Source organism: Pseudorasbora parva, chromosome 9, assembly GCF_024679245.1.
Source record: "Pseudorasbora parva isolate DD20220531a chromosome 9, ASM2467924v1, whole genome shotgun sequence".
Lineage (NCBI taxonomy): Eukaryota > Metazoa > Chordata > Actinopteri > Cypriniformes > Gobionidae > Pseudorasbora > Pseudorasbora parva.
In genome coordinates, this window is record NC_090180.1 from 15,168,976 (window position 1) to 15,292,074 (window position 123,099).

Below are 123,099 nucleotides of genomic sequence, written 5' to 3' on the forward strand. Positions count from 1 at the left end.
TAAGATAAAAGACATATTAAATGCCTAAACTGATTCCTACTGTTGGATGACATTAATTAAATCTTGCACGGTCTAATGACATCAGATGAAAAGGAAAGTTGGTTCGGGCCGGTACAAGCTATTTCATTTTGAATTTGAACTTTTTAATTTGAATTTGTTTTCTTTGGAACAAATTGCACCAATGAATGATGCACGATACGATTAGGAATGTTTATTAGTTGACATGAGTTAACAACTCACACACATTGAGAGACACACCTTTCCATACAAACACATTCTTATCAACTCCATTGTCCAGGATGTAGCACTCTTCAGGGGACATCATCTCCTGCTTGAATGGGCTGGTCGGGGCCACGATAGACGTTTTCATGGAGCCAGAGGCATCTGAGATCTACAATAACAATAGTAAACCAAAGGACAACAACCATACATGAATTGAAAAGAGATATGTAAATAAAGGTGTTGAACGGTTAGAAAATATAGATAATGAGAAACACATTTTGTCCTTGTGTGAATGATGTTGGCAGCATTTTAGGCTTTACAGCTGTCAGCTGTGTAAATGTAAAACACATAAATAATTAAAGGTCCCGTTCTTCGCGATTCCATCTTTCAAACTTTAGTAAGTGTGTAATGTTGCTGTTAGAGCATAAATAATACCTGTAAAATTATAAAGCTCAAAGTTCAATGCCAAGCGAGATATTTTATTTAACAGAAGTTCCCTTTCAAAGCCTACAGTGAACGGCCGGTTTGGACTACAGCAGGAAGTGCAGGGATGTAATGACGTCACTAGAACCGTTTGTTGACTAACCCTCCGCCCACAAGAACACGCAAAAAGGGGGCGTGGTCTTGTTGATCTCCCACGTGGAGAAGAGCGCGCATTCAGCGCTTGCATCTCCCCGTTATGGTAAGAGGCGGGACCTTTCTGGGCAAAGTGCGCTAAGCTGCTGTCCAATCACAACACGGGAAGCGCTGGCCCAATCAGAACTCGTTACGTGTTTCTGAAGGAGGGACTTCATAGAACAAGGAAATCCTCAGGCCGTTTTTAGGACAGAGGAAACAGCGCTGTACAGATAAGTCAATTGTGTGAAAAATACTGTGTTTTTTACACGCGAAACATGAACTCATGTTATATTGCACACTGTAAACATAATCAGAGCTTCGAAAACACGCAAAGAATGGGACCTTTAAGAACTGAATAAGAACCAATCACCTGCTTGTACTACGCTCTAAAAGTATGTACTCTTTTTGTGATGAAAAAGTACATACTTTTGAGTGTGTGGCAGAAGATTAGGCAAGCTTTGTCTCTTGGTTAAAAGCATCCTGTCACCGTTTAAACTGCTCGGTCGATCATCTAGTCACATTTAACATATTCAATGTTTTGTTTCATTTGATTTCCTACTGTACTGGAGTGAAATGTAGCAGCACATTGATCTGCCTGCTGTGGGTCTTTCATGTGGATAATTCTCTTCGTGTGTTTAAATAACGATGCATTTAAAAGTTAAAGGGATAGTTCACCCAAAAATCAAAATCAGCCCATGATTTACTCACGCTCAAGCCATCCTGGGTGTATATGACATTCTTCTTTCAGACTAATACTATCAGAGTTATGTAACAAAATGTCCTGGCTGTTCCAAGCTTTATAATGGCAGTGAATGGCTGTTCCTGTTTTGAAGTCTACGAAAGTGGGTCTATCTATCATAAAAGTAATCCACACACGGCTCCGGGGGGTTAATAAAGGCCTTCTGAAGCCAATTGATGCGCTTGTGTATGAAAAATATCCATATATAAAACGTAATCTCTTACTTATGCCAAATTATTTTTTTTATTATTGCATTATATTAATAATTAAAGGAACTGTAAGCAAGAAATGCATTTCAATTAATCATAAAATTGCCCTGATGACTAGACATTAAGAAATCATGTTAATTTCAAATACTTATATCACTAACAGTAGTCCGGCCAGGATGTTGTCATTTAAAAGTTGTTTTTGTAGCCCTCAACTGATGTTGATGTTGACATGTTGTGTTTTGGCCTGAAGCACCACCCTCCACCTATCTACCAATCACAAAGTCAATAGTGTTTCGGATTTCGGGTTGCCAGATCTGCTCTAGTTACCACAGCTGCAGCTACAAAACACTCCTGCAGCCTATCTGGAAACCTCGGGTCAAGGGGGAGGGGGAGAGGGGATACACCGCTCTAGTGATTTGAAAGTGATTGCAGTACCAGTTTTGGCCACAAGCTTACATACACTTCCTTTAATTGTATTAATAACTGTCGTATGCTCATTTACGAGACTATGACATTCCAGCATATGACATAGGACGCTATGTCTAATATGATGGTTCTCGCGAGAACTAAGTTTTGTTTCGCTCTATCCTATGTGGTTCCGCGTTCGTCACTGGAACATACACTACGTCTGCTCCCTACGTCACACACTGGAACGTCAGTGTCTAGTAAACACCGTACGACATTTAGCGGAAGTTAGAGATTTCGCTTCAGAAGGCCTTTATTACCCCATCCCCCATCCCCCGGAGCCGTGTGCATTACGTTTATGTAGGATAGACTTTTATGGACTTCAAAACAGAAACAGCCATTAATTCCCATTAAAATCCTTGGAAGACACAGGACATTTTTAATGCAACTCCAATTGTGTTTGTCTGAAAGAAGAATGTCATATAAATGGCTTGAGGGTGAGTAAATTATGGATCATTTTTGGGTGGAATAACCCTTTAATGACCAAACATATCTTTATAAAAGTCTACAGTGTTGTTCCAGAAGTGGATAACATTGATTCCATATTTTTCCTTATACTGATCATTAATAAACTCCTTTATCGAAACCTCTCTACTTAACCATCATTCTCAGATATATCCGCCATGCCCGTTTGTAGTTTTTAACACTTTTTAATTGTGTTTGTAGTTCTAATCCAGTTCTCATCCAACACACAATGGGTTGAGGGCACTAACGGAAACAGTAAACCACCCGGGTATCATTGAAATAGTCAATTCAACATTCTTCCATTTGAGACACTAATTCTAATTTTGGTAGTATATAGGATGGATAGTATGCAGCATTCCTTGTCAAAGGAAGTCGTCATCGGACACGATGGACAGCAATTGAGTATGCAGCATTTATTACCATGTACAACGCTGCCTTCTTCTTGTTGCCGGTTTCCACTGCCTCATCGTCTGGAGTTGCTGGGTTGATGGCGGCCTTTATGGGCCCAAGAGCCTACGGGAGGAAATACAGGATTAAGGCCCATATGGACACAGTGGGGCTTTATTTCTAACACTCATCTGATGCCAAGTGGTCCTACCATTCAACCCTGTGCTGAATGACCTGACAGCAGACTGAATATTTGGCATGTAAAACTCTTCCTCTTTCATTAAACACATGATGGATGCATTCTCATTAGCAAAAATACACAAGCCAGAGCCAGAAGACAAACAAACAAGCTATTGTGCCAAGTTTTACATCAGGCCCCGATGGTGACCATACCGAAATATGTGGTCATTAAAGGGGGGGTGAAATGCTGTTTCATGCATACTGAGCTTTTTACACTGTTAAAGACTTGGATTCCCATCCTAAACATAGACAAAGTTTCAAAAACTAATGTTGGACGTTTGATGGAGTATTTCTGTGTTAAAAATACTCCTTCCGGTTTCTCACAAGTTTCGGAGAGTTTTTTTCGAGTATGGGACGACTTGACGTTAATAGATCGGAAGGTCCTTGTATGGGCCGTACGGGCTCTTCTCCCGGTAGGGTGCGCGCGCGTGACTAGAGCGAGAGAGGAAATGCACGGCCATAAACACTCAGGTGCAGATCCAGTCGATCCAGGCGCCGCGCCCCACTTTATTCCTATGGGCGACTTCAACGCTTCAGCACAGCATTCCGGGAAGGCAGCGCTGCATTTGACCCGATTTGAACGCAGAAATGACGGGAAGCTTCACAACATCGCTTCAGTCGCGACGCAAAAGTGGATCTCCACCGTTCACTGCTGTCACAGGACTTCACCAAATCAAAGAAGTGTGTTTTTGACGGAGCGGTCCCAGCGATAAAGGTTCGGTCCTGCTTTGGAAGCAGCCGGTGAGTAAAACTGCTTTAAATTTCTATGCTGTTGGCTCGTTGCGTGAGTAAACATCAGTAAACGTCACGATCGCGTACTTCGTTATTCAAATGCTCTAACGGCTCTATTGTTGTTCTGTATAACGTTACACTAGTCTGACGTGCAAAACCGTTTTGCTTGCTACTGCTAAGGTTTAATCACATACAATAGTCCATAAACCGAATCATGTCATCATAAACTGCGAGTAAAGACACACAAATGTTGACAGGACACTAAATACAGTACATACCACAGAGACGGACGTCCTGCTGTTGCCGTTTCTCCTGTTCAATTTATTTCAGCCTCCGAATGATTCTGGATCATTATCTGAGATAGCCATGAGTTTCTCCACGCTTGAGGACGTCACCGCTTTGCGTGCTTGTCATTCTTTAGCTCCGCCCACACGATACGCCTCCAGGCGCTCGTTTTTTTCCGGAAAGACTCGGTACAGCCCATATTTCTTTTATAAATATAATAAAACTAAAGACTTTTCGGAGATATGAAGGATCCAATACTACTCTATAGGTACTCAAGATTGACATGAGATTGACTGAAACTGAGTGTTTCACCCCCCCTGTAAGCAACCATGGAAATATAACACTGCATTACTTTTTTTTTTTTTAAGCTACTAATTTTTGGCAATTTTTGTTAGTGTCAGCTTTGAACATTTTGAATTTAACCAGCAAACACAAACAAATAAAATGAGAGGGATTCTGAAGTGGATTAGAAAAGTTGAGCTTGAATCTTTAACTCACTTCAGTCAGAGCATCTGGTTCAGCCCCATCCTCCACCATGATCAGCTTGGCCCTGCCGTTCCTCTCATTGTCCCGGATATCGATGGCCAACTGGGAGGCCTTCAGACGCTCAAAACGATTGCAGTCACTGCCACACCACTGATAAATTTCCTATCGAAAAATGAGAGAAGTGTCTTAAAATCGAACTAACTAAAATAAACACTACGATTCAAATGTTTATAGTCAGTAAGTTTTTATTTTAAAAGATAGGAATTAATTAATTAATACTATTATTCAGCAAGAATGTATTAAGTTGATCAAGGGCGACTGTGAATAATAATGCTACAAAATATTAGTATTATTTCAAATAAATATTGGTCTTTTTAAATTTCTATTCATCAAGAATTCTGGAAAAAAATGTATACCGTTTCCACAAAAATATTACACTTTTCAACATTGATAATAATAATAATAATAATAATAATAATAATAATAATAATACATGTTTTTTGAACAGTAAATAATAAAAAACTGTACAAACCCCAAACTTCTGAACATTAGCGTACATAAAAACAATAATTAAATATTTTGGTATAGTAAAAATAGAAAAGAAGCTAAATTATGTTTTTCAACAATCAATTAAACAATAACAATATTATTTGTGTCTCCTAGAATACATTCACATGTATCCAAGGTATAAAAACACTGTCTGAAACAGGTCGATACAGAATGATACAGTCTCCCTCCTTTCCATGAGCCTACTCTGTGTTTTGATTGGTCAGACGGCTCAGTCTTGTTGTGATTAGTCTACCGCTTACAGCACATAGACTGGCATTATGTAAATTTTAGTGCAGGGCAATCGATTAATCGCATCCAAACTAAAAGTTTTGTGTTAACATAATATATGTGTGGGACTGTGTATAAATTATTATGTAATATATAAATACACACACATGCATGTATATATTTTGGAAATATTTGCATGTACATACTATATACATATTTATATAATTGATCTTATTTATAAACATTTTATATATAAATATAACAGTTTTCTTAAATACGTATATACAAGCAGTGTGTGTATTTATATGTTCATAATAATTATACATAGCACACATATTATGTAAACAAGACAAACTTTTATTTTAAGTGTGAATAATCGCGATTAATCGATTGCCCAGAACTAGTAAATCTGTGTTTTTATGTAGGTATGTAACAGGAAGTAAGACTGGAATTACTGACGACTCATTTCTAGGGGTGACCCCTAATAGTCGAAGATTCGATGCATCGATATGCAGGACCGGATTCGACCACTGATCTCATGGTCGAATGTTCGCGGGTGTTGTGAAACAAGGATCATACCATTTTGGCAATATGGGGGTGCTCAATATTAGTGTTATAAAGACGTGTCGCGGCACTGAGTGATCGCCCCTTTAAGGGCACTGAGCTTCGCACCAGACGTGGCACGCCTTTAAAATTCGAACACATATACCGACGGTGGCATTCGGCGCCTGTCCACGGCGATTAAATGTATGTTTCCCTCAAATCGTGAATGTACATACTGATTTCACCCTGTGCTACAAGACACACTCATCGTGCAGCTCTTCTGTCAGAAGTCGATTCAAAATTGAGCTTGCGCGTATATAATGTTCACGTCTGCCTGGTGTGAGATCCCTGCGACACGGCGCTGAGCTTCAGTCCGGTGTGCGACCCCCTTTAGGCACAATCGGCTTAAGAACGTGCATATAAACGCACTCAGTGTTCTTTTCCTCTCTAGGCAGGTATTTTTTTAGGTTTACTTATCAAAATGTTCTTTTATATATGTGTGTGATGTTCTGTGTTTCGATCTCGGCTTTTTAATGTTATGAGAGATACGGTTAATTTACGAATGTGTAGTGTAGCCTAGTTTTGATCACTTTATTAAAAGTGGTGGCTGTGTGCCGTGTGTAAAATAAAATAAAAATAGTCTTAGCCTCCTACTGACTAGTGTCCTGCCCTTCCCAACCCGTTTATACCGTTTATTTTTTACAGTCTATGGTTTACACACACATATATGATTCGAATATCGGTCGACCATAAAGAGATTCGAAAATTCTGATTCGAATGTGTAAATCCTTAGTCGGGGACACCCCCACCCATTTCACCAGTTCAGAATCGATTCTTGCTTTTAGGAGACAATAACTTTATTTGTTGTGCACTTTGATCTTTGCAGACTTTACAGACCTATTACTATTACATTACATTGCAGACCTATTTAACAGTTTTCTAATCTGTCACAATAATATGTCTTTGAGTGTATTGCAATCATTTTTTTATTAACTATTTTATTTTTTATTAATGTCATTAATTCCATTTAAACTTTTTCTTTCGGCAGCTCTAATTGTTATAGGAAAGTACAGAAATAATAAAATGAGTCGTCAGGTTCAGATATCCATACCTTCCCCAGGTCTACAATAAAGCAGTCTCCTTTGTTAAAGCTGCTCCAGGACATCTCCACCTCGGTGGCTCTGATGGCCCTCCTGCCCTTGATGTGCAGCAGACGCTTAACATCCACATCATTGGTCGACACGTGATGGAAGCCGGACGCAACCCCCCCTTGCTGAGGAGTCAAGAAAGACAGTTCACTCATTCCATTACGTAAAATCATACTGGGATAGTTGCCAAAATAGACAGCTAAAACACAAGCATAGAGCTAAATGCAAACCACTCAGCAGAGTGCTTCTCAAAGAGCCACGCAAACTTACTGAGCTAAACAAAATGGTGAATATAATGGAAAGAATGTGGCATGACTAAACAGTAATGGATGTTTTAGAGCCATAATTGACTCAACCCTGGTGGCTTCTACAAAGCAAAGCCAGCAGGGAGTCTACTTTTGCATTCTCACTGCAAGTTAATGATGAACTCTGCTTCCGAGCAGGGCCATTTTCATTAATACAAAGCTGAGTTTACCTTATACTTGATGCCAGACTTAAAGTAGCCCAGGAAGGCAAGCGACTCGTTGTTTTGGACCTCGCGGAACTGAACGGGACCACCTCCGAGAAAGTCATCCAGCTGTGTGGAGAAGATAGCCGCAGCTCCACTTTCATCTTGAGAACACTCGTTCCCTGAAAGAGACGGAAATCGTCACAGGAGAATTAATGGAATGGTTTGTTTGTTGGTGCTTATTAATATAGCCAAAAATACATAAAAATGTTATCCAGTGATGTCAATACAAATTCTATATTACAATTCATTTTGATATTTTCTTGGGGCATATAATCCAAAATATTATAGGGTGACATAACTGTGCTGAGTCATAAGGAAAAAGCCTCAATAAAAGAATGAAATTCTTAAAAAGCAATCCTTATTTTGATTAATATGTTATTCTAATAAGCATAAAACAGTAAATCATAGAGTTATCATGTGTTATTTTTGTATTATTTATATAATATTATATTTTGATTTAGGTTTTTTTATGTTCTTTTTAATGGTAGTTTTAGTCATTTTGTTTTGTGCTATTGTCATTTTTGTTAGTTCTAGTTTTTTTTAGTTGTCACACTCATAGTTTAATAGTTTTAGTTAACAATAACATACCTGGTGTGTCTTAAAATATCAAATAATTTGGCCCCTTTTCGACAAATCAATGTTAGTCCAGATGTTAAAAATATGGTACACCTGCCCAAAAAAATATTATATTTCTGACTGAAAAATAAACTTTTACAAAAAAATAATAATACAAAAGACAGTGAAAACTCGTTTCTAGGCCTTATTAGATTCGTGTCAGTGAAAAACTGTCCTACAAATTACAGGAACACAACTGAGCTCACTTGCCAGGCAGCAACCAAATGAAAACCCCAAAGTGGCCACATGGTGCACATTATGAGTTTTTCCACTCTGTGTCCTCAAATAAACCTTTTCTTCTCACACTACAGATCCAGTCAAAGGTCTGAGAACAACTATGGTTTGGAGCATGCCTTCAAGCACAACGAATGTGCTTTTTAAAAACACTCCTTTTGAGTTTAAACCACTGGGTGGGACGAAAACAGTTTCTCACTGAGTCTCTGGAATTGAGCAGGGAACCACGTGAACCTAAGTGGGCTGAGAGCCAACATTTGATGCACTGTCACACAAACAATTGAAGGCATGTTGTAATTCATGGAGGTGACTAAATAACCTCATAGTGACTACCCTTCTAAGATATGCCGACTGTTCTTGGACTAACAAATTTCTCCTCAGGGGTAGGAGGGATTGTCTTAAGTAAAACATAGAAAATACGTGCACTTTCAGAATGCATTCACACTCAATGAACTACTGGGAAAAGATCATGAGTCAGCATAATGCCTACGGGTTTTCAGTTTCTAAGAACAAACAAAAGAAGTTATTAGCTTTATTATACTTAAAGGTGGGGTAAGCCGTTTTACTAAATGGACTTGGGCCAAGTCCAATAACAAACTTGTAGCCAATCAGCAGGTAAGGGGCGTGTCTACTAATGCTGGTGAGAAGAGAGCGCTCAGTGCACGTCATTATTCAAAACACACGACACACGACGGACATTAGCCGAGAACTAATATATGCTGGCTATTGCTTGAATATGCTTGTGAGTCATGTTTGCATGTTTGTCCATTTGCGATCGTATTGTCACTCACTTCAGCGATGATAAAGACCCATTAATTTCCACACCGTACGGAGCATCTAAATCTCCTCACTGTCTGTTTCATGCGTCAGCTCACAAAATGTGTCTGACCAGTAAGATACTTTACTCCTAATATATGTTTGTTTCCTCTTTTCATGATCTATATAACCCTTACCCAGTCATAATTGTAATATGTCATTACTGTTGCGCTCGTGTCCTGTTGAGTTGTCAATAGAACGGTTTGTGTTTTTGTGATCGCGATAACTCTCTAATCTGGTCATAATTGTAATATGTTCATTAGTTAGATTGTCGTGCTTGTGTACTCTCCAGTTGTGTTGAGAACGGTTTGTGTTTTTGTGATGGAAGGGGTGACTTCTTCATTGAATATTCGACCTGGATTAGTAACACACAGATTCTGCCATAGACATTGCCTGGATCATGTATTTGAGGGCAGAGCTATCAAAAAAGGGCCGAGACCCTTTTGGGGGTATAGGGTGTGTGTTTGTTTTGGTGATTTGAAATATCTACAATGGTTACCAGAAAGCACTTACCCACATTTAAAGGCAAGGTAGGTGATTTGTTCCAGAAATTGTTTTTGTTATGCTGTTTGAAAGTCTCTTCACATCCTGATAGCAATCACTAAGTTAAGTGTTCTAAACGTATTTATATGTGTGTATATATATATATATATATATATATATATATATATATATATTATATATATATATATCTGTGGAAGGTGTAGGACCATAAAATGTTCGTCCAATCATTGCATTCAGTGCCATGTCCTACTTGCCTGTCAACCTATGTACATTCAATACTTCCGCACACCTGCTTGCACAGATATCACACATCATAATGCCAATTTACTCAATAGTATTTCGACACCACGGGTTGCCAGTTGTTGGAAATTACAGCGCATTGCTGCCATGGAAGCCAGCAAACAAACTGGGTCAGAGATCACAGATTCTATCCAACCTAAAAAGCCTCAGAATCAATCTAAAATCTCAATGAATGGAATGACATTAAAATGGGGATAAAGTTGCGCTCGTTCCTGTTGCGTGTTCTCAAACTGGCAACCTGCGTGCGCGTCGAGTCTGAGGAGGAGGGCGGGGCAAACTATATTGTGTACTGCAGTACCTATTTCAACCGCTAGCTGTCATTCTTACATACAGCACTTTTAAACTAGCCGGACACATAGCGACATAGGAACAATGTGAAACCATACAGGCAAAAAGCACTTTCTTTCACGTTAAGAAATTATTTCATCTTAACACGACTATAATTATGTGTATTCAGGCAGTGAGCAATGGGCTTTGAATATAATAATAAATAATTACGTTAGTGCGCGGTAAAATAATTGTCGGTGTTATTTAATTAATGCGTTAATGCAGTACGCGTTAACTTACCCAGCCCTAATTATATTATATTATATAATTAATATAATATAATATAATATAATATAATATAATATAATATAATATAATATAATATAATATAATATAATATAATATTATATTATATTATATTATAAATAATTAGTTAATAAATAATACAATTTAATTTGATCTTAAATATATTTCATATATACAGTGAAAGAGTAAGAAAAACTGCGTCATAGCTTTATCTGCAAGGCTTCTCTGAATAACGTAGATTTAGGCAAATGTACAGCTGGCTAATAGGTTGGCTAATGGGCTAATAGGCCAGCTAATGGGTTTGTATAAAAGGTGTTTATTTTTGTTTACTGATTTTGAGAATGACACATTTGGCATTGCTTGAGGATCTGGCAGGACATACTACTTCCTTCATCATCTATAATGGACTCATGCTTAGTTATGTGCATCTCAGCAGTTCAAACTGCCCTGTCAATCATTGTCACAGTTCAAATCCTCCACATTCAGTTTAATTTCCTACCCTATTGGAGAGAAATGTAGCCGGACTTCGATCTGCCATTTGTGGGCAAACTTAAACTCCTGTTTGCAGTTTAAATATAATGATTCTTTAAAAAGTTAATGGCCAAATGTGTAATTACAAAAGTTCACATTGCTGCTGCAGGTGAAATATAATATGGAAAACACAGAATAAATATCTTTTTGTCAGGCTAAATACTGATAAATGATCACTCAAACCCCTTTATCTAAATCTCTCTACTTAACCGTCGGACTCGCACATCCATCATGTTTGTAGTTTTTTAACACTTTTTTATCCGCGTTTGTAGATCTTATCGAAATCACGCCAAACTCGCAATGGGTCGTGGGCAATATCAGCCGTTAGTGTGCGTCGATCTGAACTTCGAATTCTGACCGGAAAAAGTAAACCGTCAGGGTATCTTTGGAATACTCTTTTCAACATATCTTCAACATATCTCTTTCGACATACTAATTCTTATATCGAATACTATTTAGTATGGATAGTATGCGAATTGGGACGCCGGGAGTCACTTGTTTCATTCCTGTATGAATCAGTGTTGTTGAATCGGCTGAATGAATGATTCACTGACTCATTAATAAAGACAAATGTCAAATTAACAGGCAAAAAGTTCCATTTAGCAATGCATGAAGATTACACAGAAGTCACTTTCAAAATAAGCAATCTTCTATTGGTCAATGTGACAAATTCAGGTGACCTATTTGAATCCGTGGTTCGCCGTGTGTAAAAAGATATATTAAAATCAAAGTACATCATTTGGTAAAATGCATCAGCAGCATTTGGCTCTGAGAATATGCTGTTACAGGCAATAGTGATGCTTCTAACTCAAACACTAGGTGTATCACTTACCTATCCACATGTGTATATAGTAGGAGGGTGCTGTGGTGGTGTACAGCAGGAGGTAGGCGTCACCCGTATAGAAGTTGCCATAGAGATTCTTAGGCACCGGCTTCAGGTCCATGTTCTCAATGCGCCATATCTGCAGACCAGGAGCCTTTCCTGCAGTATTAAACTCCTTATGGGCCACCATAGTGACTGGAGGGGAAACAGAAGATAAAAGGTTTGGATGTCTATTAAGAACGTTTACGTCATACTGGGAAAATGAGAAATATCTAGTGGTGCAAACAAAGGAGAACAAAAATAGGCTTTAGAGAAATAAGAAGTATCTGTTCCTCTGAGAAAGCTCTGGTTAGTGCCTGAGGGCTATATGATGTCCACATCTTCTGACGTCGCTGATTCAGGAATCACGGAAACCTATAAAACATGCAATCTGGCGAAATATGGCGACTATCTGCTGCAGCATTTACTCACATGCAAACATTCAGATGCAAATGCGATGCACCATACATCACACCTGTGTCTGTGACAGGACAGATAAGACTGAGCCTTTGAAAAGAGGACGTTAGTCATCCTAGTGTTTACTACCTTAAACAGCTGATAAGAAAGAGAAACACATGATCAAGGTGATAAACTTGACTTAGGCACTACCTGAACGGAACTAACTAAAGAGTCAATATTAGCGTGCCTCAGAAACTAATCTAAAGCAGTTCTGCCTTTTGGTTACATTTTATTTTAAGGTGTCATTGTTACAGTTAAATTATATATTTAGGTACTGAGTTATATTAAATAGCTACATGTACTTATACGGGTAGGATTAGGTTTTGGTTGGGGGTTGCATGCAATACTATACTGTTATTACTATGTTGAGTACATGTAACATATGTAACAAGGACACTTTTAAAATAAAGTGTTATCTGCTTTTTATATAATGGTTTATATAAAATGGTAATCAATAAAGGACATTATGAATTCTTCAGTCAAGTAATACATTGTTACATAAGTGGTTTTCGTGCTAGTATATGAAATATAATGCATCCATGCTAATGCAGCCCATCTACAGCTAATGCTTATGGGTTTTCTTTTGCTGATCTCCATTTGAAATATACATGCTGGACATGGTGTTTAAGCACAAAAACCACAACATGCAAATGTATGCGTTTATATATTTCCTGCAGCGGATGTAAATGGCTTTCTGAGGAACTTCTCATTACATTATTAGTCCTATCTGTTTTACTTATCAAATAGAACATTTTTTAGATTTTTGAAAGAAGGCTCTTATGCTCAACAAGGCTGCATTATATTTTGAATGGATCAAAAATACAGAAAAAGCATAACAATTGGGAAATATTATTACAGTTTAACATTGACGTTTTCTATTTTAAAATACTTTAAAACCTAATTTATTCCTGTGACGCAAAGCTGAATTTTCAGCATCATAACTTCAGTTTTCAGTGTCACATGATCATTCTAATATGATGATTTTTTATTTTATTTTCAATATATTTTTGTGGATACAGATTATTATTATTATTTTTTCTGGTTTCTTTGATTAATAATAATAAAAAAAATTTAAACAGTATTTTTTATACATTTCAATATTTATAATATTGAATAATTTATAATATTTTGTAATATTATAAATTTATTTATTTTTACTCTAACTAGCCTATATGTATGTATTAGCCTATAGGCTATATGTAGGCTATATAAATATATTATTTATAAGCTAAATCAAGACGGAAAAGCCGACATTGTTCCTATAATCAGAATAAACTACCAAATGCAACTACACGAATCTGCATATAACGGAACTTGCATTTAAGATAGGCCTATTACATAATTACAAATCCTGCAACGATTTTATTCTTTTTTTATTCTTTCTCTGCTGTACTGTTATAGCCTACTTTATTCAAAGCATGTTACTTTTCTGCGGAGAAAAGAATCACAGTGCACTTTAAACACTACAGAAAACTAGACTTTGTCTCATAAAGGGGTGATCGTGACGTTCATTAAACCGCTTTCACATCTGGATAACATATTTTGCAAACTCCGAGTTCTTGTGTATATGCACAGTAGATAAGCCATAGCCTGTACCACACACAGTTCACAGTTCAACACCACTGCATTGCTTGATGGGGGGGAAACCACTCATTCGTTTAGTCTTCATTATGTAGAGAGAGATACAACAGAATAATGAAAATAACTTACGAGATTTGTGGCAGACGCAGGAGGCTGTCAGTGCACGAGAAAAGGCGATGTGTTGGTAGACAAAGTGTAGAATTTCTTTTTCCGAATCCGCGCTTTAACTGGAAGGAGTGTCTGTGTGGCAGGGGCGTGTTTCAAAACACGGGCGAGCTTCCAACAAACCTGATGTCTGTCACTAGACAGCATGTTTGGCCATTAGAACAACAAAAAACATAAAAATAAAATGCGTTTATAAGTTTTGTCAGCTTAGAGAGGTTCACTTGGCATATCTGCCTTAATGTGATTGATTCTTAAAACGTTTGTTTTGTTAGATTTACAGACAAAACGTGTAACTGTCTCTTGGTATAGTATTTTTCAACACATTTATCATTTACAACTCTCGGTGTTTTTTTGTTGTTGTTGTTTTTTTGCCACAAGCTCAAAAGGATTGGTTAGTTCACCCAAAAATTACAATTCTGTCATTAATTATTCACCCTTATCTAAACCAAGACCTTCGTTCCTCTTCGGAACACACATTATATTTTTGATGAAATCTGAGAGCTTTATGAACCCTCCATAAACATTTAATCACCACTATAGGCCCACAAATGTAGTAAAGAGATTGTTAAAATAGTGCACGTGACTCCAGAGGTTCAACCTTAATGTCATAAAGCAACGATAATACATTTTGCGCGCAAAAGCAAAACAAAAATAACAACTTTATTGTAGGCTACATTTTCTTCTCACCTGTGTCGGTCAGTCTCAGTGTTTGATAAGTAATTAGGCTACTGTAATTTAATTGCTTTTCCCTTGAAAAGGTAAAGTAAGGGATTACTCAATTTTTTGTGTAATATATATACCGTAGTTACTTCACAAGTAATTGAACTAAATACTATGCATAGACTGTAGAACAATTATACAGTATATAATAAAATAATAGAATTAACATCAAAATTCAAAAGTCTAACTTTAAAATACATGTTTTTAACTATCCTCAGATTTGTAATATTTTGGTCAGGTAATAAGAATGATTGAAGTAGTTTTATATTATGTATTTGAATGAATTAATAGAGCCATTTCATATCTATCCTTGAATCTGTCATGGTGTGTTGCACAGGAACAGGCAGTAGACTCAGGAGATCCAAATATAAACATAAACTGCACACTCTCAGGAATAGGGAAAACACACTCAACTATAACATATGTTTATCGGACAAAGAGTGACCGAACAGGGAGGAACTTAAATAGCAAACAGAAAGGAGATAATTAACTAAACACAGCTGAACAGAAGAACTAATAATGACGGTAACCGTGGAAACAAACTGGTGGGAAACCGAACTAAAGAAACGGGACATAGGCTACAAAACAGAACTGAAACAGAATCGAGGATGATTTAGGATTTGTAAAGTAATTGGTTAAGTAATTAAATACTTTTTGGAGAGAGTAATGTGTACAGTGTTCTAATTACACTATTGAAGATGTAATTAGTAACTAGTAATGAATTACTTTTTTAGAGTAACTTACCCCTGGTCAATCTCCTATGCATTTTAGTCTACATTGGCCAGCTCACCACGGCGCATGCGTGATGCTGACGTGAACAGCATCGGACAATGGTAAGCGCGTAGCTCTGACGCAGAAGCGCTGCACTGTATTTACTACGTCAACGGCACAGGAGACTGACACAGACATACAAAGTTGTTGAATAAAGACGTTATTTTTGTTCGCAAAAAGTATTCTCGATGCCTCAATTTTCATTTTTGGGTGAACTAACCCTTTAAATTGTATAAGAAGCATTTTAGGCCAGACAAAGTGTCTATTTTTTGTTTCAACAAAGACTTTACCCTGTATGTTAGATAATAACATACACCTCCCTCAGGCGTTCACTGATATTTTCATAAAACTCAAAGCCCTACAAACAGAAGGGTGTCACAAGTAGGCTATGTTTGCCTAATGCAGGAAACAATCACCACAATGACAAACAGGAAAGCAATGACCACACAATACAAGAGCAACTGTAAGGACAAATACTGTCAGCTTACTCAAACACTGTTGGCAAACTCAAACACTGTTGGCAAACTCAAACACATTTACAGCTTTTGGTACAGGACACACTGCCGCATGACTCCAGAAAATGTCTCCCTTTCAAAATGGCAGACTAAATCCTTTAATGTAAAACAAGAATCAGATGCTGCTTTTGTGGTTTGCCCATCAGAAACCTGAAACTTTCCCATAAACATGTGCTTGCAATTAACCCAGAGACGGGAAAGGCCATTTAAACTGGCATTGTATATTAAGGCCTGCATATAAACTCGAGTCAGAGAAGAGATGAAAATTACATTACAAAGGGTTGTAATTGTATTTTACACATTTTAGAGACATTTCATTGATTTCAACTCCAAGAAATCTGTTCTTCGAATTTTTCCAGGCTCATATTTCAAACGTTCTGAAGGAAAACATGCATCTATAACACTCATTTTCACCGTTTTTATTGGTGCTTGAACAAATTAGTTTCTTTGCAAGCAAAAATGACAGCCATAAGCAAAAATACCACTTGAGACTTTATGTGAAAGCTTCACTGTTAACCACACAAAACAAGAACTTTATTTTTCTGTACTTGCTTAGAACTTGGTAACACATTCCACAGATTTTTATCAGATTACAACAATGATTCTGAACTGTCTGCAAGCAGAGCTGATGGGGAGCTTTTTTTAAAATCCGAACTGTCAAGTTAAATAATCAACAGACAGATGGTGAGCGAAAGAGCTCTCCGAACATCAATGGATTTCCGGGATTAAACTCCAGCGGAGTGTGATCACAGTAACTCGCTCAGCCTATGAAAATAAGTGTGGTGGACATTTGCCCCAAAATAAAGTAGACCTACAGCTGGGTGTCAAAAGTGTGCATTTAAGATAACGGGACTATTGTAAATGTCAACAGTCAAACAAAGAAAGGCAATCACCAGAGATTGTTACGGTCTCATGGAAACTGTTGCCATGACTGCCATTGGGGACCTCTCAATTATGAAGGTCGCGCTAACAAAAGTTAAAGCCTGCAGAGAAGAGGTTTCAAAGACAAAAGACACTATGATGGGCCTGTTATTGCAACTTAAACGCTGGCAATGGCTGTCCTGACTGCAGGCCTAGGGATTATTTTAAAGGCTTCACTAAAATGGTCCATGCTCACATTGGAGATGCTTGTTGAGTTCATAAAAAAAGTCTGTTTTAATTGTTATACATAATGTCAGGTCTGTTTGAAAAAAGGGAAAAATTAGGAGGAAGTGTACAAAATGATAACGCATGTGGAGCACAGCTTTGTTTAAAAAGTTAACTTTCTACATCCTTTTTCTGATGTACCTGTAGATGTATAATTATGTATGGCATTGGCTCACATCCTCAAACACACTCTTAAGAAGAAGTTGGCATACTTTTAAAAAGAGCACTTTGTAATTAAAACAATAAACTTTAAAAGCAGTGTTAAGGAAGTTACTTTTAAAAGTAATCTGATACAATATTGCATTACTCGCTAAAAAAGTAACCAATTCAGTTTTTTTTAAAGTAATACTTTAGGCTACTTTTGCATTACCTTTTCTCACCTGGGGGGCATTCTACAGCCCAGGTATGTTTAAGAGTAAGCAAGCAGATAACCTCAACTTTCGGTTCCAAAAATGGAGGTAACTTTCAGGGTTTGTAAGTAGCCATGGCAACTCATTCTCTAAACATAACCTACTCCGGAACAGGTTATATTCCAGGGTTAGTTCAATATATGTATACATATCTATGGTTAATTCACTTAAGATGTATTCAGATGTGTGTAATACAATTAATATAGTTAAATTAATGTAACTAAATGTATTATATAGTTACAGTTATAATAAACAATATCATATATTAATTCTAAAGCACTATAAGTGGTGTTTAAATGTTAATTTAATTAAAATATATTTATTATTGATTGTCATCTCACACGTGGATCTGCATTCAATTAGTGAATAAAGATTACTTATTAAACGAAGAGACTGAAAAAATTATTGGACAACTACCAAATAGGTGGCGATACGCACGTCACTATGATGCACGTCACTAGGTAAATCACTATTAAACAAAAGAAGAGGAATTAGAATGGCGGGCGTCTGTTTCCATGGTGAATCACTGATTCGTCTCTTTGTTGAGAATGTCTGATCTGTATGTGTTTGGGAAATATTTACTTTTTATTTATTCTATAAACTACTGACAACATTTTCCCCAAATTCCACATAAAAATATTGTAATTTAGAGCATTTATTTGCAGAAAGCAACAACTGGTCAAAATAACAAAACAGATGTAGTGTTGTCAGACCTCGAATAATGGAAAGAAAGTAAGTTCATATTCATTTTTAAACAACACAATACTAATGTTTTAACTTAGGAAGAGTTCAGAAATCAATATTTGGTGGAATAACCCTGATTCTGAATCACAGCTTTCATGCGTCTTGCCATGCCCTCCACCAGTCTTTCACATTGATGTTGGGTGACTTTATGCCAGCCCTGGTGCAGAAATTCACGCAGCTCAAATTTGTTTGATGGCGTGTGACCATCCATCTTCCTCTTGATCCCATTCCAGAGGTTTTCAATGGGGTTCAGGTCTGGAGATAGGGTTGACCATGACAGGGTCTTGATCTGGTGGTCCTCTATCCACACCTTGATTGACCTGGCTGTGTGGCATGGAGCATTGTCCTGCTGGAAAAAACAGTCCTCAGAGTTGGGGAACATTGTCAGAGCAGAAGAAAGCACGTTTTCTTCCAGGAAAACCTTGTATGTGGTTTGATTCATGTGTCCTTCACAAAGACAAATCTGCCTGATTCCAGCCTTGCTGAAGCACCCCCAGATCATCACTGATCAAACACCAAATTTCACAGTGGGTGCGAGACACTGTGGCTTGTAGGCCTCCGTCTATCCATTAGACGACCAGATGTTGGACAAAGCTGAAAATTGGACTCATCAGAGAAGATGACCATACTCCAGTCCTCTACAGTCCAATCCTTATGGTGTCTTGCAAACCTCAGCCTGGCTATTCTTTGCTTCTCATTGATGAAGGGCTTTTTTCTAGCTTTGCACGACTGCCCTGCCCCTAGGAGCCTGTTTCGAACCGTCCTCGCCATGCACTTCACCCCAGCTGCCTTTTGCCATTCTTTTTGTAGGTCACTTGATGTCATCCTAAGGTCTGTAGCTTTGTTGTCCCTAAAGTCTGCTGCTTGACCTTGTTCTAATGAACCGTCGTCTTTGAAATTTTATGGATGGAAGTAACCCGACGCTCACTGTATCCCTCTGCCAGTAAAGCCAGAATTAAACCCTTCTTTTCCTAACTCAAAACTTTCCTTTTCAACTTTTTTGGCATGGTCAATAGTTATTTTTTTGATTCTAATTACTTTTGAGGTACTACTAGCACTGTTTTGGCCATCCAGCTCGTCCTACTGCACATTTTAATTGTAATTATCTTATTTAAGAAAAACTATAAAAAAATCTACCGCAAACCAGTTAAATTCTTTTAAATAATAATATAATATATAAAAAAATAAAGCTAAAGCAGTTACACAGAGATTGTTTTTATTGGTGACAGACAGCATTAAACCATAAAAATGTTTTTTTTTATTGCTTATGAATTTCCAGTATTTTCTATATCAGTTTTCTTTTCTTTTCTTTTTTTACTTTTTAATGGCAAGGATCCCCAAACAATCTCCTTGTGAGATCAATTCTTTATTAGGCTTAATATAATATAATTATAACAGCCTATAATATAGGCTAATATAAAAACTAAATAAAGTATAAACTGATATTTTACTGGCTATTTTTCAATTTTGTAAACAAAACAAAACTGAAGTAATTACAGATCTATGGTGCCTGCCTCTAAATTAAGTATATTCAAGGGAAGTTGTGAACTATTTTATAGTTATCTAAACATCTTTTAAACCCAAACCACACCACACACGTCTATTTAAACTGACATGTTACTGAGGTGTTTTGAGTTTGCACGCTATAGTGCTGGGTTAGTCCATATTTGACCCAACATTGGGTTGTTTTTTACTCCGAATTTTTTAGAGTGTAAGAAAAAGTGTAACAAATCAAAAACAAGTGTTCTTAGTTTTTTACATTACATTATCTGGTGGTACATCTTTTTAAAATATACGGTTACACTTTATTTTAAGGAGTCTGTGTTACAGTGTAATTTTGCATAATAATAATGATCTACATGTACTTAATACAGGGTTAGGGTTAGTTCCATGTAATTATGCACAATTTATAGTACTTAATATAGTAACTACATGTAACAGACACTGTAAAATTAGATTTTACCAAATACATTACATATGTTACTTTCAATACTTCAACCAGGGCTCACGTATTTTGAAACCTGAGTCGCGTGCCAGAAAACCAAAACGCCAAAGAGCAGATGAGTGTGTGGTTTCTGCCCTGAAGACCTCAGCACTCAAAGATGCATGCAGCTAGATCAAGGATTTGTGCAGACACTTTTAAGAGTAACCAGTTCTGTCCTGTCTGTCTGTCAGACCCACCTTCTACGGGCATTTACGTTTATATAAATGCTACAGCATTCTTTATATCAAAAATGATTAAATATAATGTTAAAGAAATTAACAAATGTATGAGGGGATTCCTGATGAGAGAGCATAGCGTGAGAGCCCTGCTATAAATCACCAGTCTTTGACCACATCCGCTTGAATGCTTACCAAAGTCTCTGAAAATGTTACCTCCTGCAAAATTAGAAAACAGAAGCGGAGATGCAATGCTCATGTTCTACTTTTTTTAACATGCGTTTTGCATATTTGCAGTATCTGCTGGGGACATCTGGTTTTAGTTTTGCATTTCTTTTTTATTCGCAAGCATTATTGTTCATCTAGTTCTTGACTTCTTTCTAAAATGATGGTAAATTACACACTTGGACCGTCGGACTGCTTACTGGTTCAAAAAAACAGACACAAAAGACCTGTCAGACCTTATCTGAGCAACAAATAGATCTCCAGCACCACGGCATTACACACTTACTGCTTATTGTATCGTTAAACAATGGGTCTGTGTAAATGAGTACACACATGTAAATATACACACATTACACTTTAAATACAGATAACGTATTATTAAAGGGCTGCGTTTGCTACACAGCTGAGCTCATTTAAAGTCTGCCTCACTTCCTCTTGTAGAGTACTGTGGTCTGAGATGAAAAAGATTGGAAGTTTGTTTTGTAAGCATGACAGTGAACCGACATTTCTGAATATCTAAACATTTATTAAGAATCAATCATTCACATAAGAAATATTATAAATTAGCATTATAAAATCTAAAACTTTGTAAGCTAAATACAAAAACAGCACAGAAAGAACATTTCAAGTACAGAGGTGGGGCAGACGTGATCATGAGACCGGAAGAGCTCAAACTGATCTAGCAGAACAAAAGATGATCCACATCTGAACTGAGGTTAATGCAATGTTTAAGCTTCATACAAAAAGAAAAAGATCATCTGTTAGCTCAGGGCTAAATGAATAAATCCTCATGTTTTGGACGGTTATGCAGTTGTTCTGTAAAGACTTCAGTAGAATGATTTGTTGTTTTTTTTCTCCTGTAAGGACAGATGCAAAAGAGTGGCCACCTCACTACGTTCCTGTAGGAAAAGTAAAAGATTTATGGGGAAAAAACGTGAAATTAATATCTATTAGTGGTGCTTGCTCATGCAAAATCTGCCACAATGATGCTTGTGCATGGACACCTGCCGATTGCAACAGTTGAAGTAAAATGTGCAGAATTAATACCCGATGCATCATTAAGACGTATGAGACCAAATCTTACACCTAGTCAAAGCCACGACTTATTCTGACAATATTAGTTTTCATGTCTGTGAATTGTCACTCTGGTTGTGAACCCGAATGCTTAAAGTAATTTACACAGGATTAGATGGGTGTGCCTACTGCACACTGCACACACACAGGTAACTAACCCAATAAGTAACTGTAAAAAAATATTGCATTTCAACATACATCTGTGATTATTAGCAGAAACTGTATACAATGCATAATCTTGCTCAGAAGGAGAGTATAAATACTTGGAAAACATATTTCAATTATTCTCTTTAAATGGGACCTATAATGTGCGTCTCAGTTGTCCCCATGAATACAGCACAGATCATTTAATTGTGTTGTAAATACCAATTTTTTGTGCAAGGAAATGTTGTTTTGAAATGTACATTTTCAAATGCAAATGAGCCGCTGCTCGCCACCCCACTTTTCCAGAAAAGCTCGTTTAGAACTTGTGCCTTGGATACTGTGCCAAAAAAAAAAAACATCTATTTTGATCTTGATGATCGTCACAGTCATGCTCATGTGAAATTGCACTTCTTCATCATTATGAAAGTTTATTATCTGCATGCGTTTTAAAGCCATATCAGTTTTAAAGGGTTAGTTCACCCAAAAATGAAATTGATGTCATTAATGACTCACCCTAATGTCATTCCACAACCGTAAGACCTCCGTTCATCTTCGGAACAAAGTTTAAGATATTTTATATTTAGCCCGAGAGCGTATGCAGTCTATGCACACTGTACTGTCCATGTCCAGAAAGGGAATAAAAAAATCAAAGTAGTCCATATGTGACATCAGTTAGTTAATTAGAATGTCTTGAAGCATCGAAAATACATTTTGGTCAAAAAATAGCAAAAACTACGACTTTATTCAGCATTGTCTTCTCTTCCGTGTGTTTTCAAACTTCAAATAAAGATTTCAATGTCACGTTATTTCAGCAGTTTGGCACTTTGACACGTGATCCAAACTGCTGAAATCACGTGACATTGGCGATCCGAATCATTGATCGATTCACTGATTCATGGCCGTTTGATGCTGAATAAAGTCGTAGTTTTTGTTATTTTTGGACCAAAATGTATTTTGATGCTTCAAGAGATTCTAATTAACCAACTGATGTCACATATGGACTACTTTGATGATGTTTTTGTTACATTTCTGGACAGTATAGTGTAGGGCTGTCAACAATAATCGATTCGGCGATGCATCGCGATGCGGGGCATGAACGATTCAGCATCGATGCGGCAAAGTGCCATAATCGATTATGTCACTGTTTATTTTCTGGCGGACGATAAAGTTGTGAAGTTTCAAATACTTCCGGTTCCGGGAGAATAACAACAACAACAAGGAAGATGGCCGCGATAGACGAGTTATTAAAAACGCACTAACGACCCGAGGTGTGTAGGATTGTTCGTATATATTTTTTGCACAATAATAAATTAATCTATAATGACGAAATACGGCGCAATTCACCTTTATTCCACAAGGTGGCAATGTCTGATACCCAATGATGAAGTGACGTTTCACTCATAGATACCTCTGACAGAAAACGAAACAATAATTATAATCTGCAAAACTTGAAATGGCTTAGTGATTTACTTCAGAGAGCAAGTACTAAACACAATCATATGTTAGTGTCACTGTCTCTTGATGATGGATGTGGTCAAAAAGCTGTCAGTGATCAAAATATTGATTTTGAAGACGTTGAAAATGAGTTTGGAGAATATGCTGGAGATCGCGAATATGAGGTAGATTTTGAATATACTGGTAAACGAACTCTGACGAGGTCATATGATGATGGTATTAAACATCTGCTCAAACTGAATCCTTCCAAGCTCCAAAAGGTAACGAAATAGGTTTTATTTTATTCTTCTGTAGCTGTTACTCTAAAATCAGGAGTTTTTATTATCACGACAGGTAGAGGTCTATCCATGTTAAATATAGATCTGGGTCGCTAACGACCTGAATATGTAAGAATGTTTGGTGAAACAGTCATGCATTTAAGGGTTAATTGCATTTTATTTTATTTTATTTTATTACGTTTTATTTTATTTAATAACTTTAATGTCAAAGATACAGGAAACACATAGCAGCCAGCTGTACAATTGGCCAATACAATCTGTTGTTTAATATCTGCTTGTATTGCCTCATGACTGATGAAAAATTTGCTTTGTGTGCAGTAGAATTTTGATGCATCACAATGCATCGTAGAATCGAATTGAATCGAATCGTTACCTGGTGAATCGTAATCGAATCGAATCGTGACGGCAGTGCCAATGCACACCTCTAGTATAGTGTGCATTGACTGTATATGCTCTGGGACTATAATATAAAATATCTTAAACTGTGTTCCGAAGATGACCGGGAGTCTTATGGGTGTGGAACAACATTAGGGTGAGTCATTAGTGACATCAATTTCATTTTTAGGTGAATAACCCTTTAACTTCTGATATATGGTTTTCTGCGCACACGCATCCGAAACACGAGCACAGAAAGCTGGCTGTCAGACAGAGTGTCCCATGAGTATTAAAATAAGTAATCTTTCAAACGTCTTATTGTGCTTAAGTTTGTTTGTGAAGTTTCCGCATAAAATACAGCACATATCATTGGAATGAAATCTTTAAATGCAAATTAACTGCTGCTCGCCACCCCACTTTTCCAGAAAAGCTTGTTTAGAACTTCTGCCTTTGATACTATCAAAAACTAACAAAGCATCTATGATGATCTCTATGTTTTGATGATCATCTCCATTGCCATCATGCTCATGTGAAATTGCACTTCATCATCATGAAAGTTTATTATCTGCATGCATTTTAAAGCCATGTGAGTCTGAGCGTCCCATGAGTATTAAAATAAGAAATATATTTTATGTCTCACTGTGCTTATGTTCACAAACACAGTCTGTTAGTGCTTCAGTGACTACACTCAGAGAAGGATTTTTTTAATAGCATCAAATAACTAACTAAAACTAAACTAAACGAACACTTGAAATGAAATCGTGATAAAAACTGCCTACACTGACAGAAACCAACTTTGGGAAAAAATGATTTAAAGTGTAACTTAATTGTTTAGTTCGTCTCGAGTCCATTAGAAATCATGGAGGGGCGGGCATTATGACCTAAACTGGAACCAGCCACCGAGGGGCGATCGAGGCACGGAGGCTTCAGTTTCTGAGGAGCGCTGCAGGCTTAATATAAGTTAAAGGGTTACTTCAGCAATTAGCATATGGCTTTCTATCAGCAGAAACCCTGGAGTATATTCAAATGATCGTGTATCGAATGATTCAAATATCGTCAATTTGCGTCATCAGAGCAATTTTTGGCCAGAGGCTAAAGACTACAGCCAGCAGAGGGAGCCATTTCCACGTTTTTAACCCGCACATGGCGGATGGGAGATCTTACTAATAGCACTCAGCTCGCAGCTGCAGGCAGGCATTGATGTAAACTGAGCGGCCAGTGGAGCAAAGTAAGTGTTTCAAACTTATCAAATTAATTCCTATTAAAAATTAAGCTTCCAAAGGCATGAACTGAAGGCGCGCCAGACTGAACACGCGCTGTGAATGTATATGCCGTGAGCCCAGACGCGTTTACCTCAACTCTCATCATGAGAGCTCATTCAGCTCATGAATCAAAATGAATGTTATCTGACTCCTGCAGCGTTTGTGCTGTGACACACCCTCAGCGGCTAAATCACATTATATTGAACAGACACGTTCAGTTTTTAATTGTAATGTCTGTTCTCTAACTGAACTGATTTTGTGAAAAAGAACACGGTGGGGAAAGTGATCAGTGATTCAGTAATCTAGTAGGTGGCTTTGGGAGTGGCCTCACATGGCAGCGAAGCATTCTGGGAATTGTTGTCTTTCATCCCCATGAGACAAAAAAATAACTTTTCTGTCTTATCTCAGTCTAGAAAGCACCAAATTCAGAAAATAATTTCACATTTCTACTACATTAATGACCCATTTTAAATACAGATTCATCTTCCCAGCGCTCAGGTACCCCTTTAATATAAATTAAAAAATCCACTTGAGTATATGCGGTTACATGACTTGCCTGTATTGTGGATGCTGGTGTCACAGAGGGATTGTTGCTCTTGAAGGGCCAGAGTCTGGTTAACAAACCTCAGCATACCTGACAGAGACTCTAGGTCCGGTTCCTCTGCTTCCTCTTGGTCCAGCATGTATGTGAGTGGATTAAAGGACATGTCTGTAGTGGAGGTGGCCTCATGTGTGCTTAGACCCTGCCAGGCCTGGTGTGGGGAGAGGGGCGGCAGCAGTGTAGCCTGCACACTGGCTTTCAAACTGTCTGAAAGCTCAAGAGAGGTGTCAGAGAAGGTGTTGTGCCAGGAGGAGAGGCTGGAACGTGCTGAAGAGTTTTTGTGAGAGGGGGGCGGGGAGCCGTGATGAATAGAGTCTTTGAGAGGAGGAGAAAGAGGGGGAGGAGTGCTGGGTTTGTGGCGAAGTGTGATATTGTGTAGTTCTGTGGCCCTTTCGAAGCTTGAGAGCTTGGCCTGAAGACGGGTGAGCTCAGACTCCTAAAAAAAAATAAATAAATAAAAATAAAAATAAAAAACAGGAAAGGAAAAAAAAAAAAAAAAAGATTTACTGAAAGTCATACAAAGCCGTTTCAAACTTAGTGGGAAACCTACCTGTTTTTTGTAAAAAAAAAAATCTTAATGTTTTTTGATTTTTTTACATTAATATAAAATGTATATGAAAAGGGGGCTGGGGAAGAAAAAAATAAATAAACAGTAGACATACATTGTAGATAAACATTCAGTTTTATACCCCTTTTTATATTCCACTTTATTGTCATTTAAATGTTTATTTTTTTACCAACAATTCTGTTATTAAAAAGTTTACATAAAAACTGCCTTAAGTGTAATTTGCAGTGCCTTGCGAAAGTATTCGGCCCCCTTGAACTTTGCGGCCTTTTGCCACATTTCAGGCTTCAAACATGATATGAAACTGTAATTTTTTGTGAAGAATCAACAACAAGTGGGACAATCATGAAGTGGAACATAATTTATTGGATATTTCAAACTTTTTTAACAAATCAAAAACTGAAAAATTGGGCGTGCAAAATTATTCGGCCCCCTTAATACTTTTGAAACAAAGTTAATACTTTGTAGCGCCACCTTTTGCTGCGATTACAGCTGTAAGTCGCTTGGGGTATGTCTCTATCTGTTTTGCACATCGAGAGACTGAAATTTTTGCCCATTCCTCCTTGCAGAACAGCTCGAGCTCAGTGAGGTTGGATGGAGAGCGTTTGTGAACAGCAGTTTTCAGTTCTTTCCACAGATTCTCGATTGGATTCAGGTCTGGACTTTGACTTGGCCATTCTAACACCTGGATATGTTTATTTTTCAACCATTCCATTGTAGATTTTGCTTTATGTTTTGGATCAAAATCTCCATCCCAGTCTCAGGTCTTGCAGACTTCATCAGGTTTTCTTCCAGAATGGTCCTGTATTTGGCCCCATCTATCTTCCCATCAATTTTAACCATCTTCCCTGTCCCTGCTGAAGAAAAGCAGGCCCAAACCATGATGCTGCCACCACCATGTTTGACAGTGGGGATGGTGTGTTCAGGGTGATGAGCTGTGTTGCTTTTACGCCAAACATAACGTTTTGCATTGTTGCCAAAAAGTTCAATTTTGGTTTCATCTAACCAGAGCACCTTCTTCCACATGTTTGGTGTGTCTCCCAGGTGGTTTGTGGCAAACTTTAAACAAAACTTTTTATGGATATCTTTAAGAAATGTCTTTCTTCTTTCCACTCTTCCATAAAGGCCAGATTTGTGCAGTATACGACTGATTGTTGTCCTATGGACAGAGTCTCCCACCTCAGCTCTAGATCTCTGCAGTTCATCCAGAGTGATCATGGGCCTCTTGGCTGCATCTCTGATCAGTCTTCTCCTTGTATGAGCCGAAAGTTTAGAGGGACGGCCAGGTCTTGGAAGGAGTATCAGACCACTGCAAATCTACCATTTCAATATTATCGCTTGCACAGTGCTCCTTGGGATGTTTAAAGCTTGGGAAATCTTTTTGTATCCAAATCCGGCTTTAAAGTTCTCCACAACAGTATCTCGGACCTGCCTGGTGTGTTCCTTGTTCTTCATGATGCTCTCTGCGCTTTAAACAGACCTCTGAGACTATCACAGTGCAGGTGCATTTATACGGAGACTTGATTACACACAGGTGGATTCTATTTATCATCATTAGTCATTTAGGTCAACATTGGGTCATTCAGAGATCCTCACTGAACTTCTGGAGAGAGTTTGCTGCACTGAAAATAAAGGGGCCGAATAATTTTGCACGCCCAATTTTTCAGTTTTTGATTTGTTAAAAAAGTTTGAAATATCCAATACATTTCATTCCACTTCATGATTGTCCCACTTGTTGTTGATTTTTTTCACAAAGAATTACAGCTTTATATCTTTATGTTTGAAGCCTGAAATGTGGCAAAAGGTCGCAAAGTTCAAGGGGGCCGAATACTTTCACAAAGCACTGTAAATGTTTGTACAACTCAGTTTCAGCTTTTGGAGTGTTGATTAGGTCTGAGCGATATCTTGTTTGTTCAATGATGCGATATTCGATATGCGATACGATCTTGCTATTAGTTTGTAAAATCTATTTAAATTATATTTTAAAAAGAATTTAAAAACTGAGAATGATATTATTTATGTGTTTCACAGTCTTTTTGGGAAAAGAAAGCACCGCTACAAATTCTGAAATTGACCAGCAGTGTTTTAGCAAAAATGAATGTAATTTAAATACCATAAACTCTTAGCTTGACTTTGGTAATATATAGTTATATCAACCTAAAACTGAACATCAACAACATCCAGGTTAACAAAGACTCCTGAACTAGGGGTCGACGATTATTTTTGTAATTTTAATTTATCTTTGTCATTAAAAATAAGAACTAAAAACAGTAGCCGTCACATAAATTACATATACACTGATACATGATAAAGCTACAAAGGTTATTCATCCAAAAGTACGAAGTGATTTTCTCTTGTTCTTCTGTTGTTTGATAGAGAGCGGCAATTTTACTGTCACTTTAAGACCTAATGCACAGATCCTATTGGCACGCATTCGGCTTCTTTCCTCGACTGATATCCTTCACTTAAAGCATAACCGACTGTTTTTACATGAATACTCGTCAAGACAGTCATTTTGACATAACAGTGTGTGTTGACAGTTTTGAGTGCGTAACGAAACAGAACTGAAGGGATCACACACTTTCAAAGAGTCGGCTGGTGCGCACGTTTCGGTGTGTGTGTCAGACAGCGCAAGACTGCAAGGAGTTGTTTTTCATAAGTTATTGCCTTTAATAACTATTTTTAACATCAAGCAAGTCACATAAGTAACAGTCGTGTGCCCAGTCTATTCTCTGTTATACACGTTGGCCTAAAACGTACACCTTTCACAATGTTGAAGTAGCCTATTAAAATCATTCAGATATTGCATGCCGTTGCGATTTGCATATTGTGATATGTACATTTGCGATATTTCGATATATTGCACAGATTTGTTGTAAATTGTATTTACAGGTACAATGTTTGATTTGAGAATGGCCATCGATCCAGTTTATTTCCCTACCATCAGTCTGTGAGGCTGGGATAGGTTCCAGCATCCCTGTGACCCTACATTGGACAAACGGTTTGGAGACCGGATGGATATTTTATATGGATGTAATATGATTTGCTGTCTGTGGAGGTTTTGTAAACACCATACAGCGAGTCATGTACCTTGATAAGCAGGTTCTCATTAGCACTCTGCAGGAGCAGTTCTTTGCTGTGAAGCTCGGCGTGTAGGCGAGCGGAGGTAGATCTGGCCTCGTCGAGCTGGTCTCGGGCCTGTTGCAGCCGCTGGCTGAGCTGCTCCTGAGAGTTTCGCAAGCTGCTGGAGATCTGATCTGACACCTTCAGCAGCTGCCCACGCGTCTGCTGGAGATCTGAAAGCTGTGAGGTAAAGAGAGAGGGTCAGGCCCAGCAAACCAGCTCAACTGTCCTATGAGAATGAAAACAAACTTTCTGTTTCTCTGAACCTCTTTGTGATGCTCTTCTCTCTGCTGCTCAAGCTCCTGCTGCAGGGCAGTAATGGTGGCCTGAAGTCTGACCTCAGCCTGCGTAGAGCGCTTCTCCATCACAGACATTTCGTCTCGTAGCTGATGAACTTCATTCTCCTACAAAAAACAACAACAAGCGGGTTAAGAGCCACCGAGCCCCTGAGAGAACTTAAGAATCTGAGAGATGTCTCATGAAAAGGGAACTTTAACTTTACTGATCTGCTCATCTTAACAATGTACTTTTTCAGACTTGTGTGTCCCCAAGTCACAAACACAGCTACACTATATTGCTAAAAGTATTGGGACACCCCTCCAAGTCACTGATTTCAGGTGTTCCAATTACTTCCATGGCCACACTGCTTCTACAAACATTTGTGAATGAATGGGTCGTTTTCAGGAGCTCAGTAAATTCAAGCATGGTACCGTGATAGTCCATTCGTGAAATTTCCTCACTACTAAAATATTCCACGGTCAACTGTTAGAAGGTATTATAACAAAGTGGAAGCAATTGGGAAAAGCAGCAACCCAGCCAGAGTGGTAAGGAACGTAAAATCACAGGGTGGGGTCAGCGCATGCTGAGGCACAAAGTGCGCAGAAGTTGCCAACTTTTTGCAGAGTCAAGAGCTATACACCTCCATGCTTCGTGTGGCCTTCAGATTAGCTCAAAAACAGAGCTTAGAGAGTTTAATGGAATGGGTTTCCATTGCAGAGCAGCTGCATCCAAGCCTGGACTGGACCGTTTTTAACAGCACTTTGGATCAGACTATCAGTTATAACGGATTATATAAAGTTTTGTATGAGTAACTGCATACCAACAAAAACCTACAAAACTCTTCCCAACACCAGGCCTTGGATTACACCACAGATTAAACAAAAACTTGTTGAAAAACAAAATATTTCAATGCAAGGTTTGGCTTTCACTTAAAAAACTAGACAGGCAGATAAAAAAAATGACATTATTAAAGAAAAACTTAACTACAAAGAGAAAATAGAACATGCGTTTTCAACAATTAATACAAAACTTAACGCTCTCCCTTTAAATCCACCAAAAACTCATCCCTTTACAGAGGTGAATGTTCGACAAAAGCTGAGTAGGTATAAAATTGGCAAGGCCATGGGGCCGGACGGCATCCCTGCCAGGGTACTCAGGCTTGGTGCAATGGAACTCTCCCGGTTTTCTAGTCTATAATGCATGAGTCAAAGTACAGCATGGTGGCCAACCCTCTGGAAAAATTCCACCATCATTCCTCTACAAAAGAAGCCCCACCCATTAGAGCTCAATCATTATAGACCTGTTGCTCTCACACCCATAATCAGCAAATATTACAAAAATCTGATTCTGTGCACCATCCTGTCAACTGTCAATCCACAGCTGGACAAACATTAGTTTGCTTATAAAGCCAGTCAAGGGACGAAGGATGCTGTCGTACGTCTCCTTCATCCCCTCCTTCAACATCTGGAAGCATCTGGTAACTTTGCTGCTGTTCTTTTTGTAGACCTAAGCTCAGCTTTTAATACAATCCTACACCAACTCAATGCTTCACCTCAATACATCCACCTGATTCACAGTTTCTTGAGCAACAGGCCACAGGCTGTGAGAATAGGGTCTGTCACATCGGATACCATAAAAACTAACACTGGAGCTCCTCAAGGTTGTGTCCTCTCTCCCTTTCTCTATACACTCTACACTAATGACTGTATTAGTCCTTCACCTAGTACAACATACTATAAATATTCTGATGACACTGTAATGTTGTCTCTCCTCAATGATCACACTACCATTGAAGCTTATCATGATACAATATCACATTTCACACAATGGTGCACAGACAATTTTCTCCATCTTAATGTTGAGAAAACAAAAGAACTGGTCTTTAATGCACCCAGTCTCAGTCAAATCACCATTCATGGCAACATGATAGAACAGGTTGAGGAATTCAAATATCTGGGACTTACCTTGATAAGCATCTATGTTGGTAAGCATCTTCCATCCTCACCGGACCATCACATAACAGATACCCATAAATGCTCACAACAATGTCTGCATGGTCTACGAAAACTCAGTTCTCTATAGATTGCCCCATATCTTTTGTTACTACTGTACACGAGCATTATCCAGCCCATTTTGTTATATTGCTCCACTAGTTTTTACACCATGCTCTCAGTCACAAACAAAAATGAAATGAATAAAATAACACACACAATTTCAAAAATAATAATTTCCCCTACACCCAACATCTCAGAACTCAATGATAGAGCAACTGCCTTGCCCAAAGCATAATAACAGACCCACAGCAACCCCTCAACTCTCACTTCACCCTGCTTCCCTCCGGACGCAGGTACAGGACCCTGACATGGAGAAGAGCTTGCTTCAAAAAGAACTTTGTACCATTAGCCATTTCAAATCTTAACAGGCAACAAAGCTGAACTTTCACCTTTTTTTTGTTTGTCTGTACATGTTTTTGCCAGTCACATGTACTGTATGACAGTCTGTGAAAACAAATTTCCCGTTAAGGGACAATAAATGTCTGTCTGTCTGTCTGTCTGTCTGTCTATCTTTCTATCTTACATCAAGTGAAATGCAATTAGTCAGATGCAGAGGTGTAAAGCATGCCGCCACTGGACTCCAGAGCAGTGGAGACGTGTTCTCTGGAGTAACGAATCAGACTACTCTGTCTGGCAATCCAATGGACGAGTCTGGGTTTGGCGCACTAGCCTGACTGCCTTGTGCAAGTGTAAAGTTTGATGGAGGGAGATTATGGTGTGGGGTTGTTTTTCAATTGTATGCTCCCAACTTTGTGGGAACAGTCTGGGGATGGCCCCTTCCTGTTCCAACATGAGTGGCACCAGTGCACAAAGCAAGGTCCATAAAAGACATGGTTAAGCGAGTTTGGTGTGGAGGAACTTGACTTGCCTGCACAGGGTCCTGACCTCAACCCAACAAAAAAAATTGGGATGAATTAGAGTGGGGGAAACATCAGTGCCTGACCTCACAAATGCGCTTCTAGAAGAATGGTAAAAAAATCCCATAAACACACTCCTTAACCTTGTGGAAAGCCTTCCCAAAAAAGTTGAAGCTGTTATATGTTATAGATTCAATAAGTTGAAAGAATGCAGGTTAAGGTGTTTACATGCAGAGCGATTTAGAGGTAATGGGCAAAAATCTAGCTCTGTTGATCGGTTTATTCTAAAGCAAGCCACAGATACAAAGAAAAGGTTTAATAGATCTACATGCAGTTTTGGCTTATTAGGCATAATCAAATTAAGAATTTGCATGTAAAACAACAAATGACAAAATAAACGGTGAAAAAGCACAACTTCAGGAAGTGCCTTCACTTCGCAGCCATTAGATGATTGGGCTGTCATTTCATCAATGTGAAAATGCACTCAACTGGCACTGAATTTAGAAATTGACCTGAATCTGTCAAAATTATAGAGTTCCACTTGGAAAACCATATGGGTCACATCTGAATCTAAATGTACTTGAGTTTGATGAATGAGTTTAAAGCTGCAAATGTTTCACCTTATGACGTGCTTGCTGGGTGACTTCATCTATCTGTCTGTTCAGAGAGTCACAGCGTGACTGTGCCCCCTGTAACTCCTGCACCGTCTTCTGGAGATGCTCACGATACACATGCAGCTGCTGGCCATGCTCCAGAGCACCCTGATACACACACGCACACAATAAAAATAATACAGTGTTGAGATTTGCAAGTCTTACCGATTAACCTTTTAGTGCTCTTTAGATCATACAGTAAGCAGTTAGCATACGTTTGATTATTTCAGGAAAAACAAATGGATTAGATCTAGGTTTGATAAAATCAGAAAAATCAAAAATGTCATGGATGACATGTCACCCATGGTAAAATAAGATGAAATAACTAAATGTTACACAACTCTAAAAGATCAATGTTACACAAGCAAGTTAGTATTTGTTAATTCCTGTATAGCAAGTTTAATGTTGTAACATTGTTACTTCTGTTTATTGAACGTTTCATTATTCACATCGCAACCCCCCACCCCCTAAAACACTTTTAAATTGGGTTCTTTTTATACACTTTCTGGAATATAACCAAGTATTGACACAGACCGTGTCACATGAGATTCCACTCACTCCACTGAATGATATTTATGCTTTCATCTGGGCTTAAAAACGGAAGAAAATAAATCACTTAAATCCAAGCAGAATCTGAATTTTAAGGTTTCTGTTCATGTGTTCAAGTTTAATTGGGGGGTAATTTTTTTTTGTTTGCCTAGACTTTCTACAAAAACTTGATGAACTCCAGTGGATCCTCAAACTGTCAGCAAACATCATACAGTAGCTCGACAAGTGTCTCCATCAAGAATGAAGTGCTGCACACATTTTAGAGACTCTACTGGTCTCGACTTGTTTGCAGTGAAAGGGCAAATAAAGAACTGGGTTTTCTGCATTTTCTTTTCTCAAACATTAACCTTTACAAACATTACGTTTTTTTGTGTGTGTGTGTGTTTTTTGTACTTGAGGAGCAAAGAGAGTCTTAGTCTGGTATTTGCCATCTAGTCATAGTCAATACAGCCTGCGCATAGCACTTTATCTTAAATAACACAAGAGTTCGGCAAAACGTATTAAACAACAGGAAAAGCTGAGCACACACATTGCTAGAATAAAATGTGTAACCCTTAAGTTGATGAAAACATAATACAATGCACTTCTTAATGTGGCCATTGGATGCGTCAGTGAAACATTTACATATGCTGTACTATTTGAACTCATGAGTGGTGGACTGCTAAATTAAAATATTACACGATTTTATATTAATATTAAATTTTATCATCATCATTTAGTCACGCTTAAGCTGTTCCAAACCTGTATAAATGTCTTTGTTCTGTTGAACACAAAGGAAGATATTTGAATAATGTTTGTAACAAAGCAGATCTCGTCAGCCATTGACTACCATAATGGGGGGGGGGGAAGAATATATGATATATATGAATATATGTATATGAATATATATTATATAATATATGAATACTATGAGTCGTCGTCAATGGCTGGTGAGATTTGCTTGGTTAAAAAAAAATCTCCTAAAATCTCCTTTGTGTTCAGTAGAAGAAAGGAATTCACACAGGTTTGAAACAACTTGTGTAAACAATTGCCTGTATGTCAGTCAAACTTAGGGCGGGAAATTTAAGGTCGGGGCGTTCAGTCAGGACTTGACCTGTTGTGGAGCAACTATGCTTGAACCAGAGCTGTTCGGACCAATCAAATTGTCAGGGCGGGCTTTATATGAACTAAACTGAGAACTTGTTCGTATATGCAGGGGCGTGGGACTGGGGGGATAAAGGGTACTGAGTAACCAGGGCCCGAGGCAGGGGGGGGGCCTTAGAAGTCAGTTTTCTATACATACACATACATGGTACGGGGGCCCAGCAAGATGGTTTGTACCCAGGGCCCAAAATTTGGTGCTACGCCCCTGCGTATATGCATTCACCTTTACTACTTTACTCTCAAAAATAATGATCATGTTGGTAAGTACTCTGTGTATCTTTAAATTCTTTTTACAACACCGGTAAAGATCGTTTACACACATCTTTTTTTCCCTACTTCTTCCAGCGTGCGTGGAGTTGAGTTCAGTTGACAACTAAGTAAGTGCGTCGCTTGTCACTTACTACGTTGCTCTGATTGGTTGTAGGTGCATTTTCTTTCACAGTTCGGTTGAAACACCCCATAATCACAGCCCAAAGGAGCAATTTTAGAGCAATTTTAGACTCATATTCTGGCTAGAATCTGAGTAGGACAAAGTCAGGCAAGGTGAGCAAGAAACAGAATTTTCATTTTTGGGTGAACTATCCATTTAAACTGAATTATAAAATGTTCTTAACAGGTGAATGGTCATTTCTTTTCAGAACAATTAAACCTGATTTTATTTTTGTTTAAGTTCCTGTTGAAGTTTCATTAGTTTCTGTTTCCATCACTTGAACTTTTATATTTGAAAAAATGTTAATATGCGCCTTAGCCATTGTATAAAACTTCTTGTCCTTTGTAATTACATTTTTGATGCTGAGGAAGGGGGGCAGGGGGAGGAAGGGAAAGCAGCTAAAATGTGTGTGCAATGTGTTATTTATATGATATGGGAAAATACTATATATACAGTAGAGATTCAAATTAGGGAACAACATAATTTCCTAAATTTCAAGGTCACTGCTAAATCCTTTTTTAAATTATCCTAACAGGAGCAGAAGGGCAGTTTTTTAAGCATATTTCACGAGTTAAATATATTCTGAAGTACAGTATATACAACTTAAATAAGAAACAATTGAAAATAACCCTGGTCAAAATTAGAGAACACTTTCAGATACCTTCAAGCTTTCGGTGTTAATGTGGCACTTGCTGCTAATTTCCGTAATAATCTAGCAAACCCTATTTAACTTGAAGCAAACTTTCCAATTTTCACTGACTTTGCAAGATGGCAAGCCACTCTAAGGTGACTGAAACCCTACAACACTTGGTTGTCCAGATGAAGGCCAAAGGGTTGACCCTTTCAGCTATTGCAAAAGAAGTTAGTCATTCCAAATCTGTAATTTCTAGAATACTTAATTCAAGCACACAAAAAAGTACGCTTTTGTTCTCTAATTTTGATCACTGTGTTTTAGAGAAAATAAAGGTTTCTGTTGAAGTACCTTGATATTTTGTAAAACATGCTAGCAGAACAATGGTATACCCACAGCTAAACTTCCTTCAAACAAGCAACGAATTTCAACAATATTTCTGAAAAAAATCTAAATGTTCTCTAATTTTGATCTCCACTGTATATAAACAAAAACTGCTATATCCTTCCACTTTAATTCAAGAAGGAGTAAATGAATAAAATAAAATAAATAAAATAAAATTATTATAAAATAAGAAAATATATCTAGCATAAAGGAATCTTTAATTATTAACTTAATTTAATTGTATTATTGTTTTAGATTGTGTGCATGGTAACAATTATATTGACAATTAAGCATATTTTCCCCCAGAATTATCATTAACATAATGCATTTGGACTTTTTTTTGTAATTCTCATTTTGCCGTTGTCATACATACTAGTATTTGTTTTACTGTAATACATTAAATATTATTGTTGTAGAAAGATTTTATTTAAATAAGCATACATTAAAATGCAGAACACTACATATTAAATAATTTACATTTGAATTAAAAATCTATCACCATTTCTTTAAATGTGTGATTATTTTATCATGATTTTTGTATTGAAGTAATGAAAATTGGGGATGGAGGTGCTTATTTGTCATAAAAATCTAATTCAATACTTTAATCATCCTTAATGTTGAAGACCAAGCAAAACAAAACATTTCGATTTTGGGTGAAAAATGACCCGGACAGGATTTGTGAGATTTAGCACTTCCCTCCTCCCTACAGTTCGCATCAAGCATGTGTCGTACCCTCTCAGTGTCCTCCTTAACCTGCAGCTGTGATTTCACCATCTCCATCCTCTCCGTCAGGAACTGCATCTGTCCAGAGAGCAGTAAGACCTCATCAGATCATGTTTATCCATTAGTAAACCTATCAATGTTCACGCTCAATGACTCACCTGCTGGTCTTTCTCCCTTAATTCATTCTGGCTCTTTTCCAGAGCTTCCTGTAAATACTCCACCTTCTTTTCCATCTCTAGCTTGTGCTCCTTAATGGCCACATCCAGCTGCCCCAACTCAAGAGAGAACACAATGCTTTAATAGAGTGGAGACATGGCTGCAAGAGAGATTTTTCTCATGTTTGTGTGTGGTACCAGCTGTGCTCTCTGCTGTAGCTCCCCCTGTCTCTCTTTCAGAGCAGTGTCTAGATCCAGCACCTCATGGTTCCTCTCCTCCAGCTCCTTCTGACTCTCTCTGGAATCACATCCAATCATGGAGATTTATTCATTTATTTTTTGCATTATGATTTTTTAGGTTAAAAACATTTCCTATACCTATACAAAGACTATAACAACACATTTGCAACTATCTGATAAGCATCATGTCTGGCCGGACAGGACCTAATGTTTAATTTACTAATGGATGATGAGGAGATTGTTTGACAAATCTGTTTGTAAACGGTCATTTTATCAATTGCTTTTTAACTTGTTATATATGTGCAACATGTCCATGAAGATTTGAATTTGTTCTGAGGTACAAAAAAAATACTAAAAAGTATTTTGCAACCCTGTTCACAAGCCAACAGTCACGGATACCACAAACCACTGCTATTGTTATCCGAATTTACGACGTGACTGAGTACACGTTTAGCTCTGTTTTAAGTGCAGTGTGTAACATGGGGAACATAGCACAATACTGTCCACAAACATGACAAAAAAAATTATAATACATGAATGTACATAATCATATATGGTGAAAGTTGTGTAGATATTTTCTTTGCTTAGTATGTATAAGGTTATATTAATAAAGAATAAAGAATTTGTCTAAGCAGATGAGGTGAAGGTTGGGTAACTGTGGCACCTATCAACAACATAAATAGATATGATGACAAATTCAGTCACTACTGGCTTCCTTCTATGGCTTGACTGAATGTTTTGGGGGTGGGGTCAAGTTGTTAATGTGCGTGTTTGTTATGATCATGATTAGATGAAAAACCTTCTCAGTAATCATTCTAAAACTGATATCATTCTGAATAATGGAAGTGCTTGAGACATGCAGTCATCAGCCAAAAAAAAAAAACACATGAGAAAAAATGTGTTAAATACTTCTTCAAAATGTTGGGGTCAGTGTGATTTTTTTATGTTTTTGACAGAAAAAGTCTCATGCTCACCAAGGCTGCATTTATTTGATTAAAAAAAAAATCATTTTTTTTTTTTACAGTAATCTTGTAAAATATTCTTCTATACAAGTTTTCCCATTTCATTATATTTTCAAATTTAATTTATTCCTGTAATGACAAAGCTGAATTTTCAGCATCATGACTCTAGTCTTCAGTATCATGTGATCCTTTGGGAATCATTCTGATATGATGATTTGCTGCTCAAGAAACATTTATGATTATCATCAAAACGTTGAAAACAGTTGAACTACTTAATATTTTTGTGGAAATCATGATAAATGTTTTTCAGGGCTCTAAAAAATAAAATGAAAATAAATTTTAAAAAAGTATAGTGAATAGTGTATATAAAAATGTGTACAAATATTCATGTTTTAAGAAAATGTACAAAGATTTTTTTTTTTTAAAAGCTAGTGAAGTTCATTCTAACAATAAATTATGTTTGTCACATTATAATACATTAACACTGATTACTAAAAACAAAAACAATGAAATGCAAATTATAACAATGCTCATCTTTACAATAAAATAATAGATTTAGACAATTAATATATCAGAGCAGCGGTGGTTTGTACTTTCCTATTCAAAGTTCATATACTATATTTACACATACAGTATAAACGTATTTATGAGGTGTTGGAAATTGGGTTTAGGAAATATAAGGAAACTGGAATGACTTCATGGGTTTCTGCTGAGACAGATCCAGCGTTAATGTCCAACAGGAAGAATGAAAGAAAAGCCATCAAAACCATATATAACCAGAAGCAGGTTTTTACAAGGAAAGTTTGTGCAACCCATATATAAATTATATGCACAAAGTGGTGTGAATGTGATTAAAAAGAACTTTGTTTTGAGGCCTTTAGAGATCCATAATAAACTATTTCAGAGGCATTTGAGCAACAAACAGAAAGCGCTCAATTTCGGTTGTCCTCAGCCAAACACGAGTAAGGGTGTACGAAACCTCAGAGGTGCTCTGTATCCCAGTGATTTCCGAGCAGTCTGAGCGAAGAGGTGGAGCGGCTCACCTGAGCTCAGCAGCCAGTTTTTCGATGGCCGCTTGCCGCTGGTCTGACGTCAGCTGTGTCCGCTGTAGCACGTCTCTCAGCTCCTGCAGGTGGTCCAGGGTGTCTGCCAGCTCTCCACGCACCTCCTGCAACTGACCTTCCATCAACTGCGCCCGCTGCAGCGAGTTCCTCCTGTCCATCTCACTGCGGTGGAGCTTCTCTTCAAGGTCCATAACTGGGACACATAAGCAAGAAAATATAAGACTTCAACTGTTATTCCTGTCATCTTCCTCAGTGTTGTATAGAATGGAATGAAACAGAACAGAATACAATAGATGTATGGATGCCCCCTTGTGGGGTTCAAACCAAAACACTTTGGGAGAGCATTTCTCGACCCTCAGGTGTCCGTTAAGGATCTATTGACAATTCTTGAATTGCAAGCCAAAAATGTTACTAAAGTAACGGTCATATGGACCGCACAATAGTGTCAGTTTGTCCCCATTATTTGTTGTTGGTCATTAGAGCTGCATACCCATTTCGCTCTTCTTATCCAGCAGGCCTTTGGTCTCCTTGAGCGTCTCCTCCATCTGATTGAGCTGAGAGGCTTTCGTGTTGCTGTCTCTCCTAAGACGCAACAGCTCCAGCTCCATGTCTGACAGCTCCACTCGACACTTGCTCATCTCTGAACTCAGCTGCCTGAAAAACACACACAGCTTAACATTACTATCTTTTCCTCAGTGCTTTTACCATTGTTCAAATGTTGTCAGAACAAAACTGACCTTAAAAAGGACAGAAAACCAAGCATTCCAAAACCTAGTGGTCTAGTTTTGGCTCTTGTGTGAACACCTAATATGTGAAGGGCTTTCTTCCTCAGTGAAGTTAATTCACGGTAAGCAGTATATATAGAGGAGGAGAGAAGCAGGAGTGGCTACGGACACAAAGGCTCTGAAGCCACAGAGCAGTCATAAGATCATCTCAGGGGACACCCTCAGGACAAGACATGTCCTACTTCTGTGGTCCCTAGAAAAAGCAATATCCTACTCAGAATGTCTCTGGATGTATTCTCAGATGACATGCCTGCTTAGGATTTTTCACTGTCATTAACTATTAGGGGTGTAACGATATTTCGTTAAACGATATATCACGATATAAAAATATGACGATATGTATCGTTGATGGAAACGATATGATTTGCGATATAGATTTGTTTTATCCAAGGTTCAAATTGCTGTAGTAGGCCTATTTATAAGGTATAATTCACCCAAACACAAATGAACCAATGTAGGCTACAAATGTAAACTCTGTCATCATGTACTGACCATCATGTCTTTTTTTTTTAATTTAACTTCCAAACAAGATATCCTTTATGAAACCTGAGGGATTTATGTCCCTCTGTTTTTAAAGTCCATTCCTCTCAAACTTAAAAGATGCAAAGAATGTCATAAAGGCATGTAAAAATAACTAATCATGTGTCTAATCCAAATCTTCAAGTCTTCTGAAGAAACACAATGGCTTTATGTGATGAATATATTTAACATGGCGCACATACTGTAGTAAACACGGACGTTCAAATGATTGTGTGACGTCCCTCAACATGAGAGGGAGTAAATGCAGAATTAAAATTCTTGGATGAACTAAACGTTTACAGTTTGAGAGCGGCCATTCTGACGAGCTTTCTGACGAGCTTTCTTGCGATTAGAGCTGTGACGGAATGCATTGATCATTTGAAGTGCACGTGTTGCCGGAACGGCGCTCCTCATTTAGTTTTAGTAGAATGAGTATTCAAAGTATTTAGATGGTTCATTCTAACATACTGCATTAATAGCGGGAGAGGCCGGGCACAGCAGGCATGAGGAGAGATGCTGCCTGCATTGAAAGCGTGAATAATGCGTGAGGGTTTCAGTGTTTCAGTGACATTATTACATTAATAATCTTATTACATAGAATCATACAACAGCTATATATAATCTATGCAATGGGGGAATATTTGTGGGTCCTGATAATAAAACAAATCATATATAATAATAAAAAAGTACAAAATAAAAAATAAAAAGCGTTATTTTGGCTTAAAATATTGGGATACATATCGTATCGTGAGTTCAGTATGGAGATATATATCGCATCGTGACACGAGTGTATCGTTACACCCCTATTATCAGCATATGAAAAGTAGGTGTCACTGGTTTGGAAAAAGTTTCCAAAGGTTATCATTACCTTGAAGTTAGCTCATTACCTCATTATGATAACCTTTAGCTCAGTGTTACAAATAAGGCAAACTGAAGTCAACACATTTTCTAGTAATTTCTTGGGTGTTGTTGTACATCAGGATATTGTTGTTGTATTATTGTAAATTACTAAAATTTTCCAGGACATAAACATAGGGCTTAACAATTAATCAATCAATAGTTCTATTGTAATTATTTAACTGACGTGTGTAGCTGACATATATGCATGTAAAACTCAAATGTCAAATATGATCTTTTATGCGTTTTAAGTTTTGTTTGTGTTTTAATTTTTTGAATATAGCATTTATGCAATTCCAGTGTAAACTCACCTCTGAGTATTAATATACCTTGGCACTTCAGCTTCTGTGTTAGCCTAGAAATCTAAACGCACCCTAGCAGCAGCAAATCTGCCGCGAGTGTCGTCTAGGCACTCTCAATACACTTCTGAGCTGTAAAAACCAAACTCTGGTCGGGCCAATCATATCGTGTATAGAGTCGGTGGGCGGGGCTTAACATAATGACGGCAGAGTTGCGCTTGCGTGCTTCTAATAAACACAGAAGCTGGCGAACAGCGGTCTTTCGAATCAGCTTTGACCGTGACTTAAGCTTTTCTCTGAGAAAAGAATGGCACTGAAGTCATTCTTGAAAAGGGAATATGTGTTCGGAGTTTTGCCGACCGGATACGGCGAAAGTTTAATCTTCACGTTTACTAGTTTCAATTAGCTCCGCTTCACATTCCTCTGGCTGGTTGTAGCGTTATCCCATTGCATGCAGAGGGAGTTTGAAAGACAACCATTTATCCCACCCCTCTGATTGAGCCCTGTCAATGGTGAGTTTCCAGATCAAACATCTTGATGTGGGTCTGTCTTGTCAGGCTACTTGTGTGTCACTTATGCAGTACAAAAATGGATTTTGTTGATACCATTTTCATTTTATTGGTAACAGCTTATAGTTTCTTATTGTTAAATTTCTTGAGAAATCGATGTTAAGTGGTCACTTAAATCAGAGCTGTATAAATGCTGTTCAGTTTCTCACACAAACCGATAATTTTGTGTCTTAAGACATCAATGTGTCGTAACGAGCCGCAGGGTTTAATTTGAAGTTGTTTATGCATTATGCATGTTTTTTTTTACTCTCATAGAATCACACCCCATTGATATGCATTATATGACAGGCACAGTGCAACAGTTGGAGTAAAAAATCTTAATTTGTGTACTAATGAAGAAAAAGATCTTGGATGCCCTGGGGGTAAGCAGATATGATATCCCTTTAAATAACTGAATTGGCAGGTGGTCTCACGTTATGGAGCCAGAGAGCTCGGCAGCCTGTCTGTCCTTCTTCTGCACCTCCTGGATGGCCTCCTCCACCTCTCTCTCCCTTCTCCTCAGAGCCTGAGACAAGGCAGTGCGTTCCTTCTCCAAATCTTGTTCCAGCTGGGACACCTGTGGGCAATCAGTAGATGTTATCTGCACAGATGAGATGACTCTTTCAGGCAGTAAGGTCATGAGATTGTGTGACCCATTTTTGATCTTTTCTAATTCCAGTTGACTTCTAGTTTACCAAGCCATGGCGTTAAAATGATAAAATAACTATAGTGTGATTTAGAGTTAATTAAACAAGTACAATTTAATTATATTGTATACAAATAATAAACATTTTGTTATATTTTAAGAAAATGTTGTGCCCCCCAACTTCATGTCAGTGGTGTTACTGTTGAATGTTGCTAATTTAAGAAAAGAGGGAATTGTATTTGGACTATGCTGTCTGTGTGTAAAGGTCATTGCAGGTGGTGGTTGAACAAGGGGTACATGGTCAGTTGAAACGCTCTTATTTATTTTGATACATTTTGCTACAAACTTCTGACAATTTCATATGTCAGTGTTGTTACCCTGATAATTTACATATTTTAACTCTAAATGTTAATAAATACAGTTTTATTAATATTTCTAAAATGTCCTCAGACGCTGAAACCATCATGATGGCAGTCTCCATTTTAGAAAAGTCTAGATTTGTGCTAATTTGTCTGTGGTGTTAATGCCTTTTATGGCAACACCACATGACTCTGTAATATATTTAAAAATAATTATCTCCCTTGATGGAAATAGGGGCAAAGATAAAAAAAAAGGAAAACACTTATTTTAAAAACGGTAATTTTAATAAAGCATTTAAACTGAATTCATGAAATATTTTTTTAAAGTTGCATATTCCTACTCATTTTAGAACAAACCAGAAATGTACTTCAAATACTGACACACCACCACAGACATTAGTGGTTGTGGCACCAGCCTTGGATTTACATTTCTAATAATAAAAAAGGCCTTAAGCTTTAATTTCACTGGATAAACTGGATAAAGCATATTAAACAAATGTTAAATATATAGCATACATTTCATTATTTAAAAATTAAACTAACAAAATTTGCCACCACAATTAAGGAATGACCTGATAATGCATGATCTTAAAATATTAAAGCCCTCTTAATACAAGTCATTTGTGAGCAATTTTACTTCTGTTAAGTGACGTATTTTGAAGCGAAACAATATTCAATAAGGAAAAAAGTAAAACATAACTTAACTTTTTCCATTCAGAACTGATTCGATTGTAAAGAGTTGACATTACATACCAGAAAGAAGTCAGACCAAATGACAGTTTGCCAGTTATACATTTTTTATATTAAATACAATATATTTTTTTCTATATTATGTTTATATAAGTTTTTTAAAATAAAAAATTGAGCTATTTTTTTTCAACATTATAACATTTGATGTGATTACTACAAATATTCATTTGTCTGAACATTTATAATGCACAAAATGAAGAGTTTAATATTAGAGGAGAAGCATGCTTTAAGGTCAACGTTGACTTTAAAGTTCAATTACTCCTTTAGAGGTTGAGTACAAACTGTTTATTTAAATAGAAAAGAATAATGTTTTGTGCTGGAGCAGAACAACCCTCAGGCACAGCTTTACATATCTTCATACACATGAATGACTCCATTATTCATTGATCAGATTAATAAGGACAACATTTTACAATTACAGCGATCAGGATCATTGAATATGCAAAAATGATCAGACAGAAGTGAATATTATGTTTGATGTAGTGTTTGATCAGTTACTCCAATCAGAAGTGATGGTACAGTTTCATGTTTCTCACAGTAAACAGTGTCTGCTTGTCAGGCTATATTCTGTCTGACCTAAATGTTTGTTAAATGGAAAGTCTAACAATGTGACCCAAATCTTACACAAAGCTTAATATAAAAGGAAAAATAAACCTGAACTGGACCAAAGCCTGATATGGGATGCATTAGGGTTAGTCAGTTCTAAGAAAACTGCTACATTAGCCAGGCATAACATTATGACCACCTTCCTAATATTGTGTTGGTCCCCCTTTTGTTACCAAAACAGCCCTGAACCGTCAAGGCATGGATTCCACTAGACCCCTGAAGGCGTGTTGTGGTATCTGGCACCAAGATGTTAGCATAAAATCCTTTAAGTCATGTAAGTTGCAAGGTAGGGCCTAGATAGATCGGACTTGTTTGTTGAGCACATCCCACAGATGCTTGATTGGATTGAGATCTGGGAAAATTGGAGGCCAAGTCAACACCTCAAACTCATTGTTGTGCTCCTCAAACCATTTTTGAACCTTTTCTGCTTTGTGGCAGGGCACATTATCCTGCTCAAAGAGGCCACAGTCACCAGGGAATACCATTTCCATAAAAGGGTGTACATGATCTGCAACAATGCTTATGTAGGTGGTACATGTCAAAGTAACATTAACATAGAAGGCAGGACCCAAGGTTTTCCAGCAGAAGATTGTCCAAAGCATCACACTCTCTGCCAGCTTGCCTTCTTCCCATAGTTCATCACGGTGCCATGTGGTCCCTAGGTCATCCCGGCCATCCACGTGATGTTAAAGGGGGGGTGAAACACTCAGTTTCAGTCAGTGTCATGTCAATCTTGAGTACCTATAGAGTAGCATTGCATCCTGCATATCTCCGAAAAGTCTTTATTTTTTTAATAATTATATAAGAAAGATGCGCTGTTCCGAGTCTTTCCGAAAAAAGCCGAGCGGGTGGGGGCGTGTCGTGTGAGCGGAGCTAAATAATGACGTGTGCAGCAGCGCGCTGTGTGTTGAGTCGAGTCCGTCATCCCTAACAGCGGGAAAAAAACTTTATTCAAAATAAAAATATGGCTTTTAATCAGATACAGCCATACATCTATGATCCGGAATCAGACCCAGAGGCTGCAGTTGAACAGGAGCAGCAGCAAAATGGACTAGAGCAGGACGTCTGTATGTGGTAAGTTACAAGTTATACACTAACTATATAATATGCTTAGCGGCTTGTGTTATTTACATATTTATACTTGAATTATATCGTCGTATTTTTGTCTTTGAAGGTGTACATGTGGGAAGTGCAGTTGTGCACGTGTGTTTGTGTGTTTACGCGTGGTTTGTGTAGACAGTAAGCGGACTAAAAAAAACACAGACATTTGAAGCAGTCTCACTCACCCTTCTAACGTTGGGACTGCTCCATCATTCAGCATTAGGCGATTGGGAAAATGCGGCGTCGAGCTGGGCCTTGTTTATGAAACAGTCGGCACCGAAATGCAGCGAACAGATATAAACATTCGCGCAACTCAGTTGCTGATCCGGAAAAGCAAATTACATCCACTGTTGCCTTAACGCGGGGTTTTTAGCGAGTCTGTGCAGGACTGTCTTGGTCTGGCAACCAAAAACGCACTTTTTTGGTGACATTATGTGCTATGTGTAATTGTCACCTGTCCAGCAATCTACAAACCAGCGCTTTGATGGGCGTAGGCTGTTGCTTTCGCTCTCTCCCTCGCTCTCTCTCACGCGCTTCCGGTAGAATTGTCCGTAAGGCCCATACAAGGAAATTCCGCCCCCACTAACGTCAATGGGGACGCATGATCTCAAAAAACTTGCCGAAACTTATGACTAACCGGAAGTAGTATTTTTGACAAAGAAATACTCCCATCAAACGTCCACCTTAACTTTTGAAACTTTGTCTATGTTTAGTATGGGATTCCAAGTCTTTAACAGTGTAAAAAGATCAGTATGCATGAAACAGCATTTCACCCCCCCTTTAAAGAAAAAAGTGATTCATCAGACCAGGTCACATTCTAGCATTGCTCTGTGGTCCATTGCTGCGGCTATGCAGCCCCATATGCAACAAACTGTGATGTGTATTCTGACACCTTTCAATCAGAACCAGCTTTAACTTCTTGAGAGATCTGAGCTACAGTAGCTCGTCTGTTTGATCAGACCACACAGGCCAGCCTTCGCTCCCCACATGCATTAATGAGCCTTGGCTGCCCATGACCCTGTCACCGTTTCACAACTGTTGCTTCCTTGGACTACTTTTGATACTGACCACTGCAGACTGGGAACACCCCACAAGAGCCGCAGTTTTGGAGATGATCTGACCCAGTCATCTAGCCACCACAATTTGTCCCTTGACTCCAGAGGTGGAAAGTAACGAATTACATTTACTCGCGTTACTGTAATTGAGTAGTTTTTCTGTGTACTTCTACTTTTTTAAGTAGTTTTAAAAATCTGTAATTTTACTTTTACTTAAGTACAATTTGATTAAAAGTATTGTACTTCGCTACATTTTAAACCACATCCGTTACTGAGTAAAAATAAATCATTAATGCAAAGAGAGGAGGAAAAACACCGCGATCCGGAAATGACTAATATTGAATAGAGGGCGCGGGGCGCGGGAGAGAACAAGCGCGCAAATATCAGATGGAGACGAACAAGACAGATGTCAGTGACGCAGACCCTGAAAGCAAAACGCCGTCGTGAACTCCTGGCTAGTATGGAAATACTTTGAATATAGAAAAAAATAATGTGGTGTTGTCCTGGAGGATATCAAATTTGCACAAAATGTGGATGCAAATGAAGAAACACATAGAACATGTTCGGGCACACATCCCTCTGTGCAAATAAAGGTATGTTTATAACTTAGGCCGATTGATTTCTGTGACGCAGAGGGAATCCCGGAATCCAGTCATGAACCTTAACTTTACATTATAACGTAGATTTGGTGTAATACACGCAAACTGGTGGAATGAACGAAATACTCGAATGTAGAGCTGTAGGCCTTAGAAATAAATCAAATCGCGACATGGTCTGTGAACATTAAAGCACAACATTTGTAACGCTTGTGTCCGGGTGAAAAATGCGGATAGCTCACTTAATATATCTGGAGTGGATGCAAACACGGAGGCGATTGACGTCAAAAGGATCGCGCTTTATTTCCCGCTGAACTCTCATCACAAACTCCATTTCCGTCCACAGCATTACTCAATAAAACAAAATAACTGACTGTTAGCAACAGAAGAACAGAGAATAATCCCCACACATGGGAGCTCAAAACTCAGTGCGCACATACACAAGATGCAGAACTCGTTTTCAGGGAGCGCGCGCAGCTCTTAAAGGGGCCACACTATATTTCTACTCGTTACACATTGAATGCTATATGAATATATGATCTGCTTGTTCTCTCTCTGTGAATGAGCTGCTCCGTCTACTACATATGGACTCTATTATTCTTAAACATTTTTACGAATTAATGATAAAAATAAGTTGTTAATCTAATTCATAATAATTTATTAAATTTAGTTTATTAGACGTATAATACGTTTTGTTGAAATTTTGATAAACAAAATAAACAAATGGTTAAGTTTGTTATAATAAAGCATTTGTTCAACCAAATAAAAAAAAGACCAATCTTCTTCATTCATTTAACATCATTTTAACAAGTGATAATAACCATCATTTAATAATAGGTACAGTAAATGTTTAATTGATGTTTTCTGAGATAGTTGTCATATCGTGAAAATCTCATTCTATCACAACCCTACAGGGGAGAGTTCCCCACCCCCACTGTTAAAAAAGTAACTAAGTAACTTTTACTCTGAGTACATTTTAAATGAGCTACTTTTTACTTTTACTTGAGTAAATTTTTAGACCAGTAATTTTACTTGTACTTAAGTAAAATTTCATTGAAGTAACAGTACTTTTACTTGAGTAGAATATTTTGTTACTCTTTCCACCTCTGCTTGACTCGCTCAACTCCTTACGCTTGCCCATTTTTTCTGCTTCTAACACATCAACTTTGAGGACAACATTTTTACTTGCTGCCTAATATATACCAGCCACTAACAGGTGCTGTGATGAAGAGATAATCAGTGTTATTCACTTTACCTGTCATTGTTATGCCTGATCTGTGTATATTGGAAAGCAATTGAATTCTATGGCAAAACTTCATCAAGATAAGTTGAAGTGTATATGTAAGCATTCTCAACCAATTCATTTTGATGCCTTTTACAGTCATTAGGTAAATTCCCTGGTATTTCCCTGTTTTCCAAGGCCCTGGTGTGTGTACCTGGCTCTGCAGCTGACTCTGACTCTCCTCCAGCTGTGCGATGCGTGACGTGCTCTCCTGCAGCACGGTGTGCTGGTTCTGCATGGAGTGCTGCAGCTGCAGGTTCTCCTCACTGGTGCTCTGATAGGCCACACATTTCCTACTCAGCTCTTCCTGCAGCTGTGACAGCTGATGAACATACATCACTTAGTGGTACATTAACCCACAGGTATCACTTACTGTCATTCAAATAAGGTTCTCCAGGAGTACAGGAAGTACCCAGCTTCAGGGACTAACCTCAATGCCTTTCAGCTCCAGCTGTCTCTCATGACGTTTCTTCACCTCCTCCATCTGCTGGAGATAATGATTAAGCTCATCTTTACAGGAGGACAGTTCTGTCTGCAGACTCTTCACCTGGAAAGACCAAGACAGAAATGACCGCAGTTTCCAACCCAAGTCTGACACAATAAAGCAACAAATCTCATTATAATGAGTTTTTGTCCTATAAAATCTTCCATAACAGCTGCATTTTCTTGCCACTTAGTGGCAGCATTTAGCTTTCATTGAAGACACAATAATTTGTTCACACCAGAAACTGGGGTAAAACTTTACAAGGTCCCATTAGTAAAACTTAGCTACAGCATTATAAAAAAATGCATAATTTAAATGTATTAGTAAACGGTGAAATTGACAAACTAAGGTTAATAAATGCTTCAGAAGCATCTCCCATTGTAATGTCAACGCATGTAGTAAACTAACGTTAACGAACGTTAACGTTATCGTTGTGTATTAATTCATTTAGACTGGTGGTTCAACATTCACAGGGCTTAAAACATTTAAATTAAAAATAAATCATGGTAGAATAATTTAATATTTCAACACTGCTAGTTTCTGTTAATAATAAAGTTGCTTTTTAATCAATTACAACAGAAAACACTAAAGGAATTATCTTTAAATATTATGCTAGACAAGGGAGGCCAACTTTGAGAACCACTGCTTTAGACAAAGCAATGTAACAACAAACGCCCTGTTCTGTTCATCATAGTGCTGAGCAGACAAACAAAACAAAAACAGTTCATCAGACTCACTTTTGAAGCAGAGTCAGCAGCTTGCTCTTCAACCTTTTTGAGTGTCTCTTCACTGCATTTAGATTTTCCTTCAAAATCCTGTCCAAGGAACAGACATACTCCATAAGAAATTTACACAAACTCACGTCACTGATAGAGTGATTCAGAAGTCTGAAGAAAGCAAAATGCTTACATTTGTGTATATATTACATTTAAAGAGGCCATTTAAATGATAGTATATGATATGACGCTTTTTGAAAGTGATTGTTGTTTTAATTGGGTGCACTAGAATTGGTTAAAGGTGCTGTATGTGGGAATGACCTAGTGGTTGTAACAGGTACTGCAGTCCAAATTAAAAATATACTTTCCAGCACCCTTCTTATCAGACTCGACACTCACGCAGGTGGTCAGTTTAAGGACACGCAACAGGAATGAGTGCAATTGATAATGAAGGCGCTGATTTTTTTAATGTTTTCTGAGGCTTTTTAGTTTGGGAAGAATCTGCAATCGCTGACCCAGTTTGTTTGCTGGCTTCCATGGCAGCGATACCCTGAGTTTTCCACCAACTAGCAACCCGCGGTTTTAAAATACTATTGGGCAAATTGGCAATGTTCATTATTACACAGACCAAAACAAAAAAAAGACATTCTGACGCAGAACGCACAAAGTAAAATAACTGGATGTAGCATTGTTTTTCAGAGAAACGAGCAAGTGAACTCAGCATTTGTCCTAAATATCTGCAAACATATGATATTTTTATGCTTTAGTAAAGTTAAAAACTTACATACAGAACCTTTAACATACGTTAATGTTGAAAAAACTAGTTTTTTAGATATTGTACATAACAGCAGCACCTCTATTTTTAGTCTTTCTGAACTGCTCGTTCTGCCCCTCGTTCTGAAAAGCCCAGAGTGTCCTGATTGGCACGCTGGCCCAGTGCGTTGTGATTGGCTAAACCCCTCAAGCATGTGTCGGAAATGTAACACCGCTTACCATAATCACAATAACACTACAATTCACTGAACCATCACTTATTTCTTTGCATTTACCTTTGGGTGGGCATTATGCTAATATTTCACATTGTGACATGTTTGCGGAGGTAATATCTGGACTTTGATCAAGGCGGTTTAGGCAGCTCTAGATCAGTATTTAATTTCCCTTTGTGGGAGACTATGAAAAGATAAACATTAAACATTAAAAATAACCATATGGCCTCTTTAATATAAAATCTTTCGAATGCAAATTAATTTGACGTGTAAAACCTGATGAGAATGATCCAATGAGCATTTTGTGCAAAACTGGAAGCAAGAACATCTGACTGTCTATACAAACAGTCACATGATGATCAATATCACATATTGACTGATTTTCGACCAAGAACTAGTCAAAAATCTTTATTTACAGCTGTAAATGGAAAACATCCCAATTTTCAATGTGGTCTCAGACTTTTGAAGCCAACTGTACCTGTGGGATGAGTATGCATTAAGGGTGAGACCTGACCTCAGTGAGCTGATCTATAATGGTCTGTAGAAGAGCAGCTCTCTGCTGTGACTCCTGCTTCTCTGTGTAAAAATCAGACACATTTTGTTCTAGCTCCTCGAGTTCAGTCTGTTTCTGAGCCAAAGACAACTGCAGCTGAAAAAAACACATCTTATTACAAATACAGGATTTACACAGGCAGAAGCGCAATATAATTAATAAATGTAAAAACGTACACATACCACCTCTATTCTATCCTCCAGTTCTTTGTATTTGTGTGACTGTGCAGTCTTGATTTTCTCTATAGTCTGCTGATATTCCCTCTGTTTCTTGTTCAAGACTGACTGGTAGTGCTGCATACTGCTGGTCTTTTCCTAATTGAACACAGGTACAGAGGACAGAAAAGATTTGCTGTTTTATCTCTTTAAAAAATTGTGTTTTATGTGTGATATATATATTTTGCCCCCTTGAAGTTTGCGACCTTTTGCCGCATTTCAGGCTTCAAACATAATGAAATGAAACTGTCATTTTTTGTGAAGAAACAACAACAAGTGGGACACAATCATAAAGTGGAACGAAATTTATTAGATATTTCAAACTTTTTTAACAAATCAAAAACTGAAAAATTGTGAGTGCAAAATTATTCGGCCCCTTTACTTTCAGTGCAGCAAACTCTCTCCAGAAGTTCAGTGAGGATCTCTGAATGATCCAATGTTGACCTAAATGACTAATGATGATAAATAGAATCCACCTGTGCGTAATCAAGTCTCCGTATAAATGCACCTGCACTGTGATAGTCTCAGAGGTCTGTTTAAAGCGCAGAGAGCATCATGAAGAACAAGGAACACACCAGGCAGGTCCGAGATACTGTTGTGGAGAAGTTTAAAGCCGGATTTGGATACAAAAAGATTTCCCAAGCTTTAAACATCCCAAGGAGCACTGTGCAAGCGATAATATTGAAATTGAAGGAGTATCAGACCACTGCAAATCTACCAAGACCTGGCTGTCCCTTTCAGCTCATACAAGGAGAAGACTGAAGACTTGCCCATGATCACTCTGGATGAACTGCAGAGATCTACAGCTGAGGTGGGAGACTCTGTCCAAATGACAACAATCAGTCGTATACTGCACAAATCTGGCCTTTATGGAAGAGTGGCAAGAAGAAAGACATTTCTTAAAGATATCCATAAAAAGTGTCATTTAAAGTTTGCCACAAGCCACCTGGGAGACACACCAAACATGTGGAAGAATGTGCTCTGGTCAGATGAAACCAAAATTGAACTTTTTGGCAACAATGCAACACAGCTCATCACCCTGAACACACCATCCCCACTGTCAAACATGGTGGTGGCAGCATCATGGTTTGGGCCTGCTTTTCTTTGAAGGGACAGGAAAGATGGTTAAAATTGATGGGAAGATAGATGGAGCCAAATACAGGACCATTCTGGAAAACCTGATGGAGTCTGCAAAAGACCTGAGACTGGGACGGAGATTTGTCTTCCAACAAGACAATGATCCAAAACATAAAGCAAAATCTACAATGGAATGGTTGAAAAATAAACATATCCAGGTGTTAGAATGGCCAAGTCAAAGTCCAGACCTGAATCCAATCGAGAATCAGTGGAAAGAACTGAAAACTGCTGTTCACAAACGCTCTCCATCCAACCTCACTGAGCTCGAGCTGTTCTGCAAGGAGGAATGGGCAAAAATTTCAGTCTCTCGATGTGCAAAACTGATAGAGACATATGGCAAGCGACTTACAGCTGTAATAGCAGCAAAAGGTGGCGCAACAAAGTATTAACTTAAGGGGGCCGAATAATTTTGCACGCCCAATTTTTCAGTTTTTGATTTGTTAAAAAAGATTGAAATATCCAATAAATTTCGTTCTACTTCATGATTGTGTCCCACTTGTTGTTGATTCTTCACAAAAAATGACAGTTTCATATCATTATGTTTGTAGCCTGAAATGTGGCAAAAGGTCGCAAAGTTCAAGGGGGCCGGATATTTCCACAAGGCACTGTATATATGTATGTATGTGTGTGTATATATATATATATATATATATATATATATATATATATATATATATATATATATATATCTTTATTTATTAATGTATTTATGTTACCAGAAGGTCTTGTTCCAACTGGCTGGTCTTGATTACAGTCAGCGAATAAGCAGCACTCTTCTCCTGCAGCTGTTTCTCCAGGACAGTTATACGAGAACTCTTCTTTTTTAGCTAATAAACATAACTTTTGGTCAGTCAGTCAAAGCTACTATACGTCTAGCATATTGAAAACAATGGGCAGTTGTAGAGAAATACTTAAAAAGGTATTTGTATCTTTCTGACAGAAATCTGTTATACTCGCCAAGGCTGCATTTATTTATTTGAAAATACAGTACTGTAAAATATTACAATTTTAAAAAACTATTTTATACTTTGATATTATTTATTATACTAATACCAAGTATATGGTCACTTGATCATCCCTGAATAAAAGTATTCATTTCCTTTTTAAAAAAAAAAGACAAAAAATATTACTGTTCCCAAACTTAACAGCATATACCATTATAGTTTTTTTTAATATTTTTTTATTAAATATATTTTCAGTTTTCACATTAATTTTAGTAATGTTGTGGTATATCTCATTTAATTAGAAAACATATGTCTTTTTTTATTTATTAGTTTTAGTTTATTCAGTCTTACTTATTTTAGTACTTCAAGTTGAACTAAACAAAAATGAGAAATGTTATTTTACACGTTTCAATTGTGTTCAAATGTTTTTCATGGTACCCGGGTGGAAATTAAATTGATGAGATGCTTACCTCTTTCTCTAAGGAGGTGGCCTGAGTAGCTTTGTCCAAAAGCTGATTGTGGAGCTGCTGGTAGTGAGAGGATCTCTCTGTGATGGAGGTCTGGAGGGAGACAATCTCCTCCTGGGCTCTTGTCAGTCTCTCCTGTAGCCCCTGAGCAGCGCTGGCCTGCCGGGACTTTTCCCTCTCAGCCATCTGAAGCACTGCCAGCAGCTTCTGGTAACGCTCACCTACATGAACAGTGAAAAGGTTAAAGTAACAGTTTGTCCAGTAAAATACTACAAAAGCAGGATGAATAAGTGAAGGTAGACAGTCTCAGGAAGGCAGCAGTATCCTGTAATGCGAGTTCGACACTTACCAGGTATGTGTTTGAGAGATTCAGTGGTGCTTGTGTAAGATGGTGTGGATAGCAAACAAGGGTTCACACACAGCGCACCTTCCCGATTCTGAGTAAATGATGAGAGGATTATCACTTTTAGAGGAATTATCTCTTTTTAAATGTGTAAAATGAAATTAAAATTGTAAAGATAATAATTCATTTTATTTAGAGAGAATGTGTGTGAGTGTGAGAGTGAGTGTGAGTTCCAGCACCTCTCTCAGATGTAATAAGTCCAGTATGCTCTCTAGGCTGGCCAGCTCGCCACGGTCCTGTTCTCGCTCTCTGTGGGCCTGAGCCACCCTCTGCTCCTGACAGGCCGTGAGGAGCCGCAGGTCCTCGTTCTCTCTCTTCAGCCCCGCCACCTCCTGCAGCTGCGTCTCCTTCTCAGCCAGCTCCCTCTGCAGCTGTTTCAGCTGATCTGAGAGCTGCTGAACCTGAGACTGCAGCTCTACACGCTCAGCGGACAGAGACTCTGAGCGGCCGTGAAGCTCCTTCAGCTCACTGACCAGAGAACAGAAAAGCAAGTTACAACTAACGGGTGGTTTACCTTTTTTTGCAACAAAATTTAGTGGGAATAAAAACCAATGGGATGCAAAAAATAAAAACAAAAAACAAATTCAAAATATATACTCTGGAAAAACAATCTCAATATTTTTTGAAACTTTTTAGCAATTAAAAAGTTTTCAGGATTTTTGATATTTATACTGGAAAGCAAGACAAAATACATTTTGATTAAAAATCATTTGTGGTGTATACACACCTTTATACATCTATATACATTATAGATACCTTAAATATTGATTTACTTGTTAAAATACAGAAATATTGATCTAAAAAAGTTGTCCATGTTGTCAATTACCTCAACATAATATGTGTATATTATGTTAAGGTAATTGACAACATTGACAACTTTTTTAGAAGTTACTGTTTTAGCGCTCCTGTTTAAAAGTATGGGGTCAGTAAGTGTGTGTGTGTGTTAGAGGTTAGATCGGGCTCAAAAAAATCAAGCCCGACCCTACCCGAGCCCGTGCATGTTGTGTCCGAGCCCGGCCCGGCCCGACACATTAACTTTAATTATGAGCCCGAGCCCGATTTAAACCCGACCATTGTTCAATACATGGGCGTTTTGACGAAAACAAGCCTGTAATGAGCAAAGTGCAGCGAAGCGGACTGGTGAGGCTCAACTGAAAACTAAATGTAGTTTTATCATTTCTCCACAGCGACTGTACAGCCGAATAAAATTTTGTTGCAATATTTTCATGTTTAACACTTTGAAGCTGCTTTGAAACAATCATCATTGTAAAAGCGCTATAGGCTATAAATAAAGTTGACTTGACTCCGCTCAATAATCCGCAGGCGCGCGCTCATGAACCGCTCACCGGTAAACTGGTGTTTGCTCAAATCCAGCTCAGACATTTATCTTTGTTGTAGCCATTAAACAATGGATATTTAATCGATTCGAAGATATTTAATAAAGCAAAGTGCAGCTCTTGACACAGAGCGTTTCTGTTTATAATGCTGCGCTCCATCACTGCTCGAGCTGTGAGTTTAACACACATTTTTACACTAATCCTGACTTGTGCAACTTTGTAGCCTACACATTTGTTTCTTAGTTGTTGTATTAGTTCTTACTTTGCTAAATATACATATAATTTCTGATTATAGCATAGCTTTCTGCCCACCCAATTAGACTAGTAAAGTAGGCTAATGATTAAAAAAACAAACGCTTGATCACGGGCCCGGCCCTACCCGACCCGAGGATAATGCAGGGAAATCTCAGCCCGACCCGGCCCGCGGGTCGGTTCGGGTCAGGTTTGGGCTCGGGCTCGGGTAGAGAATCTAAACTCTAGTGTGTGTGTGCGTGTGTGAAGAAATGAATTACTACTTAATTACTACTTAGTACTAATTAATACTTTTATTCAGCAAGGGTGCAGTAAATATTTCTTCAAATCAGCCTATTAGAATGACTTCTGAAGTATCATGGGATACTGAAGACTGGAGTAATGATGTAGAAAATTCAGCTTAACCCTCACATGAATAAATTACATTTTAAAATATATTTAAATAGAAAACAATTATTTTAAATTGTAATAATATTTCACTATATTCATGTTTTTACTGTATATTGTACATTGCTGTACATTATATTAACCCTCATTGACTAATGATCTTTATAGCCCACAGCAACAGATTAGTTTAAGAAATGCTCCCTTACCAGAAGTTGTGACGTAGGCCCTCCTTTTCTCTCTCCAGCTCAGCACACTTCCTCCCCAGCTCCTCTCTCTCTCTGTCACACTCCATCAGACTGACCTTCAGCTGGCCCTCACTCTCCAACACCTTCAATAATGCATGACATGCATGAAACATGCAACAGGAAAATAAGTAATATCTCAGAACACAGAGTGATTCATATGAATCAGTTTTAGTCAGATTACCGTCCTGAGCTTTTCAGAAAAATCCTCTTTGTATTCTTTGAAGGTGACCGTAAGCTTCTCTGCATTTCGGAGCGCTTGGTTTCTCTGCTGCTCCGCACTTTGAAAGAAACATTTTCAGATAATTTTAAGCTGCAGTGCTTCAAGAATTACAAAGAGACTTCTTGTACATTTGAGGTAATTCCATCTTTAAGTCATTACTTCTACCAGGATGAATTAGTCTGTGAAGTTTTCATTAGCATAACTAATCTCATACCGTTTCCCCAGACGTGTTCGTTCAGCTAACTCGGCTTTAACAACTCTCAGCTCATCCCTGAGCTTCTCCGCCAGTCTGTTACTTTGCATCACTGTCTGTTCACTTTCTTCCAATTTCTGCTCTGCAGCCCTGAAGAAACAAGGATATGCTGCTGCAGATATCTGACAGAAAACCATCTGGTTTTTCTAGGAAGATGTAAATCGTAGAATAGATGAACCTACTCTAAAGCTTTGGTTTGGGTGTCCAGTTCTGCTTCTAGACCCAAAATCTGCTCCTTCATAAAAGACACACTGGAGGTCCTGGCGCCCACAGTGGATCCCAAAATACGGATCTATACAACAAACATCAGTTATTAATACAAACATCAGCTGCGTACAATACTAGGAGAAACCAGAGATAAATCAGTTGTTTCACAAGTTATGACATCAATGGATCAAAATGTTCAATTTTCATTTCATGCCAATATTAAGGTGTTTAGAACGTGTTGCTAAGCATGTTGCTAGGGAGTTCAGTTTAAGCTTAATCATTGTGACTGAATCATTGAATCATCAATTATTTAGACCCATTTTGTGAAATGGTTCAATTGGCGTTTTCCATTGCATGGTACAGCTTAATTTTGGGGGATTTTCCACTGTGTACAGTACCTAGTACTTTTTTTTTAGTAACACCTCCAGTTGAGGTTCCAACTTCCAAGTCAGCTGCACATAAACTAAAATGTAACGTGTAAGCCCTGCAAATCACTGATTGGTCAGAGAGAACCATCACTACCAGCTAGGCCTGTCATGATAACACATTTTGTTGGACGATAAATTGGCCAAGAAATTATTGCGATAAACAATAATATTGTCGTTCTGAGACCATTTTCATCTAAAATAATGATAATGGCATAATAATGCAGGTAAATTTTTTCAAAGATCAATAAACTTTTATTTCTTAAGACTGTTATTTAACACTGAAAACGGAAAACATTAAAAATATCAATAAATAAATCATTAATAAATGGAATCATAATTAATATCACATAAAATGGAAGAAAACTGCAACAGATGAGGTGCATATTGGTGGCACGGTTCACAAAACCCATGGTTCGGTTCTTGTTTTTGTTTTTTTCTTTTAATCGTTAACACTCCAGAAATTTACTTCAGCATATGATATATAAATTAATTATCAAAAATTTAGGATACAGCATTAAAAAAAGTTATATCATGTAATCATGTTTAAACAACTTGACCATCTCTGAGGAAAGCTAGGTGAGATTTTGATACAGAAAGAGAAAAGACATTGAGGACATGCTTTTCATTTATTTGGCAAAAAAAGGAGAATGTGTATTGCTATCTCTACAGGAACTGAGCTTTTTTAGCACACAAAACTGAACTGAAGAATTAACTTGCATTTATCAAATTGCCAACTTCAGTGTAGCTTTAAGCCTCGTTTATACTCTGCGCGTCTGCACGAGCGCGAGGGTGCGCAAGGCAAAAATAACGTCAACGCGGAGTGCATGAGTCCCCATTTCGTTTGGCGCTGTGCACATCAAATTTTGTAACTTTGCGTGCAGCTCTGCAACCGAAAAAGCACGATTTCCAGGAGAATCTGGCCGAGCATGATGTCTCATAACACCAGCACCCGGTCTGCGCATCGACTATAAACAAACACCTCCCCAAACGAGGAGCGTGCTCGCAGTCAACGAGAGAGACGAGGAAAACAAGCATGCAAATGGAAATTATCGCTGCCGGAAAAATTACGGAGCTCCTATTTTTTTTATTGTGCTATTAATTGATTTATTGACTATCGCGACAGGCCTGGATTTGCGATACAAAACACCAAACCCGCTAGCAGCAACATCCACCTCAGTATCATTTGTTCGCACATTTGTTCAAACCACTTGCTTTAAAGCTACACTGTGTAACTTTTTTTGTTTACCCTTAGCTAAAAACACTTCTTTCAAATATATTTGTGCTCATTAATGTATATTTACTTCTTTCAAGTAATAAAGTATTCTCGTAAGTTTATAATATGCCTTTGAAAATGCATACGGGTGTGTGGTTCGAATGCCGGTTGCCATGTTGCCCCTCCATCTTGAAAGTACATTAGCCAAAGAGGGACATACCCATAAATTCAAGCTTCGCCTTTCGCGTTTTAACACTCGATGGATGGCACCGTGTTGAATGTGAAGAGGGGGGTTGCCATGTTAATCTTGGACTAAATTGGCCACCGTAGGAGTTAAAACGAAATCAGAATTGAGAAGAACAGAAACTATTATTCACTGAATGGTCATATACCTTTACTCCGCTAGATGGGGGAAAATATCACACAGTGTAGCTTTAAAAAAAAGGAAATGAGTGCATCGGGGTCAGTAGACGAGGAGCAGACGTACCTCTCATTGTTAACCGACGAGCGTAATATCACGGACATAGAGCCAGCACTAACTGCAGTGGAAAAGCAAAGCGAGCCAAACTGAGCAGCGTCGAGTCGTACCATGCAGTGAAAAAGCTCACAATGATTTATTGAAAAATCCGACTCAAAAGAATGATTTGCTAATAATAAATCAGACTTCATTACTTCTCATAAGAATGTGCCAAGAACTGCTTAGATCAGGACGGGCAACTCTGCTCTGACTCTTGAGGTCCACTTTCCAGCCAAGTTTAGCTCCAAACCTAATCAAACACAACTGAACAAGCTAAATCAAGAGGCTGATGAAGCGGTGCACAGCCCCAATCGGTGTATGACATTAAAGTACCGTGATAATGATTTAAAAGCATACAGAGCTGTCTGTTCTCTAATTGCTCTCGTGGTACATTGATATCATACACTGACCGCTCTGTGCAGCACCGCGTCAAGTAGCTACAGGAAGATGAGTTTGAACAACGTTGAAGGGCTAAATTGCACAGCCCTGGCTTAGGTGAATGACTGGATGTCTAGATCAGGGGTGTACAATCTTGTTCCTGGAGGGCGACTGTCCTGCAGGTTTTTGCTCCAACCCCAATCAAACACATGAAACAGTTAATCCCAAAAGCATTGTAAGCCTAAGTATATTGTAGAACCATTGCCACCACAATGCTTTTAAGAAACGCAGCCAAGGCAGGTGTGTTGAGGCAAGCTGGAGCTAAACTCTGGAGGACAGTGGCTCTTCCAGAACCCAGTTTGGACCCCTGGTCTAGATTTAAAATTTTCAGGCTTCAGAAGACTTTAGAATCATTTGACCTAAATTTTGTTCAAATCTCAAGTATGAGCAAAAGTAATAGTGATGCTTGATTTAGTAAACACCACTAATGTATAGAAATTATTTCGATTTATGGATTAAGAAAAAAAACTATCAATACACTTTTTAAATGAACACAGGTAATTATACACTATTGTTCAAACGTTTGGGGTCAGTAAGAAATGAATACTTTTATTCAACAAGGACAAATGCAAATGATCAAAAGAGAAAGTACAGAGCATTTTTATTTCAGATAAATGGTAAATTTTCTATTCATCAACATTGATAATTAGTGACATGCCAAAGCATAAATCTGAATTCGGAAAGTGAATAATATGCAGCAAATCAGTATATTTGAACGATTCCTGTAGGATCATGTGATACTGAAGAATTAAATAATGATGCTGAAAATTCAGCTTTGACATCACAGGATTAAATTAATTTAAAAAATTTCATTGAAATAAAAATGTTTTTTTTAATTGTAATATTTCACAATATTACTGCTTTTACTATATTTTTGATCCAATAAATGCAGCCTTGGAGAGCAGAAGAAAACCATTTAAAACCTGCCTAACCTAACCCCAAAATTTTGAACAGTTGTGTACCTCTTACAGAACGCCACTGAGTACCACAAACATTATAATAACCAATCGCTATGTGAAGAGCATTACCTTTGACCTTGAGCTGGCCAACTCAAGCTGAGCAGCTTCAATGTCGTTGATGAGCTGCCTGTTCTCCATGACCAGAGAAGAGTTCTCCTGTCTGATGGTGTTGAGCTTCCTCCTGAGGATAGACGTCTCCGTCTCCATGTTTCTCTCTGACTATAGATAAATGCAAAAACATCTCAAATAAGGCAAAACATTTCACGAACAACAAGCATTTAAAATGTGCCAATACTAAATGTATCTGGTTCTTCTTTACAGTGTCTTACCCTGCAGTCACAGAAAGATATACGTGCACATGCCCTCTGCTCAGGGTGTAAATATACTGGATCAGGCTTCTGAAGGTCCTCTAATGTAAGACGACCTGGGAATCCATCTACAGCACTCCTGTTATTATCCTCACCAACGATGTCATTTCCTGATTGACTGAAATGAGTGAAATGCTAACAATACAACGACAAGTATAAGTAGTGCTGTTCCAAAAACATTTTTAATATTAAAATATGACAATAAATATTTACAAAAAAGTATCAAAACAAATGACAACATTTAAAATAATGTGGACAAAAGCAACATAGCAAATTAAAAAAAGTATCAATCTTTTAAGAAGTTGGGTCATTCCTGTCAAATAAGAAAGAGGTCCCCGGCTAAAATTTTTATTTTATTTTTCTGGAGAAAGAAATACAAGAATGAAGAAGAAATCCAAAATATTACATGTAATTAGAGTATTTTTACTGAGTAATTCACAGTTTTGTAGAGGGGGGGGTCAATTTTCACTTGAAATTTGGTGCAAAAATAACAGTGGGGTAAACATTACTTACAAAGATGGCATCATGTTTATTTTATTTACCCAAAGACAGCCAATTAGTTTACTTTTAATCTGTTTACTTTAGCAATCTCTGTTGCATAATATGCCAATGGTGAACGTTCAAATATGGGACATTTCCCTTAAGTTTGCATGCCTGTAACTTCAGAAGTATTAAAAATATTTTAATCCCATTGAAGAATCTGGTTCTTATTAAACTTTATTTTTGTTATCTCCATTTTAAAGGCCCGACATGGTACATGCGGTAATGTGGCTTAAAGGGTTACTTCAGCGATTAGCATATGGCTTTGTATCAGTAGAAACCCTGGAGTATATTCAAATGATTGTGCTTTCCCCCCTCATATCCCCCTGAGACAAGAGATTTAATTCCTCCTATGACGCAAATTGACGATATTTGCATCATAGGAGGAATGTTTGGCCAAAGGCTAAAGACTACAGCCAGCAGAGGGAGCCATTTCCGCATGTTTTGAACCCGCGCATGGGGGTGGGAGATTACACTCAGAGCTCAGCTCAGCTACAGGCACTCATTTAAACCGAGCTATGGTGAGCAATGTAAGTCTTTTAACTTCTCAAATTAATTTCTATGAAGTTAAGCCTGCAAAGGCATGAACTGAACTGAAAAAGCACCAGACTGAACTCGCGTTGTGATTGTATGCCGCGAGTGTAGTCGCGATTACCTCAGCTCTCATCACGAGAGCTCATTCAGCTTATTTATCTCACTCCTGCAGTTAGTGCTCAGTGCTGTGATACTCACGCGGTGACTCAGTCATTATATTGAACAGACACGTTCAGTTTTTAACTGTAGTGTCTACTCCAACTCAGTCACAGTAATCAAGTAGGTGGCTTTAGGAATGGCCTCAATGGGCAGCGAAGCATTCTGGGAATTGTAGTCTTTCAACCCCATGAGACAAAAATGCATTTTCTAGTCTAGAGGGCACACAATTAAAAAATAATTTCACATTTCTACTACATTGATGACCCAGTTTAAATACAGATTCATCTTCCCAGCACTAAAGTACCCCTTTAATGTGAGTGTCAATCGAAAAGTATTAAAAATATATCAATATGATTTTAGATTTTGGTTCTTCGCAAACTTCTCTTTTGAAATCTTCAAGTTCGAATGTGGTTAAATCCCATAGATATGGAGATCTCGATGCAGCTCCATGTTCAATTTGTTGAATTGTATCCATTTACAATATTTTTTCTATTTTGTAATGCAACTGTTTTGGAGATTGTTATTTTTACTTGAATTTATTTAAAAAATTATAAATAATTTAGGCACATTCTTTCAACTTAAATTCAAAATAACACACTTTCATGCATAACCCTTTTAAAGCAGCACTAGGTAACTTTTCAACCTTTATAATATATTTTTTAAGACTCTTGTGATGATAAATCGACTTACAATAGGTTGAATGACACGTCTGCCATAGCCTGATGGGGTCTGTATCGTTTTTAATCGTACTTTTAAACTTCGGGTTTCGGGTAGTAACCCGAGAACAAAAAGAACTACAAAATTCGACTGCTTTACGGCATATACGTCACTTCCACCAACACCAACACTTCCTTACATTCAGACGTGCGAGCCCAACTTTGTTCGTCGGATAATATAGTCATGTCCGAAGCAGCACAGACACATAAGAAAGAAAAGGTTTTGTTGGAGGAAAGCAATAAGAGGAAACGAAAAAGTGATGGGATTAAAGACAGGACGAGGATCAACATGTGACCAGCGTTTGCTCGTCGGCGTGAGCTGAAGGAGGCGTGCCCGACCGATGCTGTCATGCTTGTTACGGTGAGCTACCACTCAAACATTGAACTGAAGTATCATATAGATTCTGTAAAACGGTAACCAATAGACTACTATAATGACGCTGGCTTGTAAACGTGAGCATCGTGATTATTTGGCGTTTGAAAAAAATAAAACCCATGGAATTATACTCATATGACATGCTGAAGCATATGCCACTGACTGTAACGTTACCTGGGATGAAGACATTTCACACGCGACGCCAGAAGAACTCGAAATCCTCTTGCAGTGTTCAGGAGAACTGTTAGTGCTGCACCGACCCGCGGGACGCTTTTATGAAGTTATTTGGCCCGCACCGCACCACTGTATATATTTTTACAACACGCCGCGCACCCGCGACCATTAAATAGACATACGGGGTCCGCGGGTTATGAGACGAGCCACGCATCACTAGTTCAGGGCTATCAGGGTTGTCATGTCAACAAATGCACGCGCGATGGCATTCCCTGTTGTAGGATTACAGAGCTTACGACAGTTGTTGAGGACATTATTTTTTCCAAACTGTAGAGGGACCCCGAGAGCAAAAGTAGCCAAGTGGGGCTTTATTTCAGCTCAAAATATCTCACATTGGGTGTCTTTGCCGACATCTTGTGGAAAAATAATAATATAACATGATATTTCATGACTCTTGGCACTAGATGGCCTTATTATATGGTGCAAATTAACTGTTTTGTTGTGTTCTAAAGCCAGTTTACTTCAGAATGCATTCATATATACATTATAAAATCAATTTTGGAAAAGTTTTAGCATTTTTAGTTTGACTTGAGAATGGTTATTTTTTGCAATGGACTGAACTGGAACGTCCTAAGCCCTTGATCACTTAGAATCCACTATGGAGAATTTCATTTTCTAAAATGAGTATCTAAAAGTTGAGTGGAACACAGCACTGGTCCACTCCAATGAACACTTTTTTTAACTTTATGTCAGGTCAAAATGACCTGAGGGAAGAATGAGGGTTAAGCTATTATTGCTTTCATTGCCCGGATCAAACATCTTCACAAACTAGTAATGCAAAGCTGTAAACAATAAATCATCAGACCTTTCTGATGATTTTTTTTTTTTGTCATAAGCTATCTGCATATTAACATGTAACCCAGCAGTTTTTTTTGTAAATACGCTCTGTAAAATATTATTATTATATTTATTCTTAAATACTCTTTTTAATAATACATGTTTTATTGCAAAAGTAATATTTCTTATTTTGTTAAATGTTTTTATGTAGCAATAATATGATTATTATTGTCATATTAATATATAAACACAAAATGTCATAAACACATGAGTTTGCAAAAATAAAAAATAAAAATCGCAATTTAATATTTTCCCAAAAACGTGCAGCCCTAGAGCATATGAGTCTGAGTAAGCATATGAACTCTAATGAAATATCTATTACTGGAGATTGAATTGTATAAGTTACATGTATATTATGCAATATGTAACGTTATACATTTTATTATAATAATACATTTTATTTATAAAGCACTTTAAATTTTAAAGAACATCTCAAAGTGCTAATGTTTTCACTTGTTTATGTTTTCATATGCAAGTTTCTGTAAATTTAAATTGTTCAATAAAACACACACACACACACACACCAAGACAACATGGTAAAGCGAATCTCAGAATGGGGTGAAATAACACGCAAAACTGCATCTTGAATCTGAAAAGATCTAACGTTACCATGTTATCCGCACAATGCATTTCTACAACAATTCTCAAGAGACAAATGCCTCACCTCAATTGTTCCCCTACTGATTGTAGGTTTTTCTCAGTCAATCGCAGCTGATTCCTTAAGGAGACAACATCCTCTACCAAACCCCTGTTGTCTTTGAACATTGGTGATTGTTATTCGGAACCCTGTAAATAAATTATCTATATATTCTTTGTGCACTCAAATAAAAACAACACTGCATTCGCACAACACTCAAAAGGTTTAACTTCAATTCATGCAACGTTATTCAACAGGTTGTCAAGCAGACGGTTACTCTATTATCCATTTCAGCTCTCCGCTGCTTTCCTAACTGACAAAGTATTTCTATCCTAGTGAATAACTACTTACCAGCATCTTCAAAACAGCAGTTTGGTGCAAAAGAAACACATTGTTTCCAGTAGATTTAGCTTAGCATTCACTGCAGCCAGTGAGAAACACAAGGGGCTGCCATCATCACGCCAGTTGATTGGCTGAGACGAAAAACCGTCCTCGGCGTCGTGACGTGATGCTTACGTTGTATGGCCGCGAATGTTAGCGCGAATATTACAGCGGTAGCTTGGTCTGTTGCTGTTTTTATTATTTATTTACATTGGACTGTATGTTGGTTAACAGTTGTTATTGGTTTGTTTATTTGTTAGGTTTAAAGTTCGAAAGGGTAATATCTGGTTGTTATAATACAAAATAAATCTCCATTTGCTTTAATAGTTATTTAAATTGTAGCAAATAAATTAACAGGGCCATAACTCGTTCTTAATTGCACGTATGATTTTTTTTTTCTTGTTAGTGCGAGTTAATATCTTTCTTTTTTTATACAGTCTATGGTTAATTTGCATACAGTAGATAAATGTGTAAATAAATTACGGCCTCAGTCATGCTTATTAAATTATGTCTGTAATTTGAGGCAAAACTTATAAATAAAAAAAAATGGCCACACAACAATAAGGTTTGAGATTTTTATTCTTTGGCTAAAGGAGCCTGCTCAAAGCCAGTAAAATACAAAGCAAGCTTTACTAACACTGGTACACAAAATGAATAATGCTTCATACATGTAACATAACAAGAGCTTAATATTTATAATAGTTTGTTCTTTCAAAATAAGGAGGTATTAATGTTTAAGTCCGAAGCTTGCCTGATACCAACACTAGTTCCACCCTCTGAAAGGGGTAAGATAATATTATGGAGAACAGGGCATTCTCAGGTCAAAAAAAAAAAAAATTCCACCTAAATTTAACAAAACTTTAGATTTTTAGAAATGTATGAAAATACAATGATGAGAATTGAAAATCTCATTTGGATATCCTATCAAATCTTCCAGCGAAGCTGTGAAGTATCCTGAGTGCTCTCGCAAATGGACAATTTGTTAGTGTATACCGTTTGAAAGCAATAAATAGCACCACAAAAAGCCTGAGTCAATTGTAACAAAACTATTGCTGCTGTTTTCTGATTGTAATGTGAAGCTGCAAATAAAATAATAAAAAACACAGATCTGAATTTATTGCATAGTTTAACAAAAAGCACAAATAAACATCCCTCCCCCACAAAACGAAAATTAAGACATCTGATTTAAAATGAGAAAGTTAAACTAAAATGGTATTTAACCTTTATCTCAACCTTTAGAACTTAAATTCATAGGGCAGACATCAGCAGCTGTACAGTTTTTTGTTTTTGATTTTAAAGGGGGGGGAGAGACCTCCTAACGCTACAGCGCTCTTTCATATGCTTTTAAGATATACATAAATTAAATATCTTATTAAAAAATAAGATAAAAAGGAGACCCTCATGTGACAAAATTATAAACAAAATAATTATTTATATTAGCCAGCTAGGAGTTGGTAGAATTTCCCACAAAATACCAATATCGGATGTAAATATTAAAGCTAATCATATTTTTTATATTTGTTTTGTGGCATTAAAATAACTAACCGTTTTCCTTTTCTTTTTTTACATCAAAATCTTATTTTACAACGAAAATCACTAGCTAGGCTGTTTAAACTGAGATGAGTCAATACTGTATGTACAGAATGAGAGCTTATGTGCAATCAACTGAAATGTAAATAAAAGTGCCCTACTGACAATAGCGCTCTCTCCTCTTGGCAATTTGAGCTATGAAAAAATATTTAATTGAATAAGTAGGAAAACAAATTCTCAGTCTCCAGCAGCATATATAGTATCTGTTTCACAACCCCTTAAGGCACCTGCACATCAGAGACAAAAAGCAAGGACTCAGGTTATTGTCACATAGTAGTGAATTGATTATGTCCTTAACCTGAAACTACAGCCACCTTCAATTTGTGCATGCAGTCCATGTGAAAGCAGTCCGTTTGAATTTCCACAGAGACAGGTCACATACACAAAACTTTACTAAGTCCCATCTTTTCATCTCTACGGTAGTCCTGAGGTCCCTTAACTACCTCAGTCATCCATGTACATTCAGTCACAATCACTGCTCTTCACTCCTTACTTGTCACAGAATATAGTACATTACTAGGGCCAAAGCAGAACCGTATCACCTTCACCAGAAATACACCCCTGTGAAGCTCAGGAGGCAGTGACGCCCTCCCATTCCACCAAATACTGTACTTTGCCGTCGTTGGTGACGCGGCGAGCGAGTACGCGGTACTTCTCCCCGCAAGCCAGGCGACCTGCGGCTCCGAAGTAAGTGCTGATGGAGCTCTTGAGGTGGTTGAGCTGGGTGTTAGGGTCCAGGTCCTGCATGATGTCCATGCCGCTGTAAAGGCAGGAGGGAAGAGGGCTGGGATCGGGGATGTTGTTGCCGGGTTGTGGCTCTGAGTTGCAGGACGGAGGAATCTCTGGATTTGGGGGCTGCAGTGCTCGTCGTGGACGTCCCCGGCGCCTCTTTATTGTGGGCTGTGTGAAGGTGGGCCATAAGCATCCGGTGCGCGGTCTGCTTGGACTGCCCAAACTGGAGATAAAAAGGGTAAATTAATTATGCTTTTCAACTATTAATTATGAAGTTTTGTATATATGGTAGAGGTCAGCATGGGCAGGAAGAAGCATGGCCTGTTTCTGTGCACAAAATAAATTATTAATTGAATATTTGATAATACATTACATGAATTGCAATTCCACATAATTACTTAATTAAAATAATAAGACTGAAGAAAAGTATAATTTATCAAATATATATAAAAATAATTAAACAATGACAATTTAATATACATTACAGTTCAAAAATTTGATGTTGGTAAGATTTTTTTTATTGATTTTGAAAGAATTCTCTTATACTCACCATTACTGCGCTTGCTTCATCAAAAACACATATTTTGAAATATTACTTTTAAATTTGATGATAGTCCATTGTTTTTCATTTTAATATATTTTAAAATAGAATTTCTTCAGCATCATTACTCCAGTCTTCAGTCACACGACCCTTCAGAAATCATTCTAATATGATAATTTTCTGCTTAAGAAAGATTTCTCTTTATTATCAGTTGAAAACAATTGTGCTGCTTACTATTTTTGTGGAAACAGAATACATTTTGTGGAAACATAAATTTTTTCCCAGGATTCTCTGATGAATAGAAAGTTTTTTTAAAAAAAACTGCATATATTTAAAATATAACTCATTTAAGACTCATTTAATGATCAATTTAATGAATCCTTTCTTGGAAAAAAAGTATTAATTTTACTTTAATACTATTTACTTTAAAAATGTTTTTTGTTTTTTACTGACCCCAAACTTTTGAATGGTACTGTATATATATATATTTGGACCTATTCACAGCACTGCAGTGAATAATTGTCATGAAAATAATACACATTTAAAAAAATGAAATCACCTGGACTGCCTTGAGAGGCTGGTTGAGGTAGTTTCACTGGTGCTGGTGGCACCAACGGATTCAGCATCTGAGGTACTTGATGATGGCAAAGATTTTTCACTTTTGGCAACAACAAAAAAAGTAGGGAAAATATTCTTGTAATTTAATAAATGTTATTCGGCCTCATGTCAGAAATTACAAGATTAATTTTGGGTTGATCTCCGTCTCACCTTTTTGAGGCCATCATGTCTATTGAGTTATTGTCAAGAGTTGGAAACTTCCCATTATTCTACATGAAAAAAAGGTTTAAGACAATGTTATGGTCCACATGAAACTTTCTGGAGTAGTCAAAATAACAACCAGCAAAGTATGTAAAAAAATGATCTGACTTATTTACCTGTGCCAATAGTTCACTTGATCTTCTCAATTTCGCCAACATCTCTAAGGAGTGTGTGTGATGTTTCCTCTTCCCTTTCTTCACTACTCCATTAGTGACAATGCTAAAACAAGTTCAAAATAAATGTAATATTTAATTATTATAATAAATGCAAATAATACAACAATTAAACTTAACTTAAATCATAAAATATTAAATGTACTTAATATTTTAAGAAAGAAATAAGTGATGACTAACCTGGATGAAAGAGGGGGTTTGGTGGCCTTTCTGCCTTTGATTTTGATCTCATGGGAAGCTTTTTCCGGCTCTCGGTCTGAAAGGGGCTCAGAGCTCTGGGGGGCCGGTGGGAAGCGAATTCGTAATCCAAACAGGTGCTTCTTCTTCTTTATCTCTTTCCCAGACATGAACCTAGAACCAACCAGATCAAAGACTATGTTCACACTGTCAGTCCAAATCAGATTTTTGGTTATCCGATTGAAATCTGATTGACGGTCAACACGGTGTATCAAATCTGAGGGATGTGTGTGTTCCATGACGCTTTCAGTTTTCGTAATTCGTGTTGGTTTCCATGGCAATGACGTTGCAATGGTAGAAAACATGGAGGTTTGCAATGTTGTCTTAGAACAGGGGTATCAAACTCCTAGAGGGCCACTGTCCTGTAGAGTTTTGTTCCAACCAGCTCTAAAACATCTGTCAGGAAGTTTATAGTAATCCCTTAAGAGCTTGATTAGCTGGATCGGGTGCTTAAATACGGTTGGAGCTATACTCTGTAGGACAATGGCCCTACAGGAACTGCGTTTGACACCCATGTTTTAGAACATGAAAATAATATTTAGCCGCAGTGCTGGTCTACTATTAAAGCAGCAACAATAATGGAGCATGAACGCTTTATTATGTGCTGCAGTCTCTGCCGCACAGTGAAAGAAGTGAAGGTACCTAGACCACAGGACTAAATGTCTCCATTATATTATAATTTTCTGTGAGACCTGCACATTGTTTCTGCAACAAGGTCTGACGCTTGTGTTTTACATGGTTTGATAACGTGAAATATAGGCAGAAAATCTAAGCAAAATCCGACCAGAGCGGTGAGACTGAAAAAGTTTTACAGAAATGTGATTTTAATAGGATTTTTTCAACGCATATATGAATGTAGATGTATGTTAAATGGATTTTTTTATTTTATCCGATATCATGTGATTTTTGGCGGTCAAACTTGCTAAATATGATCAGATTCTAATCGGATATGCACAAAAATTGGATTTGGACTGACTGTCTGAACAAATACAAATTCATTCAAGCTCTACTACATCAAGGTAGAATGCCCATGATGGGCAATAACAAACTAACTCACATGTTGAGGTTGCTGTTAAGTGCTTCCAAAATGCATTCATATCGTTCTGCTCTTGGGGTATCTGCAAGCTGGAGGTACAAAGCCAGAAATTAAAGAGAGCAACATTAACATTAGTTAAATAGAGCAATTACAAAATCACAAAACAGACTGATACCTCTCCAAGCTGAAGCCTATCCCAGTTTTCATTGATGTAAGTCATCAGTTCGAGCTCGGAGTCGAAATATTTCTTTTTATGAATTACACTCAGGTTATAGAGGCTCAGGTGTGCAACATCTTCCCTGTGAATGAACAACACACATGATGGAACACAAAAAATCCTTGGTAAAAAAAATTGTAATGCATCCAAATTTTTAGTATTTTTATGATATGGACGATATTAAAGTTCTATACTATGTTGTTTAAATAAATAAATAAATGAATAATAAAAAATAAATATTATAATTTGCTACATTTAAATGCTACAAATGAATTCAGACATCACAACATCATAATGTACAGATTGAAAAATGTATAATGATTTTGAGAATTGATCAGGATTATAATTTAACAGTGTTACTGTTGTTATAATTAGTGTTTTTAAGAATGAACTTCAAGTGAGTGTTACATAATGACAGCTAATCTAAATGTGATAGAAGGAGCATGACCTATTAAATACCTAATAACGACCAATAAAGAAATAAAAACACTATTATTGATATAATCATTGTGCATCCCTTTCAAACATCTACTTCATTTAGTTTTTTGGATTCAGTCACACTCATGTTCACAGTAAGTGAACCATTAGCTGTTCGCAAACAGTGTGAAAACAGCCCAAAACTCACCATCGCAGAGGCAGACGTTTGAGGTACTCTGGTCCACTATTACAGACGGAACAAATAAATAGATAGAACCTGAGGATAAAGACAGAGGTTTAATTAAACTTAAGACATCAACAATTGAGTTCCACATTATTCAGATAATTTGAGAGCAGTACTTCACCTGTCTCCAAATAGCATGGGCTTCTGAAAACACTGGATGCAGGCTTCATGAAACCACTGTTTACACTTATTACACTGCAACATCTTCAGATACCAACTGTGGGAGGAGAAAGTGTCATGACAATTATGCTTCATGCAGGGGTTATTCTGTATCTACAATCCTCCGCAACTATGATGTGGAGGATCCTAAGAACAACAACTATATCACGCTAAAGTGTTCAGTAATGGTGTCCTGTGTGCTGCACTCACTCGCCAGGACCTCCACAGTAGCAGTAGCATTGCTGGATGTTGGTCTTGTGGCCCTGGTCCCACACTATATCTTCAAGGGCGTATGGCAGAGACTGCTTCATTTCCTGTAGGGCTTTGGCATTTGGCCCCTTCTTCAGTGCACCGCCTCTCTATGATTACAGAGATACAACCACAACAATTCATGACAGATAAACATGCCTCAAGCCTGCATATGGAGTCACTCAGTTCTTAGGTGGAGTCAGAATTCTGGACATTTATTCAAAACAGTGTTTACAAACCCCTTCTAGTCATACCAGAAAAACATGTAGTGTCCTGGGACTTCTAAGGCATTGGTTGTATTTTATACTACAGTTCAAAAGTTTGGTAGTAAGTAAGTTTAATTTTTAAAGAAATTAACTATTATTCAGCAAAGATGTATTAATTAAAAAAAGAAAACGTCAAAACATTATATTTATTATTAAATAAAATTGGCAGGTGTCAAAAAGTACATTTTGGATACTGAATTTTCAGATTAAAGGCACAATTTGAAAGATTTTGTATTAAAATATCCTAAAACCACTAGAACAAAATGTTATATATTTTGTTGACTTGTGTACATGTTTAAATCCTGAGAAATAAGCTATTTTATTATATATATATATATATATATATATATATATATATATATATATATATATATATATATATATATATATATATATATATATATATATATACACACTTTTTAAATAGAGATCGTGATTCCAAACAGCCAACTTAAAAAAAATTACTAAAGATTCTGACAAAATGTTAATTTATGAAGTTTATTTAAAAATTAATGAATAATCTTATTTGATCCGAATTATAAAAAATATATTTAAAAAAACTCAGCTTGGAATAAATGATTTAATGACTCTCATAAACACTTCACTGTATGTTCGTTTTTGTACGTTTGTACAAATCTCTTGAATGAATGATTCAATGACAAATACATTCTTAACAGTCACTTGTCACCACCTGGTGGCATCAAAGATTTAGTGATAAATTTGTCATTTGATGCACCAAGTTACTTTTTAAAAAGGTGATTTGCTCCATGTTGATCACTTCCACAGACATCCGTGTTTATATCTGAACTACAATCTTTTATCCAGGTACTTCTGTGATAAGAATATTTGCAACACACACACACAACACTTTGTGGTTGAAAAAACAGTTTGTTAAACTGTTTCATTCATACCAACATGACAACTGCTGTAGCAGGGGGTCAGCGACAGCACAGATCTGAATTTTCTGGTGTCATTTTAATAGACACATGCAAACTGTTGTCATTCAGAAATGAGATCGCATGGGTGTTTTTATACATTATATACGCAAGCTTTTATACAGTCCTTTAACTAAACTCACATCCACAACCCTTCTGGAAGAACGAAGCTTATGACACACTGAAAACTCTCCACATGAGGAGAAGAGGGTCATGGGCTGCTTGACACCTCTATCAATTATGCAATTGAGATATCATCTACAAACCTTTGTTGTTGTGGCGAACACGCACTGTCTACAGAGCCATTTGTCATCCGAGGCAATGACACTGGGGTCGATTATGGGAGCATGGCATAGCTGATGGTATCCTGTGGAAGAGATAGTCAGCACTGAAATCTCCAACTCAATCTCTAATGTGGTTGAGAAAAGTGACTCAGATTTACTAGGACAGTGACAGTCTACCTTGTCCACATTTGTCACAGATGACTATTTCATTGGGGGGCTCGGAGCTTTCATTCTGACATATAGAGCAGAGCATTTCCCCTCCACTGTCCCCTGAAAGAAGGAACACATAAAAAAATTAACAAGTGTGCAGCTGTATATGACTGTCTCATCCATTACATCTGGGAACAGTGACTACATTTGTGAGAAGGGGAGAAAATGCATTCAGGAGGTCGAAAAGTGTCTAAAGGGGGGTGTTGTTCCAAAATATTTCTGAACTTCTAATAGAAAATGTGCAAACCACTTAAGTTCACAAATGGAGGAAAGGTGTGCTATAGTTGCAACCATGGTGAACACCACAGAGAAATACTTCACTGAAACTGCCACTTGAAACAAATATTAACTGAAGATAAAACTATGAGCAAGTTTCTTTTATGCGTATGCATGAACGCCTTTGTTGAATTGTTACCAAGAGATACAGCGACAGATGCCATAGGTACCTTCCCTATTCTCGTCTCCTGGCTCGATGTGGAACTTACGGTTTGTGTAAGCCCGGAGACTCTGAGGTCTGTCAACTGTCAGGGACAAATTAAGAGATAACTCAGGCTGAATGAAGGAGATAGGGAAGAGAAACCAAAAGGCGGCAAACAGCAAAACCACAAGTCAGACAGCATGAAAGAAGCAGCATAATAGAAGAACTGACCCATCTTCTATTAAAATGATCAGAAGAAGAGAAGGAATATGATGGGTAAATGTTATTTCATGGCAAAAGAGAACCAGTTAATAGAAACAGTCAGTGGTGTGTTCACAAGTCTATAAATCTAACTTAGGAGGATGTTCATAAGATCCTCTCATTATGAGACCCACCTCAGAGCTGCCATCAAGACACAAAAGATGGGGAACAGAGCATCAGTACTCTTCATTCACAATGAATGTAAAGCACTGCAGTTTGCATTTACCTGTCTGAATGTCCTTCCAGAGAACCCAGGATTTAGACTGATCTTCAAAAATCACAAAGCAGCGATGCTTATGTTTATCTATCTGTGGGAAACATTAATTAAAAGAAGTTCTGATTAGGCATTATATTACAGAGCCTGCTCCCTTTTTTAGCAGCCTTGGCTTGAGGAGCATTTTTCCGGTTCACTTTTCTTATAAGGATTTAATAATAATAATAATAATAATAATAGACTGCAGACTTTGACTTACAAAAATTACAAATATAAAAATATTGACACACACACACATTTAATTAGTTGCAAATCTGATTGTAAGATTTTTTTTGCATTATCTAATGATTAACAATGCAGATTTATTTTTACAGCCGTCATAGTTACATATTTACTAAGAGGGGCAATAATTCTGACCTCAACTGTATTTGCCTACATAGAAAATGAATGAGATTTTTTACTTCCAGATGTTGCACTTTATTACAATCCTTAATGCTTGACTATGATTGGTTAAATTCTTTTAACCCTTACACACCTTGGAGATAGTTCCCAGGTAAAACAGGCCATCTGACCATCGGGCCAGGACGTCCTGCCCTTCTTCAAACTTGTTGGCGAGCCTGGCTGTGTCGGTCAGCCCATCTTTCAGGGGAAATCGTGACAAGGGCACCGGTGACTTGTGTTGACGATTTGGAGGTGTTTTTTGATGGGCGGCCAGGTTATCTGCACTTGTTGAGTCTCTGCCAAATGAGCAAACAGCTAATGAAAAATATGACTCAACCACACTTTAGCTTACATTAACACACACAAAAAAAGCATTATGCATAAGCTCAGTGAATAAGGGCTGGAAATGTTAGTATCAGACAATCCGCAAGCATATTTTAGAGGTATTATTCACGTGTAAAATCGGCGTGGGATCTTCTCTGGGACGGAGTACACTTTGTATTGGCTGGTCAGTGAAGCGCCCATACAGAATGACAGTGAAAGCAAAAAGCCTCTTTTGTTAGCAGCATAGCTGAAGAGAGCTAGCAGGATTTCTCATTCAAAACAATTTGCCATCAAACAAAAGACTCCCGTTCTAAACCCTGAAGAGTATTTCACTGGTATCAGAAAACCCATGTTTCAAGCCAGTATTTTTTACCCGTTGGTAAAGTGAGAGATGAAAGCCCCCCGCACACCCCCTTGTTGTAACGTTATTGTAATAGACTGATGTCTGGGTATCTCTTACCTCATTCGGCCACTTTCCCGGGTTACAATGTCACACAAACACAAAGAACTACACCATAAACGGGCAACAGGAGCTCCGCTTTGAATCGAAGTGGTGCTGCTTTAGCGAGATGATTCAAACGCTTGAAGTGTTTTACATTACGGCAAACGGCTGGTTTTGCTCTTTCGCTCTCGCCATTTTGGTTTCCCGCTGAGCGGCGAGTGCATTGTGGGACGCGCTCTATGGCAAGCCGAGTTCCCATATAAAACTATGGTCGTTTGATTATCCAGAAATATATTTTGATTGTCATAAAAGTATTTTGTCAGTGATAACTATAATTTGACTAGTCAGAATGATATTTAGAGATATCTGCAATTATAATTGCACCAGTAAGAAATCTGATTCGAGATATCTCTAAATACATTATAGTCTAGTCAAAGACTATTCAAAACTCCATTTAAGATAGCTGTAATGACGCCATAAATATCTTCAATAGATGTGTCACACATATGCAATGTTAATTAGATATCTCTTATCACTTATTCAGTTTCGACTAGTCACAATTATATGTTAAGATATCTGAATTATACCTGCTCCTAGTTGAATCTGCTCTTATGTGACTACATACTTAGCTCCTCCCTCTCACCAGGTCCCCTCCCTACCTAATGCTTAGTATTGCTATTGCTAACAACAGTATAGGCCTAGTCTCCTTGTCATGGAGAGAAAAGCTATGGGATGATTACTTCAGGGATTATTACATAACATCTAGATATGGTAAAAGGTCTCCTGCATGCATGTTTTTAGCGCTGTTATTTTAATTGAATAATGATTCAAAATGGACCAACTGAAGTTTAGCGTTCAATAAAGATTGAGAACCGCGAACTGCTCATCTGAATTGATTTATTATATATTTTGAAAATAGTGAAGTAGCCTACAATGGATTCATACACCAAAAACATGAAAAATAGTACAAATAAATATGTGATGGACAAGATACTTCAGAATCAAGGCAGACCTAGTCAAAAAAGGTGAAGGCTGATTAAAAAAAAAGATTGTTAATAAAAGTTTAACTGGCATTAATATATACTGATGACATTGATTAGTACATTACGTTGTGTATGAATTATGCTTTCTGTATTGATGTAGGTTAACTCGTAAGTTAATTACCAACCTGGTGAGAGTATTGTATTGTATTAGGCTATAGCCGATATTTTGAGTGCAAGTGCATTAAAAAGTTATTTTAAAATTAATACAAATGTTGCACTAGACATGAGGCATACAGATGCTTACTGATTTTAAATATGTTCATTTGGGAACACAATTCAAGCCACAGCATGTACATCTCAACATTATTATGCTTTAAGTTATAAAATAATTGTAAAATTATTATACAATTGTTACACAAAAAGGCTGACAACAGTATGAATTAAAGATGTCTTAAATTTGATTTTGAATAGCCAAACACCCATTAGAGATATTTAATTATATATTTTTTACTAGTAATAAAGTAATAATAATAATTAATTAGGCTAATTGAGCTAGAGAAATCTCTAATTAAATTATCGCTAGTAAAATTGTAATTTGAGATATCTCTAAATGGTTTTTGATGAGTAAAAATCAAATATAGATATATTTAATTACAATTTTAATGTCAAAACTAAAAGAAAATATTTTCCAATGGAAGTCAATAGAAGAATATGAATAGTCAATATAACATTGTAGATATATCCAATGTATATTATTATGATAGTCATAATCACATTGTAGATATCTTAATTCAAATTACGACTTGTCAAAATTGCTAAATTAATATCTGGAATTGGAGTTTTAACCTAAGTCAAGTATTTAATGCTACGACGGCTTGCCATATGCGCTCGCGCTCCGCACGGAGTCACTTTCCCTCACAAATTTGAAAAAGCGTTAGTGGGAGGATGTTTACCTTCTTACTCACAGTCACACCATCACTTAACTCTATTTCTGTGCATATTACACTTCCTGTTTCGACTTTACCTCGACCAACAGTCAAAACTTTTATTTTGGTCAATGACAAATAAGTCCGCGATAATTAATAAAGCATCTTTAAAAAATATAATTTAAAACACATGTTCCAAGCTCTTAAAGACACACTATGTAAGCTTTTTGGTTTCAAATATCCAACAACAACTAAAACAGTTATATATTTTGTTGACTTGTATGCTTACATTATACCAGATTTTTCCAAGAATGTTTAAATCCAGAGAAATAAGTAATTTTAACCAGGACAAGGCAGAATCTTACATTTCTTTCATGAAATAGATGTATATATTTTATATGTTATGTTTCTTTTTTAATTTATTTCCACATTTAAATTAAACATTTGAGACTAAATCACACTATATATTTTATATTTAATATGATAGTAAAGCTATAGGCCTATTTGTATTCATTTTTAATAGATTCTATGAGTGCTAACCATTATGACTATTTATAGGTTTTTTACAAATATATTTTCAAAGTAAAAATTCATGAATAAAATATTTACTTTTGACCTATGAATATTTAGAATTTTGATTTGGGTGTTAATTAATAGTGTTTTAAAACAAATATATAGTTAAAACTATTTATATTTACATTTTCCCCACAAACATATGCCTTTTAATGACACTTAAAAATATCACAATGTCAATGTCAATATCTGTTATGAACGGCATTTTATTGTAATTTGGAATAAATAATAAATAAAAAAAAATAGCATTATGTCAATACCCTTTCTTTTCAATTTCAATTTTATTTGGATTATATATTTTCATTTTAGTCCAGGAGCTTCACACTTCCTTTTAATCGCTCCAAAACTGCAGCTAGTTTTAATATGATAAGAATTACCAATATTTCTGTTTTAGTACTGACTAAAAGGCAAGATTTCATATGAATGTTTATAGGCTAAAACACATGTCTATAAAAAGGCAATGGCTAGCATGCAATAGGCTATATAGCATATGGCTACCAGCTTTTCAGAAAAGCATGGCAAACAGATGAGAATTATTGCTGAATTACAAAGATATTACAATATGGAGGGTGCAGGCTGTGTCATTAATCAACAGCCTGGAGAGATAAAAGAAGATGAAAGTGGCACGAGGCAGCTGGAACTCAAATTCCAAATTAGATTTTTATAAATACAAATATTTTAGACCTTTAAAGACATTTCATAAACAACTTTTAATATGAAGCAACATAGCATTATATCATGGCAGTGCTGTGCCAAGCTGTTGAATGTAGCATTACATTTATGCACCTCTACGGTGGCCTCACCAATGAGGCTGAGCCTCGCATGCCAGGAATACAAATGCTGCATTGTACTAGCTGTTATGGTACCATGCTTTTGATGAAAATGATGAAAATAATCTTTACGTTGGGCAGTTTTGAAAACTTTTTAGTGTTGTTTTAAAAGCAGATAAGTAGCTTGTTTCTAGGATTAAAATTATTAATTAAGTCATGTATTACTATAATTGCAAAATATGAATGTGTATTAATTTTTTGTCAATTTAATAAGTGATTCATTTATTTCTGTTTTATGTTTGAATTATTTAATTGATTTTTTAAGTAGTCTTCCATAGTGCAGGTGTGAACCAAAGGTCTCTAAATGAATCTATCTCAAGGCTTAAGCTTGTCAGGGCTGGATATTAAAGGGCAAAGTCCATAAATCCATTTTGGCACTGTACATTCTGTATGTTCCTAGCCTCTATATTTTAATAGAACTGATATTCTAGTATAGGTTTTATTAATAATTTAAACTAGTTTTTAGTTTAATTACATTTAAATTGATTAATTTAGCAGACATTTTTTTATTAAAAGCGACTTACAATTGAGGAATACAGGAAGTGATCCATCATGAAGAGGAGAAAAATCACAAAAAGTTCCTGGAATACTTAACTTAGGACATCATTCTTTAAGATGAGGTTAAGTGCTCACAGAAGAGATGAGATTTCATATTTCGTTTTAGTTCAATTATTATTATTATTATTATTATTATTATTATTTACTGTTTTATGTCAAGTTAAAGTAAATTATAATAAAAAATGTTGCCTTGATAACTAGATGATTTGTTTTTATTTTTGTTTCAGTTAACTATTATATTTCAAGTAAAAGTTTACGCGTTTAGTTAGTTATAACTTTTTTGTTCAAAATTGTGTACAAAAATTGCGTACAAATACTTACCAGTGTGTGCCGTCACAATGGTAAATAGAGAAAAGTTGCTCTAGCTCTTGTCACAACGAGTGAGAAAGGTTGACATAGAGCAGCTAAACCTCCAACCTCTGAGGATAGAACAATAGAAAAACAATAGAAGTGAGTCCGCTGTCACAAAGACAGACGTCACGTCTGATAACAGAGCTACTAATAAAACGAGAATCAACAACGGCTTTGCTTTTTGAATATGGTGAAAATGTAGGGATTTGGAATGCTGCAAAGGTAACAATGCAGTTTTTACAACTTGTGTGCGTAAGGTATTTGGAACAGATAAATTGCCGTATATATAGCTTATAGCTCTTCTTCTGCAAAATGCAAGCAGTTTTGTATTTTAATCGCTATAGAGAACCATACATAGTGTTACATGGTGTACCTTCAAATTCCCCATTAAATAAAAAGGTATGTTTTTTTTGGCTTTTAGTATTATGTTAGCCTTACTGTTGTCTAAGCTAACGTGCTCCAAAATAATGACAAAATTCACATTTGGAAGACATAAGCATTCAAAATTTACAGTCTCTCACTTCCACCAATATGGATGAGTGATTTTGATGACATCACTCTGCACTTCAGCTCCTCATCAGATTTTCTGTCCAATCAAATGCTCTCTAGAATCTGAAGCGTCCCGCCCCCTTATAAATAGATGCTGAAGTTGTGGCTGAAATGTCACTTGTTCACAAAAGTAATATTTTCTACATGGTGAATGGCACATGTATGCTTTCCATTGGGAAGAAAGAAGTCTTAGTTTTAGGTTAGTGTCAATTGAAACTGTACACACAGTCTGCTCTGATCCAGAGACACGATAGCACGGACCCATTTGAATTCTGCACAGAGTGCTATATTTTAAAGCAATATGATTAGGAATAAAAATAGCTTGAGATTAGGAGGAAAATGCGGCTTTACCGAGCTCAACAGCTCTGGTTGAACTATGACATAAATGGAACACTATTGGCTATTTTAAAAAAGGGGAGGAGCTGTATGATATGACCCGCTCTGTCTTCCTGTTTTAGTGGAAATTATAACCCATCGGCCAAAGAATTAATCTGAAATCGCCCCCTAAACCCTCAATCCCTATTTCCTATAGTCCGCTAATACGGTTTCCTTGAAGGAGTAAGCCTTTGAGTATAGGCTGTACACACTCGCAATTGTGGTGCAATGTGGGATAGAATGTGTGCACTTGATAAAGTCCACTATGGTTTCGGACATCACTACAAATGGCTGTCCCTTTAAATAATGCCCTATTTGAGGGTATAGAGGGAGATTTCGGATTCAACCACTGAGTAATGCTATATGCCATAGTATAACCCAGGGGTCTACTGCACAAAACTAGGATAAGGGATTAAGCCGGGTTATTTTGGTGATCCTGACTCAATTTTTCTGCTAATATACAGTTATTTTTCGTTATCGTTCTTGGTGTGAGTGTGCCTTCAGGGTATGTTTACACGGTGTACTAAATTTTGTATACAGATGACAACATCACCAAGATATTCTGGCGTAATCCCTTATCCTAGTTATGTGCAATAGGCCCTGCTCTACCAAGCTTGACTTAATCATAACAAAACACAATTCAGTTGAAAACACATTCAAGAACTAATGATAACACGGGGCAAAAAAAAAAAAACTCTAATTGTCTACAAAAACGTTCCCACAAAAATGACAGCAAACCAAAGACTCTTTTCTAAAATAATACAATTCAGAACTAGATTACATTGTTAAGAATATAGCTTTTGAGCTCAAAGATCGTGCAAAGATTAACTGACATGTTTATGTATTGCAAGTTGTATTTTTAGCATTTAGGTATTTTTACTTGAAAAGCCTACCTTCCAAAATGTTCAAGTACACCTGGTGTTCAATAGAGGGCGCCAGTAAACATGACGCACAGCTCGCTCAAGTAAAAAAGCATATATTAGGTCGGCAGAAATTGTGTACGCCTGCGCCCTTGACATGCTGCTGTCTCGCTGCTTTAAAACAGCTGCACTTGAAAGTGTTCGCCGCTGGATACCAGCCCCGACGAATCGAATAACATGAATTCTTAACATAACGCATGAATCTACACAGTATCCTTCGGGGAGTCTAATGATATGAAAGTATATCGACTGGCCGTGAGCACTGTACACGTCATGTGTAGCGCGAGTCGGATCACTTGAAGTTCGCTGGACATCATTGCATTTTCTTATTCGGCATATGGAGACTGCTCTAGATAGCTCACAGTCTTTGAGATGATCCATTTCTGCAATGGCGAGGGGTCTGTTTTCACGGGCCTGGCTTTCAAAGACGTACCACTTTCAGGTAACAATTCCTTCTGCGAATTTATATGCAGTATTTGTATGCTGAAATACTATCCGAGAGAATGCTTGGTGAGAATTAATTTTTGTAGCAGTGTGGATGACCTTTTTTCCCCTTATCTTTAATGTATACATTTAATTTGTAACGAGTAAAATAAAACGTAGTGGAACTGCTGCTCTTATCTGCGTTGAATCTCTCACAGCTCCCTGACAGACTCTAGCTTTTGAACACGCGACAGCCGTTTCAAAATATGTTTTTACGTCAGAGGCATATGGTTAGGGAATTCTTACTTCTTATTTATGGAAATATTTTCTCAATTTACCCTTGAGAGGACTTGGTTGCCATGGGCTTCTCTGCTGTGAGATTAATCCCCTTCACTGGACGAAGTTAAAACGGTCTGTGGGGTGCCATATCACAACTCCACAACAGGACTATAAGGAGCTTAAACAGAAGCCAGGCTTACAGCACACATGTGCAGTATGTTTAATTTGCATAAACGTTTGTGAATCTTATGGTTCATATGTAGAGGTATTCATAAACATTTAAAATAGAAAACAATATGAAATCGAATGGTAAAATGTGGAATTACATGTGAAAAGATTACTTGTGTGAAATGACCATTTAGAGTTCAAATATGAACTAAGGTTATTATAGACAATATAATAAACATAAGTTATTGTTGACTCATGAGGACCTTGTACTCTGCAAAAGCTCAGTGAGTATTTGTCTGGAATCAGGTTGCCGTATTATGAAATGCAGTCAGTCCAGTTCCAGTTTGTTTTTTTTCAAACCATTGTAAACAACTTGTTTTTTTTGTATGATTGTGTCCTTATTTTTAATCTGTACTCTTTGCAGATTTTGTGTTTTAATTTGCAGTATAACATTTATCCTTTTGAAAATGTTCTTAAAGAGTTAAACAAAACCTCAAAAGGGTTGAAACATTTTTAAAAACACAATTATTTAAAGGCACAATATGTACGATTTTTACTTGCATTTTCCCAAACATTTCCAACAATGTTTAAATCCAGAGAAATCCGCTGTTTTAACCAGTGTTAGGAACCTAAGCCTGCCACGTGAGTCCTGAAAAGCGAAGCCAAATCGTGTCGATCGCCCCCAGGTGACTGGATGCAGTAGGTCATAAACCCTGCCCTCTTCATGAAATGTTGGGACATAGAGAAACTAAACAATCCAATTACACTTCAAATTAGTGTTGTCAAAAATATAGATATTTCGATATGTATCGATACTGGAATATCTGAAACGATACGATTCTCAGTTTTTACAGTATCGATACCAGCTGCACTCTCCTCTTCGACCGAAAGCAAGTTGACACACACCGGCATATTCTCACTCAGCCCGGTTAACCTCTGAGCACAGCGAACGCGCGTTCTGCTGGACTTTTTCCTCATGACAGTGTGTTAGTGTTAGTGTGTGATCGGTCTGAATTTCGCGCGGGATTGCACATAAATTTATTCTACAAATCCCCGTAGATTTCGTGCTCACATCTGAAGCGCACACACATAGCCTACCGTAATAAAGCCGCCTCTGACATGATACAAGTGCAAACATTTGCTTCTTTTTCCAGCTTATTATTGGTCAAATACACTCAAAGAATTATCAGTGCACATCTGGAAGAGTATTAACATAAACACAGTCGCAAACAGTTCAGGAAGAAGAAGTAACAGGAACAGTGTTTAGGATCCATGCGTCCGTTAGTCTTAAAGGGACCGCAGTCATTTGTTATTCAAACTACAAAAAGACAAACGATCACACTGCTCTTGACTGATCAACTTGTGTAACTTTAATAGTTTCATCTGTACGCTATTGAATTTTTTACAAAAAACATTATCCAATGTTGTTTTAAATGTAATTACTATGCATTTTTTTTATTCAGTTTCTTATCTGAATGTTAGACCTACCTGAAAAAATAAAGCAGTCTATTTAATTTGTATCTTCTATTCTATTGCATTTATTTGCGCTATTGTTTGTAATCTGTTTATTTGTTCTTATTTTATTACCGTTTACTCATCTTTTTAAATTCAATTTACCATTCGAAATCAAGCTTTCTTGTGCTGTGTGTAAGCTATTGCAACACTATTACCCCATTGTAAAAAATACATTGAGATAGCAAAAATTTGTGAGATAATTTTAATAGTAATTGATCAATTGATCAATATTTGTTCAAATCAAAACGATGCCCAACCATACCACACAAGCCACACAAACATTTTTAGTAAAAAATAACAATGAATAATAACAAGTTCTGTTGTCATATTAAGCATCTTATCTTTTTTTTTTTTTTTTTTTTTTTTTTTAAACTGTGTTATCGATTTAGTATCGATATATCGATATTTTAGTCTGGTATCGTATCGAAGTCATAATTTTGGTATCGCGACAACACTACTTCAAATAGGATTGTTTTCCAAAGATGGTTTCTGTCATTTTAGGCAGTTTTTTATTTATTTCTCAATTCATGACCCCTTTAATAAAACTTTAACACATTCGATTATTCATGAACATAATTTCAACCGTAGTCTGTCGAATTCCTTTCCAGTGTCTGTGGAGGTGTAGCCTGACATCGTCATACTCAATTCTAGTCAGAATATGGGCTATAATTCTGGGGCGTGTTTCAACCGAACCAGGAAAGACCTCAATTGGATAGAACTACAACCAATCAGAGCAACGGAGCGACGCATAACGTTAGTTGTCAAATGTCAACAGAACTCAACTGCACTGTGTTGCCAAGTGTACGGTTTTCCCGAGGGTTGTTTTCCATGTCCACGTGTTGAAGTGAAGCGACCTCAATTATGTGATCTATAGACCCAGGAATGCGAATTTAAAGGTGTACTTCAGAGCTTCAGGAAGATTAATCTGTATTTAAACTCGGTCATTAATGTAGTAGAAATGTGAAATTATTTGTTTATTTGGTGCTTTCTAGACTTAGAAAAGACAGAAAATGTATTTTTGTCTCATGGGGATGAAAGACAACAATTCCCAGAATGCTTCGCTGCCCAACGAGGCCACTCCCAAAGCCACCACTACTAGATTACTGAATCACGTTCACTTTTCCACTGCGACCGCGTTCATTTTCATAAAATCAGTTCAGTTAAAGAACAGACACTACAATTAAAAACTGAACATGTCTGTTCAATATGTGATTTAGCCGCTGAGGGAGTCTCACAACCCAAATCGTTGCAGGAGTCAGATATATTGACAGTCATGGAGCTGAGGTAAACGCGTCTGCGGCATAGATTCACATTGCATGTTCAGTCTGGCGCGTTTTCAGTTCATGCCTTTGAAAGCTTAACTTTCATAGGAATTAGTTTGAGAAGTTGAAAGACTTACTTTGCTCGGCTGGCCTCACCATTTCCATGAATGCCTGAGGCTGCAGCTGCCAGCTGAGTGCTGTGAGTGTGATCTCCTATCCCCCACGCGTGAGTTGAAAACGTGGAAATGGCTCCCTCTGCTGGCTGTAGTCTTTAGCCTCTGGCCAACAATTCCTCTGATGGCGCAAATTGACGATATTTGCGTCATGGGAGGATTTTTTCCAGAAATAAAATGCATAAATCTCTTGTCTCAGGGGGATATAAGGGGGGGAAGCACAATCATTTGAATATACTCCAGGGTTTCTTCTGATACAAAGCCATATGCTAATTGCTGAATTAACCTTTAAGCAGGCAACCTTGACAAAAAAGCGCACATTTTACCCCCTCAAAGAGCATTTTTTTCCAGAGAACCCCCCCATTTCTGAAAAAGAAATTAACCCTGTGTCTCGATCAGCTCCCTAGTTCACTAGTCAGGGCACTGATCAGGACATAAGTCAATGGGCTGACTCCCTGATCAGTGCCCTGCCTAGTGAACTAGGGAGCTGATTGAGACGCACCCTGAGTTTTGGAGCATCCAACTGAGTTGGTTGCAATTTTGGATGACATTGGGGTGAGTAAATGATTAGGACATTTTCATTTTGAGGTGAACTAATCCTTTAAATATCTTCATGTGTCCAAGATTTCCAAGATTAACAAAAGTCGTATTAGTTTAGAATACATGAGGGTAAGTAAATGACCTAAACAACAAGTTTGCTGTACCTAAAAGCCAATTAAGCATTGTCAATTGACTTGAGCTCTATTTTCTAATTTTCTGGTTAATAGTACATGAACGTCCCTTCTGTTTCTGTAGGGGTTTACAGTTATTTAAATGTACTTTATTTAAATCTATTAACTGTTAACCTTTATTAACCTTAACCTGTTAATTCCGAAGTGTTGGTCCTACTAAATTACGCTATACTTTATCCCTTGTTTGACACAAAATAGGTGTCATTTTATATCTTAGAAGCTTGACTTTAAAGTGAATACAGCGAATATGACAAGTGAATACAGCGAATATGACCATCACTTAACAAGTGTTTTTAAATTTTGCAGAGTGCTGACATATTAGAAGTGCTTTAGTAAGCTAGTGATTACAGTTTATCAAGCTGTAAATATGGATATTCTTCTTACAAAAATGCATCGCATCGCTTCAGAAGGTCTTTATTATTAACCTGGAGCCTTATGGATTACTGTTATGATGGATGGATGTAGCCAAGATGTTTGGTCTGGAAACTCACCATTGACAGGGCTCAATCCGAGGGGCGGGATAAACGATTGTCTTTCAAACTCCCTTTGCACGTGATAGGATGGCGCTACAACCAACCAAAGCAATGAAGGTGAAGCAGAGCTTGTTGATAGATTAAACATTCGCTGTATCCGGTCGGCAAAACTCCGAACACATCTTCCCTTCTTAAGAATGACTTCAGTGCCGTTCTTTGTTCTTTTCTCAGAGAAAAGCTTAACTCCAAGTTTTCCAGAATCGCAGTCAAAGCTGATTCAAAAGGCCGCTGTTCGCCAGCTTCTGTGTTTACTAGAAGCACACAAGTGCAACTCTGGCGTCATTATGTTAAGCCCCGCTCATCGACTTTATACACAATGTGATTTGACCGTCAAGAGTTTGACGTTTACTGCTCAAAAGTGTATTGAGAGTTGCTAGACGACACTCGCGGCAGATTAGATTTGCTGCCGCTAGGGTGCGTCTAGATTTCTAGGCTAGGATGGTTAGGCTTTTTGGACAAAATGGTACCATTCACTGCCATTATAAAGCTTGGAAGAGCCAGGATATTTTTAGATTGGATAACTCAGATTGTGTTTGGCTGAGCTATAAGGATGAGTAAATTACAGAATAATTTTCATTTATGAGTAAATTAAACCTTTAAACCTCACAATATACTAACAGTTAAGAATGTTCTCAAACCATCAAACTGATGTCATCAGAAAATTCTTTCCTGATCCTGAGGGGAAGCAAATTTTGAGATTTTCACCAAAGTTTCTGTGGGTTAACTTGCACAGAGTAATTGTTCACCACAAGACTGTGCTAACAACTGAATTTGATGAATACTAATAATGTCCTTGAAATTAAAATTAATTCCAGTTGTCATATCCTTAATCAGTTTATTTCTAGATTATTTTTGGGTAGAGTTTCTCATAACTCATGACACTTCACAGCTAAACCAAAAACTAGAAAATGAAGGTGTGTGGTTGAGTGAATCACATCAGAAGGAATCAGCAGCATGATGAATTGACTTGAGCTCTGTGCTGACAGTGCCAGAGCTGGTGCTTTCATGCAGGAACGCTGACTCTAGTCGGGAAAGCATCAGGCTGTTCAGCAGAATGGCTCATGAAAACACCGTAGGAACAGGGAGCATGTGGCATCAGATTCTTTTAGTGTTGATGGTGTGATGGACCATTGATTAGTGGGAAATAAAATGTATAGCAGCAGATGTTTTCATCCATTGGGAATTGATTAGATGGTGTTTTTTTTAGAGAATGAAACCAAGTCTGAAATAATGCAAGTTTGAAATCACTTATTGAGGACTATTTTCCTCCTTAAACACCAGAGGTTTTCTGAAAGTTTGGACATTGGCAGCTGGTCAGATTAACCTTCAACATATGCCAAAGTTTACATTTGGAAACTCTTGCAAAGATTTAAGAGAGGCTGCATGACAAGTTCTTGTCATTACATGGATGTCATGTAATTTCTGGTGTGAGTATTCTGTACGTGTTTGGCTGCCACTTCATACCAAACACGGCTGGCTGTTTGCCCGTTTTGGTCTTGTCCTCAAAATGCAACTTTATTTTCACTTTAGTTATTTTTATATTTTTTAAATTAGTGTGGTGGCTACTTTATTGAATTAACAAAAAATAGTTTGGGATTGCTTTTTAATAGTCTTACTTTATAGGCCTATTTATTCATCAGTATTAGCCTTGTTCATACAATTTATGTGTATGTTAAGTAAAGTGATATTTTTGTGAAACAAATTCATTTTATAATAATGTGTATATATATATATATATATATATATATATATATATTATATTTATATATATATATATATATATTTATATATATATATATATATATATTTATATATATATATTATTATATTTATATATATATATATTTATATATATATATATATATATATATATATATATATATATATATATAATATTATTATTATTATTATTATTATTATATATATTTGTTAGTTGCTGATAACAACAAATCAGTAAAATAATAAAAATTGATCTCCATGATTTGCCTGTTCCTGGTTTTAGTATTTCTGTCCAAAGAATGAATGACCTTAGCACATGTGGTTTTGTTTACATATTTTGGTTAATTTGTAGAAAGGGCAGTGTGAAAGCGAACTACATTAAGCAAAAAAAAAAAATGTATTTGGTCCAGACCAAAGCAAATGAACTAGCTCACTATCAGAGCACTCGCACCAGGGTTTCATTTTAATTGTACCAAACATGCCAAGTGTGAACACCCTCTGTTATTTTTTTTTTTTTGGAAAAAAAAAATTCTCCATGTGATTCCAACAGTAACATTTTTTTTATGCTATTATTGTCTGTTGTGAATGGGCCAATATGAAACGGATAAAGTTAGCATGAAATGGAAGTTGCAATAGTCAATAGCTGTGATGTATATATCCAAGTAAAATCTGGATTGAGAAAAAAATGTAGGACTTGTTGTCCTTCAGGAATTAATTAGATCATAGGGAGTTGGGCTTTACTAACTAAATGGAGGCGGATCTGAATGCCAGTTTGCAGTTAGTTGTGGAGAATATTTAGTCCCACCCTCTGCTGAGACGCCATGAAGGGAAGGGAGGGGAGGTTAACGTTTTTTGTGAAAGATTACAGGTGCGCATTTATTTAAAAAAAAGATGTGCACAGCCACAGATAAATAATTTATTTAATAAAGACTGCAACATTCTGTAAAAAGAAAAAAGGAAAAGAAAAAGGAAAAAAATAAATGTCCATCTTGATTTCATGGTGACATGGTTTGTTTTCAGAGCAAGTTATTACATTTTGATGAAAGATTACTTTAACCTTTTGGGTGACAACTGCACAAGGACACTAAAGTACTATAGGGCTGTCAAATTAATTTCAATTTTGAATATCTATCAAATTAAAAATAAAAATCCACGTATGAAATCAAAAAATGTGCATTTGAATTGTGTGTGCGCGCAGCCTTGTCAGTGGTGTACAAGATGTGAGAATGATGGAAGACAAGAGTTGTTGTGCTGTGTTGTTCAGAACATTACAGAAATAGAGTGCAGTGCAGAGAGGATCTTGATTACATCAAAACAGCAACCAAGCCGCTCATGCAGAACACATTTTTTCCACGGCTTTTCCATTGTTTTCTATGTAAACTTGTGCTAGAGCTAAACGGACATCTTATGTTGCAGTCTCATCATGCAACAGAGAGCCAAAAGTTTAGAAAGCCATGTAAAAATACAAGTGCAGCTTTTAAAAAGAACATGTCTCAATACATGTCTTTATTTTCTGTTTTACTCAACTCGTTTTAAATGCAAAAAGTACTCGGTGCGATCGCCACTTTGACATTCTGTTTTAAACTATGTACACTGTGCTGTTTTGTTCATAATTGTTTGTGCAATTTACAAAATTGTATTTGATTTATATTTCAGCTATGCCAATTTTTTGTAGCCATGTAATTTCATTGATTTGAATAAAGAGTTTAATGGGGTTAATTTCATATTTTATTATGTTGAGACAAGCCAATATCTTTTTCCCTAACTGATATTATTCCTTTTAAATTCTAATTAGTAACATTCAATATTTAAGTATAAAATTCAAATGAGGTTTTCAGCCATTTTGAAAGCCCTATAGTACTCTGGGATTTCAATGATAGTAATTATCTTTATCCGCTATTTTAGATAGTCTAAGTATAGGGTGGGACCCGTTAATTTTGCAAATATGAGCATAGATAGCATAAAGAAAGTCAATTTTGAAAAATAGATAGTATGAAGAAAGTTAATTTTGAAAATACCTTACATTTGAAAAGACAGAAGGGTTTGTCTTAGTGTTTGTCCAGGGCCGGCCCTGACCAATTTGCTACCCTAGGCAAGATTTTACTTGGTGCCCCTTGTATTTAAGGTTTTTATATGTTAGTTGTGTTTTTATATTTTTTAAATAAACATACACACGCACACACACGTCTGGTTCACTATCTTTGTGGGGACTCTCCATAGGCGTAATGGTTTTTATACTGTACAAAACCCTATTTTCTATCCACCTACACTGCCCCTGCCCCTAAACCTACACACCCACACACACACACACACACACACACACACACACACACACACACACACGTCTGGTTCACTATCATTGTGGGGACTCTCCATAGGCGTAATGGTTAACACACTGCCCCTGCCCCTAAACCCATCACAGGAAACATTCTGCATTTTTACTTTCTCAAAAAAACTCATCCTGTGTGATTTATAAGCCGTTTGAAAAGTGGGGGCCGCTGGCTGGTGATCTCAGGATTTACTATCCTTATGGGGACATTTGGTCCCCACAATGTTTTCACCATGAATTAAACTTTTTAAGAATTTTTTATATTTAGTGTGCCTTTTATTTTTTAGCTATTTTAGATAAACCTGTATATAAATATCATTACTAATTTCAGAAAATACATTTTAAAAACACCATATAGCCTATCCCCTTAAAAAAAACATTAGTCAATTAACAAAAATTATATGTGTTTATAAAAAAATTGACATGATTTTTTACAGATTCTGATCCCCCAGAACAGCTGCTTACATAAAGTTTAATGTACAAATAGCTGGAATTAATTAGCAAACATTCATATTTAGATAATGCAATTAGATAAACTCTTCATTCATTTTTAATCACTTTACCTCTGTCTTTATCAACCTTATTCCTTATCTTTCCTGTATCGGAGGGCTTCGGGTTTTTTTGACACTGGCCATCTGTCATAAATAATTAGGCAACTTTCACTGTCTGGCGCGAGCGAACAAGCACATTCCTGTCTGTTAGATGCGCGAGAGGCGACGCAACAACAAATTCCCAATGTTAAACTGATTGCGCGTTCAATATCGGACACACTAAAGCACTCGCTGGGCAGGGGGAGATTGATGCGGCGGTCTGGGAAGAGTCTGGGGATTTAATTACGTTTTTTTTTTTGGGGGGGGGGGGGGTAATATTTCAAATTAATATTTGGCTAATAAAAAGTAGCAGTAATAAAACCGGAAAAATCACTCATTTTGGCGCCCCAATGGACGAGTGTCGCCCCTAGCATTGGCCTATTCCGCCTATGCCACGGCCGGCCCTGTGTTTGTCCTTAGTATTGTGTCTGGCAGACTGGCTATGTAAAAGGCTGTCAGATTGATTTCTGAAAATAGACCCAGACCTACAGTTATGTGTGAAGTAACTTCTCCTGGAGATAATTGTTCAGGGCTGAAGCTGCTTGTAAGCCAAAGTGGTTAATTAAGCCATTTCAGCAGCCAGACAGCAGTTTGCTGAACTTCTTTTTACACTGAATAGTAGGGATGGGTACCGAAAACCGGTATTAAACGGGCCCCGGGGGTGAATTTTGAAAGACCGTTGTATCGATAAGCTCGGACGTTATCGGTTCTGCTGTCGGTACTTTTGAAAATACACGTGTGGAGAAAGAGAGAGAGAAAGAGCGAGAGAGAAAGAGAGAGACCACGAGCAAAACGGTAGAGGACAGAACTAAACAGTCAAACATAGCCTGGTTACACTTTAGATCTGTGATAGTCTGATTTTATTTTAGATTTTGGCTTCCAAAGATTAAAATAATATTTATGTCTAGCGCAACTTATGTAGGCTAATTCCCTTTGCAGCTGTAGCCCACGCTGTCATTTCTCCATAAAACTCAAACGCAATGACAGAATCAGCACGATCAGAGATTGTTGTAAAATACAGTCTAGCTACTGTTGGTAAATTGTGGGATGCGTTTTAATAATAAAAAGAGCGATTAAGCACAAAAATGTGCGCAAGAGGATGTTCCCAAGTCGGCGCGCGCGCTCCGAAACAGCCCGCAATGAGACGAGCAAATTACACTTTCGGTTTCACACTCGCGTCTAAACGATCAAATGTACACAAACATCTATGTCAAAATCCCGGCTTGGAGAGTCTCTTAAATACAACAGTTTAACAGTTTTAGTTTGTGTCTAAAATGGACGTAGTTATTATTATGGATATAGTCAGGAGAAAGTGTAGTGTATCTGCCTATTATCAGTCGCCTAGAGCTGCACATCTGTCTTAAAGAGGCAGCGGTGTAAATAAACATGCTGATGAATTACTACGAATTAAACAACCAAATGCAAAGAGAAAATCACTCACAGCTCTTGAATTAATAACTTCAGCTTTATTACGCATTATTTGGGCTATTTATGATAAACTATGCAGTGTTATTTTACTAGAATTCTTCCTGAAATGAAAGCACTGTATAGGCCTATATAATGTGTATTTTTGTTAATTGTGTGTGTGTGTGTGTGTATATATATATATATATATATATATATATATATATATATATATATATATATATATATATATATATAAAATCTCTCTCTCTCTCTCTCTATCTCTCTCTCTCTCTCTCTCTCTCTCTCTCTCTCTCTCTCTCTCTCTCTCTATATATATATATATATATATATATATATATATATATATATATATTTATATATATATATATATATATATATATATATAAAATCTCAAAAAGTACCGATAAGAATACCGTTAAAGTACCGGACCGATAAGCAGTATCGGTAAGAGTAGTAATACCGTTAAAATCTTAACGATACCCATCCCTACTGAATAGTGCTTGCGAATGTTGAGAGGAAATGTTATACAAGTAATGTGGAGGTTTGGGCTGGTTGCAGATACTTGGACACCAACCTCATAGTCCTCAGTGACCTATCTGTTCCATAAAACACAGACTAGCGTGATTTGGCAGCAAGGAGCCTAGTCTCAAACAAGCTCCATTTAGACATTTGTGCAGAGAATCTGGCGTTTTCCTCAGTTTATTGCCCCACATTCACATCTCATGATCACACACATCTGGATGGAGTTTTTCTTGGAGAATTTCCTGGACTACTTTTGTTCATGACAAGCTCATAAGCTGGAGATGATTGCTTCTTTTCAAAAGGATTTGAAGCTATGTAGCAACTTTTAATATTTTTCAGCCATGTAACAGGATGTTTGTAAAGGGATGGTTGTTTAAAACAAAGGGTGGGGGAAGGGAGGCTTCCAAAGTGTCTGAACTTTATTTAATTGCATACTTTTGCCGTTGGCTCTCTTAAAAAGGAGAAAACTGTTCTTTGTGTGGTATTACTGGGGGGTATTGTAGAATGCAGGTTATGTGACATTCCTGTGTAAGTTTATGAATAAATAGATAACCTCAACTTTGAGTTTCAAAAAGAGAGTTTACTTTCAGGCTATGTAAGTAGCAAAACTAGCCATAGCAACTCTGAGTTAGTTTACTTCATAGGTATGCCCTCTTGAGGAGTGATTTTACAATTGTGACAGTGATTTTTGCTTTTACTATGAACAAATTCTGGGTTGATTAACCTTCACATTTTTAAAACCTTGAGTAAGCAAGGTTTGATTTATTGACCTGAGACTAGTGTTGTCAAAAATATCAATATCTACTGATATATCTGAAACCATTCCAATACTCCTTTTCTGCAGTATTCCAGCTGCCTGTTCTCACTCTCCTCTACAACAGTGAGTTGACAGTTTGACACACACCTGTCTCTTTTCACTCACTCGTCTCATTCACTCCAGTTGAACAGTGCTAGTATTGCATGGAATTCTTCACATTCGAGCAAGTTTCACACTCACAAGTGTGCAAACCACTGATCTATAAGTGGCTCTCATAAACCTCTGAAACACCTTGTACCAAATGTAGTTATTTTTTTGTGGCTTATTGCTCTTAAATGGTCAAACATACACATTAGGCCATCCTTAAAAATATTTTGGTTTGCAGTAACAGTAAAAAAAAAGGGTCGGTAGGTCTATTTTTTTTTTTCAAGTTTCAATGTAAAAACAAAAAAGTAAAATTTTGGTGATGGTGATTATGTCGGTATGAATTTAAACAAATTAGCATATCGTGATGTCACTGACTGTGTCTTCAATCCGTGCCTTCTGACCGCATAATTGCAAACCTCATTTTGATGCAGGCTATATAGACCACAAACAAATTGAAATCTTTGTCAAAAACATGTTTATTGCATGAATTACAGGTGCTTTCATTAAGAACAGGTTCCAAACCAGCAGCTAGCTGTCATTGTAAGCCTATAGCACAACTCCATGTATCGCCTACTCCTTGGAAATGAGCATTAATAATTTTAAATAATGTGTGCAAAAATGTAGGCTCATACAGACGTATTTCACAAGTATATCTTAAAATTTTGCATCTCATACACTATTGAAGTTAGCTTCTAACGTTAACAGGAAAGCTAGTCGATTATGCATGCTAGCTTTAAATCAAAAAACCTGCTCTGCTACTCAAGAATTCACCATTACCATTTCACCAAACTCACCATTATTGCAGGAACAAAGGATCCTTCGATGTATTATGGTGCCGAACTCGTATGACTTTGAATGGTGACCGACCGCAAGCATTTTGTTTACTGCAGTCGCAGCCATCATTACCAAGCGCGAACCGTTGACTCTGACAGTGAATGAGAGTATAAGACGAAGTGAACACACGGGTCATAGTGTGACATCCGTTAACCAATAGTGTAAACATAGATGACGTCACTGGCCTTCGTTTGTATGTAGGCCTAGGCAATAAATTGTACTAGTAGGGATGCAACAATACAGTTAGTCCACGGTTCAATACATACCTCAGGTTTTTAACCATGGTTTTCAGTTCGTTTTTTTTTTGCTATCCTATTCTTAGGGGATAGGAACAGAAAGAGGTTAAGGAGAGATATACCTTTTATACCTTTTCTTTATTTTACTTAAAAGACCTGAAAATCCTCACTTAAACTTAACTCTACTTAAAAAACATTGTACACATTCCTAGTGTATTGTTTAATATAAAATAAATATAGGCTATAAAGATTTACAGTGGCAGCTCAGAGATGTACAGTAGCATGTAAGAATGAAATTGAATGAATGTAGGCTAAAATGAAAACTACATAGTCTTTAATATACAATATGTTAACTAGGCTGTGGTGCTGTCAATACAAGACGGGCTCACATTTCATACAGACACACAATTTTACTTTCACTTTAGACATTAACGACTGTGTTTATATATGTTAACCTTGTTTGTGTTTGCGCAGTAAGACTAATTAGTCCAGTAATCACATGTGTTTGACAGGCTTTTAGTGCGCCCACTCAACGCAAAACAGTGCATAAGCATTAAACAGTGCACGCGAATGAAATGTTTAACCCGAAACGAAAGGCTTAAAAACTCTTTTAATGAACTTTCGTGATTGTGAATAACTACAGTGTTCCGTGAGTATAACTCTCTGACACCAGCATTTCAAGTGTGGCTAAACACCCCCTAACTTTAGCGCATATGATTGAAAAATGATTGGAAATTTGCTCTGGGGGTCTCTGCTTAGACTGTGTCCCCTGCAATCTGGCCCTGGATAAGCGTAAGATAATGGATGGATGGATGGATATTTCATTTCTGTATATTTCTTACCTGAAAACTACTATTAGACCCACCTGTGTTTATTTAATTTGTTTCATTATTCTATTGTATTTATTTGTGCTGTATTTTTGCAGTTTGTCTATTTGTTATTGTATTATTTGTTTTTTGTGTGTGTAAATTTATTTCAGCGTTTCAAATAAAGCCACCCTGTGCTGCGTATAGCTAATGCAGCAAAATAACACAAATTATCAAAAAATGTCGAGATGATAATAAAAAAGTATAAATGTTTTTCAAAGGATCATATCCTTCAAGCATCAAGTTAGAAATGCTGAATTTTTTACTCTAAAAGATTATTATAGGTATTAGGGGTGTAACGATATACTCGTGTCACGATGAGATGTATATCTCGATACTGAACTCACGATACGATATGTATCCTGATATTTTAAGCCGAAATAACGTTGTTGTTTTTTTGTACTTTTCTATTATTTTATATTATTATTTGTATTATTATAAGGACCCACAAATATTCCAAGAAAGCTCGTCAGAAAACTCGTCAGAATGACCGCTCTCAAACTGTAAACGTTTAGTTCATCCAAGAATTTTAATTCTGCATTTACTCCCTCTCATGTTGTTTTCGCCCGTCACGCAATCATTTGAACGTTTGTGTTTACTACAGTATGTGCGTCATGTTAAATATATTCATCACATAAAGCCATTGTGTTTCTTCAGAAGACTTGAAGACTTCAGAAGATTTGGATTAGACACATTATTAGTTATTTTTACATGCCTTTATGACATTCTTTGCATCTTTTAAGTTTGAGAGGAATGGACTTTAAAAACGGAGGTAGGCTACATAAATCCCTCAGGTTTCATAAAGAATATCTTGTTTGGAAGTTAAATTAAAAAAATGACATGATGGTCAGTACATGATGACATGATGAGTTTACATTTGTGGTAGCCTACATTTGTTCATTTGTGTTTGGGTGAATTATACCTTATAAATAGGCCTACTACAGCAAGTTGAACCTTGGATGAAAACTCTATATCGCAAATCATATCGTTTCCATCAACGATACATATCGTCATATTTTTATATCGTGATATATCGTTTAACGAAATATCGTTACACCCCTAATAGGTATATTAGGTATATGTATTGTTTAATATTTTATTTAGTAAAATACAATATAATATTATTTAATAATAATTCTTATTATTGTTTTATTGTCATATATGTAATCAGAATTTATGCACAGCAAACCTGGAGATTTTTCTTTGCTTTTCAATCACATCACAAATCAGTTTTTTCATGCAGCATCTGCTTCCTGTCTCAAACTGTCTTATCAAAATAGAAATTGCCATGTTTAAATGTCCTTGCTTGAAGTGATGTGAGGACTTTTCTGGATTTCCAATCATCATGTGAGAGTATTTATGTGAGGCTGAATGATATACGAGTCACAAGGGAGTACATTTCAGACAAATCTAATTTGGACTTTCAAAGACCTTCAAGTCCTGCTGGGAAACTAACCTGTAATCATGTCTGAAGGAAACCAGTATTCACCTTCCAGCTTCATTAGTTTTCTCGTTTAAAGAGTAACTGGGATTTCTGAGTTATGAAAGAAAAGAAAAAAAGCTTGCTGTTGTATTACAGAAGCAGTACCTCAAGCCCACATAATGTGTCTTCTACTACTTTATGAGTCAAATTCCTAAAGCTGAAGTGTGCAATAATTTCCACTAGAAGCACCAAACAGAATTGCAAAAGTAATATCATTGGTCCACAGGTATTCCCATCCCAAAGTCACACCATTAGTTGAGTAAGGGATGCCGTGCTGGTAAAATTAAGCAATTAATTTCTCGTATTTAGGCATGCTCTTTTTTTTTTTTTTAAGAGCAGTATGTCTTGGATCGTGGTAAAGTATGAACCGTAATTTTCTGTAATACTTTCACTGCAAATCCAGACGTGCTTTAATAGCAGTTGCTGGAAGAATCTCCAAATAGCAAATGCACAGACAGAGTTTAGACTTTATGCCGAGAATAGACGTCAAATTAAGCTGTGCGCCACTTGATTTGCATGGACCTTCAGTACATACACCCACAATTTGTATGTATACACCCACAGATTTTGCAAGTACTTTCACCCAGGCCCACCCTGGCATGAAAATTGCATAATGTGTAGTACACAGCCTTAGTATATGTAGCCTCGTACCTAACACACACATGAAAATAGAGCCCATAAACACCTACGCCAGTATCTGGCCATTTGCAACAATGTTTTTAATTAACAAATAAAAGAACAACATGAGTATAACTGTTGGTGTTTATTCTTCATACTTGATCTGAAGATTCATAATGTAATTTAATAATTATTTTGACCCATTATATAGCTCTACTATATGCTCTACTCTACTACTATATGCAAATAATATAGTTAATAATGTACACACCACTGACAGAAAACGTGATGCCCAAAGGGACATGGTAAAACTGTGGTGACCGTAACCACAGCCTTTTCACTTCCATGGTTCAAAGAGCTTAATGCAGTTCTTTTTTTGTAGTTCAAAGCCCTTGTGTGCAAAAGAACCAACAAAAACACCCTCTAGGGCAGGGCTATTCAAATCTTACCCTGAAGGGCCAATGCGGTGCAGAGTTTAGCTCCAACCCTGATCAAACACACCCACCTGTGATTTTCTAATGATCTTGAAGACATTGATTAGCAAGTTCAGGTGTGCTTGATTATGGTTGGAGCTAAACTCTGCACTGCATTGGCCCTTCAGGGTAAGATTTGAATAGCCCTGCTCTAGGGTGTCTGTCATAGGGACTTAATGTATTAGCTGAGTATTGGCCATTCTTGTTTTAAGTGCGATCACATTGTGGCTGTACTTATTTCATGACCCATTGGCTGGTAGTCAGAAAACAAGTGCTTTGTGCTTGGTGGTTTTTCTTCGGGCATGTGGTTTGACTTGGTTCTGAATGTCCCTTTAACACTTTCTGTTGACTATTAAGTAGGCAAGTTGCACCTACATGTCTACTAAGTCTCATTAGAGTGTTAGTAGAGTATTCGTAGACTGGTAGGGTTAGGATTAGAATAAATTGACATGTAGTTGCAAAGTTACTTAGTCAGTAGAATATCTGCTGGAGGAGCATCATATTAAGCAGACAGTCTACTAATACTCAAATGAGAGTTAAGCCCTATTCACACGGGACTAGTATTATCTGGGGACCTCTGGTGATTTGTAATAATGTCTGTGGTCTTAATCCCGTGCAAATCGGCCACGTCTCTGTAATTTGTAAAGTAAAAATTACCCCGCAAATTACCTACCATATTACAGAACATCGAGGTCCTGTGATAATTGAGGTCCCGTGCGAATCGACATCTCTGTGATTTGGTCAGGTTTAGGCGGATCGTGCATTCATAATGCGCACCGTTATGAATTCCCGCACAGATACTTTCACTTTAGAATGAGTACCAATTTGGGAGCAAATTGCTTGAATGTTGTGTTTAATATTAATATCAATACTATTCTTAATGAAAAACATAACAGAACATTACAATGATAAGCTCGCTTAAAGGGATAGTTCACTTTGAAATTAAATTTTGATGTGAATTTTTTTTTTTTTTTTTTTAGCTTACGGGCATCCGAGATGTAGGAGTATTTGTTTCCCCAGTAGTTTCAATTTTGATCATTTTAGGTCAAACCGTTCTTGTCTGTGCCTCACATAATGCAGGTCTATGGTCACCACCTCAAAGAGCATACACAAAGAAATCCAAATTAAACAATCCCCCATCGTAAGTACACACTAATGGCCTAAGACGAAACGAGCCGTTTGTGTGAGAAAACGAACAGTATTTATATCGTTTTTACCTCTTGTACACCACAGAAAACACAAGCGCGCCCTCGGATCAGTCGGACGTGGTGGTGTACTGTTCGTTTTCTCACACAAACGGCTCGTTTCGTCTTAGGCCATTAGTGTGTATTTACGATGGGGGATTGTTTAATTTGGACTTCTCTGTGTATGCTCTTTGAGGTGGTGACCATAGACCTACATTATGTGAGGCACAGACAAGAACGGTTTGACCTAAAATGATCAAAATTGAAACTACTGGGGAAACAAATACTCCTACATCTCGGTTGCCCATAAGCTAAACATATCAAAATTTAATTTCAAAGTGAACTATCCCTTTAAATGTGCACTTTTACATTTAGCTTTGAAACTGAATCTTCCACCGTATTGTCAGCTTCTCACTCGGGATAAATTAAATCTGATTCCTGCTGTCTGTGCTCAGTTCAGTTTTTAATTGAAGCGTCTGTAGTCTAACTGAACACAATTATTTTCATCACTATAAAACTATCAAAACAATATAGACACATACGACTGTTTATGATTTCATACATCTATATCTATAACAAAAAAACATTTACAAGTCTTGACATCATATCCGGGAGGTAAGTACATTCGAGTAAAATCACAGGCTTTGCTTATTGAATGGATGGATGGATGGATATTTCATTTCTGTATATTTCTTACCTGAAAACTACTGTTAGACCCACCTGTGTTTATTTAATTTGTTTAATTATTCTATTGTATTTATTTGTGCTATATTTTTGCAGTTTGTTCTTGTATTATTTCTTTTTTGTGTGTGTAAATTTATTTCAGCGTTTCAAATAAAGCCACCCTGTGCTGCGTATAGCTAATGCAGCAAAATAACACAAATTATCAAAAAATGTCGAGATGATAATAAAAAAAGTATAAATGTTTTTCAAAGGATCATATCCAATATAGACACATACGACTGTTTATGATTTCATACATCTATATCTATAACAAAAAAACATTTACAAGTCTTGACATCATATCCGGGAGGTAAGTAAATTCGAGTAAAATCACAGGCTTTGCTTATCCCGTGCGAATGTGCCACGAAAAACTCCGATGTGGGGGAGTCCTTTCTAAATCACTGATGTCCCTAGATAATACTAATCCCGTGTGAATAGTGCTGTAGTTGACATGTAGTTGTAGAGTTACTTTTAGTCAACAGGATGTTCAAAAGGGACCGTCAAAATAAAGTGTTACCAGCATCTTACAGGAAGTTTTCTGTTGGCAATGTAGCTTGCTGTATGACTTGTATTGATGTGATTATTCAGCCTCTTTTTTTAGTTTTTTAAATTTCAAATTTAATAGAGTAACAAACTACAAGCAAATATTTGACTTCTTGTTTTCAGTCAGGATTTGAGCTTATTTATTCATCTTAAAGTTCACAAGACCCAGGCTTCTGTTTACTTTCTTCTTCTTTTTTCTCAGGCTCGCCTGTCCTATACCCGAGTAAAGTATCTCTTTCTCACATGGCTTGCTGTATTTGTGGGCAGTTGGGTTGTGTATGTGCAGTACTCTACTTACACTGAGCTGTGCAGAGGACGAGAATGCAAGAGCATCATTGTGAGTACGACCCTCTCTGACAGTTGCATTCATTTCAGTTTCACTTGGCTGTGTAGTCTGATACATCTTGATCATTATTGGATATTAACCTGTGCAGATCATTTCTCTTATTTAGATTACCTTTGCCATAATCCAACACTCACTTAATCTTTTAAAACATTAATAATTTAAAATTGTTACATATATTCTTTAGCAAATCTCAAAATAAGTTTTTCATACTGTACAATGCCTAAATTCACTTGTTGCATTTATAAATGGTTCATTTTAGTTTCTTATTGATTATTGGCCAAAACCGAAAATAGTAATTGTTTTAATATAAGCGCATCCCTAATAAGAGCAGAGTGACATTAAAGGAGATGTTCTAAATGCATTTTTTACAGTCTTCCATGGGAAACAAAAAATACATTTAACAGAATCTAAATAAATCATACAGTAGCTTTGTGTGAGAAATGGACGGATATTTAATGATGAATAATTTATTCACTGAAAATCTTTCCATATTTAGCTCTTGAATCTCATGCACATATTTAAAGGGTTAGTTCAGCCAAAAATTTTATTAATTACTATTAATTACTCACCCTCATGTCGTTCTCACCCGTAAGACCTTCGTTCATCTTCGGAACACAAATGAAGATATTTTTGTTGAAATCTGATGGCTGTGAACGGCTTCAGAAAGGCCTCCATTGGCATTTAGTACATTCCCACTGACCCACTCACAAGACCCATAAAACGCACTAAAGACGACATTACAAAGTCCATCTCACTACAGTGGCTGTACAATAATTTTACAATGCAACGAAAATAGTTATTGTGCTCACAAAAATCTAAATAACGACTTAACCAAATTATTAACGTGAACTCGACGCATGCGTGAGAATATGACGCAGCTCCACCGTTCGAATCATAGCGAATACATGACCCAGAAGAGGAGGTGCGCCGCTATCACGTAAGTTCCAGATGAGTTTACGTCAGAGACCTACACGGAAGACAATAGGCTTGTTTGAGATGCGCCTTGCCTCGCCTGAAAAAAAAGGCGAGACAAGGCGGCTGCAGTGAGGGGAGGAGTAAAAAAAGTGCAGGCAAGCCGGACAGTTCTCTCATTTCTTAGTGGATCAGACACCTGCGAGATCAGTTGCGGAGATCGCGGGATTCACACTCGTGCGCTTTGTTGCTGATAAACTGGATGTAATTAAGGTTCAGTTGCTTTTATATGAAAATAAATATTATGATCAAGACAACCAAAGTTTTTGTTATTTATTTCCATTCGAAAGACCTGTTTATCAAGCATTTTTACTTTAATTACATACATGTTTTTATATATTTTTATAAATATGACAACAATCACATAACCCACAGAGAGATCGCACTGTTCAAGAATATTCACACATGATTTATTCACATAAAAACATGAAATCAGAGTTTTAAAATCAAATATTAAAAAAAAAAGAACTATACATCACGGTTGTTTAAACCAATGAGCATTAAGCTGTGTCGCCAGCAAGTCGTTTCCCATCATGCTTTCGGCCAGCGCAGTCGGTGGAGAGCAACTGCGCTCGACTGCAGAATTCGACAGATCCGCCTTGCCATCGCAAGAGATAAAGACATCAGACAGCCCTCGGACACATTTCTAACCGGCATGCATCTCTCGTTGATCACCGGTGACCGGTTCTGCGCAGATTTTGCTAATCTCAAACAAGCCTAATAACTTGGCGGATGAAGTCATTATTTTGCACACAAAAACTATTCTCGTTGCTTTGTAAAATTATTGTACAGCCACTGTAGTGAGATGGACTTTGTAACGAAGACTTTAGTGCCTTTTATGGGTCTTGTGAGTGGGTCAGTGGAAATATACTGAATGCCAATGGAGGCCTTTCTGAAGCCTTTCACAGCCATCAGCTTTCAACAAAAATATCTTCATTTGTGTTCCGAAGATGAACGAAGGTGTTACGGGTGTCCAACGACATGGGGGTGAGTAATTAATGAAATCATTTTCATTTTTGGTTGAACTAACCCTTTAAGTTTGGTGCAAAAATATGAAGACACTGATCTTGCTGGTCATGTGATTGGTCACCATATTTGAATATGTGCATGTGCTTGATATTAGAGAGCTATAGTGAAAGACAAGAGTTTTTTTGTATCCAACACACAAAGCTATTGTATGTTTGCATAAGACTTTTAGAATATAGAACATAAGTCATATGGTACTTTTGTGGCCTTTTTTGAAGCATGAAAGCCCCTGCTCAGCATCCACTACCATTGTATTGAAAAGAGCAACTTAACATTTCTTCAAAACATCTGTGGGTTTGATTTATAAGGGTGAGTAAATTATGGCAACTTTGAATTTTGGGTGAAATATATATATTACCTCCAGCTCCACCTTATGGTCATGTAGTGAATATCTTTCTCCTGTATTTAAGCCATTACACAACTGAAATGCTTCCACACGTTCGACGTAATGTCACTTACACTTACTTTTTCCAACAGTGTGACAAATACAGCAAAGGTGTTATTGATGGCTCTGCCTGTAGCAGCCTGTGTGAAGAAAGCTCACTGTACTTTGGAAGGTGCCTCTCCACCAAGCCAAACAATCAGGTATGACACAATAAGGCTACGTCCACATTAATCTGTATATGTTTGAAAAAAGTGTTCTTTCATTTCATGCATTTTCCAAAAGTTTCTCGTCCACACTGAAACTTCTGAAAATAGCTTAAATCGCTTTGCTGTGCATGCTTAAATCATCATAAAAGCTCACTGAGGTGATACTGAGAAACCAGACAGGATCAGATTCTTGCGCTATTATTATGGCACTATCACTTTATTAAGTTGCACTCAATCGGCATTCTATATATGGTCTCAGGAGCCGTTCACATGCCACATCTTTTGCATACTCAAGTAAAACATTTAAAACGTAGATGTGCGACAAGTGTGCTTAAAATCTAGAACGACTGCATTGCGACACTCATGCGTTGTGACCTTGTGACACTCGTTTTTTCCAGGCTTGGATCTTAGCTTTTCAGAATGCTGCAAGCAGCCTAGGTGGAGGAACAGTGGATCATTTCGGTACAGGGCGGGTTTTTTTCTCTTCGCCATAAATTAATCTAGTAGCTTTGTGCTGGAAATCCATTTATCTTACCTTTGCTGAAACTTCCTCTTCATCAGAGAGAGCATTTTGGAAAGGGGAAAGCAGCACGGCCAACGTTTTCCACACGTTTTTAGATGCAGAAATATGATATCAAGATTAACTAACATTTATCTTTAGCAACACTGAAAGTGAGTAGCACGCACAATAAAGCCAGTACAACCATATAAATATATGGGCACAATATGCGTCACATGGCTAAATACGTGTCATTGTTTTCAAATACCTCCGTTTTCAAATGCATCTACTTTGGAGAGATTCTTTTAAAAATATATATTTTCACTGGACAAAAATGGCATCACAGTGTGGACAAAAGGCCAAAACCTAAATTTTTCTAAAATAAATGTATCCAGAATAATGTGCATGCCACACTCACCTTAGTTCCTAAAATAGGGGATCCAGTCCTGCTCCTGGAGTACTGCTCATGCTACTTTCCAGCAGTCTAGCACTAATTCTGCCTTGATGTGCTTTCTGAATTAAAGCACATATGACTTACTTAGTGGAAAAAAAACTGGACATGGACGCCCACTCAAGTCATACTTACCACTGGAAAGTGCAGGCATAATTTTGATACCAGAGTTCCCGAGTTGGGCTGACCATAAACTTTAAACATGCTGGTGGGGAGAATGATTGCTGCTGATTTGGTATTGTTGTCATTATTATTTATATATTCGCCTTGTCTTATCATTAAAGTAGTGCACATGTATGAACAATCCTTTGAAGCTTGTATGTTTTATACAAATAGCTTGTGTTTGACCAAAATTCCAGAATCGTATGCAAGCTCCCTAGTTGTTTATATGGTTGTCAATGAATGGGGCGCTAAATATAATTTTGCCTTTAATAAGATATTCCTAATGAATGGGCAAGAATAAACGTGGTGTCAAAATAATTCCGGGTTCTTTCCGGCAATAAAGCACTTGATAGAATAGAAGTAGGAAGAAGATGTCCCACATTATTCAGAATTAGGGCTGGGCGATATGGCCAAAATTTCATATCCCGATATAGCTCATTTGATATCCCGATAACGATATACATAACGATATAGCAATTTTTCTGTTAATTCAGTTTATGAATAGTCTATACAAAATTGCAATGTGGAAATGCAGTTTGAAAAGATATACAAAACAAATAAAGGTAGTATGGACTACATTTTTATTTTATTTAGAACCTTTTTTTAAAGCAAGACTGTTGGTAAAGTTAACACCTGCCTAGGGATGTTAACCGATGACCGTTTGACCGATGGCTGACCGTATCAACGTTAACCAATCAAAGTTGTCGGTTAAAATAAATAAAAAAGTGATCTCTAAATTAGGCTATTATAGACAGTGGACTAAACGCTACTACAGTTGGCCGTCTCATTCCAAAATCTTTTTATGTGATTGAACATATCCCTCGCACTCAATTTTTCATAACTCGCCTGTTTGTACTTAATAAACCAATAAAAACATTTGAAGCGAGGTCACAGCGTTTGGGTTTGCGCGCTCACAAGGTTAGCAAAAAGTAAACACTTGAGGTTAGAGTCAGGGCAGACGACAGTATGAAGGGTGCATTTCGCTTAAGATGGGCTTACATTTGGAAATATATTACATCTTCATTTCAGTGGTAACATAAGGTGTTGATCGTCTTTCTATATTATTGTTAGCACTACCTCGAACTAAAGCGGCCTCTCTTCGGAGCTGTCATTTTCTTAAATGAGCCGCGGCGATGATTCAAATGAGCTTCTAACGCTGGACAAATGCCTTTATTTTCAACGCGATCACCTTGTACCCAAACCATTTCGAAACTAAGGAGCCATTTGTCCTCTGATTACAAACAAGCTCCTCTGCGGCGCGTTTGCGGGACTCGTGTTTCGCGCTGTGGGGGATTTAAAAAAAGTGACGTGAGTGGAAGGGAGGCGGCAGCGCGTGTGTGTGTGAGTGAGAGAGCGAGAGAGAGACAGAGGGAGCGCGGCTCGCGGCTGTTATTTCAAATAGCGCAGCATATTTTAAACTAATCGGTTAACCGGTTTCAACCGGCTAATGAGGCTCGGTGGTCGGTCAAGAAAATGTTTAGTTTTCGCCATCCCTACACCTGCCATTAAAATATTTCAATATATGGCTATATGGTGCCCGTTGCAGCGTCTGTGTCTGAAGATTGATTTGAGCGCTTATGCCACCACTCTGGCATAATTACTCTGAGAATTACCCTGGTCTGAACCGCGTCTACTACCGTCTTCCTCAACGTTTGTTTATGTATTGCAGCGTGCATGGGCATGCCGTGGCGTGAGGTGCATCTTGACGCAAAATTCTGCCATAAACGCCTTATCGTGGCGTAAGCGATAGAGCCTTATGTAAAACGATAGACATTTTCTATCGTCCAGACGATATATTTCGTCATATCGCCCAGCCTTATTCAGAATAATTCTAGCCTAGAAATCTAGACGCACCCTAGCGGCAGCAAATCTAATCTGCTGCGAGTGTCGTCTAGCAACTCTCAATACACTTCTGAGCTGTAAACGCCAAACTCTCAGTCACATCGTGTATAGAGTCGGTAGGCGGGCTTAATATAATGACGGCCGAGTTGCGCTTGCGTGCTTCTAGTAAACACAGAAAACTGGCAAACGCCAGTCTTTCGATTCAGCTTTGACTGTGATTCTGGAAGACTTGGAGTAAAGCTTTTCTCTGAGAAAAGAACAGAACGGAACTGAAGTCATTCTTAAAAAGGGAAGATGTGTTCTGAGTTTTGCCGACCGGATATGGCGAATGTTGAATCTTTCAACTAGCTCTGCTTCACCTTCATTGCTCTGGTTGGTTGTTGTGCTATCCAATTGCGTGCACGCCATGCAGAGGGAGTTTGAAAGACAACCATTTATCCCGCCCCTCAGATTGAGCTCTGTCAATGGTGAGTTTCCAAACCAAACATCTTGATGTGGGTCTGTCTTGTCAGGCTAGTGCTGAAGCTAAACTCTGCAGGAAGGAGGCCCTGCAGGAGCCAATTTGGAAACATCTGTCTTAAAACCACATACATCGCAGTACTGTCATGTTAACTGTGTTCATTCCCTTCTCTTAGGTCTATACAGGCAGCTGGGGTGACCTGGACGGCATTATAAAGTGTCAGCTGAGTGACGTCCTGCACTATGAGCTAGGAGAGGAACTGGAGCCAAAGAAAGAGATCGCACTCTTTGACAAACCCACTAGAGGAACCTCTGTAGAGAAGTTCAAAGAGATGGTTGCCAGTCATTTGAAGGTTTGGATACTTTTTAAATGCTGTCTGCATTGTTGCTGTCTGCAAAAATGAGAAATCTTTACCAAAAAATTATTTTATAATGTTTACATGTGTATATGACTGCATACTGAAGAGATAAACTCAAGAACTGACTTTAGGAACCAGCGGAACAGCTCCATATAGAGCTATAGGGTCATCTAGTGGCAAGAGTCATGAAATATTAAATTATATTTATTTATTTATTTATTTTTTACCACAGAACACAATAAAACTGACCCAATGTGAGAGAAAAGTTCTAGTATGAAAACACCCTTGTAGGCTTTGGCATTTCTTTTTTCACTGCAATCAGTTGACATCAATTAAAGGATTTGTAGGAAATCATAAAATTAGTCAATTCCTTGTTTTGTTCCTACAGGCAAAAGTTGGAGAGCAAGCCAACCTCTCCAGTTTGGTAAGCCTGATTCTTACAGTGGCGGACGGGAATAAAGATGGCCACATTTCTCTCCCCGAGGCCAAGTCTGCTTGGGCTCTGCTGCAGCTCAACGAGGTTCTCCTGGCAGTGGTGCTCCAAGACCGAGAGCACACGCCTAGACTGTTGGGCTTCTGCGGGGACCTGTATGTGGTGGAGCGGGTTCCTCACGCTCCGCTCTATGGCATCAGTCTGCCGTGGCCTATGGAAGTATGGATTCCTTCAGGCATGCGGCAAAGCATGGACCAGTGGTTCACACCTTCCTGGCCCCGCAAGGCCAAAATCTTTATCGGATTGCTGGAACTTATAGAAGACATCTTCCATGGCACATTTGGGAGCTTCTTAATGTGTGACATGAGAGCCAGTACTTTCGGTTATACCGATCGTCACGACCTCAGACTGGTGGATGGGCGGCGCGTAGTTGCAGAGGAGGCCTTCAAACAGGCCATGATCCTCCAGCGTTGCGAGGACGACGAGGACTGCGTGTACGGCGTTGACTGTAGGACTTCTTGCGACCGCGCAGAACACCGGTGCATGGCCGAGGTGGCTCAGCCCAACCTGGCTAGGGCCTGCGAATCAATGAAGGATTACCTCCTACGAGGAGCTCCGTACCATATACAGGAAGAGCTGGAGAAGCAGCTGTACGCCTGCATGGCTCTCAAAGGTTCAGCTGAGCAGATGGAAATGGAGCACTCGCTAATTCTCAACAACCTCAAGACCCTGCTGTGGAAACAGATCTCGCACACCAATGACTCCTGAAGAAAAGAAATGCGCTGGTGTCTTCTGAAGCACTTCAGGCCATTGCAAATCTGGCTGGAGATTACAATGCTGGTAGGAAAAAAAAAATGCTTATGGCAATATTCAGTGCTGCTTTGATACTAATGTTCTCTTTAGAAAGAGGTAGAATTAAATCTGAGGACTTTTTGCTCAGGCTCAACTTTAGCGTAACGTTCATGTCTGTCTAGTGTTCATGTCTTCATGCTTTGTCATACACGATTGATCAGTGATCATGTTAATTTTACAATTCCTTCCTGTTATGAAGGAGAAAAAGACGCTAACTTTGCATCCATTGTTGGATGTTAAAATTATTGAATGCACTCACCACCGACAGTGGTTGCGTGTCTTGTATTGTAATGTTTGTCACATGAGCACAGCAAAAAGAGCCATTTTGAAATGGACACAGTCCAATGCCTTGATATGCATGTTGCCAGTGAGTGTGCTTTTTCTTTAGTTTGATGCTTTTTTGTGAAAATGCCTCATTTCTTGTACTACAGATTGCATCACACACTTGTCCTGAAGGTAACACTTTACAAACTATAAGGTTCAATTTGATAACAAGTAGGTGACATGAATAAACAATAAACACTATTCATAAAGCATATGTTAATCCAAGTTAATGTTAAGTTATAAATATATGAACACATTTCAAGTTGTATAAATAATGCATTACAAACATACATTACCATTGAACAATATTTATGAATTAACATTAACCTAGATTAATAAATGCAGTAATTTAGTTTGATACATAATATTAACAAATGTAATCTTATTGTAAAGTGTTACTGATCCAAATGTTTACAAGAATGAGTTTCGTGAATCATGCTGAAGCCTCTCAACTATTTAAGTTCACAGAATTCATATTTCTAATAATTTTAGTTTGTTGGGTTCCCCGTTTATACTCCTAAGGCATGTCTTGTGAAAATCATCTTGATATGGTAAAAATGAGATCCTATGATTCTTGATGTACTAATGAATGAAGAGATAAAGGTGCTTTGTTTTTTCATCAACCATTTTTCAGTGGGATGTTTCAGATTGTACATTATGTATTCATAAATCGCACTGCTGCTGATTGAGTTAAATTGAGATTTTAATAAGATTTGATTGCATGAATTTGCACATTAAAAGTGTTTAAAAAAATCTCCTGAATCAATCTTCATTGTCAAATCTATATTGTCTTATGTTCTATTGTACCAAAGACCACAAACACACTATATTCTTTCCAAATGATTTATTTGGAAAAGGTGCACACTTTCTTTGGAGCAGTTGACAGTTCATCTCTTCAGTCCTCTTCAGCAGCCTCCTGAGCCCGGAGGAAGCTGGCCTTTTTCTGGGCCACACGATCCTTCCTCTGGGCCAAAGTGAGTTTGGCACGGTTCCACCTACAACACAATATCCATCAGTGATGAGAAAAACGTATCTGCTTAAGACAGGAAATATAAACATTTAACATACAACTCTGTTCCAAGTATATTCCAAGCATATTTGCATTATATTAAGCATAACACTGGAGATCTTATGGCAAGACTGAAAACTCAACCCTTCATCTGAGTCAATGCAACAAACATTTGTTTTTATAGCAACATGTCAAACGGCAATTAACATTTATACAGATATTGATGAACAATGATGTCAACACTATCCAACTTTATGACAATAATCCTAAGAGCAGCCCTATGAAATTCCTAAAGAAAATAAAAAGCATGTGAACGCACCTCTTCTTCTTGACCTCTTTCTTAGGCTTCTTCTCATGAACTGGGTTCTCACGGATGGAAGCATGAGCTTTTTTGTACATCTCTTCAACCTGCAGGAACCAGATAATCACATAATGAGACGGGTATAAGTAAAAGCACACTATTTACAATAAATATAATTTCAAATAAAGAAATGCATTGAGCCACCAGCTTTTTGTCACAAACTTGTTAATCTACTAATGATACTATATCTCTTCAACATAATGACACTTTCCCTGTATCCCATCTTAAAATGCTCATTAATCTGTACCCTCACGCTCCTCATAATCTGAGATCATCATCAAAGTAAAACAGAACCAACAAAATGTTTACAATGCTTAAAGGTAATGACCCCAAATGTGTGATCTATTCAAATCCAAAAGAAAAAAGTTAGCAGTAAAGTGATTCAGCAAAGTGCTTTCTTACAGAATCAGGTGCTACGCCGTTCTTGATGAAGCGGGAGAACTGCTTCTTGTACTGGTCCTCGTCCTCCTCCATTAGATAGCTCATGTACTCTGATACGTTCTGGCCCAGGATGTGCTTTCTGTGAACCTCTGCATTAAACTCCTTACTTTCAGTGTCGTAGCCCGGGAACCGTTTAGTGCTGAAGAACAAAGTTACAATGTCAATAATCCCATCAATAAATATGGGACATTCAACTTTACAGCATACTTCACAAAATTGGATGGAAATTGTGACATTATATGTGGCATCACAAAGAAAAGTTCAAAAACAAGTGAGCTGCCTGCACAGAATGCCTGATTTAGGGGGAAAAAGTCTGATGATTTATTTAAAGTCTTTTGAAACAGTGGTCAACTGATAAGCCAAAATTTAACACACAAGCTCCCACTTTTTTAAAGTGCTTTGTAAGAAATTGAGAACAGTACATGAAAAAGTATTATAGCATTTGACTTTTTATTATTAGTAGCAAAGTCAAACACTACAATACATTTTATATACTGTTAACATTCAGCAAATAAGCATTTATTTAATGTAAACCAAACATGACTTTCAGTGCACAGATTACTGTGTATATGGTTGATGATATCGACAAAATGAGTTTTCATGTGGCGTCACACCCTTACAGGAATGCCCACCTGGAGAGCAAAACCAGACTTTCCTCCATTGACTGCCAGTCATTTTTAACATTTACTAATGTTGTGAGACATTGATATTAAAAGATCAAATTCAGTATACATCTTATGGATAAAGCACACGATACAGGCTAGCAGATGGACCCTGAATATGAACGCAACAGTTTTCCGTAAAGAATTTTCCCATAGAACACCATTATAAAGACAAGCATAACTATTTAGCATGTTGCATTCATATTCTGGGCTCATCTGCTTGCCTGTATATAGTATGCATCATTATAAGCTATGTACTGAATTTGATCTTTAAATTTCACTGTATTAGTACATTAAGGCATTTTTTGTGATTTTACTGAATGCCAATGGAGGCCTATCTGACGCCTTTCTCAGCGAGAGTGTGAGTGTGCGTGTGAGTGTGAGAGTGAGAGTGAGAGTGAGAGAGAGCGCAGCTCTCTTATTCCTGCTTTTAACATTTATTTCACACTTGTTTTAGTTTTCTTTTTTATAAATCATTACTCGATTAAAACATTAAAACAGAGATAACATTGTACACATATCGATTTTCAAATTAAATTAAAAGATACAAACAAGTTCATTGCTAGGGATTAAAAACATGCTTAAGAGCTAATAGAAATTGAAACCAAATGGGTAGCAAAATAAATCCTTTATGCATACAAAATCAGATATGTTACACATTCAGACCAAGCCTCCAACATGCTCCTGTTGCATTGTTTCCACCCCGAGTCTGCACAAATTGCTTAATATGCGCACAGGCAAACAGACATTTCGTAACGACTAGTTAAACCCCGCCCCCAGAGTGTGTCAAAACCTAATAGCCTATTATAAACAGATTTTCTCAAATAAAAGTAAGTCTATGAAAAGTATCTGTACACAAGATGGGCAAAAAAACAATTCAAGCATGGCTGTTTGGATTTATATGAAAGGGTGACATCTGTAAAAATTGTAACAACCTCATTTTGTAGGGTAAAATTTGGTCTTCCATGGCATTTAGATCACGTTTAAACCACACATTGCACCTCACTACCAAGGTAAAAATAACTATTGTTTATGGCGTTTGTTATCAAAAACTAGGGGTGCTCCGATCGATGGGCAACCGATCTCAATCGGCCGATAATCGTTTTGGAATGATTGATCGGCGGTCTCTAAAAAGGCAGATCTCATAAACCGATCACATGCTGATGATACAAAGACGCACGCCTGTCGTGAGAGCTAGGGCATGACATGCAGCGGCAGTCTCATTCTCTTTCAGGCGGGGGTAAAATAATTAAAATGCTGAGGGTAAGGTACAATTCATATTCTGCTTTTAATAACTTACAAAGTCATTTGAAAACTTTCTGTGAGACTTAAGTTCACAAACAGAGCGAGTGAATCACCGCGTGCTCATGCTCTCTCTCTCTCTCTCGCTCTCAAAGTGCTCAAATGGCTTCACATCAGCGCATAGCATCTGCAACTAAAATCGAGCTGCACAGTTGACACAGGATTTGCCACTTGCACAATCGAGGCAGTGTCGCATCGTCACTAAAGTTTATCATTTGCATTTATTTTTAAATAATGCCAGTGTTCACTCAGCACTCACACGCTCTCCAAGAGACCGTAATCTAACACAGGGTTTCTCAACTTTTTGCCTACTGCGACACACTTTTTTTTGTATGCCAGTCATACGACCCACTAAGGCTGGAAATAAATAACATACATTTTAGACCTAGGCTAGTTTATAAAAATTCAGCTGTTCATGGTTTAAGTTAGTTCACAGTGCATTAACTAATGTTAACAAGATTTGAATAATACCTTAGTAAATATTGAAAGTGCAGTTCATTATTAATTCATGTCATGAACCATATTGTAAAGTTTTACCATTAATTTCACGAAAACACATTTTTTTCAATAATTAGGTTTTAATTAGACTATGAGGCAAACTGATTTATTTCTTTTTCCTCACATTAATGTGACATTTGAGACTGCCGCTCTGAAACGTTGATATCCAGACGCGGTGGAATTGGGGAAAGGGCCACTCGTAGTGTTGAACTCAAATTAGATGTTGTCAGTCTATTCCTGCTTTTTGTTTTCATTGCAGTCACTGTTGAAAATCCCGACTCACAAAGATAGGTGGCGCTGAATGGCAAGAGAAACTGCATTGCGCGATCTGCGAGTTCTGGATATTCGTGTGTGGTTTAAATCCAGAAGGAATTCTGGCATCTTGAGCACGCTGTCGTTATCAAGCATCGGGGTAAAACACGTAAAGAGAGTAGGACCTTATTTAATAAGAGCCGTTTGCGGCAGTGATACAGTATTGTGATAGGACAGTTTAGAATTAGCGTTAGAAAGTTACGGCAATAATGATTCAACATTCGAAAATAGGAGAATACATAGAAAGTCTTGCGACCCCCTATAAAATGATCCACGACCCACTAGTGATCTAACACACACACACCTGACACACACAGCCCATCTCACAAAAAGCTTGCGAGTAGCCTACAAATTGCACTGCAATGGTCAAATACACACAATATATATACTAAATTACCGTCTTGACGAGAATGCACATAAACCCCTGCCTGTCATGACTCGCGAGTGAACGTTAACATTTGTCTAACTGCATAACCGTATCCCTGTATTCGCTCTTAAAGTGAAAGCAGTCGAATAAACTGCTGCTGTCTCTCAGTTTCTATTCGTCTTGTTATTTGATGAATCTTAATGAAACTCACTGCTCTTAAATGGCTAACTTTTGCAACTTTGTAAGGACTAACTTTTTTGTTTTTGTTTTTTGTAATGACTAGCTTTTGCAACTTTTGTAAGGATTAATCTAATTTATTCAGGGAAGACCAATATTAATTTACATTTGATTTTGTATTAAAATTTCTTTAGTATTTCTTACCTCACACTAATGTTAGACCTAGCTGAAAAAATGTCTTAAACAAAAATGCACTGCATAATCAAAGATTTAGGTGAGATAATATATAAGAGTCATCTATAAGGAGGGAATTCCCCCATTTTCAGAAACAACCAATTCCCTGAATGAATGTCTGTAAAATTCCCTATAAATAATTCTATATGATAAAAAGAAGGCTTCAAATAGGTCTGTATCTGTGATTAGATTGGCAGATACTGCTTCCCGTGATCAGCGATCGGCTCCAAAAACCTGATCAGAGCACCCTTATTATTTAGGAAGGATGGCATTGGCATACGGTAGCTTGCATTATTTTATTTTTTGGATCTGATGTAGTTGCCAGTTTTGGTGTAACAAGTTTTACATATAGCTGCCAATTATTAAATGTAATCAGTGTTTTAGGAGGCTACATCCCATTAAGCTGATCTGATGTGTGTTGGTCTGCCTAACCCCTCTGTTTGAAATAATTTTATTTTACTCTGCTTTATTTGGGAAAGATGACCTACAGTAACCTTAAGTTATCTCTTTTTTTTTTTTTTTAAATAAACACTTGGTGGTTCTTCAAGATCTTGAATCTAGCCTATTTCTACAGTTTTTCTCTCAATCCAGTTAATTTAGAGTTAGTTTAATTCCTACAAATGGTGCAAACTCTGCAAGATTATATATAAAAGATTCCCATTCCCCTGCCATTCTGTGATCGGTAGTGATTGGCAATCGGCAGATCATGATCTTGGTGATCGGTAATCTGCCCCAAAAATGCTGATCGGAGCATCTCTATCAAAAACAGTAGCATAAAGACATTTAGTACAATACAAATGCACAAAAACTGCCATAGCATAAAAAATAATACTGTAATTATTAGGGATGCCCCGATCAAATTTTTTTGTGCCCCTGACCCAAGTCATTGAATATTGATACACAGAGTGCTGATCTGATACTTGTATTTTTCTATTGATTTGTGCAGACTTGAGGTACATTAAAGTTATTAAAAATCAATCCAATGAATGCTGGGATGTGCAGAGAGTTTCTCAGGGACTGACATCGTTCAGTAGTTTGGGGTATTGCACCATAATGCTGGTTGCCACCCATCAAAAAACACACGCAGAGACCGCTCACAGTTGCTACAGTCGTGTAACAACATGTTGGATATGACAGAGTGGACGTGTGGACATTTGCAAAGGGAAATCTGTTTGCCCTCACAAAATTCTCAGTTATGTGAATTTCTATTGAAATTCTTGGATTTTGTCCGCATACAGACAATACTTTATTTATTTTGAAGGATATTTAATGCTTTCATAAAGACTTTTTGAAAGCACATCAAAAAGCCTTCGTGCATCCGAAACAGCTAAATCACCGTCAATTGTCTTAGCTTTACAAAAAACAAAAAAAAAAGCCTGCATGCACTGACCTGTGAGGGATAGACAGTCCTCCGTCCACTGCTCCTTTGAGAGCTCCAAACACCTTATTCCCTGTGGTGGTTCTGGCGAGCCCAGCGTCCAGGTAGCACGTAAATGCCCCTGGCTGGCCATCAATGCTTTCCACATTAAACTCGTCACCAGTCACCTCAACCTGGCCTTCGTAGACCTTATCCAGACCAAACTTATTCAGCAGCTGTAAGCAGAAAACAAATCTGAGTAAATTCATTTTCCAAGATTTGAACAATACTAGACCTTCATTAATAATAAAGGCATTTACCCTGCGTGCACACAGCAAACCGGTGCAGTAGGCGGCAGCGTAGTTTGTCAGTCCAACAGCAATGCCATACTTTGGCAACTCGTGAGAGTAAGCAGCGCAGACGATCGCGTCGCCTTCAATTTTGGCATATGCGATCTGACAGAGAGACAGACACAAGATCATCCCAAAACACTCAGTAGCCCAACGGTAATTAACAATATTTCAAAAGTGAAGGCAAAGAGGTCATGGTGGTGGTTAATACCTGGCAAACAATATCCCTGTTGGAGAGTCGAACGATCATCCTGTACTTCGGTGTGTTGTACTTGTTCTTGTCTTGGATGACAAGGCGTTTGCGGGCAAAGTAGTCAGTTTTTCCCTCTGAAATGATCAATCATGTTAGACAACTGTAGAAAATTCATCCCAAGCTGATTTTAGGGTCGTTCACACAGAATGTGTTCCACTGCACTGCTTTTTCATTGTTTTTGTGTGTTAACACACAATGACGGGATATATTATTTGACACGGCGTTCAAGTTAAAAGTACAACTTTTAAAAACTGTGTTTAAAAAATTGAATTTTTCCTCATTCCACTGCCTGTCTCGCGTTTTTCAAAGCAAAAACATGTTCTGTGTGAAACCGGCCCTTAGAGGAGTTTTAGTGGTCAACTGATATATCATCAAGGACAAACTTTAAAGGTGCAGGAAGCGATTTAAAAAAAAAAAAAACTGTTGGAAAGTTGGTCAGGAGCACCACAACAAATTTGTAGCCAATCAGCACTTGAGGGCGTATGATCATGGATTAGAGAGAGTGAGCTAGAGGGAGATTTTAATTCATTAAGACGATACAAAAGATAAAATCATTGGAAAGAGAAGGCTTATGATCAGACAAGAGCTTTAGGACCCACATTAATATTAGAAAAGCTTTCCAGCACTAAAGAGAACTATGTGGGAAGGCCTGGAATCAGTAGCGTTGTTTCTGCTCCATTTGTGAGCTCCATTGGTTTTGCAGTTTCGCAGAACCAAGAAATGATGTTGTTATAATGTTAGCCATAGTTACAGGACAGTTTTGAGTGTCATTATCTATGTTTACATGGACACTTTTTGCTTGATGAATCCGAATGTAGCATTTAAATAAACGCTAAATAAATCGGATCGATGTACACGTTTATGTCACAATGTTCTGATCGGATTTAATGATGACAATTCTTTTGTTATCTTTTTGAAGTTTTCCTATTCAAATTGGTCATTCACTAGTCCAAGTAAAACATTTGCTTGCCTAGAATTTTTTTTTAATATTCTGAATACTCATCACTGTTCATTAAGCTTTAACATATTTATAATATTTTAATCTTTATAAAGGGATTTTTCCCCCCTAATCGTTTTAAATATATTGATAAAATTTTGGAATTCAAAACGAAAGATGAAGCATATATATATATAATTTGAATAATAAGACACTATGAGGCTGTTACCAATCAAATTAAATAATTTACACTGAAAAATTACAACTGCACTAAATAATGTTGAGATTGTTTTAAAAAAATAAAAATAATTTACGAATAAGAAATTTGTGAAAGAATAATACTTTTAAACATGAAAACTGGCTAAACTGCCAGTAGGTGTTGGCAGGTGACTGTCTTAATGAGAGTCATTGAGTTATTTATTCAAACGATTCGTTTAGGAATGAGGCAGTTGTTTTTGAATGGGTCAGTGACTCAACTGATTCGTTTAGAAAGCTAAGTAATGCTGTGAGTGAGCTGTGGTCTTGGAACTATTTTCGCTGCGAAAGCTGAACAAAAACAGTCAATAATACATCTACATTTTAAGTGACATAATATGAGATACTTGTTTATTGAGCAGTCATGAAATCGTTGTCACATTTTCAGTCGTGATGGTATTCAGCACTCTTGGTCGTGTGATGTTGTTTAACTGTATCATACGTTATAAATATAAAAACTTTATATTAAATGAATTTTTACTGCAGGATGTTACTCAATTTCTTTGAGCTGCGCACATTTGTTTACATTTCACATGGAGCTGCGCGAGCGTGCAAACTTATAACCATCAGTACTCAGTATTTACCATCAATCGCCACTTACACTAAACGAATGCAGAATTTTCACATTTAGGTTATTTCGTAGTTATTTAAATAAATAAAAACTCCACTTGTCCAAGACAAGCGTAAATGTCGAGATACGTAAATACTTAATTTAAGCAATTATGAAATGTGTTTAAATTAAATAGTGTGATGAGATATTAGGCCACCCTGCACCACCAATATATTGGTTGACCACTAGTTTTAGCCACATGAAACAACCTTGTTGACCATCTGAAATAAATTCAGGTCCGTTCATTGTGACAACTGGCAACATTTAACTTAGGTAAGGAAACACATACCTCGCCTCCTCCTGAACTTGACCTGGTATCTCTTGAAATACGCCTTGTTCTTAATCACCTTAACGAAGCCCTGCAACAAACAGCTTTATTTGCAAGTTGAACTGTTGACACGCAGGACAGCAGACATTTGTAAAGCAGTCATCTTAATGACACGGTTGGCTACATCTGGTCATGATCAGGTGATGCATTTCCACAAGTGACAGTAAGTTAAACAGGACAACGCTAAACCGAATAAAAGAGATTTAACCAGGGCAAACACACACACACACATACAAACTATATATGATAGGGAAATGCTTATTTCTTTTAATTTACGGTGTCAACATAATTATTTTAGTTTTTCGAGGGAAATGTGCCACTGACGTTGACACGGCGACTGGACAGACCGATTGAATCTAATACCATCCCGTTTCTTCAAGAGGTCATCTTTCATGGAAATCGAGGTGACATAGCTGGTGAGGGAATGTAATGAGTAGAACATTGTATTTGGGTGATTTACTGACCATTTTGTAATCGTTTGTTCTCCTTTAGGTAGGGAGACTGAAGTCTTCAGACTCCGATACTGCTCCCGCTGCACTGAGAAAAGGAAGCTCATGGTGCGCTGCGACCGGATAAACAAAACACGCGGAGACAGAAGTGCGTGCGCCCCTAGCGTCCTGGAGGTCTTATGCTAGTGGGAAAGCAATTCATTTGTTTTAAATTCTATCATTACAAAATCCCAAAGTTATTTGTAATTTCAATGATTTGAACAAATTAACAAATCGTTCATTATAGGATCAAATGAGAATAATCTAAGAATCAAATAAGATACTGAATCGGGTTATGGGCAATTAAAATAGTTTTTCCCATTTTAATAAGCTCAAGTGAAATAGAGTGACTGCCCCTGTGAAAAAGAAGCGTGCTTAACTTTGAACTTTGTTGAATGGGCACTTGTAGTGTACATCATATCTTAAAAGTATAAAACAGTATTTTAGTATCATAATATTAATGGAAAAAAACGCTGCCTATGGAGTCCACTTTCACTACCATGTTTCTTTACACTTTTACTGTGTACACTTTTATAAAGTGTCTTTAATGTCAAATTAAAAGATTTAGGCCTACTAAATAAATAAAGATTTTTTGATTAAAGCTGCAATATGTATTTTTTTGCCGCTAGAGTTGGCTTATTCAAAACAAAGGTTTATCTTGATGACGCCTGGATTTCGCAGAGCTTTTATTATTCTGCAGACCAGCCCTTCCGCTTCCTCCACTCATGCGTATGTGGGGTAACACAACGTTTTATCATATTAGATATATTATTTGATTGTGTTGAAAGTTATGTTATAATTAATGCTTGGCAAGTGATTAATCGTGAATAATCGCATCCAAAATAAAGGTTTGTGTTTACATAATATATGTGTGTGTACTGTATATAATTATTATGTATATATAAATACACACAGATCCATGTATATATTTAAGAAATTTATATAACCCCTACTGTTCGGATTGGGACTCGAACCCAGGTCTGCCGGCATAAGAGTTGGACGCTCTAACAAGGAGGCTAAAGGCTGCAACTTCTAGTATCAGTCGCTAATATATATATATATATATATATATATATATATATATATATATATATATATATATATATATATATATATATATATATATATATATATATATATATATATATATATATATATATATATATATATATATATTTTTTTTTTTTTTATTATTATTGTTTTAATTTTATTTTTTTAATTCTAATTTTGGCATACAGCTCATGAAAACCCAAAATTCCCATCTAAAAAAATTAGCATATTTCATCTGACCAATAAAAGAAAAGTGTTTTTAATACTAAGTCAACCTTCTTAATACTAGTCAACCTTCAAATAATTATGTTAAGTTATGCACTCAATACTTGGTCGGGAATCCTTTTGCAGAAATGACTGCTTCAATGCGGCGTGGCATGGAGGCAATCAGCCTGTGGCACTGCTGAGGTGTTATGGAGGCCCAGGATGCTTCGATAGCGGCCTTAAGCTCATCCAGAGTGTTGGGTCTCTCAACTTTCTCTTCACAATATCCCACAGATTCTCTATGGGGTTCAGGTCAGGAGAGTTGGCAGGCCAATTGAGCACAGTAATACCATGGTCAGTAAACCATTTACCAGTGGTTTTGGCACTGTGAGCAGGTGCCAGGTCGTGCTGAAAAACAAAATCTTCATCTCCATAAAGCTTTTCAGCAGATGGAAGCATGAAGTGCCCCAAAATCTCCTGATAGCTAGCTGCATTGACCCTGCCCTTGATAAAACACAGTGGACCAACACCAGCAGCTGACATGGCACCCCAGACCATCACTGACTGTGTGTAGTTGACACTGGACTTCAGGCATTTTGGCATTTCCTTCTCCCCAGTGTTCCTCCAGACTCTGGCACCTTGATTTCCGTATGACATGCAAAATTTGCTTTCATCCAAAAAAAGTACTTTGGACCACTGAGCAAGAGTCCAGTGCTGCTTCTCTGTAGCCCAAAGTGGCTTGACCTGGAGAATGCGGCACCTGTAGCCCATTTCCTGCACACGCCTGTGCACGGTGGCTCTGGATGTTTCTCCTCCAGACTCAGTCCACTGCTTCCCCAGGTCCTCCAAGGTCTGGAATCGGTCCTTCTCCACAATCTTCCTCAGGGTCCGGTCACCTCTTCTCGTTGTGCGGCGTTTTTTGCCACACTTTTTCCTTCCCACAGACTTCCCACTGAGGTGCCTTGATACAGCACTCTGGGAACAGCCTATTCGTTCAGAAATGTCTTTCTGTGTCTTACCCTCTCGCTTGAGG

At 37.3% G+C, this 123,099-nt stretch overlaps 5 protein-coding genes across 9 annotated transcripts in view; 1 reads left to right on the plus strand and 4 right to left on the minus strand.

Moving 5' to 3' along the window:
* The window catches only part of scinlb (scinderin like b), a 23,116-nt gene extending 8,499 nt beyond the window's left edge, over positions 1-14,617 (minus strand). The window contains exons 1-7 of the mRNA XM_067454058.1: positions 14,432-14,617; positions 12,233-12,418; positions 7,792-7,946; positions 7,280-7,441; positions 4,861-5,010; positions 3,139-3,231; positions 259-391 (exon numbers count right to left, since the gene is read on the minus strand). Coding sequence (XP_067310159.1) covers positions 259-391; positions 3,139-3,231; positions 4,861-5,010; positions 7,280-7,441; positions 7,792-7,946; positions 12,233-12,413 — 874 coding nt within the window. The 5' untranslated portion in view covers positions 12,414-12,418; positions 14,432-14,617. The remainder of the gene's footprint in view (positions 1-258; positions 392-3,138; positions 3,232-4,860; positions 5,011-7,279; positions 7,442-7,791; positions 7,947-12,232; positions 12,419-14,431) is intronic.
* A 6,814-nt stretch (positions 14,618-21,431) lies between these two features.
* On the minus strand, positions 21,432-66,840 carry ccdc18 (coiled-coil domain containing 18). 2 transcript variants are annotated; one of them, XM_067454067.1, is made up of 28 exons: positions 66,716-66,840; positions 66,392-66,513; positions 62,293-62,449; positions 62,033-62,182; positions 58,384-58,493; positions 58,163-58,291; positions 57,910-58,006; positions 57,690-57,811; positions 55,687-55,975; positions 55,454-55,541; positions 55,108-55,325; positions 54,410-54,520; positions 52,524-52,655; positions 52,303-52,437; positions 50,824-50,901; positions 50,033-50,149; positions 49,757-49,924; positions 43,642-43,784; positions 40,650-40,813; positions 40,139-40,352; positions 38,092-38,191; positions 37,897-38,013; positions 37,748-37,816; positions 33,846-33,986; positions 30,302-30,439; positions 30,003-30,215; positions 26,381-26,783; positions 21,432-22,057 (listed from the first exon to the last, which is right to left on the minus strand). In XM_067454067.1, exons 2-28 carry the CDS (start codon positions 66,490-66,492, stop codon positions 22,050-22,052), a joined length of 3,912 nt encoding a protein of 1,303 aa, XP_067310168.1. In that variant the 5' UTR covers positions 66,493-66,513; positions 66,716-66,840; the 3' UTR covers positions 21,432-22,049. The 2 variants fall into 2 exon arrangements, with proteins under 2 accessions (XP_067310168.1, XP_067310167.1); XM_067454066.1 differs by having other exon boundaries at positions 21,435-22,057; positions 26,303-26,783.
* Positions 66,841-67,306: 466 nt separating this feature from the next.
* mtf2 (metal response element binding transcription factor 2) lies at positions 67,307-77,174 on the minus strand. Of its 4 annotated transcripts, none has more exons than XM_067454070.1 (16): positions 76,973-77,174; positions 76,283-76,484; positions 75,760-75,841; positions 75,340-75,375; positions 74,822-74,914; positions 74,627-74,727; positions 73,121-73,269; positions 72,873-72,968; positions 72,716-72,784; positions 72,049-72,172; positions 71,895-71,962; positions 70,781-70,951; positions 70,544-70,646; positions 70,377-70,435; positions 70,168-70,266; positions 67,307-69,290 (listed from the first exon to the last, which is right to left on the minus strand). In XM_067454070.1, exons 1-16 carry the CDS (start codon positions 76,975-76,977, stop codon positions 68,906-68,908), a joined length of 1,842 nt encoding a protein of 613 aa, XP_067310171.1. In that variant the 5' UTR covers positions 76,978-77,174; the 3' UTR covers positions 67,307-68,905. The 4 variants fall into 4 exon arrangements, with proteins under 4 accessions (XP_067310171.1, XP_067310170.1, XP_067310172.1 ...); XM_067454069.1 differs by having other exon boundaries at positions 75,301-75,375; XM_067454071.1 differs by lacking the exon at positions 75,340-75,375.
* Positions 77,175-83,052: 5,878 nt separating this feature from the next.
* Positions 83,053-111,553, plus strand: dipk1aa (divergent protein kinase domain 1Aa). Its single transcript, XM_067454076.1, has 5 exons — positions 83,053-83,461; positions 102,758-102,892; positions 105,377-105,484; positions 109,080-109,256; positions 109,651-111,553. The coding sequence occupies exons 1-5, from the start codon at positions 83,408-83,410 to the stop codon at positions 110,461-110,463; spliced, it is 1,287 nt and encodes a 428-aa protein (XP_067310177.1). The 5' UTR covers positions 83,053-83,407; the 3' UTR covers positions 110,464-111,553.
* A 147-nt stretch (positions 111,554-111,700) lies between these two features.
* On the minus strand, positions 111,701-120,923 carry rpl5a (ribosomal protein L5a). The gene is made up of 8 exons (XM_067454079.1): positions 120,789-120,923; positions 120,286-120,355; positions 118,153-118,268; positions 117,912-118,046; positions 117,625-117,827; positions 112,644-112,821; positions 112,200-112,288; positions 111,701-111,866 (listed from the first exon to the last, which is right to left on the minus strand). Exons 1-8 carry the CDS (start codon positions 120,789-120,791, stop codon positions 111,767-111,769), a joined length of 894 nt encoding a protein of 297 aa, XP_067310180.1. The 5' UTR covers positions 120,792-120,923; the 3' UTR covers positions 111,701-111,766.
* Between the last annotated feature and the right edge of the window lie 2,176 nt (positions 120,924-123,099).

What these genes read in the sequence shown, in the direction of transcription:
- ccdc18 (XM_067454066.1), bottom strand. Translation starts at nt 66,492, where the DNA reads ATGTTCAAAGACAACAGGGGTTTGGTAGAGGATGTTGTCTCCTTAAGG. An exon ending in AGTTGGAACAAGACCTTCTG is followed by an intron (nt 52,656 to 54,409) that starts GTAACATAAATA and finishes GTGTTCAATTAG; the next exon opens with GAAAAGACCAGCAGTATGCA. An exon ending in ATGAGAACCTGCTTATCAAG is followed by an intron (nt 26,784 to 30,002) that starts GTACATGACTCG and finishes ATTTTTTTTTAG; the next exon opens with GAGTCTGAGCTCACCCGTCT.
- mtf2 (XM_067454069.1), bottom strand. An exon ending in CTGGAAGGACATTCAGACAG is followed by an intron (nt 75,376 to 75,759) that starts GTAAATGCAAAC and finishes TGTCCCTGACAG; the next exon opens with TTGACAGACCTCAGAGTCTC. An exon ending in CAAGTGAACTATTGGCACAG is followed by an intron (nt 70,436 to 70,543) that starts GTAAATAAGTCA and finishes TTTTTCATGTAG; the next exon opens with AATAATGGGAAGTTTCCAAC.
- dipk1aa (XM_067454076.1), top strand. Translation starts at nt 83,408, where the DNA reads ATGGCGAGGGGTCTGTTTTCACGGGCCTGGCTTTCAAAGACGTACCAC. An exon ending in GAGAATGCAAGAGCATCATT is followed by an intron (nt 102,893 to 105,376) that starts GTGAGTACGACC and finishes TTTTTCCAACAG; the next exon opens with TGTGACAAATACAGCAAAGG. An exon ending in CCACCAAGCCAAACAATCAG is followed by an intron (nt 105,485 to 109,079) that starts GTATGACACAAT and finishes CCCTTCTCTTAG; the next exon opens with GTCTATACAGGCAGCTGGGG.
- rpl5a (XM_067454079.1), bottom strand. An exon ending in GTTTGCTGTGTGCACGCAGG is followed by an intron (nt 117,828 to 117,911) that starts GTAAATGCCTTT and finishes TTCTGCTTACAG; the next exon opens with CTGCTGAATAAGTTTGGTCT. An exon ending in AAAGAGGTCAAGAAGAAGAG is followed by an intron (nt 111,867 to 112,199) that starts GTGCGTTCACAT and finishes ATTGTGTTGTAG; the next exon opens with GTGGAACCGTGCCAAACTCA.